A 119,609-nucleotide genomic window follows, 5' to 3' on the forward strand; every position below is an offset into this window, starting at 1 on the left:
TGTGTTTGCTAGGCCCCGGCATAGTCTCACAAGAGACAGCTATATCACGGTCCTTTCAGCAAACTCTTGCTAGTGTATGCAATGGTGTCATCATTTGGAGGCTGATTATGTGATGGATCCCTGGATATGGCAGTCTCTAGATTGTCCATCCTTTTGTCTCAGCTCCAAACTTTGTCTCTATACAGTGTGAACTATTAAATAAACCGCCTGAGTTTGCTTCTCCCACCTTCTGTGCTAAGGATCCATGAGTGAAAGCCAAACATCTAAGATCATGGGTATCCTGGGCTACATAGTGAGTTCCACGTTAACTTTGAGTTACATAGTAAGACCTGGTCTTGGAGAAAGAAAGAAGGAGAAAGGGAGAAGGGGAGAGAGAGAAGGAAGGAGAAAAAGAGAAAGAAGGGAAGAGGGAAACGAAGAAACGGGGAGGGAGGACAGGAGCCCTTTCTACATCGTACCTGTCTTACAGCCTCTCTACCTTCCTCTCCTCTGGTGGATCTTACCAAGCTGCCATTTTGTCATTAGAACACTGTTGTTTTCAGTTTTTCTTATTTTCTCATCGGTTTTCTGTTGATTACTCATTTGAGCTTATTTTTAACATACTAGGCTACATACATTTTTTATTATTAGATATTCTCTTTATTTACATTTTAAATTTTATCTCCTTTCCTCATTTCCCCTCCTAACACCCTACCCCATTCCCTCTTCCCCTGCTCCCCAGCCCACCCACTCCTGCTTCCTGGCCCTGGCATGCTCCTACACTGGGGCATCGAGCCTTCATAAGACCAAGGGCCTCTCCTCTCATTGATGTCCCACAAGGCCATCCTCTGCTACATATGCAGCTGGAGCCATGGTTCCCTCCATGTGTACTCTTTGGTTGGCGGTTTAGTCCCTGGGAGCTCTGGGGTTACTTGTTAGTTGATATTGTTCTTCCTTCTATGGGGCTGCAAACTCCTTCAGCTCCTTGGGTCCTTTCTCTAGCTCCTCCATTGTTAACCCTGGGCTACATACATTTTAATTATATTTTCTTGCTACACAATGGTCCCAAAAGTCTGGCTTCTGGGAGCCTCTCTGCATCTTTAAATTCTCTCTTCGTGATTTTTCTCTCTTGTCCCCAGTATCCAGGACTCCTCACAGTTATAGCATTTAAGAATGAAGAAAGGGGACTGGCTCAGCAGGTAAGAGCACTGACTGCTCTTCTGAAAGTCCTGAGTTCAAATCCCACAACCACGCGGTGGCTTACAACCATCCATAATGAGATCTGACGCCCTCTTCTGGTGTGTCTAAAGACAGCTACAGTGTACTTACATATAATAATAAATAAATCTTTTAAAAAAATGCAGAAAGGTTTCTCAGTAGGCCACGGACAACATTGGACTGATGCGGGTTATTAAATGATCTATCTGCCCGTTACTGAAGATGATATCACATTGACCTTTAGAACAGTCATTTCGTACTCCAGGTGCCTATAAGAGCCCTCTGTCAATTACAATCATTTGAATTGCTTTTCTTGCCTGAAATGTTCCCAGAGTAGGCATTTCGCAGCATGCTTCTGCACAAGTGTGTTTATCATGGACCCTCCTGTGAATCAATGGCTGATGGAGGGCTGGTCACAAGCCTGGCTTTGTTAAACTATGAAATGTCAACTCCATACTGAAGTGTAGCAGAATATCTCCTGTCCTGGTAAACATGTCTCCTCCTCTACAGAACAGTCTATTTATAACCAGTCTCCTCACAGGACCTGAGGTGACGGCTATTTACCTTCCTAGAAGCTAACTTTTGCCCACAACTCTCTTCTTACAATTCTCAAGTCCCTGCTTCAATTCTGTCAATTGCAATTGAACATCCGTTTAGCTAATTTTCTTTCCTCGCATCCACTGAGTCCAAGACTTAAAAACAAATGAACAAAACAACCTGGCCAGGTCAAGAAACCCAATCCCTCTCCACCAACCAGGGCACCGCCCTCTTCCCCAGCGTTGTCCTCGAGCTGAGCTGAAGACCAAAGAGGGAGAGGAGGGCTCAGGCTGCTCCAGGCCAGCGCGCAAGCTCAGCCTGTTTGCTCCAGTGAGATGGCAGGGGGTGATTCTAAAAATTACTGCCACTAGGGTTTGTCAGGCGGCTGCTGGTGACTCCTCAGTGGGTTTCCCTTCTCCCGCCGCCCTCCCTTTCTCTCCACAGATCACCTCCCCAAAGGAGTCTGCTGTTAAACCTTCCCCATTACCAGCGGGCTCTCACTTCACACCGGGAGAGAGAAGCTGGGACCGCAACTACCAACTCGTGCCGACTGGATCCTAGGGTGTGTATGGCTGTGTGGGTGGGAGACAGTGGGGGTGTCTGAGTGTTGGTGGCAGTAGAGCTATTTTCCTGCAGGGTATCTCCAGCTGGGTGCTACAGGTCATGTCCCTTGATCTGAAGTTGGGAGACAGAAAACTTTGTCCTGGAATTTGAGAAATGTTGTAACCAAGGAAACAGACACAGTAACTGATATGTATGAGTGATACGCTATAAAAGTAAAATTACATGAGCTTTGTAATGATTGTTTTAAATCTCTAAGTAGTATACGTTTTTCTTCCACTATTTTATAGAGGAGAAGAAGAACAAAGAAAATTCTTAGGGCTTGCTCAGGAAATTTAGAATTCCATTTTTAATTTCATTAGCAACCACTTAAACATGTGGTTTAGTCAACACAACCGCTTAGGAAAGACACAATTTTACTAGTTTTAGCTGAATTAATAACTCAAATGAACCCTCCGACTCCCCAAAATATTCTTGACAAAATTGAACCCCTACCCCCGCAAATACCCTACATTTGTTAGTTGACAGAAAATAAATATAGATTTTTGTACTAAATGTGCACATATGGTTATCTTGATTTATGTTTCACATTTTTAAAAAATCATTTTGGTGACGAAGCGACAAAGTGGAATCCCTGTTTCGGTGGACTTAACTAAAAATGGGCAGCTTGGGTCATGTCTGTTTCTATTCCGGGAGGCAGAGCTGACGGGCCCCAACAGATGCAGCCCTTGGAATGCATCAGGGACAGGGAGCAGGCACAGCTGATTCTCACCCTTAGCCAGTAGTCCTGTGGTATCCCAGTCCTGGGGCATGACAGTGACAGTGATGCTGCAGCACACGTGCGCACTCAGGGTGGTGGGCAGTGGGAAGAATGCTCTCACACAAGTGACCACTGTTCTGCAGGCTTTGCCCAGAAACCAGGTTTCTTTGAGAAGAGGAATGATTTTATGTACAGTCAGTACTTTGACACAAACTTGCCCACTTCCCGGTGAGGGTACAGTTAGGTTTTCAGTTCTTGGCAACATCAGCCCAGTGGTTCTAGATGTGTTTTTGGATTGTGTATTTTTTCAGGAACTTAAAAGAGAAAACAAACAAACAAAAATCTTTGAGCCACTTTACAGCAAAGTACAATGAAGACATGTGGGCTGTGGGCTTCGGAATAGTCCTCAGAGCTCATGACCCATCTAGAAACAAACCCAGAGTGGCACTACAGATAAAAATGCAGAGAACCCCATTCAACTTGAACCTCCTCATAAACTGCCAATACAAACCAGCTTTTAGGACAAGGATTTCTAATGTATACGTATCCCGGTTTATCTGAAATTCTAAGTACACCTCTTATATTTTATTTGTTGGGTGATAACATACAACTAGTTGAGTAGATCCTGTGTAAATCTTGTCAGACTCATCTCTATCTGAGAAAGAGTTGATTCTGGGGGTTCAAACAGCTGTTTGAGAGGAAGTAGTCCCAGACAAGATCCCAGCACCTCTGGCAAAAGATGCCAGTGAGGTTATAGAATTAGTGGGAACATAGCTCCAACCTGTGAAAAGGTTAATCTAAAACCCTAAATGCCATATTTCATTCAAGCCTTGCAGATGGTTAGAGCAGAATTGATACCAAAATTCACTTTCAGTTCTGTGATAAGCAAAGAAATTTGAGGCTTTAAGACTCATTTTCCACAGGCCATAGTTGGGGGGGGCGTGTTATAAACTCAATTTCTAACTCCCTTACAAACATAAAAGACAAAGAAATCAAAGAAACACCTCTTGTTAAAACTTTGCTGGGCCCGATGGCGCATGTTTTTAATCCCAGCACTCAGAAGGAGAGACAGCTGGATCTTTGTGATTTTTGAGGCCAACCTGACCTATATAGAGAGGCTCAGTCTCAAAAAAAAATTTTTTTTCAACAAAACCAAAATCTCTCTTTTTTTGATGCTGTATCTTAGACTCAGAGAATCAAATTGTAGCTGATTTTGTGTTTAGAGTCTCAATGTCTGTAAATAAACCAAAGCACAGCTCCTACTTACGTTAAATGTATGACACTGACGATATTTATTTTTAAGAAAAAAGTGATAATTTCATGTTCAATCTGACCCCTACAAAGAAGTACTTAGTCATCTAATCACCAAATTAACTCATAAAAGCCTCCCCTCTCGGCACTTATATTTTTGACTAGCCCAACCTCCTGGAGTTTTGTATCCTTAACACCTTAAACAGGGAAACCCCACAGGATTTATGCATCCTCAAAAACTTTACTTCTCACTCAAAAACACTTTGACAACTGGGGCTGGAAAGAACTATTTCACAGTCTCCATGTGTACAATTTGATTTTATAAGCCATAGGTCTTTCTCACTCTGTCTCAATTTTCTCACAATGGAAAAAGCTAGTTTTTCCTCTTCTATGGGCTTTAACTGACCTTGGATTAAAGAGAAGCAAAATAGAGGCTGGGTGTTGTGTGGGTTTCAATTTTGTTCCAACACACATGGCATATGAATTGCATGATTATAGAAAAAAGTTTTAACTCTCTGAATTTTGATTTCTCCATTTGTAAAATAAGCATAGTACAAGATTTTTATTTTAAGACTTCTGTGTCATTTAAGCTTAGAAAATCAAATTATATAAAGTAGATACCCAAGACGCTAACATACAATAAGCCCTATGTATTGATTATATCATAGGTATAGACTACTACGTAGAGAGATGGAGGTATCTATTTACATTTAAACACATATAGATACACACTTGACGGTTTATATTTTGGAATTATTAATGTACTTAAATTTGGCAAGTATAAAAGATGATGGACAATGTGATTATTTGCATAAGCCTGCCCAGCTGTTAATCAGGGATAGACTATATTATACCATAATTATACCTCACTGTGAAAATTGCCTAGGACACAGGAGCCATGTGGGCAGAGAGGAAGGGCCTGTGGAACTGTGTGGTATCCATCCTTACCATGCTCCCTAGTTCCAGGGAGAACTCTTCTTGAGTATGGGAATGGAGGAAAGGAGACAGTGGCACTATTGTCAGCTACTATTAAATGTTATTATACCCGGGTACCCTCCAGGTACGGAGGCAGAGCTTCAGAAGGCTCCAGTAGGGCAGGAAGTCTCTTTTAACTCTCTGCACCCCGTGCAAGATCTTTTCTTTAACCCTCGAAGGAAGAGGCACTGCTCATCCCATCTCACAAGCTTCGCTGCTATGGATGGCCTGTTCTTTTCAGCATTTCCTGCTATGGCAGGAACCCTGTGAAAAACACAAGCCATCGGTAGTTCCAAGACCACTCTGAAAAGCTCTTCTTCCCTTTGAGCATAAAGGTGGGATCATCAGAGCCACCGTGAGCAAGAAGAACAACTCAACACGTGATTCAGGAAACTGGGAAAAGAATCTTGAAGCCCCTCTTCAGGGTAGCTTGGTGAGAGCTCGGAACTCACTCCTCAGCGCTGGGTGATCTGAGCAGAACCTCCTAGGTAAATGGGAAACATGATATGATCAGGCTACCAAATGCTGGCACACAAATTGGCTTGCTACGAAGCATAAACTTAGTTCATAGCGGGAAAAGCAGTAAAAATCATGTTAAATGCTTTTCCAGCTTTCAGTTCAATAAAAAATAATAGAATGCATCCAGAATTTATTCTGAAATAGAAAAGAAATATTCTAAATTACTATAGGCAAATGAGTAAATTAAAATGAGTTAAGTTGGTCAAATATACATTTGATTCATTTTAATTTACTCATTATATATATATATGTGTATGCATATATGTGTGTGTATGTGTGTGTATATATATGTATACACACACATATATATGTATGTATGTATATATGTATATATGTATGTGTATATATATGTGTGTGTGTGTGTATATATATATATATATATATATATGCATTGGCATATCACCCAGCAATATTATTATATTAGTCTTTTCCAGGGAACCATATTGTTCAGATTTCATAGGTGACTTGTTGTTTGTAACAAAATCTCAATTGTTTGATTTTACTAATGACTCAAGAGCCTGATGCTGGGTAAAACCTGATGGCTCAAAGAGGCAGAGAAAGCACCCTGCTGACCTTCCTCTTCAGCCGACATCCCAAAAGGAAAAGGAAGTTCTCCTTCTCCACGTGGTCTCCAAAATCCCTCCAACTAAATGCCCCTCCCTTCTACTTCCTGTGTCTCTCTATCCATCTTCCTGACTTCCTCTTACTCTCTGTGGCTTTTTCCTATGTTCACTCCCTGTCTGACTGGTAGCTGGCTCCACCTATGGTTGACTTTATTTAATCCTGTTTACAAAACAGAAAGCTCTTGGATTAAAGGTGTATGCGAGCACTGAACCACCTCACGACTAAAAACAGTTTTTTGGTTTTGTTTTTTTTTGTTTTTTCAGTAAATAACTCAATCTCATAGTCCACAGTGTGATCAAATATCCTGTACCAGTGCATTTCCCCAGACTTATCTAGAGGACATCATCTATTAATAGACATCCTGAACCTCCAGGGGTTACAGACTTTCTTCTTCATCTTCCATGATTTTACCTGAGCCTTAGGTACAGGAGCTGTGCTGCAGATGTATAGGCTGGGCAGAGCCTATACGGTGTGCTGGGCACCCCACGTTCACTCATTCTCTGCATTTTGACAGTTGTGGATCTCTAGAAAAGTTTCCAGTTCTTGCAAAAGGAAGCTTCTTTGATGAATGGCAAGAACCCCCCCCCCACTCCCCTACCCACCCCCTCCCCTACCCACCAACTCCCACTTCTTGGCCCTGGTGTTCCCCTGTACTGGGGCATATAAAGTTTGCAAGACCAAGGGGTCTCTATTCCCAATGATTGCCGACTAGGCCATCTTCTGCTACATATGCAGCTAGAGACACGAGCTCCGGGGTACTGGTTAGTTCATATTGTTGTTCCACCTATAGGATTGCAGACCCCTTCAGCTCCTTGGGTACTTTCTCTAGCTCCTCCATTGGGGGCCCTGTGATCCATCCAATAGCTGACTGTGAGCATCCACTTCTGTGTTTGCCAGGCACCGGCATAGCCTCACAAGAGACAGCTATATCAGGGTCCTTTCAGCAAAATCTTGCTGGCATATGCAATGGTGTCAGTGTTTAGAGGCTGATTATGGGATGGATCCCTGGGTGTGGCGGTCTCTACATGGTCCATCCTTTCGTCTCAGCTCCAAACTTTGTCTCTGTAACTCCTTCCATGGGTGTTTTGTTCCCAAATCTAAGAAGGGGCAAAGTGTCCACACTTTGGTCTTCATTCTTCTTGAGTTTCATGTGTTTTGCAACTTGTATCTTGTCTCTTGGGTATTCTATGTTTCTGGGATAATATCCACTTATCAGTGAGTACATATCATGTGAGTTCTTTTGTGATTGGGTTACCTCACTCAGGATGATACCCTCCAGGTCCATCCATTTGCCCAGGACAAGAATTATTCTTATTGATGGGTATAAGGATGGGCACTTAGAAAATAGAAATACATTGGTGTAGAAGTTTGAGAGTAGTAATTTCTCCTCTTGTGCTCTTGTGTCTGACCTCTTGAGTCAGGGGTAGTTGGCCAGGTTTACAGTAGCAGGCATGAGTTCTCGCCAGTTGACTCAGCCTATACAGCTGTTGGTTATTCCCACGATAAAAATGTCACTATTTCACCATTTGGGGTATCTTGCTTGTTCATTCATGTTGGTGGACCATGGGCTTTATAACTGGGTAGGGATACTGACTGCTCTTACACCTTGGCAACTTACATAGCACCTTCTGATTCTATGAGAGTCAGTCCTTGAGGATAAGGCTTGCAGGTCAGTTCCAGCTCTATCCCTCCAAGTCCTATGTCTATGTTGAAAGGGCATGGTGTCTTCAAATACAGGTCCTTACCTTCAAATTCTGGAAGGTATCCAAGAGCAGCAATAGCTTATATTGTTGGGGGGGGGGTGTCTCTTGGACTCTGCTGACCAACAACGCTGGAGGAGGGTTCTCAAACTTAGTACTGGAATTTTTGTTAGATCATCCATGGCTCTTGGGGGAACATAAACCACCCAAGTGGTGTAGCTTTTAAATATGTATCTATATATAATTTTAATTAAACATACAATAGTGTGATTCCCTATATCTTTTCAAACCTTCTTAGTGTTATTTATTCCTCTCTTCTCCCTCTGTATTGTCCTTCTCCAGCCCTAGTCAAAGCCTCCCAACCATTTTTCCCATCCTCCCTTCATAGTACCTGTAGCCCACCATTCCCCACTCCCTTGGTCCCATCTGACTCACCTGATTTCTGTGGTTACTACAGGTTACATATTTACCTGTATTCATGACATACCTCACCGTATTCATTACATACATCTCAATATCTGGGGCTTAAAATGAGAGAACATTAAACTTTCAAAGTTTCTTAGTCTGCTTTATCTCACTCAGTATATTTTCTAGTTCCATTTAATTGCAAGTCTCATGACTTCATTCGTTTTCTTTACAGTAGAGTGTATTCCATGGTATGCATGTATCACATATTCATTACTCATTAATCAACTGAAGAACATTTAGATTGTTTTAATTTGCATTTCCCTAATTGTTAAAGATGATAAATACTTTCTGAGGTATCTCTTAGCCATTTTTGTTTATTCTTTTGAGAACTCTCTTTTCAGATCCACAGCATACATTTAGTTGGCCTTTTGTTTTCTTCACTTTGCTTCTGAGTACACACACACACATATTATATATATAAAATATAAAATGTGTATATAATATATATATAATATATTGTATATATTTATAATTATGTATGTGTATGTGTATATATAATTATATATTTGTTTCTGAGTATACATTATACTCATATATATATATTTATACATTCTGAGTATACATTATATATTTATATATAAATAATCTGCATATCAATCATCTGTCAGATGCGTAGCAAGCAAAGATTCTCTCCTAATCTGTGGACTTTGTTTTTACTTGATTTTTTTCTGTACAAAATAATTTTCATGACATGAAGTCCCACTTGTCAGCTGTTGGTCTTAATTCCTCTGCAAATGGAATCCAATTCCGACGGCCCTTTCCTATACATACATCTCGTGGGCACTGCTTATATTTCAGCATTTCAGGTCCCACATTGAGGTCTTTGATTTGGAATTAATTTTATGAAGGGAAATAGATACAGGTCTAATTTTGTTCTCCTACACATGGACAGTTTTCCCAGCACCTTTGTTGAAAATACTTTCTTTTCTTCAGTGTAAGTTTTTGGCGTTTTGTCAAATATCCAATAGCTGTAGTTGTATGTATTCATGCTTAGATCTTCTATTTTGTTCCACTGTTCTTGTGCCTGTCTTTGTACCAGTACCATACTGGTTTTACTACAATATCTCTGACATCTATCTTGAAATTTGGAATTGTAATCCCTCTGAGGACTATTCTTTTTGCTTAGAATTGTTTTGGCAGTCTGGAGTGTTTGTGACTCTGTGTAACTTTTAGGATTGTTTTTTAATTTCTAGGAAGAATGGTGTAGGCATTTTGGTTGAGATTGCACTGAATCTGTAAACTGCTTTTGTAGTCTGATCATTTCACAGTAGTAATTCTACCAAGCCATGAACATAAGAAGTCTTTCCATTTTCTTGTGCCTTTCTCAGTCTTTCTTCAGAGACTTAAATTTTTCATTGCAGTGGTCTTTCGCCTCCTTGGCTAGGTTTACATCTAGATATTTTAACTCTCCAAGGCTATTGTGAATGGGAGTATGTCCATGATATCTCTCTCTCTCTCTCTCTCTCTCTCTCTCTGTATCTTGGCTTTGGTGTGCAGAAAGGCTACTGGTTTTGTAAGTATATCTCGTACTCTGCCACTTTGTTGAATTGTTGATTACTTCTAGGTTTTTGGTGGATTTTTTTGTAGAATATCTTATGTATAATATCATATCATCTGCAAAATATAGATGATTTGACTTTGTTTCCTATTTGCATCCCTTTAATTCCCTTCTCTTGTCTAATGTTTTAAGCACTATGTTGGAGAAGACTGAGGGACAGTGGACAGCCCTGTCTCATCCTGGTTTTAAGGGGATCACCTAAAGCTTTCTCCCACTAGGACACTGCTGGCTGTGGGCTTGTTATATGCCTTTACTGTGTTGGGGTATGTACTCTTCAGTCCTACTCTCTCTGGGACTTACATTACTATGAAGGCATGTTGAATCTTGTCAAAGGCTTTTCCTGCATCTACATATATAATCATGGGATTTTAAAGAGAATTTATATGATTTATTACACTTATAGATTTATGTATGTTGAACCATCCTTATATCTCAGGAATAAGCCAGCTTAACTTGGTGGACACCCTTCTCCACACATGCCTGAATTCAGCTTGCAAGGCTTTTTTTTAAATTTTTAATATTTTTATTACATATTTTCCTCAGTTACATTTCCAATGCTATCCCAAAAGTCCCCCATAGCGCCCCCCACTTCCCTACCCACCCATTCCCATTCTTTTGGCCCTGGCATTCCCCTATATTGGGGCTTATAAAGTTTGCAAGTCCAATGGGCCTCTCTTTCCAGTGATGGCCGACTAGGCCATCTTTCGATACATATGCAGCTAGAGACAAGAGCTCCGGGGTTCTGGTTAGTACATCATGTTGTTCCGACAATAGGGTTGCAGATCCCTTTAGCTCCTTGGGTACTTTCTCTAGCTTCTCCATTGGGAGCCCTGTGATACATCCAATAGCTGACTGTGAACATGGACTCTTGTGTTTGCTAGGCCCCGGCATCGTCTCACAAGAGACAGCTATATTTGGGTCCTTTCAGCAAAATCTTGCTAGTGTATGCAATGGTGTCAGCGTTTAGAAGCTGCTTATGGGATGGATCCCTGGATACGGCAGTCTCTAAATGGTCCATCCTTTCATCACAGCTACAAACTTTGTCTCTGTAACTCCTTCCCTGGGTGTTTTGTTCCCAATTCTAAGAAGGGGCACAGTGTCCACACTTTGGTCTTCATTCTTCTTGAGTTTCATGCGTTTAGTAAATTGTATCTTATATCTTAGGTATCCTAAGTTTTGGGCTAATATCCACTTATCAGTGAATACATATTGTGTGAGTTCTTTTGTGATTGTGTTACTTCACTCAAGATGATGCCCTCCAGGTCCATCCATTTGGCTAGGAATTTCATAAATTCATTCTTTATAATAACTGAGTAGTACTCCATTGTGTAAATGTACCATAATTTCTGTATCCATTCCTCTGTTGAGGGACATCTGGGTTCTTTCCAGCTTCTGGCTATTATAAATAGGGCTGCTATGAACATAGTGGAGCATGTGTCCTTTTTACCGGTTGGGACATCTTCTGGATATATGCCCAGGAGAGGTATTGCTGGATCCTCCGGTAGTACTATGTGCAATTTTCTGAGGAACCGCCAGACTGATTTCCAGAGTGGTTGTACAAGCTTGCAATCCCACCAACAATGGAGGAGTGTTCCTCTTTCTCCACATCCTCGCCAGCATCTGCTGTCACCTGAATTTTTGATCTTAGCCATTCTGACTGGTGTGAGGTGGAATCTCAGGGTTGTTTTGATTTGCATTTCCCTGATGACTAAGGATGTTGAACATTTTTTCAGGTGCTTCTCTGCCATTCGGTATTCCCCAGGTGAGAATTCTTTGTTCAGTTCTGAGCCCCATTTTTTAATGGGGTTATTTGACTTTCTGGAGTCCACCTTCTTGAGTTCTTTATATATATTGGATATTAGTCCCTTATCTGATTTAGGATAGGTGAAGATCCTTTCCCAATCTGTTGGTGGTTTTTTTGTCTTTTTTTTTTTTTTTTTTTTTTTTTTTTTTGGTTTTTCGAGACAGGGTTTCTCCGTGTAGCCCTGGCTGTCCTGGAACTCACTTTGTAGACCAGGCTGGCCTCGAACTCAGAAATCCGCCTGCCTCTGCCTCCCGAGTGCTGGGATTAAAGGCGTGCGCCACCACGCCCGGCTGGTTTTTTTGTCTTATTGATGGTGTCTTTAGCCTTGCAGAAGCTTTGCAGTTTCATGAGGTCCCACTTGTCAATTCTCGATCTTACAGCACAAGCCATTACTGTTCTATTCAAGAATTTTTCCCCTGTGCCCATATCTTCAAGGCTTTTCCCCACTTTCTCCTCTATAAGTTTCAGTGTCTCTGGTTTTATGTGAAGTTCCTTGATCCACTTAGACTTGACCTTAGTACAAGGAGATAGGAATGGATCGATTCGCATTCTTCTACATGTTAACAACCAGTTGTGCCAGCACCATTTGTTGAAAATGCTGTCTTTCTTCCACTGGATGTTTTTAGCTCCCTTGTCGAAGATCAAGTGACCGTAGGTGTGTGGGTTCATTTCTGGGTCTTCAATTCTATTCCATTGGTCTATTTGTCTGGCACTATACCAGTACCATGCAGTTTTTATCACAATTGCTCTGTAGTAGAGCTTTAGGTCCGGCATGGTGATTCCACCAGAGGTTCTTTTATCCTTGAGAAGAGTTTTTGCTATCCTAGGTTTTTTGTTATTCCAGATGAATTTGCAGATTGCACTTTCTAATTCGTTGAAGAATTGAGTTGGAATTTTGATGGGGATTGCATTGAATCTGTAGATTGCTTTTGGCAAGATAGCCATTTTTATAATGTTGATCCTGCCAATCAATGAGCATGGGAGATCTTTCCATCTTCTGAGATCTTCTATAATTTCTTTCTTCAGAGACTTGAAGTTTTCATTATACATATCTTTCACTTCCTTAGTTAGAGTCACGCCAAGATATTTTATATTATTTGTGACTATTGAGAAGGGTGTTGTTTCCCTAATTTCTTTCTCAGCCTGTTTATTCTTTGTGTAGAGAAAGGCCATTGATTTGTTTGAGTTAATTTTATATCCAGCTACTTCACCAAAGCTGTTTATCAGGCTTAGGAGTTCTCTGGTGGAATTTTTAGGGTCACTTATATATACTATCATATCATCTGGAAAAAGTGATATTTTGACTTCATCTTTTCCAATTTGTATCCCTTTGATCTCCTTTTGTTGTCGAATTGCTCTGGCTAGGACTTCAAGTACAATGTTGAATAGGTATGGAGAAAGTGGACAGCCTTGTCTAGTCCCTGATTTTAGAGGGATTGCTTCAAGCTTCTCACCATTTACTTTGATGTTGGCTACTGGTTTGCTGTAGATTGCTTTTATCATGTTTAGGTATGGGCCTTGAATTCCTGATCTTTCCAAGACTTTTATCATGAATGGGTGTTGGATCTTGTCAAATGCTTTTTCCGCATCTAACGAGATGACCATGTGGTTTTTGTCTTTGAGTTTGTTTATATACTGGATTACGTTGATGGATTTCCGTATATTGAACCATCCCTGCATCCCTGGGATGAAACCTACTTGGTCAGGATGGATGATTGTTTTGATGTGTTCTTGGATTCGGTTAGCAAGAACTTTGTTGAGGATTTTTGCATCAATATTCATAAGGGAAATTGGTCTGAAGTTCTCTATCTTTATTGGGTCTTTTTGTGGTTTAGGTATCAGAGTAATTGTGGCTTCATAGAATGAGTTGGGTAGAGTACCTTCTGTTTCTATTTTGTGGAATAGTTTGTGAAGAACTGGGATTAGATCTCCTTGAAGGTCTGATAGAACTCTGCACTAAACCAGTCTGGTCCTGGGCTTTTTTTAGTTGGGAGACTATTAATGACTGCTTCTATTTCTTTGGGGGATATAGGGCTGTTTAGATCATTAACCTGATCTTGATTCAACTTTGGTACCTGGTATCTGTCTAGGAACTTCTCCATTTCATCCAGGTTCTCCAGTTTTGTTGAGTATAGCCTTTGGTAGAAGGATCTGATGGTGTTTTGGATGTCTTCAGGATCTGTTGTTATGTCTCCTTTTTCATTTCTGATTTTGTTAATTAGGATGCTTTCCCTGTGCCCTCTAGTGAATCTGGCTAAGGGTTTATCTATCTTGTTGATTTTCTCAAAGAACCAGCTCCTTGATTGGTTGATTCTTTGAATAGTTCTTCTTGTTTCCACTTGGTTGATTTCGCCCCTGAGTTTGATTATTTCCTGCCGTCTACTCCTCTTGGGTGAATTTGCTTCCTTTTGTTCTAGTGCTTTTAGGTATGTTGTCAAGCTGCTAATGTGTGCTCTCTCTAGTTTCCTTTTGGAGGCACTCAGAGCTATGAGTTTTCCTCTTAGAAATGCTTTCATTGCGTCCCATAAGTTTGGGTATGTTGTGGCTTCATTTTCATTGAACTCTAAAAAGTCCTTAATTTCTTTCTTTATTCCTTCCTTGACCAAGGTATCATTGAGAAGAGTGTTGTTCAGTTTCCACGTGAAGGTTGGCTTTCTATTATTTATTTTGTTATTGAAGATCAGCCTTAGTCCATGGTGATCTGATAGGATGCATGGGACAATTTCAATATTTTTGTATCTGTTGAGGCCTGTTTTGTGACCAATTATGTGGTCAATTTTGGAGAAGGTACCATGAGGTGCTGAAAAGAAGGTATATCCTTTTGTTTTAGGATAGAATGTTCTGTAGATATCTGCCAGATCCATTTGATTCATAATTTCTGTTAGTTTCACTGTGTCCCTGTTTAGTTTCTGTTTCCATGATCTGTCCATTGGTGAAAGTGGTGTGTTGAAGTCTCCCACTATTATTGTATGAGGTGCAATGTGTGCTTTGAGATTTACTAAAGTTTCTTTAATGAATGTGGCTGCCTTTGTATTTGGAGCATAGATATTCAGGATTGATAGTTCCTCTTGGAGGATTTTACCTTTGATGAGTATGAAGTGTCCCTCCCTGTCTTTTTTAATGACTTTGGGTTGGAAGTCAATCTTATCAGATATTAGAATGGCTACTCCAGCTTGTTTCTTCATACCATTTGCTTGGAAAATTGTTTTCCAGCCTTTCATTCTGAGGTAGTGTCTATCTTTTTCTCTGAGATGAGTTTCCTGTAAGCAGCAAAATGTTGGGTCTTGTTTGTGTAGCCAGTTTGTTAGTCTATGTCTTTTTATCGGGGAGTTGAGTCCATTGATATTAAGAGATATTAAGGAAAAGTAATTGTTGTTTCCTGTTATTTTTGTTGTTAAAGTTGGCATTCTGTTCTTGTGGCTGTCTTCTTTTAGGTTTGTTGAGGGATTACCTTCTTGTTGTTTCTAGGGCGTGGTTCCTGTCCTTGTATTGGTTTTTTTCTGTTATTATCCTTTGAAGGGCTGGATTCGTGGAGAGATAATGTGTGAATTTGGTTTTGTCGTGGAATACTTTGGTTTCTCCATCTCTGTTAATTGAGAGTTTGGCTGGGTATAGTAGCCTGGGCTGGAGTTTGTGTTCTTTTAGTGTCTGTATAACATCCGTCCAGGATCTTCTGGCTTTCATAGTGTCTGGTGAAAAATCTGGTGTAATTCTGATAGGCTTGCCTTTATATGTTACTTGGCCTTTTTCTCTTACTGCTTTTAGTATTCTGTCTTTATTTAGAGCATTTGTTGTTCTGATTATTATGTGTCGGGAGGTATTTCTTTTCTGGTTTAGTCTATTTGGAGTTCTGTAGGCTTCTTGTATGTTCATGGGCATCTCTTTCTTTAGATTTGGGAAGTTTTCTTCTATAATTTTGTTGAAGATGTTTGCTGGTCCTTTGAGTTGAAAATCTTCATTCTCATCCACTCCTATTATCCGTAGGTTTGGTCTTCTCATTGTGTCCTGTATTTCTTGGATGTTTTGAGTTAGGATCTTTTTGCATTTTACATTTTCCTTGATTGTTGTGCCGATGTTCTCTATGGAATCTTCTGCACCTGAGATTCTCTCTTCCATCTCTTGTATTCTGTTGCTGATGCTCGTATCTATGGTTCCAGATTTCTTTCCTAGGGTTTCTATCTCCAGTGTTGCCTCATTTTGGGTTTTCTTTATTGTGTCTACTTCCCTTTTTATGTCTAGTATGGTTTTGTTCAATTCCATCATCTCTTTGGATGTGTTTTCCTGTTTTTCTGTAAGGACTTCTACCCGTTTGATTATGTTATCCTGTTTTTCTTTAAGGATTTGTAACTCTTTAGCAGTGTTCTCCTGCAATTCTTTAAGGGATTTTTGTGCTTCCTCTTTACTGTCTTCTACCTGTTTACCAGTGTTCCTTTATATTTCTTTAAGTGTGTTATTAAAGTCCTTCTTGAAGTCCTCTACCATCATCATGAGATATGCTTTTAGATCCGTGTCTAGCTTTTCCGGTGTGTTGGGGTGCCCTGGACTGGGCGAAGTGGGAGTGCTGGGTTCTGATGATGGTGAGTGGTCTTGGTTTCTGTTAGTAAGATTATTACGTTTACCTTTCGCCATCTGGTAATCTCTGGGGTTAGTTGTTGTCGTTGTCACTGTTTAAAGATTGGAGCAGAAGCTGTGTTCCACTCACCAGCAGTCTCAAAATCCTGTGGCGGGGGTCGTGGGTAGCTGGCGGGTGTCAGCTGACCCTGCGCTCTAGCTACCCCGGTGCTGGTCCGGCCGGAAGAGGCCTGTGGTCCTACTTAGGCCGGTTTTCTGCTTCCCTAACTAATGCAGTCTCAGGTCCCGCGCGCAATTGGATTGGAGCAGAAGCTGTGTTCCACTCACCAGAAGTCTTAAGATCCTGTGTGGGTGTTGTGGGTAGCTGGCGAGTGTCAGCCGACCCTGCGCCCTAGCTACCCCGGCGCTTTTCTCGCAAGGCTTTTATTAGGGATTTTTACATCATTTTCATCAGGGATATTGGCCTGCAGTTTTCTTTGCCTGTGTCTTTACCTGGTTCTAGTATTACAGTAATACTGGCTTTGTAGAAGGACTTTCGACGTGCTCTTCCTGGTTCTATTTTTGCGTAAAATGTTTGTTACTCTTCTTTGAAAGTCTAGTGGAGGGGGCTGGAGAGATGGCTCAGTGGTTAGGAGCACTGACTGCTCTTCCTGAGTTCAATTCCCAACAACCTCATGGTGGCTCACAAACATCTGTAATGGGATCTGATGCCCTCTTCTGGTGTGTCTGGAAACAGCTACAGTGTACTCATATACATAAAATAAATAAATCTGGAAGGAAGGGAGGGAGGGAGGGAGGGAGGGAGGGAGGGAGGGAGGGAGGGAGGAATTCTAGTAGAATAGACACTCAGCTCATCTGTGCTACACCTCTATTCTTGCGTGCATGGCCATCCACTGTAACACAGTAAATACCTTACAGCTGAGAGTAATGATCATCACAGCAGAGCTTCGGTGATTTCATGAGTGTAATGTCCACACGTCAATTTACAATATTCCTCCTCATCCTTAGCCCATACTCTGCCCACTCTTCTACAACGTCCCCTGAACCTTGGAGGGGTAATATAGATGTCACATACAGGACTGCACACTAACAGTTCCCTCAGTTCTCAGCACTTTAGCCAACTAGGTTCTGTGCACTAGCTGACACCACTGCACTATAAAGCATCTCTGACCAAGGCTGAAAACAGCACCAGGCTATGGCTGCCTATAAGCATAAATATTTAGAAGACAGTTTGACAGTGCATCCAGTTACCCAAGCATCCATAGCAGATTCCTCCCTAAACCTAAGACTTTCTTCAACCTTGGCTTTTGACCAGGCTTCATATCGGGTATGAATTCCCTCTATGGAAGGAGACCTCAACTCCCAGCAGAAGGCAGTTGGTTAGCCCCATAGCCTCATGCCAATACTGTACCACTGTACACAACTCGCTGGGTAGCACAGGAAACCACAGTGTGCTGGGTGAGAATGTTGATAGCTTTTCTTCCCATGGAGCCTGGTAATGCCTTCCAGCATGCTGAAAGTTAGCCAGCAGGGAGGAGACTTCCAGCTCAGCTCGGCTCCACCTTAATTCCTCTGGGTCCCCCTGGTCAGCAACTTATATGGATATATAGTAAAAATAAGATTGGGGGTTTTTAGATAAATAAGCCACAGTTCTAGAAATAGCATTAGTCTATTCTACCTCTCTTTATATCCCTTTTGAACTTATTACTTTAATTGGCCTACAAGGTAGTTAGTTTCCATATGGCTTTTTCATGGTATCTCCTAAGCTTTTGGTTAATTCTTCCCCTACCTTCTCCTGCCTTCTGTCTCCCTCCTTTCATCCCTGCTTAACCCTTTCAACCCTAGTCACTCATACACACACACACACACACACACACACACACACACACACACACACACTGCTGTGATCCCAATCCTACTGTGACAGTGGCCCTATGCTTCCACGTCATTCTTTTCAGGGCTAGCTGACCCAGCAGGTGAGGGCCTTGTTTTCTTTGTGAAGCCAACAGAGACTGAAAGAGTTCCAAAGGTCACTCTGTGGATAAGTAATAGAATTTGTACCAGGCTTTCATCGCCTTCAGCTTGAAATGTGATCTAAATTCCCTTGTAATCTCTTCTTTCAGTCATAGATTATATAGAAGCATGTTATTTGATTTCCTAAGTTCGGGTGTTAAGTAGCTTTCCTGGATAACCTGTGATTATTTTTAACTTCATTCCATTGTTGTCAAATAGTGTATTCTACACAGGAGCCATCTGGTGTGATTGCATTCATGCTGGCTGAGGCATTTTGGGGTGACTCACGGTTGCACATAATGTTCCATTAAGTCAGTGATTAGTAATGTTCAGGTTTTGATAACTGACTCTTTTTTCTTGTTCCATCAGTTGTTGGGTTAGCTTTCTCATCTGTAACTGTGAGTCGCTTGTTTCTCTCTATGACTGTGTCACTTGTTATTTCAGATACCATGAAGCTCCATAATTATCAACATAGGCATTTATGAACATTACATCTTCATGTTGAATTTATATTTGTAACATCATGAAATTCCATCACTAGTAAAAATTCTTTTTTGTTCTTTAAGTCTGTTTTACCTATTATCAACATAACCACTAGAATTTTATGTTAATTATTGCCTTTGAAATAGTTTTATAACCACTTATTTTTCTACTTACCTGTGTCTGTATAGGAGTCTTTTATAAATAGCATGTATCTTACGCTTGCTTTTGTTTATCTAATCTGGCAACCTGTGCCATTAATGTTTAATATAATCATTAATACCTTTGTTTAACATTACTCTGCTGTTTGTCCCCTCCACCTTTCTTGGCTTTTTTGAATTCTCAGCTGTACTCAATGTGTCTCTAGAGCTCTGTTGTCCAATAACAACGGTCATCAGCCACTTCTGGCTACTAATCCCTTAAAATGTGGCTAACCCAAAGCAAGGCAAACTGAGGTCTAAAATGTACACAGGGGTTTGAAAATTTATTGTGAAAATATCATATTAGCTGTTATTAGCATTAATTAGCTATTAATAGCATGAATAACAAATTTATCAAAATTGCATGTGAAGTGACAACATTTTACAGATGCTACAGTAAATAAATCACTTGCTAGCATTAACTTCAACTATTACTATTTTCGCCTTTCGGATGCAGCTACTCAGAGTTTTATATTACACATATGATTTATACTCCTGTAGGACCATACTGCTCTAGACTAGTGGATCTCAACCTATGGACCAAAACCCCTTTGTGTGTCGAACAACCCTTTCACAAAAGTGCCCTAAAACCATTAGAAAACACAGATATTTGTCACTTACAATTCATTATCATTACATATTATAACTAATAAAAATAGTAAAATTACAGTTATTAAGTAGGAATAAAAATATTTTTATAGTTGGGGTTCTCTAACTTAATTATTTATTCTAGCTAGCTCCTATAAAAGACAAAATCTTGGTATTTTATTTATAAGCTGTAAGCCTAGACTGGACAGCTTCTGAGCTTTTCAAACATACATCCTGGCTGTATGTCCCTTGTTACTTGCTGTGTGAGTCTCACCCAGGCTGCCTTTTCACTCCATCAGCCTGTGCCCTCCAGGGGCACTTCTCTGTGGACACGTGCTAACGGTCCATCTCCTCTTGTGGCGGTCTCCTCCTCTCTCCATCACCTTTCTCCTTCTTTCCCCGGTCTATCCTGAGATTCCTTACTGGATCCTCAAGTCCTACCTTTCTCTCCCTCCTGCCCCATCACAGGCTCTAGCTTTTTATTAACCAATTAGCTTTAAATTGGGAGCAAGGTTTATACAACAAAGGCTGGTGTGTGTGAGGATTCTCTCATCTGGGGGCAACCAGATCTTGGGGGTACAGAATTTAGCATTTGTGTACACAGCATCAGACCAAGCCCAGGAGTCAGTCACCACAACAGGAGGAACTGTATTAAAGGGTCGCAGCACTAGGAAGGTTGAGAACCACTGCTCTAGACACTTCGGCCATGCACATAAAATTTCCACAGGCTTTCTACATTCGTGTTGGGCTAAAAGTCATCAAAACTCTGTTTGCAGCTGCTGGCTCCCTACAAAAGCATCCTCACTTGTTGCTCCAGTGTCTTCAGTAGCTTCTCCTGCTCCTCCCATCCCCACTCTAACTTCTAGCTAACAGTTCTAATATTGTAAAACTCATTGGAAACGCATTAAGGGAAAAGGCCTCGCTCGTGTAAAAATGACACAGAGACTAACAGGGTAGAAGAAAACATTTAAAACCATAAATAAGAGATCCTTGATTCTACAGTCCATCAGTCACCCTCATTCAGAATCTTCTGCTGAAATTTTCCCGCAGAGCCTCAGCATATCAAAATGTAAACAAACAAACAAACAAACAAACAAACAAAGAACTTTCCTTCAGAAGTCTCTCACGATGCCCCTGATCCCATCATGGTTTAGAACTGAAGAATTGTTCAGGGCATCTTGGGGTGCTCTCTGAGACCCACTTCAACGCTGTGGCCTTAGTCCTTTCTGGCTAGCAGGGCCTCTGCTTTATCAGTTATCTGTGTTTTAAATATCACCTCTACACCTACACACCACTAAGAAAAAAGTATCTAATAATAGATAAATAAAATGTTCTTAGTTAGGGTTCCTATAGTCACCTTAACTTTCCACTTCATCATCAAAGGAAGTCAGGGCTGAAACCTGGAGGCAGACACTGATGCCGAGGCCATGGATTGCTAATTATTGGCTTGCTCCTCATGGCTTGCTAAGCCTGCTTTCTTATAGAACCCAGGACCAGGAGCCCAGGGGTGGATCCATCCACAATTTTTAAGATTCACTAATTAAGAAAATGTCCTGCAGGTTTGCCCATAGCCTGATCTTCTGGAGGCATTATGTTGGTTGAGGTTCTATTCTCTCTGAAGACTTTAGCCTGTATAAAGTTGACATAAAGCTAGCCAGCACAAGGCTACTTAGCCATTTAGTCTAAAAGCAACACAGATCACTCTTCCGGGTCCAGGGTTTCTCTGAAAGCCCATTATGTGCACAAATAAAACACTGGCTATCTGGGTTCTTCCAAGGACCCTGACAAGGCCTACATCTCCTCGGCTATAAATGTAGCTTCTGGCTTTCATCTAGCATTTGTCCCATCTTGTCTTGCAAGCACAATTTACATGTTCTCTGGGCACCATCATTTCCAGAAAACTGCTGCCCATCCATGCAGTAGTGGATGCATATCTTATAGCTCTGTCCCGCGCTGATTTTCCCGCCAGCAAGAAACAACGCGGCACACAAACAGGATCCTTCTGTAGCAAGCTTTAATGCGTCTTGAGAGGGAGAGCATCAGCTTCACAAGGCGGAGACCCCAAGCCCGAAAACCGCCTCCCTTATATAGGAGATTTCTCTCGCCTCGGACGTGGCGATTCTCTATAGGCCAAATTCTTGTCACCCGAGGTGACGTTGTCAGGCGGGCAACTGGCACCATGAACGGTTAATGCCAGCACATGCGCGGATCACTTGTTCATCTCCAGAGGCAGGCGATGTCGGTGCCATCTTATAATGGCGACGATGTGGGGTGGCGCCCCACATCTCCCCCTTTTCTATACAAAGGCAAGCCAGCCACCCATTCAAGGAGGGCGGAAGTAGAGGCCGAATCCCCAAAGATAATTTAAAAACAAAAGATATGTGCAGGGGTCTTGTCTAGGCTCTAGGTGGGACCCGACATACTCCTGACCGATCTCTCTGTCGTTTTTCTTGAGGAAGGGACACTAGGACAGGCAACCCTTTTCAAGACGGCATGCTTCCCAGAGAGAGCGGGGGTATCTCTCTGTGCGATGCTTAGCTCAACAACCCTCATGGGCTGCTCAAACCGGGCACTCATCCTCGTGCGACGCATAGAGATGCTGAGGGTGCAAGAGCTGCCTGGCCGGCGACCGGCTGCTAACATCCACTGCCGTTTTAGTGCCGCAAGCCAGACTTCCGCTGACCTTCCATGCTCTAAGGCCATGAGTGCCTGAGTTATCATAATTTTTTCTCTCTTGCTTTTACTATAAATTTTGCAAATTAGCCAAAGCATAAAGCCCAGTCCGAGGCAGAAAAAGGCTCCAAACATTCCCACCCCCACCCACTCTTTAAAATAAGAAAATGCTGAAGAAATCCAGGAGGCGAGGCCTTTGGTGAGGGACAGGTCTAGGCGGGTGGAGTTGACTTGTAATATCGCTGTTCGGAGTTCCCGCAGGGTCTGGTCAAATTCAACTGTCCAATTCTGTAACAAATGCTGGGATAAAACTTTAGAAAGATTAGCAGCCCGTGTGAAATTGTCATACTGTACAGAGGTCACACAAAGACCTGGCAATCTTCTTTCGCACCCTAATTGGGCAACTTGCCACAAAACATCTAATTGCTCTTGGACTAAATCTATGCGTTGATTCACTAGCAATAACCTGCCTTGAATCTGGGTATAAGCTAGATGTCCAGCCTCCATGGCCGTGGTCACCGTAGAGGACAATTTATTTATGGTGGCAGCCGACCGCACCGTGCCCGAAAGGGTCAGGGCCGAAGCAGTAACCGATGCTGTTACAGCGGTGGCTGCGATGATGCCCACAATTACGGCAGAAATTCCAAAATCTCTCCTTTCTCTGAATAATGCCATTGAACTTGGGGCCTCCACAGGAACAGGCACAAATCGGGGCAGGCGTGCTACCAGGGCCAAGGGGAACTCAGAAGCATTCCAGCACAGAACATAATAACATGGTTGCATCATACAATCAAGCTTATCGGAATTACTTGGCAAGGAAGCATTACTAACAATCTAAAGAAAAGGGGGCCATACGCATATTGGCATCCTGACCAAGGCAAAGGGGAATGCGAGTCCTCCTTTGCATGGCAGAACGGGGCCAACTTTGGTTGTCTGAGACCTTCAGAATAATTAGCCCAAATAATTCTGTAAAATTCCCGCCCCAATGTGTAGCATTTGTCCATCCATTAATAATATTTGACATAGATTGAGTATGTAACCCAATATAACTGGGCACCGTCCCATTGATGCTAAAGCATAGGCTACCCAGAAGGTAGTGAGTTCTATTATCCACTACTCGTTCTATTTGAGAATCCCAGGGCAAAAACGGAAGGCCTAATTCTTTATCAGTAATAAACAAGCGAGGGAAAACTTGGGCGTTATACATCACCGGCATTGGAAGTGGGAAGGTTGACATGATTCCCCATCGAAACTCATGTGTCCTTATCGTTGGCGCTAGGGTTATCCACAGAAAGGTCAGGAGAATGATCATCTTCTTGGTTTATACTTCGTGTTAGCCGCTCCGGGATCCAAAAAGGATTTTGTTCACTCTGTGGAAAAACACAAACAGCTCCCCTGGATCTTATTAGGATAGGATCCGGGCCTTTCCATTGATTAGTCAACACATCCTTCCATTTTACCAATTCTTTTGGTCTCTTTGGTTCCGAGCAGTGGCGCTCTGCAGCGCTCCTTCCTGCATCGTCCAGGTTTAAGAAATTTAGAGTAAAGAGTGCCATGGATAGTGCCACTCTTGGGCCAGGGGGCAACTCTGTTATCGCTCCCCCTTTCTGTTTAAATAAATAGGATTTGAGCGTTCGATGAGCTCTTTCAATGATGCCTTGTCCTTGAGGGTTATAAGGAAGTCCAGTGATATGGGTCACCTGCATTTGTGCACAGAATTGTTTGAATTTATTTGAGGTATAAGCAGGTCCATTGTCTGTCTTAAGACATTTTGGTCTACCCCAGGCACTCCAGGCCTCGAGGCAATGTTGAATTACATGAGATGTCCTTTCTCCTGAAAGTGGAGTTGCAAATAACACACCAGAACAAGTGTCAATAGACACATGAACGTATTGCGTCTTACCAAAAGATGCAATATGAGTGACATCCATCTGCCAAACTTGTAGGGGGGAGAGTCCCCTCGGATTGACACCATAATGAGGTGTGGGCAGAAACTGACAACAGTTTTGGCACTGTGTGACTATCTCGCGGGCTTCTTTCCTTGTTAAAGAGAAGCGCCGGCGAAGTGTTTCAGAGGTAACATGAAACTTACTATGAAAATTTTTGGCGGCCTCTAGTGGTGAGGATAGTGCTGTGGCCACAAGTCGCGTAGCCTGATCTGCCAGCTCATTACCCTCTGTCATGGGGCCAGGGAGTCCAGAATGGGCTCTCATATGTACGATATAAAAGGGATGTTTTCTTTGTAATAGAAGGTTTCTAATCTGTTCAAAGGTTTGTGCTACCCTACTAGAAGGTTTTATTAGGCCCGCAGTTTCTAGCAGGCGAACTGCATTAACCACATACAAGGAATCAGAAATAATATTGAGCGGGCAATCAAATTGCTGTAAAACTTCTAATACTATCAAACACTCAACAATTTGAGGGGAAACCTCCGAATATTGTCTGATATGGGTAATGTTATTAACTACATAGGCCCCTTGCCCGGTTTTGGAGCCATCTGTATAAATTACAAGACCATTTTTAAGTGGGAAATGACTTGTTACTTTGGGAAAAACTAATGGATGGGTCAGGGCAAAGTGTAACAATGGGTGCTTTGGATAATGATTATCAAATTTTCCACTAAATGTGACACATAGAATGGACCAATCATTAGAAGCAGCAGCTAACACCTGTATTTGATTAGGGGTATAGGGAATGACAATGATATTAGGTTCAAGGCCGAAGTATTTGATTGTCATTTTTAATCCCTTTAATGCTAATTGTGCTACTGCGGCCGGATACCAATCGATAATCTTTGCAGGGGAGGCTTGTGGATGAACCCAGCATAGGGGCCCCTCTTGCCAAATGACAGCAGTTGGTAAGCCTCGAGTGTCCAAGATACATAACAAAACCGGCTTGGAATAATCTATTCTAACAAGCTGCGCTTGACTTATTGCTTTTTCTACTTTATTAAGTGCCTCCACTGCCAAAGGATTCAATTTTCTAGGAGAGGTGATATGAGAATCCCCTTCCAAGATATCAAACAGGGGTTTCAATTCTGTTGAAGGGATTTTTAAAAAAGGTCTAAGCCAATTGATATCTCCCAACAATTTTTGAAAGTCATTTAAAGTATGTAAATTATCCATCCTGATTTCTATTTTTTGTGGCTTAATAATGTTGGGCTGTATAAAAGAACCTAGAAACTGTCCAGAGTCTGCCAATTGCACCTTTTCAGTGGCTATCTGTAGCCCCCATTGCTCTAATGTTTTCTGTAACACAGGAAAAACCTGTTGCAGTACAGATGGATTCTTATGGCAAAGCAGGACGTCATCCATGTAATGGATAGACACTATTTGTGGAAATTGTCTCTTTATCGGGGCGAGTGCTTGGTCTACATACAGTTGGCAGATAGTAGGGCTATTGGCCATCCCTTGGGGCAAGACTCTCCATTGATACCTCTTATCTGGTTCTGTATGATTGATAGAGGGGACACTAAAGGCAAAGCGAGGTCTATCCGCAGGGTGTAACGGTATGGAAAAAAAGCAATCTCTGATGTCTATAATGAGGATGTTCCAGCCCTTAGGAAGGGCGGACAGCATAGGTAATCCTCTCTGTACAGGCCCTAACAGGGACATCTGTCCATTTATAGCTCTTAAATCATGTAACAGACGCCATTTGCCAGACTTTTTCTTTATTACAAATATGGGGGTGTTCCAGGGGGAAGTAGAGGGTTCAATATGGCCGAGTTTTAGTTGTTCTGCAATAATTTGTGTTACAACGCTCAATTTCTCGGAGGTTAGCGGCCACTGAGGAACCCACACAGGATCCTCCGTTTTCCATGGTATAGGTCGTACTGCCTCAGTGGCGCCTAGGAAAAACCCAGGCCTGCTCTGTCCTTATTGGCCTTGTGTGAGATTGGGCGCGGTTCGCCTTGTTCATGGCGTCCCAAACCCTGGCCTTCTTGATAACCCATTTTCTCCATCATTTCTCTAAGACGTAATGAATAATCATTGGTCAGAGTCAGTCCTAAATCTGTCATGACATCTCTCCCCCAGAGATTTACAGGTAGGGGTAGAACGTAGGGGGAAAAGCATCCTTTTAAACCCTCTGGTGACGTCCAGACCAGCCGGTTGGTACTAATGTCTGGACTGGATTGATACCCCAGGCCTTGTAAAGAATGAGAAGATTTTGTCACTGGCCAAGCTTTAGGCCACCAATGTGTGGAAATAATACTCTTATCAGCTCCGGTGTCAAGAATGCCCTCAAAATTTTTACCATTTATGTTAAGGATTAATTTCGGGCGCGAATCAAGTGACAATGTCAAATAGGCCGAATCCATTTCTGAAGATCCCATAAGTTTTTTATCTTGATTGGGTAATTCTCCCAGCAGCGGGAGGAGGAGGAGCTGAGCAATCCTGTCCCCTTTTTTAATAGAAAATACACCATGAGGGCTGGAGCATAGAATCTGCATATTTGGGATGTGTTGATTATCTGTTATGCCTGGATGGACTATTAGTCCGCATGCGGTAAGGGCACCACGGCCAATGATAAGTCCCACCGCGTTGTCCGGTATGGGAGGCCCTAAGGGCATGGCAGGGACAGGTTGAACCCCCATCTGAGGTGTTAATAAGATTGAGGTGGTGGCGCACAAGTCCATTCTTGTGCCTTGGCTTGATCTGCCTCCTCGCTCAGGGGACTGGTCCCAGCGAATTGGGTCCCGTATTTTTGAGGGCCCCGGGGCCGGGGGCCCGCAGGCCCGTTTTTTGGCTCCTGTCTAACAGGGATAGCAGGCGGGAGGAGGTTGCCTTTAATGTCTCTAGTTGATCTGCATTGACTGACTGGATGGTAACCCTTTCTACATCGGGAACATAGGGTAAGAGTTCTCTGGTTTTGCTTAGGTGCTCGGCAATCTTTTGCGAGATGCCCTGATTTCCCACAGTTGAAGCAGGTGCGACTGCTGCCCCCCGTAGGGGGAGGTCGCCTTTGTGCCTGTAAAATGGCTGCGGCGAGCCCAGAGTTACTCAACGGTCCACCAATCTCTCTACATATTCTAAGCCATTCTGACAATCCCTTGTTTTTCCTCGGCGCTATTGCACTTCTGCACTCCTGAGTGGCTTGTTCAAAGATTAATTGCTCTATAAAGGGTCCGGCACAATCAGGATCCCCGAAAATCTTTCCTGCTACCTCCATCATCCTGGCCACATAGTCTGAGAATGGTTCCTGAGGTCCCTGTATAATCTTGGTGAGCTGATTACTAGTTTCTCCTTTACGGTTGAGTGATTTCCATGCTCGTATAGCAGTACTGGATATTTGGGCATAAGCTCCCCAATGATAATTGACCTGATCTGCTGCATAAGGACCCTGTCCTGTAAGGAGTTCAAAGGTCCAGTCTCTTTGCTCTGGGGTCAGGGCTGCAGCATTAGTCCTAGCCTGGGCCTGGGCCGCCTCATGCCATAGGGCCTTCCATTCCATGTATTGTCCCATGCTTGGTAGCACAGCTTTCGCCACTGTTTGCCAGTCACTGGGCGTCAGGGCGGTTAATGCCAGTCGATCTAACTGCATTAGAGTAAAACTGGCATTTGCTCCAAACTTTCTAACTGATTCTGCAAGCTCCTTTATTTGGTTATAATCAACAGGAGCATATACTCTCCCACCATCTTGCTCATAGACAGGGTAAGCGAGCCTGAGCTTGCGATGCACCTTTTCAGGTAACAATGAGAAAGCTTTAGGGCGTATCTCATAAGGTGGTGGGGCAGAGGGAACTGTCTGTACGGGATTCCTGGGTAAAGCATTAGGTTTTGTTGAAATGGCAGGTTTAGAGGTCCGTTTATTTAACGGCCTCTCATCAGGATAATACCTCTCTCTCTCATATCTGGTTGCTTCCTCATCAAGTTCTTCCTCTTCCTCTGTATCTAGTCTCCCACTCTCTGCTCCGGATGACTCTTCAGAGCTTTGAATATTGAGTGCTTCAAGCTCTTGGGTTGGGTACAACCCAGGCTTAGATATAGGTTGAAAAATCGGTACTCCCTCGGAGTCCGATTCCTCATGTGGGGAGGCAGGTATACTGCTTGTTCCCCTCTCTCCCGCCCTCTTAGGCTTCCTGGGAGGTCCTTTTTCACTTTTATTCTTTGGGATCCTCTTCCTAGTTTGTGCACGTGCACCCATCCTCTCACTACGCTCAGATTCTGACATGCCATCCTGAACAGTCTCCAACGCTATTTGTCCCTTTTTTCTGACTTCCTCACATGTTTCATCCTCAAGGCAGTTTTTGATCATCTTCCAAACTGCTTTGGTGCCCATACGTAAGTCGGGGCACAAATCAAGATCCTTCCCCAATTTTTTCCATGAGGCCAAGGTCAAGGAGCCAGAAACGGCATACCAAGGGGCAACTCTATCTACCTCCTCAACAAAGTGCTTAAGAACCTTGTCCCCTAGCTTTAGGTCTCTTTTCTTAAGGAGATTTTCAAGTGATGTTTGGATTGACTGTGACGACCCCATAACGGGTCAAAAGTAACCGCAGCTTATCTACGTCCGCCTTAAGTCACTGTTAGAATCAAAAAGATGTCTTGGCGCGGCCCACGGCTTATCTACGTCCGACTTACGGCAACAGCGAGAAACCGAAAGTACGGCTCGCCTTTCTGCTCTTTCATTTACAAGAGACTAATTTGGCGCCGCGATGGAGTGCAACGGACTACAACTACAACTACAACTACAACTACAACTACAACGACAACTACAACGGACTGATGTGCTGTTGGAAACTTGTTAACACCACCGCCTATGTTCACAGATATAACTGGCCAGGAGGAAGAGTAGAAGAGCTAAAATAGCGATGATAATGGCCTCTGGAAATCTAAACCACAATCCGGACAAACCCAATACCTGGGAAAGAGTTAAAGAAAAGAGTTCATGTTCAGGCATACCTTTCCGATGCGTAGTCTAGCCACAGTTCTGAACCCTCCCCGTCGCCGAGGGGTCTCCGAAGGTGCTGACGATGGTCTGGTCACAATTCCCGGGTTTTTCGGCACCAAATGTCCCGCGCTGATTTTCCCGCCAGCAAGAAACAACGCGGCACACAAACAGGATCCTTCTGTAGCAAGCTTTAATGCGTCTTGAGAGGGAGAGCATCAGCTTCACAAGGCGGAGACCCCAAGCCCGAAAACCGCCTCCCTTATATAGGAGATTTCTCTCGCCTCGGACGTGGCGATTCTCTATAGGCCAAATTCTTGTCACCCGAGGTGACGTTGTCAGGCGGGCAACTGGCACCATGAACGGTTAATGCCAGCACATGCGCGGATCACTTGTTCATCTCCAGAGGCAGGCGATGTCGGTGCCATCTTATAATGGCGACGATGTGGGGTGGCGCCCCACATAGCTCCTTGATGAACAAAGCAGTTTTAAACTTTCCTCAAACAAACCCAACAAAGGGACATTCAACACATAAGTGCCATGCATTTTGGAAAGAAACTGAAAAAAAATCAATGAGAAAGGACATATGTTTGTTCAATACAAACATGAATATGATGATTTGAGCAAAGAAAAAAAAACAGCGCCTAAAACAAGCAGATTCTCTGGTCTCCTGCTCCACCTGCTGCCTTACTATGTGCTACTAAGCAAGTGCTGGAACAAGTGCTGTTTGGAGAAGAGAGGGCCAGTCACTCTCTAGCAAACCCTATATATTATATAAGGTTCACTAAATTCTAACTGTATGTATAGCTTCAAATATTGTAGGTTTCACTGATACTGCAGAAGGGTTCTCTTTTCATTATATTTTGTAATTTTGCACAGATTCCTAAACTTTAATATTTCCTAGAGGAAAATCTTTAAAGTAGTCATAATTCACTTTTTGGTTAAGCTTTTTCAATGTTTCCATTCCACAGTTGAACCAGAGAATTGCTGGTTGCTGCTGAGCCATAATTTCTTGGTAATACATCCTTTGGTAGATTTCATTTGAAAAATGCACACATTTCTAGAATCATATTCAATGTTTGAAATAATGTTACTGAGATGTGCGTCTAGCTCACTATCTTTAAACATATTTTGAGGATTAATCTGCTTTATGCAATTATAAAACCATTCTTAGAAAAGTTTCTAGTATGAAAACGCAATGACAGTATATCCATATCCTTCTCTTTCAGTGAGCCGTTGACTGTGACAGCACTGTGGCTAACATGGCACCCAAAAAGAAGACTATCAAGAAGAACAAAGCAGAGATCAACGAGATGACCATCATTGTAGAAGACAGCTCCCTAAGCAAGCTGAATGCTCTAAATGGGCTTCTGGAGGGAAGCAACAGCCTTAGCTGTGTTTCTTCCGAACTAACAGACACTTCTTATAGCCCCAACCTCCTCGAAGGTTTAAGTAAAATGCGGCAAGAGAGCTTTCTATGTGACTTAGTCATCGGTACCAAAACCAAGTCCTTTGATGTCCATAAATCAGTGATGGCTTCATGCAGCGAGTATTTTTATAACATCCTTAAAAATGATCCATCCACGAAAAGGGTAGACCTCAATGATATCGCCCCTTTGGGGCTAGCCACAGTGATCGCGTATGCTTACACGGGAAAGCTGACCCTTTCTTTATACACAATAGGAAGCATCATTTCTGCTGCTGTGTACCTCCAGATCCACACCCTTGTAAAGATGTGCAGCGATTTTCTGATCCGAGAGATCAGTGTGGAGAATTGCATGTACGTGGTTAACATTGCGGAGACCTACTGCTTGAAAAACGCAAAGGCAACAGCCCAGAAATTCATCCGGGATAACTTCATCGAATTTGCAGAATCCGATCAATTTATGAAGCTTACGTTTGAACAGATTAACGAGCTTCTCGTAGACGACGACTTACAATTGCCTTCTGAGCTCGTAGCATTCCAGATCGCAATGAAATGGTTAGAATTCGACCAAAAGAGAGTGAAGCACGCGGCAGATCTTCTAAGCAACATTCGCTTTGGTACCATCTCTGCACAAGACCTGGTCAATTATGTTCAAACCGTACCGAGGATGATGCAAGACGCTGATTGTCATAAACTGCTTGTGGACGCCATGAACTATCACTTACTCCCTTATCATCAAAACACACTGCAATCTAGGCGCACAAGAATTAGAGGCGGCTGCCGAGTTCTGATCACTGTTGGGGGACGCCCTGGCCTGACTGAGAAGTCCCTTAGTAGAGACATTTTATATAGAGACCCTGAAAATGGATGGAGCAAGCTTACAGAAATGCCAGCCAAGAGTTTTAATCAGTGTGTGGCTGTGATGGATGGATTCCTTTATGTAGCAGGTGGTGAGGACCAGAATGACGCAAGAAACCAAGCCAAGCATGCAGTCAGCAATTTCTGCAGGTACCCATTGCTTGGTTGGTAATGCCAATGAATCGAAATGTGAAGAAACTGCCTTGACTCAGAATTAATAATGCCTGTTATCTTAATTCATTAGACAAACTGGTAGTAGTGGTAGTAGTGGTAGTAGTGGTAGTAGTGGCAGTAGTAATGCTTTAGACATTTTGCACCTTTTTGATAAAGTGCATCCAAGATGTATGCACCCTAGATTTTTTTTTTTTTTTACTTTGTGATTTTTTTTTCAGTTACCATGGAAGGGGACAGATTTTATTCGGCATATTTATACATACATGCCATTCCATTTTCTTATGCATACCCCTTGCCCACTCTCCTTCTCTGTTCTGCCTCTCTCTTATTGGTCCCCTTGTGGTTCCTTAGAGTCCTCATGTTTCCATATCACATGAGTTCTGTTACCACCCTGCCCTTAAAATCTTTTCCTCCCCTTTCATGGTTACCTTTCTATTTTCATCACACACACAGAGAGAGACACAGACAGACAGACAGACACACACACACACACACATATGGAGAGGGAGACACACAGAGAGAGAGAGAGAGAGAGAGAGAGAGAGAGAGAGAGAGAGAGAGAGAGAGAGAGAGATTTAAATTCTGCATATGAGAAAACATGAACCTGTCATTTTGAATCTAACTTATACTTTGTTCAACATAATGCCATCCGGTTGTGTCTATCTCTCCCGAAATTTCATGCTTTCATTTTTTAAATCTGAACATTTCTGTTGTGCATTTCTCACATTCTCTCTGTCCATTCATCTGTTATGGCACATCTTGACTGATTCCAGTTCCTGGCTACTGTGAATGGTGCAGCAAGAAGCACAGCCGTACGCTCACCTCCTTGTCTGGGTTCACACCCTCTGGGTCAGGTGACAGTTGTGCTTTGGGTTTTTGACGAGCCTCCGTACTGATTTTAGTACTGTTTATACTCTTACTGGAGGTGATTAAGGGTCCCTCTTTTCCCACCCCCTCACTAATCTTTTTGTCATGTGTTGTCTTAACGATATCCTTTCTGATTAAGGTGACACGGAATCTCAAAGCAGTCTTAATTTGTACTACCCCAATGGCTAAGAATATTGAACAAAGTCCTTATATTATTGACTCTTATTGTTTTCTCTTTTAGAGTTATCTATTCAGTTCATTCATTCATTTATTTTTGCAGTTCATTAGATAGTCTAAATATTGATCCTTATTTGTTACAGATGCAGCAGAGATATCCCCCATCTGCAGTAGGGGATAGAGTTTATGGCTTAGTGGGTAGAGGGCTTAGTACAGAAGACCTGAGGCTAGGTCCTCGGACATAAAAAGCCAGACACAGGAAGCAGCACATGAGCCTGTGACTTTAGCACATCCCTCTGGGAGGAGACAATGCTAGAGAGAAAAGAATTAAGAGAAGCAGGAGGGACAGCAAGCCAGGACCAGGCAGTAGGAAAAAGGGGACACATTGTCTGTAGCAAAGATCAACACCCAGTGTTGTCTTCCAGATTCTTTCCATGTCCCATGACACATGCAGGCCCACACTCTCATACAGCATATACATACTCACACACAACATAGACACATATCACACACACACACATCATATTCACACACATCATATTCACACAGATAACAAAAATTTTAGAAAATAATAAAGCAGTCCAAATTTTCTTGAAATTCCTCTATGGACAGCTGTGAGATTCATAGCTGGTAAATTGAATACAGTTATTAAAACATGGCAGCTAATTATTTTTAAATATTTGAAAGTTAAGTAGCATAGAAGAAATCATTTTTGAACACGTATAAAACGGGCAAAACCATACTACAACGTTCAAAAATGCATATTACCTTTGTCTATAATAAAATTAATTAAACTTGAATGTATGTGAAGAGCTTACGAAAGGCGCTTATGTCATGGCAGGGGTACAAAATGAAACATGACCAAGGAGCAGATGTTTTAGGATACTCTTTATTGTCTCGAGTGTGTTTACCCACCACTCACCAAGACTCCGAACAAAGCATTGGAAAGATAGCTCAGACTTCTTGCCAAGGACCCAAGTTTAGTTCCCAGTACCACACCGGGTGACTCACACCAGCCTGTACTTCCAGCACCAGGGTATCAAGCACACTCTTCTAGCCTCTAAAGGCACCTGCACTCACATGCACACACCCACACCCACACAGACACATACACACACAAACATAATAAATATAGTTCTATATTCATATATGCATGTGATATATCAATATAATCAGTATGTTTTGCATTATGGCATATGTCTTATATAATTTATCTCTATATATGTTATATTTATATGTATAAATATATTATTTTTTTAAAAAAAGAATCCAAGCAATTGATTTTCAGACTTTTTATTCCTTCTTGGTTCTGGGCCTTGAACCCGGTGCCTTGCCTATGTGAAACAAGTGCTCTACCTCCAAGACATAGCTTCAGACCAGCGCTCCTTTCTTATCTATAACTACACTTCTGATTTTATCTGGGACAAAGGTGAACTCTCTTGACAGAACTTCTGAACTCTGTGAACAAGGGTCCATGTAGTCACCAGCTCTGCCTCCTTCCCTGAACTCAGCTGGGTTTCTTGACATTTAATACTCAAGCTAGTTTTCTTTGTTAAAAAAAAAAAACTTTATATGTGAAAAATACTACAGCACTAAAAATAAATAAAAATAAAATAAAATAAATCTATAAACTGGAACTTTTACCAGTAGGAAACTATTAAGAGAGATCCATCCTTTGTTGATGCTTTTACACATAATTCCATTGGTCTCTCTCTAACAGGTTCAGAGGTGTGGCTTAGCTTTCTAGCAGTGCGATGAATGGCCAACGCCAGTGAGAACCTTTAAAGAGAAGAAATCTAATCAGGCAATGCCTATTCTAATTAAGCAGCAAGAAAGAGCTAGGGATATTGGTGTCTGAAAAATGAGTAGAATTACCTTTTTTTAATTTAACATTTTTATACATTTAATAAGATAATATCACATAAAATAATAGGATAGGCACAAACTAAGAAAGTAAAAAAAAAAAAACAAAAAACAAAAACAGGATAAGTGTTATTGCCATTTTTGTTTACAGGACGGAGTCAGAAAATGGAACAAATTAAGATGACTAGGGAATTGTCTTTAATGTACAGGTTCCCTCCTATGCCCAGTTCCTCTCCTGTGGCCCATTAAATCCGGGGACAGAACGGGGTGAGGGGGAATTGTAAGAGCAAAGAGATTTCAGTGGGATCTTCTTGTTATTTGGTTTGGTTGTTTGAGGGTATAGCTAAAGGAACTATCTTCTGAATGGGGAGAGAGGGGAATATCCCCCCCTTTTTTTTTCTAAATGAGACGAGGTTGGGTGGGGGAGGCAGAACCCTACCTGTAGCAGGGTGGGGAAGTTAGAGGCGGGGCTGAATTGGGGCTCTTCCCTGCAGGAGGTGGGGACAAGATCACGTTTCCCTCTTCTGCAACAACGGTTCTCCTGCATCAACCGGTCCTCTCTCATCTCAGGTACGATCCCCGCTTCAACACCTGGATTCACTTGGGCAGCATGATCCAGAAGCGCACGCACTTCAGCCTGAGCGTGTTCAACGGGCTGCTGTACGCGGTGGGCGGCCGTAACTCCGAGGGCAGCCTGGCTTCGCTGGAGTGCTACGTGCCCTCCACCAACCAGTGGCAGCCCAAAGCGCCGCTCGAGGTGGCGCGCTGCTGCCACGCCAGCGCCGTGGCCGACGGCCGCGTGATCGTGACCGGCGGCTACATCGGCAGCGCGTACTCGCGCTCCGTGTGCGCCTACGACCCGGCGCTCGACGCGTGGCAGGAGCTGCCCCAGCTGAGCACACCCCGAGGCTGGCACTGCGCGGTGGCGCTGGGCGACAGGCTGTACGTGATGGGGGGCAGCCAGCTGGGGCCGCGCGGGGAGCGCGTGGACGTGCTCACGGTGGAGAGCTTCAGTCCCGCAGCGCGCCAGTGGAGCTTCGTGGCGCCGCTGCCGGTGGGCGTGAGCACGGCGGGTGTCTCGGCGCTGCACGGGCGAGCCTACCTGCTGGGCGGCTGGAACGAGGGGGAAAAGAAGTACAAGAAATGCATCCAGTGCTTCAACCCCGAGCTCAACGAGTGGACGGAGGACGACGAGCTGCCCGAGGCCACCGTGGGCGTGTCCTGCTGCACGCTGGCCATGCCCAACAGCGTGTCCCGAGAGTCACGGGCCAGCTCGGTGTCCTCCGTGCCGGTCAGTATCTGAACGCATTGCTTCCCAATGTGGTCAAACTGTGAGTGGGCCACCAGGAAAATATACACCATTTAGTACAGTGATGGTGGTTCAAATCGATCCAGAGGAGTGCCTGGACCGCTTTAAATTCTTAGTTTGGCACCATCTACCTCAGTCTTTCCCTCACCTTCCACCAAAAAAAATAAAGGGCTGTAGTCAACAAAAGAAGCAATTTCATTATGCAGCCACTGGGTGGCCACTGGAGTTTGTTACAGGCACTCTTCCAAGGAGGCTCGCTTCCTAAATTCATAGCAGTTACACACACGCTGAGATTTTCCCACAGTGTACACGTGAAACCTACTCGTCTATACAATTTCCTATCCAAAGGAGTATTTTCCTCTCGTTTCTTTGAAGGAAGTTGAAAATACCCACTTCACATTTGCAAATGAAAATAGTCTACATCTATAAAGACTTAATTCTATATTTCAACAGAAAATTATTCTTTCCCCCTACTTGACTGGAAAGAACTTTTAAAAAGATCTCATGATATAGCCACAAAGCTTTTAACAGGATGTGGCTGGAAAGCTATACATTCTACCTAGGAAACGACAAGGTGACAGTTTGGGGTTAACGGTGTATACCCCCTCATTCTGTCCTTGAAGCTTCTGCCATTTTCTATCATAAAATCCTACTCTCAGAAAAGGAACAGTTTTCTGTCATTTAATTTATAGTGTAAATTAAAATCATTTGGCATTTTTCTTAGAAATATTTCCACTTGTATCTCTAATCCTTATATAGAGAGAATTTTGTTTTTCTTTTTTCTGGATGGGCCTGGTACACACTATTACTCTACCCGGGAGCTAACTACATATCCAGTCCTCGCTTTATTTTAATATTTGAGACATGGTTTCACTAAGTAGACCAGGCTAGCCTCAAACTCCCAGTGCCTCCTGAGTGATGGGATTTAAGGTATGTGCCACCACTCACAGCCCTCTTTCTTATTTTAAAGTAGGATTTTACTAGGTTGCCAGGCTGGCCTTGAATTTAAAACCCTTCTGCTTCAGCATCCCCAGTAGGCTGGAATTACAGGCGTGTACCATCAGGTACAGCTTTATCTTACTCAGGTATGGTCAAATTGCCTCTAACATTAGCCCAAATAATCACCAAATAATACTATGTTCTTGAATGAATATCATTAACTGCAGCTTAGCCTTTGGCTGTACAGCCAATAGCAGTAATTTTACTGATCCCTCTTTCACATGGAGATGCTGAAGGAAATATTTGGGGTTCTCGGACTTGGCAATCACCAGATGAATAGATGGGTTCCTCACTGAGGAGTGCTGATAGCTAACTTAAAATATTAACCCCCAAAATAATGCTCTTTATGATTTACTTTTGTTAATACCACTTTGCAAATCAAAGGGTATCTATTTGCTTAGTTGGTGGGGCCTTTTCTTTTCTTTTTTCCTTTTCTTTTTTTTTTTTTTTTAGACAGGGTCTCACTATGTAGCTCTGGCTGCCCTAGAACTCATTTAGGTTGACCAAGCTGGTCTCAGACTCCGTGAGATCTGTCTGTCTCTGCCTCCCGAGTGCTGAAATTAAAGGCTTACGTCATCCTGCCTTGCAACGTGTATTTTCCTGCTACCATTTCCTTGAGTTATCTGCCAAGTTTGGAAGAAAGGGGAAGAACTGTAGTAAATGATGGATATTTTCCTTTAATATATCAGTTTATCTTCACAGTGTATTTGTTTGGGGAAGGAAGTGTCTATCAACCATGCCTTCTGTACAATTAGAGAATTTGGAGGGTTGGAGAGGCATCTGGAACTATATCTTGGTTATTACCAATCCCAGCCTTTCCTATTACATGTGTGTTGTAGCTGTCATGGTCATGTCTAAAGCCCAGTCCCCTTGTCTGTGGGTTAACACATCTGTAGGTGCAGCTAGACCCAAGATGAAGATATTTGAAAAAAAAAATTGCATAGTAAACATGTACCAAATATTTTCTTTTCCCCCTCCCCCTGAGCAATATAGCACAACAATTTGTATAGAAATTGCATTGTATTAGATTTTATAATACCCTAGAAACAATATAACTTATAGAAGAAGATGTGAGCAGGTTGTATGTAAATAGTACATGCTACTTTGTAGATGGGACATGAGTGTCACTGTATCCCAGCAGAGGATGGGGCATGTCCTGGTACTAGTCTCCCAAGGACACTGAGGGATGGCTACATCTTATTCCAACTGTGAAAAGTGGTTCAAATAAAACATTCTTGAGATAACCTTCCTCATCACCCCTTACAAAAAGTTCTGTTTGGGGTATTCAACAGTGATGCTCAGGAACAGACTGTAAACACTTTAAATAAGTAAGACACCATTAGCACAAAAATACAGAGAGAAAGAGGAGTTCCATCAATTACAGGGAAAACCTAAAGGCACCTGCTCTTTTGCCTCCATGACCGTGCAGGCTGGAAAACAAAACTCTGTGAGAAAATATTTTGGGGATCATTTGGCCACAACTTGCTAAGGGCAGCCATCACATCTTCTCAGGGCAGTATAGACACACCTCTGCAATTAATGCCTACAGTATGTGGGTAATTTTGAGAGAGAAAAGGGTGCTTCGTTGGGGGCTACAAATAATTGAATAGACTGATGTAATTCATTTCTGTGCACTAATAGCTGTGCCTCAATAGAGAATGTAGAGGTGTGTGAAGAGAAGGACCTAGGGCTGTGGATGAAATAAAAGTCAACTCGTTGTAACATCTTAGGATTTAAAACATGGGGAGAGAGACAGAAAATAGAGGGACCTCAGTTGGAGCTGGTGAGGTAGAATGCAAAGCCCGCGAGGTTGCTTTCCAGAGGTAAACCACAGCCCTATTACAGCCCCTGGGTAAATTGCAATCACTTATGTTCTGTGTTGTTAATCTGAAGACTCAGAAAATATACACAGCAGGGCTTACCACATCCTGGTGCACTGAGGTTGATAGGATATGGTACATGAAAGCTAGTGAATTTTTGAGCCCCAGAATAGCCTGCACTGCCATTCAGGACACAAATGCAAGGAGATGCAATATGTTCTGTACCCTTCTAAGTCTTTAATCCATTTCCAAGTTGCTGCTCCTGGGAGGCACAGTCCGCTTTCCAACTGCAAACTTTACATGCTTTTACTGTGGTTCCTGCTTACCTCTATTCAGTTACAGCCACAAGGTAGGACCCAAACATGGACTTGTGTTTATTTTTCTCAAAGAAAATGTCTTGTGATTTTTGTTAATGCCTGAGTTCTGTGATTAAATAAATGTACCAGCTCAGCTTATCAGAAAATACCATGTTACCCAGCAGCCAAAACAATAAAACTCAAGCTGCCTTTTTCTGAATGGACCAGAGACCCAATAAGAACGTCTCCAGGAAGCCAGATCTTAATAGAGTATGTCCATCTTCTCTGGGCTCCCAGGCCAACCTGTGAACTCTTCTTAACTTACCAGTTAATTTCAGTAGGCTGAGTTCATTTCCTTTTCACTTCCTGTTGTAAGGATGGGTCACAAATAGAAGGTAGGGGTCTGGTGCTTAGACATGGTTCTCTAGACTGATGGTGGGGATGTGAGGAAGCGTTCTAGCTGAGGTGATAAGGAAGTGAGTCCTGAAAGGTTCTACGCTTTAAGACAGGGTGATAATGATACTGTGTGTGTTTTACAGCAGTGTGTAAATAGAAGTTATGTGGCAACAGGAGGTAGGTTTCCCACCCCCACTCCCACTATCCTGCCCAAGTGTCTTCGGAATTCGACTAAATTATCAAGTTAAATGGACTTAAGTCAATTAGTTGCATTTGTTTTCCCTTAGTTACAACAGACTCCACCTCTGTAATTGCTGAGAGCTGGGCCCCTACCCCAGCATAGGCAGAAGGCAGCAAGAAAAGGCATTCTTTTCATAGCAATACAAATTATACTCAATACTTTCCAATCTAAATTACTAGAACTAAAGGATTCAAATATTAACAATTTACCCCCATAACGTGCCATTTAGCATTCCCTCGAACAGAGTTTGACACAAAATGTTTATCTTGGACACTCCTAAAAAAAAAATGTTTGTTGTGGTTGTTTAATCCAGCAAATTTTGGCAGAAATCTCGTTGGCTTAAAACATTCTGGTTTCCTCTAAAGAACAACAAAGAAACCCATACGTTGTGTTATTTTGTAACTTCACCACTGTTAATAAAGCTGCATATAAAAAGAGTTTGATCCATGCTCACATGCAGGCAGTTTTGAGTATTGTTTCTTTGATGCTTGGAGTATTTATGTTTTTCTTATTTAGTTGTTGCTACTCAGCGAAGTGGAAACAGCATCAGCAAAAAGAAATGTTCGTTGAAAATATTCCCACAGCTTGGAGATAGAAAAAGAAAGAGGCATACAACAGCACTAGTGGTTAGAACGACAGAAACCAAATGTTGCCATTCAGTACTGATAACTACAATATTACATAATTGCATGTTAATCCTCATCCCACGTCTACCTGAGAGCCTCAAGGACAAAAGACCAAATCCACTATTGTCCAATTAGACCAAGCTGTATTTTGGGGTGCACCTGGAACTGACTGGTGCTAAGTCAGAATTTGAGAGACTAGCCTGCCAGCCTCTTGAGGTCCTTTTTCTAGGAGAGATGCGGTGTTTACAGGGGCGAGAAAGTTGGCTGTTCTACATTGTTAGAAATGAACAGGAAGGAACAGGGTAGGAACACACTTTGTGTGAATGGGGTCGCAAGTTTAGGTTGATAAACATGATTTTGCAGTTTACATCAGAACTAGGAAACAGGAACTTATTCTTAATTACAAATAAGAACCTGAACTTGCAAGGACTTAACACAGGACAAGCAGGAACGTATTTGGTAACTATGAACAGACACCTTAACCTGCACAGGACAAATAGGAATTTGTTCTTAACTATCTTAACTGCAAACAGAAACCTTAACCTATAAGGTATACTTGTTCCTGTTTTGGTTTCCTGAACAGAGTCTGTCTCACCCAGATTCACCACCATTTGCAGTGAAATAAATATACAGGAAACAGATTCTTGTTATTCAATAGAAATCTAGTAACCTTCCCTTTCCATCACTGCTTTCCAAATGAGCCATCGGCAGGTAACCAACATAACAGAAGGAGCCTTGATCTAATCAAATACTTAAGTAATATTCTTGAAGCCAGCTTAGTCATATAAGTACATACTAAGTGGAAACGAAATTCCATAGTACATACTAAGTAGAAACATTGTAGCCTTAAGCCTCTGTGGGTTGGGTAGCCACATGAGACTAGCTACAAACAGAAGCCAGCTGGTGCTAGAGTCCCAGTTCTGAGCATAGGAGCCAGAGTCTCTAACTCTCTGAAATGGCTTTCAACTCCCAGTAAGCCCAACTTTCTCTTTGGGTTTCTACTCTATCCAGTTCACATACCAGTCTATCTTCACAGTCGAGGGCAGATGTGAAATCGCTTAACAGTGTTAATCACATCCAGGCTACACTGGGATGTCTCAAATGAGTGACTATTGGGCTCTGATGTTTTGGTTGAAGCTTGGTGGAAAGCCTTGAAGAGTTTTTAGACTGACCTCCAGGCTTTCCCCTCACTGAAGTGGTACTGACAATCCCTCAGAGGTCTATCTCAAGAACTTCGGAGGAGGAAGGAATGTTGTTAGCCACATTCACAGTTTGATTTAGAAGTAGGTTTTATGTGCTCATAAAAAGCACCGATCTTCCCAATTCCAGATCAAGCAGGCTCCTTGGGGAATAATGAGAAAGAAGGTGATTGGAGAGCTGCATCAGCCTGGTTAGCCTAAGACCTTACACAGCTGCTTCCCTTGGGCCTTCCTTTCAATACAGCCTGACCAGAACTCCAATTTTGCCTTGATATTGAACTTTAACTGCAGAGGTGACTGCAACGTTAAAAACACTGGCTTTCTTCTTTCATTATTATTCCCAGAACAGGAAAAGGGGGAGATGAGCAATTTTATAATTGTAGCCAGTATTTATCTCCACCCCTCAGTCACAGCATGCTCAAAGAAGGGGCACAGGGGACAGAAGTTAACAACCCAGCTCTTGATTTGAGATACAGGTCTTCACCAAAGACTCCATATTTCAGCTTTCTGTTTCCTTCCATCTAGGGACATCTCCACTCTCAGTTAAAGGGAAAGGCTACAAAAGATCTATTTTTGTAAGGTCGGTATGGATACTCTCTGTATCAAATCTGCTCATATTCAAGGGTGCTACTTAGGTGAAAGTGTGTTATGAAATGTCTTATGTACACGTGTTAGAAAGTCTATGGAAAAAAGTAGTTTTCACAGTCTCATCTTGCCTGTGGATAGATATCATCACGGGATAAGAGCTCTTGACTCCAATTCTAAGAAGGGGTAAAGGGTCCACACTTTGGTCTTCGTTCTTCTTCAGTTTCATGTGTTTACAGAGACAAAGTTTGGAGCTAAGACAAAAGGATAGATCACCTAGAGACTGCCATATCCAGGGATCCATCCCATAATTAGCCTCCCAACAATGACACCATTGCATACACTAGCAAGCGTTTGCTGAAAGGACCCTGATATAGCTGTCTCTTGTGAGACTAAGGCCGGGGCCTAGCAAACACATAAGTGGATGCTCACAGTCAGCTATTGGATGGATCACAGGGCCCCCAATGGAGGAGCTAAAGAAAGTATCCAAGGAGCTAAAGAGATCTGCAACCCTGTAGGTGCAACAACATTATGAACTAACCAGTACCCCGGAGCTCTTGAGTCTAGCTGCATATGTATCAAAAGATGGCCTAGTCGGCCATCACTGGAAAGAGAGGCCCATTGGACACGCAAACTTTATATGCCCCAGTACAGGGGAACGCCAGGGCCAAAAAGTGGGAATGGGTAGGTAGGGGAGAGGGGAAGGGTATGGGGGACTTTTGGGATAGCATTGGAAATGTAATTGAGGAAAATACGTAATGAAAAAAAAAAAAGAGCTCTTGACTCTACCCAACTCCCATTCGACTCTGCTGACCCTGGGCTGAAAGCCCCCTCTGGGTCAATAGATGGCCACTCTGCTCCCTCTGCTTTCTAATGCTACCTTGTCCCTTCCTTTACACTGTCTCAACCCAGCATTCTTACAGCAAAGTCTAGAGCAGGCATGAAATTTATGCTGTAAGCTGCAATGTCTGCAGAAATCTAGATCCCACAGACCATCAAGAAACATCTACTGTTTGGAAAATGCCCTCGTCACTATTCCCGGCATGGGTCTCCAATTCTGTCTCCATCCAGAATTTTGAACATTCTTTTGACATTACTGCTGCCATTAGCTTTAGTGTACACTGTTTGCCTGTGACTAATGCCGTTCATTGCAGCCACATGAGGAATTCTCCATATCTGACAGTCTATGGGAGAAAGGCAAACATGCAGAGAGCTTGAAAGAGGACCAATGTGCATCTATTCTTAGTTGCTGTTGTGAGGAGTCCTGGGGGGGAGGGGGGGGATGAGAAGGACATAAAATGGCTGTGCTCTGCTCCACTCCAAGTCTTTTACCCTAGCCTTAACAAGTCTTTCTTGTTGACTGAAGAGTTCAAGTTGAGAGGTGTCTTATGGAACCCCCATTCGGCATGTGTGCAGCCAAGGAAACCTTGTGTACTAGAGTGATTCTTTCCATTTGTTTAGGGAATATTCATCCAACTCGGCCGGGCACCAATCTGAAGCTAGAATACCCTTGTGAACGAGATATGGCTTCCTCTGGGATAGTAAGGAGCTGCAACCTTCCAGGAGGTGGCTCTGTTGCCCAGAACACACTCATTAAACAAGGAAAGCCAACTCTACAAAGAGCAATTAAATTAACAAGCCCAGATTTTGGCAAGCTCTGGGTTCTCCAGGTCTCTCCCAGGGGAGAGAAAGGCAAATTCAACCCAGTGTCTGCCCTCAGAGGGATCAGAATTAGTTCAAGGTTTTCTAGCCAACTCCTTTGCTGGTTATTTCTCAACATTACGCATGGCTACACTCTCTCAGCTTCAAGGATTACACCCTACAGGCTGACACTATGACCTATATTTGTATTAGTCTGTAAGAGGCATAAGAAAGTTATTAGATATGCATGTTTTATATTTCTTTCCAGCCCTCTCTTGACTTCAGCATTGTGCTTCTGGCCACAATTACAGCTCTCTCCAGCTCCTGCCAGAAGACCCTTTCCCCAATTTCCAGCTTGTAATGTATTCACATCACCAACCATAGTCTATCCAGTCACATCACCAACCATAGTCTGTCGATCACCACGGCATATTTTCTTGTAGGTTTATGTTCTGGCATCTCTTTGAGAATATGCTTCTTAGCCGAGAGGTGGTAGCTCATGCCTTTAACCCCAGCAGGCAGAGGCAGGTGGATATATGAGTTCAAGACCAGCCTGTTTTACAAAGGGAGTTCCAGGACAGCCAAGGTTGCACAGAGACCCTATCTTGAGAAACCATGCGTGTGATTGATGTGTGTGTGTGTGTGTGTGTGTACATACACATATACATATGTTTATAGATGCTTCTTAAGAATAAAGGTTTTGTCTACCTGGCTCACTGCTACATGTCCAGTGTTTAGAACAATGTCTAGCTTACAAGAGAGCCCAGCTGTCTTGGGTGAGTGAATGAAGGCAGTAAAGAGTCATCATGACTTTCTGCTTACTGGCTTCTCTCCCAACATTACACATTCACTTAATCAACAAGCATTGCTGACTGTCTATCACATGCACAACTCTTACCCTTACCCCAGGAATCACTAGAGGTGAGAACAATCAAGTTGCCATCATGATAACTAGGTTCTACCCAAACTCTTTGGAGGCAAGAAACAAGATTTCTTGGAAACATTATAGGTGAAAGAAGTTAGGCAATGAAATCTTTACTAATTTCTTTATTGAGCAATCTCACAAGATTGCTATCTCTGGGGCTATTTTCTCATTATTTTTAATTATGGCTTTCTTCCTACAACTGCCAAACATTCTAATGCATGCTAGAGCTAGTCTCACTGTATAGCTGGTGATTACCCAATGCTCACTTTACATACATCCATACACATATATGGATATACACATAACCATCATCTGATAGTATAATAGTGTGTGTGTGTGTTTTCATGGGAAGTGACACTATTAGGAGGTGTGGCCTTGTTAGAATAGATGTGGTACAGCTACATATTTGTATTGCAAGATTAATAGCTCTTACCCTAAAAGAAGGCTAAAACAGCTAACAGGTAATGTTCATCAATTCCTTAGGTAACCACATTCCTGATAATGTAGAGAAGCCTGGGAAATTTGAATTTACATATAGACACCCGAGGCCATTTCTGCCTCAAGAACAGAAGACAGAAAGCCTTCTAGGAGGACATTTGCACCCAAACCATGGTGACCTTCAAAAGCTCAGACAAGTCTCCATTAATGGCTCCATCATTTCCTCATGGGTAAAGATACTAAGGACAAGTCACTCAAGGCAAAGTCCTGAGGGAGAGACCAGTGAAGCTGGAGTCACCTGCATATAAGGAAAGTGAGATATTGTTTAAAGAAATAAAAGGTGTCAAGTTCTGTGGCAGGGATACCAGCTCTGGCTTCCGAAGTCTTCACAGAGGCTTCCTTCTGAAGATGACTTAGTGGACTGGAACCTGACCCTAGGGTGACTTTAAGAGCCAAATGCAGAAAACAGTATGGCTACGAATAGAGTTGTCACTGATGATCCCCACCCAGGGATGCTTGCTTTGAAAAGACAAAAACTGGCTCCAACAAAAACCTATGGGAAACTAAGATGTTTTCGTTGATTTGTCCTGAGACCCCCCCCCCACCTCATTATGTAGGTGCCATTGGTGACATTCAGGCCACTGCCTCTCTTCCTGCACCCACCTGCATACACAGAAGAAGGCATTTTCCGGGAGAAGAAACCTGCTTGGTAGTTATCAAAAGCTTAAGGCTCTGGGCTAAATAAATAAATAAATAAATCAGGAGAGAAGTAAGCTTCATCCTAGAATGTAGGTACACGAGTCCTCTACCACACACAGTATGTACCCCTTGCACACTTGTGTTCAGGAAGTGGGTATGATCAGTAAGGATGAGTGATGAAAGATTCTTTGCTAACGACACACATGTATTGGTTCCACTTACAGTATATAGAGCTCCGTCATTATTCCATAGAGAGAGATGCACCAAAAACAGTTCTGATTGGTGTTCTGGTGGCTTCTTGATGCTTCCAAGGGTTTGGGTAGAGTGATGTCAGCTGATACAAAGACAGATTCTCGTGCTAAGGCAAGACTCGTGGTGGATACATGATGTTTGGAGGGAATATAAACAGGACTCAATGGAGAGTGATGAGGGCTTGCTTCCATAGCTAGCTTTGCAACACTTCTTGATCTCCACTTCTCTGAGAAAGGCACAGCCGAGAACTTCTCCTGGTATCCCTGGTGGTCATGGTCCCTCTTGCTGACTTGTGCCAATGTGGCTGAGGCCTGGCTGTCAGGCTAGAGAACCTGACCTAAGTTTGAACTCAGGTAAACTCACAGGCCAGTACCTTAGTTTCCAAGTTACCCACCAACAAAACCCGAACCTAGCTCCAGTCTCTAGGCTTGCCCCCAACAAGACCTATGTCTCTAGGTTGCACACCTGACAAGACCAGTGCCTCTGGGTTATTCCCCCAACAGATCTGCACCTCCAGGTTACAAGCCCACCCCCTGCCTAATGACCACCAATGCAGAGGGAAGGAATAATTAAGTTTATGATGTGACTCCCAGCACCAGCCAATTATGTTAAAGACCATAGTAGCTCTCCAATTAAATGCTTAAACATACACACACACACACACTTATAGCTCTCTATAAAGTCTTGCCCTGATAGACATTTAGGGCTCTTCATCACCAAAACCGTCCTGTGTGACGGCAGGGTCCTGAGGGGCTCAAGGTAGCTCAAATAAAAAGGTCCTACTGTGATTGCAAGGGATGGGCTCCTGTCTGTTTTTGGACGATCACAAACATTTCCCTGGCACTACTGCTGATTTGTGTTCACTAACCCTATACTACCAAGCTGAACTGCTGGTATACTCGTGACGTGTTTGCGAGTGGACCAAGCTGCTGCTGTAGATCGTGCCTGTGAACTGAACTGCTGAGTTCCTGACAACGCAAATGGAATTTGCTCAAGAGAACAAATTCTAAACAGGTCCACTACTCCTGTATCCTAATAAGCTTTCTTTTCCACTTTGGTAGGTGGTAGGCTAGAAGGGAGGTTAACGCATTTAAGAAGGCTTATTATCATTCAAAATAGAATGAGAAAAAAATTAAAACCACCAAAAAAAAAAAATGTGTTCTTGAGGAAAACCTAAAATGGTTTTCCCAAGAGACACTAGGGTGAAAGGAAGGAGTTTGGACATGTACAAACATAAAAAAGAAATAATAAATGGTTGAAAACTCCAACACACCAAGCTGTGAATGAGTTAAAATGCCTGACTGAAGGCATCAATGGGAGAAGAGGTCCTTGGTCCTATGAAGGTTTGATAGATGCCCCAGTGTGGGGGAATCGAGGGCGGGGAGGTGGGAGTGGGTGAGTGGGTGGAGAAACACCCTCATAGAAGCAGGGGGAGGGAAGATGGGAGAGAGGATTTGTGGGGGGGGGGGAGTAGAGGGAGGGAACCAGGAAAGGGGATAACATTCAAAATGTAAATAAAGACAATATCCAATAAAAAAATTAAGTTAAAAAAATATGCCTGACTGAAACCAGGCTGAAGATCATAAACTGTGAGCTTCGTTCTGGAGAATCACTCCGTGATCTGGTTGGCTTTCTGTTGCTAGGATAAGCACCATGACCAAAAGCAGCCTGGAGAAAGTGGTGACTCGAACAGGAATGAACGGCCCCCATAGACTCTGTGTTTGAATGACTGGCACTATTAGGAGGTGTGGCCTTGGTGGAGGAAGCATGTCACTATGGGGGCGGGGGGTGGACTTTGAGGTCATATATGCTCAAGTCTGGCCAGTGTGACAGTCTTCTTTTGTTGCCTGCAGATCAAGATGTAGAACTCTCTGCTCCTTCTCTGCCTCTTCTCCTGCACGCGGCCGTGCTTCCTGTCATGACAATAATGAATTAAACCTCTGAAACTGTAAGCCAGCTCCAATGAAATGTTTTCCTTTGTAAGAGTTGCTGTGGTCATAGTGTCTCTTCACAACAACAGAAACCATAACTAATTAGGGAGAAAAGGGTATATTCGATCTTATAACTTCCAGGTCACATCCATCCCTGAGGGAAAACATGCAGGAACCTGGAAGCAGGCACTAAAGAAACCGTGGAAGACTGCTGCTTAGTGGCTTGCTCTCCAGGCTCAGGCTCAGCGACCTTATGTGTACTTCCAGGACTGTCGGCCCAGGGACAGAATCATTCACTGTTAACTGAGCCCTACACACCAACTGTTGATCAAAGAAATGCCCACCATAAACTTACCTAAAGGCCAATCTAATGGAGGCAGATGACCCTAACCTGGATCAAATTGACAAAAAAAAAAAAAAAAGAAAGAAAATGTAACCAGCATGCGCGCACATACACACAGAGAGAGAGAGAGAGACAGAGAGACAGAGAGAGAGAGAGAGAGAGACGACAGACAGAAACAGAGAGAGGCACACAGACAGACAGACAGACAGACAGACAGAAACAGAGAGAGACAGAGAGAGAGAGAGAGAGAGATTGAGGGAGAATAACAACACGGAATGAGACAAGATGGATCAGAAAAAGTAGAGCGTACAGACTGTCAATCATATGTCAGTGTTAGGGAAACACATGAAAACTGCTAATGCAGATTTTTCCCCTCAATAAATATAAATAAATAAATAAATAACTTACAAATCAAATAGAAAGTTCCCAAACTGTGCAAGCAGTCTGAAAATTGGCAGCTTGGAACAACAGATCAACAGCCTTAGCTAACACATCAAAGCCCCTGATTGCACCATTTCAGAATATAAAACAAACAAACAAACAAAACAAAACAAAACAAAAATCAGCAGAGTTGATTGAACTATCTCAGTAAAAATGTAATGCCCACCCGTGTAACAGGTAATGTTCGAGCCAGGCCTAGGACGCTGGGGCCTCCCTGGATCCTCCAATGAAGAAGAGGCAAGCTTGGAGGACTTGGGTACCCATCATCACATGCAGGCTTGATTCAGCGTGATCAGCCAAGCCTACACAGTTCTGCCTGCATTCTCCCCAAGACTTGTTTTCCTCTCCCTATGCAGACTTAATCAATGCTACGTTAGCTCTTACATTAGGTTCAGCATTAGCTATAACCATAAGACAATATTTTAAAGTATGTGTGATACAGTGTTGTTTCCACTATCATGGAACCAGCGTTACATTTTAATTGGAAAAGAAGGTCATAATTACGTACATACCATTGAATTTTGGCAATGGAGAGAAACATTTGAAAAAATCATGATCAACCATTTCTGTATGCTATGACAGTTATTAGGAATCAGTAAAAAGTAAAAAGTAGCCTATCGGCTTAGCATTTGGGAGGCTGAATTCAAGGCCAGCCTAGGCTTCATAATGAGTTCAAGGCAAGTCTGAGCTAGATAGAAAAACCCTGTCTCAAAACAAATTAAATTAAATTAATAAGTACCTAGATGAAATTTTATTCATTTAAAAATATGCATTTAAATTCTAAAAGAGCCACACAACCAACAACATCATCAACTAAATTTATTATGTTTATGTTAGGATAAGCCTGCGGCACTGACTGCAGGAGTTGGTGTTCTGTAATCATTGCTTTCTCATTTTAGAAGTTCTTTTAAAACTTCATTATTTAGGTTATTTTTTGCTATGTATTTCCAAGTTGTTTATATTAAAAATAAAATTATATATATACATATATATCAGTATATATACATGTATATCACATATATCATATATATAACATGTAGAAATTATGAATATATGCATTTGGTTATATTTGAGAAATAATCTTTAGAACTGTAATTCTATTATATATTCTATCTCAGTAGCAGAAAATGTAGCACTAACTAAATAATAGCAGTCAAACGATAAAGAGCTCAGTCCACATGGCTCTTAAGGAGAGAAGATGCATGCAAGTTGCCTGAGGCCACGGGTGTGACAAATTACAGATAAGTGCATACTTACTTTCTGAATTTTTGTGTCTAGCAACGTTCCAGGTATGGGGGAGCAAAGATGAATAGACTGTGTCTCACCATCCCTAGGGGTAGAGGAAAATGAAGCAGGAGGTTGGGGAGACAGGTAAACAAATTACAGCTGTATGATGTAACATCTGTAATTACAGGGGTATGCAGGATCTCATGGGATAGCTGTTAAATGGATGGCAGATTTTATTGAGAGAGGCCAAAGAAAAGGAGGAAACTTCAACCTGAATTTTTGTTTTTATTTTTATATTTTGTAATTGAAAAAAAAATACAATGTTTTTTTTTCCCAGATCCTTCCCACAATGATCTGGAAATTCAACATTACTCAGAGTAATATGGTATAAAGCTTTGCAGAAGTGAAGTAAGAATTGACTCCTATATGCCTCTTCTGTAGTCCTTTGAAAGCAGTCTAAAATGGGAAATGAAAAACTAAAATTGATAAACAAAATTGATAAATACATGGTCTGGATTCTGGACCTCAGTTTCTGCAATTGTAAGAATCACTATCAATTACAATCACGTTACTCACTCCATCAAGTGGTTACAAATACACAATTAAGCAATATATGGGAAAACATTGTGAAAACACAAAGCTAGTCTATACATTTGTCAAGACCATGACATTTCTACATTGAGTTACCTATAGCCAACATTAATTACCACTATGCATTAAAAGAACAGACCAGAAATAAGCGGCTCCTCAGAATTCCATACTATATTTCTTTTCGACCTTTGTTCTGTCTTTGATTTCCTAACGTCTTTGAAGAAAAAGCCTGGGCACGCTTTGTTACCCTAGACATGCAGAAGGATGAAGAAGGCGAAGGAGCCAAGAAGCTAAAGACAAATCAGAACGTGAACTCCCGAGTGTGCCTCCAATTCACATTCCTTCCTACACAAAGTACACAGGGCACAGAAAGGAATGAGAGAGAGTGAATAATTCTAACATTCTAGTAGCTACCCAGTACAGGTAAGGACACATTGTATCTACGTGATCAGCAGTAAAACTCATCTTTCCCAATAGTCCACGGAGTCCATGTTTCTAAAGCTCTATGCAGAAGAAATCCCTACCTGCCTGTACCTTTCTCTTCCTGTCCTCCCAGCTTATCAAAGGCCACTGTCTTAGGGACTTACTCTCCAGCTCTGTTTCCACAATGTAGTGCATGTAGAGGTGGTTATAAGGCCCTGACTACCTCTCTCTCAGCTTCTTTCAGGAATTGTCCCATCACAAGCACCCACCATGGTGCGGTGTCTTTACCAGAGGTCCAAACAGATGGGGCTGCATGGTCTTGTACTGAAACTTCCCAACTGTTACACAAAGGAAATCTTTTCTCTTTATAAGTTAGTTATGTTAGGTTATCATAATAACGTAAAGCTAACAAGTAGTGAGGCCATTTCTGACTATCTAAATGTGGAAAACCCCTTGGAAGTGGTTGTGGGAGGAATTTGTAAACAGTGATGGAGCTTACCGTAAACAGGAGAGTCCAAGAAAGTAAGCGTCTCTTCTGTGACATGGCTATTATTGGCTTCTTTTAGTCACATTTACTAAAGGGATCCAAAAGGAAGGGAAGTTAAAAGATTTGAAAACTTCTCAAATGCACACTTAAAGACACAACTAAAGAAGGTAAAAACAGATGAGCACTCATGAAAAGAAACAAAGAAAAAACAGAACCTAGTATGTTAGCTATTTTTTTGTTGTTGCTGCTATGGTAAAAACACCATGACCAAAGTGTCTTATAAAAGGAAGCGCTTATTTTGGCTTACAGTGCCAGAGAGAAAGCTTGTAGTGGTAGAGGAAGCATGGCAACAGGTAACCAAATCAGGAAGCCGAGAGGTCGCAGCTCTGTTCACACACAGAAAGCAGAGAGAGTACAGTGGATAGAGGGTGAAGCACAGACTCTGAACGCCAGCCTTCAGTCACACACCTATTGCTCTCAAAGCTTTCCAAACACCTCCAAACAGTGCCACCAGCTGGGGACCAAGTGCTCACATAATTGAGCCTATGGAGGGACATTGCTCATTCAAACCCTCTAGCTGCAACACCACTGCGGTTAGTTAGTTGCTATTCTGTTGCTGTGAAGAGACACCATGGCTAAGACAACTCTTATGCAAGAAAGCATTTACAGGGGGCTGGCTCACAGTTTCAGAGGCCTAGTCCATTATCATCATGGCAGGGAGCATGGTGGCACACGTGGTGCTGGAGTAGTAACTAAAAGCTACATCCTGACTTACAGACAAAGAGAGCATGACACTGAACCACACTTGGGCTTTTGAAACCTCAAAGCCCACCCCCAATGACACATATCCTCCGACAAGGCCACACCTCCTAATCTTTCTAACCCTTTCCAATAGTACCACTCACCCGTGACTAAGCATTCAAATATATGAGCCTGTGAGGGACATTCTTATTCAAACCACCACAATCACCCACTTATCACAGGTTCAAGTGTGACACTGGGGCCAAAGAGATGGCTCAGTGGTTAAAAACATTGGTTTTTCTTCCAGGTGACTTAGGTCGTATGCCCAGACTCCACATAGCAGCCCATTACCATCTGTTACCCCAGGCTCAGGAGATCTTATTCTTTTATAAGAATGCTTCAAGCATGCATGTGATAAGAGACATACAAGCAGACAAAATACCCACACACACACAAAAAAAACAAGTTTTTAAAGTGTAGCATTATTGATTTGTTCCAAAGACTTTTGTGTTACCCTTTTTGTCACTGTGATAAGGTACATGATAGAAACACTTAATAGAAGGAGGACTTATTATGGCTCACAGTTTTGAAGGATACAAGCCCATCATAGTGGGGAGAACAAGGCATCTCAATCCATAGCAGCAGTAGCTTGCCACACAGCTTGGCAGATGAGGAATATGGTGGCTTAAATATGCTTGGCCCATGGCAAGTGGCACTAGTAGGAGGTATGGCCTTGTTGGAATAGGTGTAGCCTTGTTGGAGGAAGTGTCTCACTATGTAGGCAATCTTTGAGGTCTCCTAGTGCTCAATCTCTGCCCAATGTGGAGCAGAGCCTCCCCCTGACCTCTTGGCTGCCTGGACAAGACAGTCTCCACCTGGCTGCCTTTGGATAGAGATGAAGAACTCTGGCTCCTCCAACACCATGCCTGCCTGCACACTGCCATGCTTCCCACCATAATGATAATGGACTGAACCTCTGAAACTGTAAGCCAGCCCCAATGAAAAGTTTGCCTTTAAAAGAGGTTAGGAAAATAGAGGTGGCAACCATATCCAGTATCCTGAGGGTAGAAACTGAAGGCAATGTGAAAAATATACCCAAGAAAAGGACTATGTCGGCTCCATCAGGGAGCAAATATCCCTCTACAGATTGACCCACATGTCAACATGCCTTAGTCACGGTGTCTCTTCACTGCCATGAAACCCTAACTAAGACAAAGAACAAAGATCTCAGGCCAGAAGCAGGGCTACACCGTAACTTTCAAAGACCTACTTCCTGTGACCCATCTCCAACAGCCATTCATTCTTTCTACCCAGAATGGCGCCACCAACTGAGAACCAAGTGTGCAAACACCGGAGCCTATGGAAGCCATTTCACATTCAAACCACAGTCCGGAGCAGAATCAGTTCACCAAGGAGAGCTCACGAGTACCCTGTTCATCTAGGACTGCTTCAATATTCACCTGCCAATGCGCAGGCCACAGCTGTTACAATGCAGGAAGAGCCACATAGTTTTCCCAGTGGGAGTAGACTTGGGCATTGCCCACACCACACTCTACTTTTGGAGGTTTGTGAAAGGCAAGAGTTATGAGGTCGCGGTAGCCTCTATAATGAGTCATAAGAGCATCCAGAACCTAAGTTGCTAAGTTTGCCAAACTGTCTTTTTCGTTTTTTCAAAAATAAAAAAAGTTTGGGAGCCCGGCCATGTGATACAGGCTTAAAGTATCTGCACTTTTCCCATAGACTGATGCCTACTGGACCCACAAGAATGAAGCTATGTAGTTGAAGCTTCAATAGAAAGGCTGGGGAGGTAGAGGTGTGGCTGGCACATCCAGTGTCCTGAGAATAGGAACTGAAGTCAGTGTGGAAAATATATCCAAGGAAATAACTGTGTCGGCTCCATCTGGGAGCAAGTATCATTCCACAGATTGACCCACATGTCAGACAAGTAGCTTGAAATTTAATATTTTGCCTGTTGAGTTTCACAACTTCTTGATCCATCTATTTAATTTCCCTATTCCTCCTTTTTGGAATGAGCTAACTACCCTGTGCATATTTCCCGTGGTATCCTGGGAGTATACTCCTTGAAATTTGGACTTCTTTGTGGGCTCAAAGATGAATTTTTCTAGTCTTGGAGTCACTAACCTTGGGCCTTTGAGCAAATCTTAAGCAATTAAGATCTTGAATTCTTAGTGTCACCAACTGGTTGAGATTGACTCTGCTCTACTTAGCTAGAAAACATGAACATACAAAATAGTCCAGTTAGTTTTAAAAGCCCTGAACTGTGAGTGCTAATGACACTCAAGGACTTTTCAGTACATCTCCAAGGGCTTGTGCCAGAGGTGCTCTGATTTTATGGTATTAAGTCTCTGCACTCTGGAACTGGAAGCTTTCAGAGCTCTGTGCTGCATCAGTGCCCTCAGAGATCGGAGCTCAGTTTCTAACTACTCTCTCTGACTTCTTGGAAGCCAGAACTAGTAATTATTAGTGGATCTCTGAAATTATTCTAGTGACAAGGGTTTGCAGCTCTTTCCCAGCCTTGTCTCTGAGGTCTTAATTACTTAGGAATGTAGCCAGATTTTTGGCTACTTTGTGGGTTCTTTTCTCTTCCACCCTTTTCTTCCACCCTTTTAACCCCCTAATACTAGGTAGGAGGTGGGGGAAAGGACAGAGGGGAAAGGGGGTGACATTATCATTAGATTAGTTCCTGCTGATAAGGGGCCTCAAGTTCCTTGGGGAAAATTTGATTTTCACCGTCAGGATATCTAATTTCTTCTTCTATTTAAACAAACCACAACCCACAGCAATCAACAGCAACTGACCAACAACCAACAATGCACCAACAGCAAGACCACCACCTCTTGGGGCCCTAGATTGAAATACCCTCTGAAGAGTCCCCAGAAGATCTGTCACACATTCCCCAGAACTCTCTGTAGGTAGCAAGATCACACCCCTGATTGAAAACGAAGTAAATCATAGTCAGCTATCTGAAGTAACCCCATCTTCCACACGTGGGATTAAAGCAAAAATTAGAAAACTTATAATATTTCTGTGTTTTTAAAAGAAACCAACATTCTCACCACACAGGAACTATTCACCAATCAATCCTCCAGACGCTGGTTGTCCTTCACGGATGGGCCTTGTCGTGGTCTGTTCTTTATGAAAGCTGCTCAGCCTGCTCTCCTTCTACTCAAAGACCCTCAGTAGACAACAAAGCCAGAGACGAGTTGGGGCCAATGTCATAAGTTAATGAGATGGATCAGAAGGTAAAGGCACTTGCCACCAAGCTTGATGGCCCAAGTTCAATCCCCAGAACATATACAGTGGAGAAAGAGAACCAGTCCCAACAAGTTGTCCTGTGGCATGTACAACCTCTACACACACACACACACACACACACACACTCCATATTGAATAAAATGTAAAAAAATAAGTTTTTTAAATTAAAAAAATAAAAGCACTAAGATGGGGTTTTATTGAGGCCTATGGTCAGGAGAAAATTGCAAACTTTGACCCATGTTATTGCATCCAATTAAAAACTTCTACATAATAAAGAAGACTATCCTCAAAAGCTGATTGACAAAGTTCTCAACAAACTCCAAATATTAAGCACCAAAACCACAAATCAATCAAAATAAACTTGAAAATCCTGACAAAGTCAACTTCAAACCAAAAGCAGGCCAAGAAAATAAAGATCATTTCACATTGATTAAGGGAACAATCAATCAAGAAAGTATAACTATTCTATATGTCTATGATGTACCAAGTGCTGGCACACCTAAGTTCATAAAACAAACCCTAGTGGATTTCAAGCATCAATTGACCTCAGCACAAAAATGGTGAATGATTTCAGTAATCTAATCAGTAGGCAGATCACCCAGATTAATAATAGTAATAGGAACAAATAAACATCAGAGCTATATGACAGTATAGACTAAATGAACATTATTAGAAACATGCCTAATATTCCATACAAACACCACAGAAAACAGTTTCTCAGATCTATTTTAGAGATTTCTCTAGACTAGAACATAACATTATTTTTAAAGTCTTCCTCAGCTATATAGGGGATCTAAAAAACAAAACAAAACAAAAAAACAAAAACAAAAACCTCAGGATCTTTCCTACATGACAAACATGATACTACTGCTAGAAATGAGATTCAGAAGGCAAAGCAAGTGGACATGGCAAGATTTATTCTTGAATGAGAGGGTGTGCTTGCAAAGGGGAACACACACCAAGATAACAAGTGCATTTGGTTTTTATTCTAACTCTGGTGATGGCGGTGTCTTTTCCCCACTGACTAGGGTCTGACCTCACAATTTTATCCAGTGGAGAGGACTAAAACATTTGCATAAAAGTCTTACAAAGTGGGGGAGTTGAAATTTTTAACTCCTTGTCCTAAACACAAGTTGTATAGTGTTTAATAGAAAAGACTTGTGTTTGGTATCTCTTATAATAGCTTCAATTAAAATATCTAGGAATGAACTTATCCAAAGAGGTAAATAACCACAATAATTAAAAATTTTAAATGCCCAGAAATAAACTAAACTACTAGAAGCTGGAAAAGCTTTGCATGGTGTGTGTGTGTGTGTGTGTGTGTGTGTGTGTGTGTGTGTGTGTGCACGTGTGTGTACAAGTACAAGATATAGAGGCCAAAGAGGCCAAGATGAGAGGCCTTGGTGTCATTACCCATCAGACACCATCCACTTTATTTCTGAGACATGGCCTCTCACTGGGACCTGAAGCTCGCTGACTAAGAGTATGCTGGGTGGTCAGTGAGTCCCAGGATCTTATGGTCTCCCTTCTCCAGCCCTGGGATTGCAGGCACCCGAAACCTACCTTCTAAGGTCTTAAAAACCAGGTCCATATGTTTAAGCAACAACCATTTCAGTATCTGTGCTGTCTCCACAGCCCTTCACAACAAAGTTTTATTCAGCTGCTAAGCATGAATTTATATCATTTTCAGGAAAATTAATGGAACTGGAGATCATCATGGTCAACAAATAATCTGGACTCAGACAAATATCACATTTTTTCTTATGTGAGGAATATATGCATGTATATCATGAATACATAAATATACACACATATATATGAAAGATATAAGAATAAAAGTGTGGAAGGGTGGTGGGAGGAGGGGGCTGAAGGAGGGTAGGGGAGAGAAAAACAAAGTAATGAGAGATTTAAAATTAAAATATCACATAGTACATAACATGAAGTGGGGATGGGGGCGGGGGGACTCTTTGAAAGCAGGAAGTGGACCTGTGAGAGGAGGGGACATAGGCTTGCAAAAATCATAGTAATTAGACATGAGCAAAGTCCAATAATACACATGCATGAAAATAGCCTAGCTATGCTAACTAAAAAAATAAATGAATAAGTAAATAACACCATGTAAACAAACTTGCCATCACAACTCACATTCGTGTCTACATTGTCTACATTAGTTGTTATCACAGATGTGGTAAATGTGTGGCATAGGTGTTTATTTCGATTCACAATTACAAAGGCTTTGGACCTTAGTTGGCTGTTTCTATTAAAATGAGCCCAAAATGGGGCGTATCACACGGTAGGCAAGAAGCAGACAGGATGTCTTTGGCAGCACGGTTCTTCCTCCCCACCCTCTTCCATTTTCTCTGGCTTCCCAGACTATTGGGATGGTGCTGCCCACATTCGGGGTGGCTCTTCCTTTTGGTTAATCGTCCTGAGAACATCCGTGAAGGGAGATCCAGAAGTATGCTTAAGCAATGCTAGCTGTACTCGTTCCCTGTCTGCTTCTGACCAAAAGCAACCAGGGGGAGGAAGAGGTTATTTCAACTTACACCTCCTGGGCCACAGTCAGTCCTCCACAAAGGGCAGTCAGGACAGGAATTCAAGGCAGGAACCTTGAGGCAGAAGAGAAACAGAGGCCACTTACTGGCTTGCTCTCCATGGTGTACTCTACCTCTTTTCTTATAGCATCTAAGCCTGTCTGCCTAGGTCTGGCACATCTGATGTAGGTGAGAACCCCTCCCATATCATCACACAAGAAAAATGTCTTCACAGATTTGCCTGTCTGTGATGGAGGTGAGAACCCCTCCCATGTCATCACACAAGAAAAATGTCTTCACAGATTTGCCTGTCGACTATGCTGATGGAGGTGTTTTCTTGGTCGAGGTTTTGTTTCCAGACTCTAGCTTGTGTGTGTCAAATTAACAAAAAACTAACTAGCACATTTCTCAATCTAAGCTAACAATATTGGCCATTATCCTTTGCTATGTCTGCAATGGCACTAACATAAGGGAAATTATATGTTTGTTGACAACATTCTCATTTAATCAAGTGAAGAGTAACTTTTCCCCCACTTTGGGATGTCACCTAGATATTCATCACCAGGAAACATCAGATCTGTGACAGGGTCACACGTAGTATGAGTGTGAGCTTTTCATCCCTACATCAGGACAGGGATGGATGCATTTGTAGCCGCATTCACAGGGATCCCAGGAATGAGAGGGAGCATTTGATGGGACGTTGCCACAGTTGCCTCGGGCAATGAAGAACAGACCGACATTGTCATATCCTTTCCTTATATTTATTCTTTATGCATTACTTGACTTTGTATTAACCTTTTCAATTGTGTATATTAGAGGTTATATTATCTATGAAAATAATTTCAGGACATTTTTATTATAAATAGGAATGTGAGGTAGGTGGAATTACAGCCTTGTCCTAGAAGCAATTCTGTCTCAAGCTTCCTTCTGTTGGCCATTTTGACAGCAGGTGTTGCTAGAATGTAGGTGCTCCTCAAAAGACCTACTGGGCTTACATCCTCTACCTTGATATCTTGCCAAATATGCATAAGTACATAACTAGATAAATTTGCAAATAACCACTTTTACTATTTTAAATTTGATTTTATTGGTGCTCTCACTGAATTGGAGAAAATGTAACTTTATATGGTACCCACATGGCCCTAGTCACTCAACCAGTTGAGTGACATCTTATAAGACCTAGTGTCTAAACACAAGAAAGATCCTGCAACCTTGACATATCCTGTAGAGCCAGATTTTGCATTCTGAGAAAAGGATACAGGAAACATTGGGTTTTGGAAAAGAAAATATTCAATGTTCAGGTTAGTATAGAGTATATCCCAGCAGAAAGCCAAGGATAAAGACTTTGTAGCCAGATAACCTGAGTTCATAATCTTAGCTGAGACCATCATTGGGCCCCTTAGCTCAACAATGAGGATTTCAGTCGTCTAATGAAAAGGATTGTCCTCTGTCAAACAGCTAGAGAACAAGGCAATACATCTTAGCTACTATAATACTGCTTCCTGCAAAATGTCCTACCTCTGACTCTATAGTGAGCCTCTTAGGCACGTATAACACTGAAACACTGCTTTTATCAGTATGTATGTTTCCGATATGTCAGGTACATGGTATTATCCCCATTTGAGTCATCAAATATAGATCAAATTAAGGGGAAAGGCATTGAAAGAGAACAAAGACATCAGAAAGCTTCCTCTGACAGGCACAAACTAAGACAATAGGAGTTACATGAACACTGAAGAGTTTAGACAGTACAATGCTTTGTTATATTTTATGAGCTCATGGTACTCAAAAAAGCTAATACAGTAGAACAATCGCTGACATATCAGGTTTGTCAGTCATATTATCAGTACTTGACAGTTTGCCAAACTGCCCTTGGCAATAGCCCTGGATTCACACAACAAAAAGAGGAAAAGTTAGAATGGCCACTTTCCATTTGACATTTAGAAGCCCCAGATTATCTTAATGAAAGATAAATAAAAGTGAAACCAGAGAAAAGAAATAGCCTGCCAAGACCGCCAGGTTCCTAACTGTGCTCTCACCACTGACATCCCTAAACAGCAAGGACCAGAATGTTCCTAGCACATTACAGAATTTGGCTTACTTTGGCCACGGTGCAGTACGTGAGTTTCCTGAGATTCCCATCAACTGGGAGGCCTGAAATGAGAGAACTAGGCTCTTTAATAGAAGCTGGAAGCTATAAACTGGACATTAAGAATCCAGCAAGGTTGGTTCCTTCTACGTGTTCGTCTCCCAGTTTCTGGCAGCTGTCAGGTAGCTACCCTGTGCATTCTTGGGCTTATAGATGCATCATTCCAATCTCTATACATTTTCTCATGATTATCTATTCCCTGTGTGCCTCTGTGTCTGCAAATAGCATTCTCCTTACTCCCTTGGTCTCCAGGGCCAAATTTTCTTCTTACAAAAACATCACTACATCGGATTTGAGCCCAACATAATGACCTCACTTCAGCCTGATTGTACATGCAAAGATTCTGTTCCCAACCCTTGATTCACAAGTAGCAAAGGTTAAGATTTCTTCTCATCAATTTAACTGTGGGCAGACGACGATAAATGTGTTAAAATATCTAAAAAGAATTAAGAGTGCATCAAGTTCTTCCCATTGTGAAATATCTTCATTTCCGAGATAAAGAAAGTAAGCAAGCATTTGGACTGGCTCTTAATTAGGGTATTTCTCTTCTAGTAGGATTTAGCTCAACTCTTCCCGCCCCCCAATTTGTTTTTATTTTTCAATTTATTTGTTATTATTTTATATGCATGGGTGTTTTGTTTTCATGGGCGTCTCTGCAATATATGTCTACCAGGTGCTCCTGGAGGTCATTAAAAAGCTTCCAACGCCCCGGCACTGGGGTTACAGATGGTTGTGAGCCACCATGTTGGGCTGGGAATTGAACCTAAGTCCTCTAGAAGAAGAAACGGTGTTCTTGACTTCTGAGCTGTCTATTCAGCCCTTTACTCAACTTTTATTTTGGTGGTTTTCTAGGTTTTAGAAGAGATTTTACATTTACTTTTTTTTTAATTAACTCTGTGTGTACAAGCTAGTTGAAAGAAGGTAAATTTATGCAGGCTTCTTAGCTGGCCACTGTTGTCAACGAAGCTGGAGAAAGAAAGAATGGAAAACACCTAGAAGTAATTAAACTACTACCAAAGGCATTCTGAGTGCAGAGAGCTTAAATAGATTGGAGTGGAGAATAAGAAATAGGCTGCTTGGGCTGGTGAGATGGCTTAGTGGGTAAGAGCACCCAACTGCTCTTCCAAAGGTCCGAAGTTCAAACCCCAGCAACCACATGGTGGCTCACAACCACCCATAATGAGATCTGATGCCCTCTTCTAGAGTGTCTGAAGACAGCTACGGTGTACTTACATATAATAAATAAATAAATAAATAAATAAATAAATAAATAAATAAATCTTTTAAAAAAAGAAAGAAATAGGTTGCTTTAAAAAAAGGAGAGATAATATTTTTAATTATGTGCTACTGTACTTACAACACCAAAAATAAATGTCAGTGTGTCCCATTAGCATTTCTGATTGTAGGACTTCCACCACACATGTCTTCTACAAATAATGGGACATGGTGTGGAGCACGGGATGTTTGTGGTCCATGAACACGCTAAAGAAGAGTGCAGGTGCGACTGAGCGGCGTAAGTTGAATTATACTTAGTGAAAAAAAGTATTCAAAGCCACACATGCCTATGGCTACCATATCTGACAATGTAGTACTAAGAGAGCAGTTTTGAAAGAAAAAAAATTTGGTTAAAAAAAAAATCAAGACATTTGTGTGGGAGACACATATCTGTATACACACGCACATGCACACGCAATGAAAAAAACTCATACATAAAGCATATATAGACAACACTTAACATTCTAGGTGTTTGACACTGAAGGTTTTTTGTTTTTATTTTGTTTTTCCTTTCCAGTTTACATACTAATTTCTGCTGTTGCATTTGAATGCGGAACATTTAAGTTGGATCAGGTTCGTGGATTGATGGCTTTGTTTCAAAGACTCCAGGGGGGCCTTATTCTATGCAAGTATTTAAAAAATGAGATGCGTTTGTTGTATGAAAGCTTGGACCCAGATACCCTAGTTTTGTTGCATCTTAAAAGCAAGAAGGGGATTCAGTTTAGGGCTGTTACCAGTCACAAACAGAAAATAAAAATACCCCTAAATGGCTACCTACTTTCCCTGTTTTAGTAAATTAGACAATTAGAAAGAAAAACTCACTCAAAGAGAGAGACTGAGGTTTGTCCTTCCATTTGCTGTTTGTTTGTTTGTTTGTTTGTTTACATCATGGGTCAAATACAGACTATGGGAGTGATTTCCACCTCTTTAGAATGGTGTTGTTGGTACCCATTTGATTTCTTTTTTGTTTTTTTGTTTTTTGTTTTTTGTTTTTTGGTTTTTGGTTTTTGGTTTTTTGGTTTTTTGGTTTTTTGAGACAGGGTTTCTCTGTATAGCTCTGGCTGTCCTGGAACTCACTTTGTAGACCAGGCTGGCCTCCAACTCAGAAATCTGCCTGCCTCTGCCTTCCGAGTGCTGGGATTAAAGTCGTGCGCCACCACTGCCCGGCTCCCATTTGATTTGGCTGTGATTGCTTCTCACTACACTGGCAGAGTTGTGTTGGCCACGGGGACTAAAACATTTGCAGGTTGAAACTTCACAGAGAAAGGTTGCAACCCCTTTATATTGCTAGATACTAAAAACACTGTAAAACACCAACACCCAGCACAAAGTTTGCAGCTACAAATATGCCATACATTTCCCAGCGTCACTATTTATTTGACAGTTATGTGAGCTCAGTTATCAAAGAAGAAAAGCTTAGCATTGCTGCCTATTGTTAAAGGCCTAGTCAAGTCATTTCTTATTAAAAAGTTCTAGTGATCATAAGAATGGGATTCAAAAATCAGTACTATTGGAGATTAGAATCTTGGAAGCGATAGAAAAAAGTGCTGAATCGCTTAACAGTCATTACATGACTTAAAATGAGGAACGAAAATTGTATTATTTTCTATGACTTTTTAATGTGTTAGACTGAAATGTGGTTCTTCTCATTTCTCCTCTCCTTTTCCCAAGACAGCAATGTGTATGAGGTGACCACAGGTCACTTAGACACTTAGACACCTGACCTTCCTCAGAGGTCTCCATGTTTCCTCGGTATTTAGGTCCCAGGGAGCAGATCTTTCAGACCCTGCATCTATACTGTTTCCTGTCTTCCTGCTCTCGTGCTTTGGTCTGTGCGAACACAGTCTCACCTCACACAGGGCCTCCTGAGCCAGCTCCAACAGATCAATGCCTCAGTTGAACTGTCTGCCTGGCTTTCCATCAGATCAACATTGATTCCAGGCTTTGCCGCAAAAGTGCCAGCCTTGGTCTGTCCCAGTCCATCTGACCTCATCACTTTCCCCCTGAGGGCACAAATGTCCAGTCTCTAAGCCACAGGGACATCTACGTAATATGTTGGCTATTTCCTTTTTTATTAAATCTGCTTTCCCATTACTATTTCTGGGTTAACTCATCTCAGCACATTAAAACAGGAATGGCCTGCTGATCCTTTCTCCCCTGTGAGATAAATTAGTGAGGGTATCCACCTGACTATCTCAAGTATTTTTAATAGTATCTATTATGTTGGATGTTATCTTAGCAAGATATGAACCGAAATATATTAACAGTTCCTTAAATCTTATGTTTGCTCTCAGGATTTCTGAAATTAAACATTTCCCAGAACAGGATTCATTTTTAGGTGGCTGAAGCATTCTCTAACATCTCCTTTGAATATCCTTCAATTTCTGTTTTCATACCAAGTATAAAAGAACTTCAAAATGTGCTTTTAAGTAAAAAGAGAAGGCAAGAATACTTATGGTATTCATCGTTCTTATTTTTAAGATAAATATACTTTTGCCAAATGGGGAGTAATCCTACAACCTACATGAGCTTTGTCTAAGAAGTATTTTACCACCCTAACACAGTGGTTCTCAGTCTTCCTGATGCTGAAACCCTTTAATTCCTCATGTTGTAGTGACTCCCAACCATAAAATTATTTTTGTTGCTACTTTTATAACTGTAATTTTGCTACTTTTAAGAATTGTAATATAAAGATCTGTGTTTTCCAATAGTCTTAGGAGACCCCTGTGAAAGGCTCTTTCATCCCCTAAAGGAGTCGAGACCCATAGGTTGAGAACCTCTGCCTTTCTACAGTTTGAATGTGAAATGCTTATGCAGGCTTATGTATCAGGGGCTCAGTTTGCCAATTGGGTTGTGCCTAAATATTTAACCTAATCAAGAAAATATTCTTTCAATGCATTTACAGTAAGAGGGCATCACTGGGAGGCGTTGGAGAGGAGGAGAGGGCGTCCTGTAAGAGGAAGTTAGTCTCTGGGGACCTGGGCTTGGAAAAATATATCTGTGCCTTGACTCTTTTTCCTGTCTGTTGTGAAGTGCAGAGTTCTGCTCATCAGCTGCTTCCTGCTGTGATGTCCAGCCTTGCCCCAGGCACAGCAGTAAAGCAAGGCAGTCATGGACTAAGGTGTCTGGGATTGTGAACTAAAGTAAATAACCCTCCCCTGAGAGTTGTTTTTTCTTTTTTGTTTTGTTTTGTTTGTTTTTTTAATGTCACAGGGGTGAATAGACTAACACCCAAAATTGATCCTGGGGAAATGGGATTCTCTCTATGGTTGTTCCTGACAACGTGGCTCAGAAGTCTTTGGGACTGAACCAGTCCCAAAGAGGGATGTGGGTTAGTTTGGAGATGAAACAAGAAAAACTCTAGAATGCTAAAAGCAAAGCTAGCTTAGCAGGCAGTGATGGTGGAACTCAGAACACAGATGCTCACAGGCATACTGAGAGTCTGACTGTCCTCAGAAGACCCTCACAGGCATGGAGATGGCCCGGCTGTCCCAGAAGAGCCTCAGAGGTGTGCAGACAGCAGACTGTCCTCAGAAGACAGTTACTTACAGGCATGCAGATGGTCTGATTGTCCTCACAAGACAGATGCTCACAGGCATGCAGAGGGTCCGACTGTCCTCGTGAGGCTCCCGGTAGAGATGAAGCAAGAACAACTTCTTGAACCCCGAGAGCACAACGGGCTCAGCAGCCAGTGACAGTGGAACTCAGAAGGTAGAAGAGCTGAGGGCCGGGCTAGGTATTTGACAAAAGGCCATTTGTCTTTCCGCTGGCAAAGACTTTGTGTGTATTTTGTTCAAAGAATAAAGGTTTCACACGTGGGGTTCTTAGGGCCAAGGAAGACACGGTTTCTAACGAGATTAGAGCCCTTAAAAGAAGCCACATCCCTTGAATGGAAACAAAAGGGGAGATGCCATGAGCACATATTGGGACCTGACTCAATGCCCCCAAGTCCTGGGTTCAGCCTTAAAAATCTTCCAACTCATTTCACAGACTTTGCTTTGAGAAGAGAGAGCCAAGTCTCCTTTTGTTACAGGGCCATCTAGGGAATTACTTCCGCATCTGGCACCGCTGGGGAGCCTGAACTACTGTTTGAGTGGGCCACAAGCACAAGCCCTGGGTTTTCAAGTATGCAAGAATTCAAGGACTGTGAACCCATGGAGGTTTCCGTCCTGATTTCAAAGGAAAGCTGAGGGGTGATGAGAGTTTTGAGCATAAAGAAGGGTTTTGAGCATATAGGCAGGCCCTGTACAAAGTTGTGTGAATGGACCTTAAAAGACAGACATAGAGACCCTTAGGATGTTAGAGATGTCCCAAATCCTGAATGCCTATGGAGAAAAGCTGTAGGCAGTAAATAGAACCAGTCCAAGAAACACTTCACAGGGACTGCAACTAACAAAGCCATAAACGCAGTGCTTCCCAGCGCCAGGCAGTGGACCTGATGTCGTGACGTCATTCACCCGTGTGTCGTGACATCATTCACCCATCATTCACCAGCCCCGCTCCTGGACAAAGAGCTACAGAATTTAATGTTTGCCCTCTAGGAATCCATCTTGTTGGGCTGATCCTTCCTTCGCACTCTCCTATCCCTCCATCTTTGGAGCAAGCATACTTATCATGGGTCATTGTACTGGACGTATTCTCATTTTTAAATTATTATTTTATCAATTAATAATTTATTATCATATTATATTATAAATAATAATAAAATAAAATCTCATTTTAAATTAAACTGCAGAGAATCGCAGTTAAGTAGCCATTTACTTTCAGAGGGGATGTTTAAATTAAGCTGAGAAATGTTAAGACTTATCGGAGACTCTTGGAGGTGGGCTTAATTAATTTTATGTTGTAAAATGCACATGAGCATTGAGTTCAGAGGTGGGATATCCTGGTTTGAATGTGATGGGTTTTTTTCTCCACAGGCTTCTTTAGTAGTGGTATTGTTGCTAGTTTAGGAAGTAATTGAGTCCTAAGGGCTCGGAAGCTCTGATCAGGTGAATTCACAGTACCTTGGTATTTGGGGAGGTGACAGAAAGCAGGAGATGTGACTGGTCAAAGGGGAGTAGGTCAACATAGCATGCTCTGAAATGATGTACATGATCTTCCTCTTTGCTTCTTGTCTGCTTCAAGGTGAACTGCTTTGCTCTGCGTCATAACATTCAGTCAGCCCTTTGTTAAGCCCACAGCAATGGAACCAGTTGCCTGTGGGCTGAAACCATCAGGTAAAAATAAATATTGCCTCCTTTTTTAGTTAATTTTTCTCAAGTACTTGTCACAGGCATGAAGATCTGCCTTATCTGGGTAACTTTTGTCATTTTACATGCAGTAAGAATTCCCCTTATGCCCCTTCTTAGAATTGGGAACAAAACGCCCATGGAAGGAGTTACAGAGACAAAGTTTGGAGCTGTGATGAAAGGATGGACCATCTAGAGACTGCCATATCCAGGGATCCATCCCATAATCAGCTTCCAAACGCTGACACCATTGCATACACTAGCAAGATTTTGCTGAAAGGACCCAGATATAGCTGTCTCTTGTGAGACTATGCCGGGGCCTAGCAAACACAGAAGTGGATGCTCACAGTCATCTATTGGATGGATCACAGGGCTCCCAATGGAGAAGCTAGAGAAAGTACCTAAGGAGTTAAAGGGATCTGCAACCCTATAGGGGGAGCAACATGATGTACTAACCAGTACCCCGGAGCTCTTGTCTCTAGCTGCATATGTATCAAAAGATGGCCTAGTCGGCCATCACTGGAAAGAGAGGCCCATTGGACTTGCAAACTTTATATGCCCCAATACAGGGGAATGCCAGGGCCAAAAGAATGGGAATGGGTGGGTAGGAAACTGGGGGGGGGGGTATGGGGGACTTTTGGGATAGCATTGGAAATGTAATTGAGGAAAATACGTAATAAAAAATATTAAAAATTAAAAAAAAAGAATTCCCCTGATATTACAGAAAACTACTGAAAGAGACAGATACTGTATATACCCAGCATAGCTATCCTTATCTATGACAAACGCCATCCATTTTCATGTGGTGCTAAATTAGCCATGATTAAGATATGCTGGTTGCTCAGTGTTCATCCCTTGAGCATGAAGTTTTGAATTTCTGATTTTGTGCCAAGTGAGCGCTCCAGCCAGCCAGCCCTAGGAGACTGAGCTCCAGCAGGGAGTGAGTTAGAAATCAGGAAGTAAGATGTCAGCTCTCTGGCAATAGCCAGACTAGAAATAGGCCCGACTCAAATATCACCTGGGAAAAACACAAGTTAGTCTGTCCTTAACATCACCTGTTGTGCATCTCTGTTTTAGCAATAGCCGAGTGGGGGTTGCTGGCAGGTCTGACAAATAATGGGATTATGAGTACCAGAACAATAGCTTGGTCGAGACTTGGAAACTTCAGATGCTGGACATGATTCATTCATGAAATAATCTGTGATCTTCAGACACAGGTCTCTTCTGGAACATCGGAGCTGGGATAGAGCCTGCGCTTGCCTGCTGGTAGTAGATCTATCTTGTTCAGCCCAAAATCTAGGAGATCCTTACAGCAGACATAGTTACTGTTGTCCTCATACCTGCATATGAGTTTCGAGCTTTCTCCTTCACTAAACACTGATCTCTGTCTGTTAGAGTTAAGACTACACCATTGCACGGCCAGCAGTCAGTCAATGAACCAAATCTATGGGGTTTTTAAAAGCATCATACAGTGCTCAGACAAACGAGTTGAGCTGCTAGTGGGAACGTAGGGATTCCTCCAAAGGAGAAAAAAAAAAAAGTAATACCTTCCCATTCTTTAGTCCTTTCAGGCTCACAGGCAAATGGGACAAGAATGATGTTCCCACACTGAACAGAAAACTAAAACTGTCTGTGTATGGGGCCCTGATACAACAGTTACGACTAATGAAACTTCTGCCAACACCACCAGGTGGCACAAAGCCCCATGAAGCTTGGCTGGAGGGATTCATACACGTGTTGCAATTCTTTGTATCTTCTTCTAGAAAGAAGAAAACATCGAAATCAAATGCAGTAGGTTCCAAGGACCCTATGACCTCCCTAACCATAGATTTTTTTGGTGTTGTTTTCTGCTTTACACTACCAAGTGCATATTCCTTCCCTCAGAGTGGGCCTCCAATCCAATCAGAAAGTTGACTGCCCCTCACAGCCATGCCACTGTGGCACCAGCGGGTTGTGTTTCACCTAACAGAACATGTCATGCGGGGTTCACAGCGGAGGAAGGTCCTTTGATGTTCTGTCTCTCCCAGCAACTTGAACAGCAGGAAAGAAAGCTGCCAGCTTAGTTCCAGCTTGATTTCTCAGAGGACGATGGACCATATTATTTTGGGAGCCTCTGGGACCTCTCTGCCCAACAGCTCATATGGAAGTGTGCTTCACAGGATGCTATGCTTTTTATTAAAATCCAAAACACCAGCTATGAGATCTGGGAGCAGTGTGCTCCACCCACAGAGGGTACTGCATTCTAACCTCTTTTCAGCTCACATTATTCATCAGCTTATAAAGCAGTGAGTTTCTCTGTGATTTTCATACCCCCTTGTTTTTATTAACCCTCCCCCACTCCCTTCTTTCCTCCAGTCACCACTTTTTTTCTCATTTAGATTTTTTTCATCCTAGTATCTCCCCATCCCCACTTTCATATCTCATGGGCTGGTGTCACCACAGGTAAGTTGCCTACTTTCTAACAAATAACCACACCCCCATAATAGCCTCATACCTATAATAACCCTACTCACGCTCTCTAAGGAAACGTAGTGTGTGTGTGGGAGAGAGAGAGAGAGAGTAGAAGGCAGGGGACTTACAGCAATAGTGTTAGCTATCCTGGTGACTTCTTTCAATTGTAAAGCTAAGTCAAGGATCATATAAGCACATTTAGAAAGAATAAAAGCCTTAAATCGAGCAGGAGGAGATGGAAAGGGTTCAGTCATCTTGAGGTGAACACGGGGTGCTGTGCTTCTGGCCTCTAAGCACCATCGATGCTGATCTTCTCAAGGTAGGATTTGGTGATAGGGGACTTGCCTAGCATGTGTGGGACTCTTGTCTTCCTTACAGGAGGAGGAAAGAGGGAGTAAAAAGAATAAAAGAGAAAAAGTGGGAGGCCTGGTGGCTTGAAGCCAGCGTGACTTATGGGAAAGTGAATTCCTTGACTAGCCCCAACAATAGTGGCTCCTAACTTACTTGTAATTCTACTACCTTGTTATGTATTTGCCTTTCAGCCTCATTGTGACAACCCTGCACCTGCAGCTACATGAAAAGAAGTTACATGGCATAGACTCACTTCTCTATTCTGTGAGTATAAATTAACACGACTTTTATTGCAGGAACTTTATAGAAGACCATGAAGCAACTTGCAAAGCCTCAGATACAAAGAACACCTCTTTTTAAAACAAGATTTGCGTGTGTGTGTGTGTGTGTGTGTGTGTGTGTGTGTGTGTGTGTATGGGGGGGTATGTGTGTATGTATGTTTATGTGTGTGTGTGTGTTGTATACTTGTGTGTGCATTTGCCTATGGAGGTCAGAAGTTGGTGACATTAAGTCTCCATTTTAGTCAAGTAGTAGTGGTACATACCTTTAATCCCAGCACTTCGGAGGCAGAGGCAGGCAGATTTCTGAGTTCGAGGCCAACCTGGTCTACAGAGTGAGTTCCAGGACAGCCAGGGCTACACAGAGAAACCCTGTCTCAAAAAGTAAACAAACAAACAAACAAATAAATAAATAAAAAAATTTAAAGTCTTCACTTTATTTATCATTTGTTTGTTTGTCTTAATTTTAAAAAGAAATTCATATAGACAGCAATGTACACATGGTTTTAACTCAACTTAGAAAGTGTGCTTGAAAGCAGTGCTGAAATGGTCATGAGAGACCACGGGAGCAGCTCTGGGCAGTGACCCATGTGAGAGGTTTATAGGAGGCTTGGCTAGATTTCTGTGAAATGTATTTGGAAACAAGAAGCCACTCTTTGTCTGTTTAATTCTGTTCCTCTCCTTGCAAATGAATGATACTGATCTAGATCATGTTGAATTAATCCTCATGGGCAGGACAGACAGACAGAGAGCAGTAAAAGCCACGGCAAGCCTAACCCCTGCCTTTGTCCTTCCTGCTATTAGAGTGCCATGCATGATAGAGAGCGGAAGAGAGGAGCTCGCTTTGGCGGCTGGAATCACTCATGTGCTGTGAGCAGATCTCAGACTTCTACTGAATGGAGCCATTACTCATATCTGAAAGGAGGGCTATTTAGCTTCTGTGACTGACACCTGCGTACAGCAAAGGGGAATGAGCCATTCAACAGCATGAAGAGGAAACAGAAAACAAAGTGCAGTGCCCTGTCTCCCCCCCCCCCCCCCCCCCCGCCAGACAAACATGCTTCATCCTGCAGAGCACAAAAGGTTGTAGCCTCAGAGAAAGGCTCTGCTCCATCAAAGGAAATACTTGACTTTTCTCTGGCCTGAAGATCAATCTGGCGGCCTAGTTTCTGCTCTTAAACAATCAACTTGACCTACCTGAGAGCAAGCATGCCCTTCACACACTGTATTTCCAGCTTAGGCCAGTTTCCACCTTATCTGGGTTACTGCCTTGGTTTCTACTTCAAGGTGCCAATGAGGCTTGACGCTCCCCCCCCCCTTGACAATACTGGGGATTTAGGATCTAGGACCTCAAACTTGCTAGGCAAGGGCTCTCTCTACCTGCCACTGAGCTATAGCCCCAACTACCAGTCGATCTTTAATATGCTAAGTGGAGAAGTTTTAAAACCACTCTACTGATAAATTAGTTAAAAATCTATAACTGCTAACAGATAACACTTTTATCTCTATTTGGCTATAGTTTCTAAACTTAGCTAGTTGATTGGTTGTTCCTAAGTCATTTTCCATACAGGGGAAAAAAACTTTAGGAGGTTTTATGATATTAACTTGATAAAAAAAATAATTTGATAACAAGTTATAATGAACCAAAAGGAAAATAAAGATAAACACTATGCCTAAAATAGAACTGTAAATGAATCAAATAAAAGTTTGTTTGTTTGTTTTTTAGTACATTTATACTATTTAGAGATCTTGGTGCCAACTTTTGAACAAGGTGTGGAAAAAAATACGTGACTTTTTGGCAAACCTATAGTGTTTAACTTTTAACTCATTCTAGTTTAAGCTTTGTCTGCTTGAAAGACATTTCAAAAACGGCCCAGCTTTCTTGTTCTCCCTGCTACATGAGTGTTCTTAGAATCGGAGTCACATCTTTCTGTACAGGTAAGTTATTATCTCTACCCAACACCATCAATGTAGGGATTAGGGATTATCACACCATTTGGAAATCCTGTAAGAGAACAACTATCAGCAGCAGAGTTATCTCCTCCGAATTGGCATATGAGTGTAATCTCTGTAGAAGTTACTTGCAAATTTCTTTTACAAACTTCTAAGGTATTTTTTCAATGTAGCATTTTTTTGTTTGTTTGTTTCTTTCTTTCTTTCTTTGGGAATTTCACATCATGCCTCTCGGTCACACTCGTTTCCTAGTTCTTCCATGTATGTCACTCCCCTCCCCCAAAGAAAATTTAAACTTAAATTTGAAAAAAATTCAGTTTGTGTTATTTATATACTCACTGCAGCATGGTCAAACTCTCAGTGGCCTGTCCCTTAAATAGAACTGATTCCCCTCTGCGCCCTTACCAAAACCCATCAGTTGTGGATAGCTAACTTCAGCATCCTTTTAAAGAGTTCTCTTCAATGGCTTCCTGTTTAGGCTGCCACCGCTGTTTTAGAGAGGGGTGCGGGTGAGGATTGTCACAGAAGCCTTCCGTCCTTCTCAACTATGTGCCTGCAGTTATCAATATCACTGCAAAAGTAGCTTCCTCCATCTTCACAGTCAGTGGGGAGCACAGGTCATGGACCTCTACACAGTGTCTGGTGACAGTACAGACCACGATCATGAGCCACCTGCTGCAGTAGGACCATGGACCCAGACAAGGCCCCTGGGGGCAGCCCAGACTGCAGTCATCACCATGACCTCAGGTGACAGAACAGGCCATTCACATCAACGTGGATCTCGGCAGATACACGAGCCCACAGACAGCAACGTGGCTTCAGGCTGCTGCACAGACCACGGACATCCGCGAGCGCTTTGGAGGTAACATGGTCCACCGATAGCAACACAGACCCTGTCTGTGGTAGGATCTTGGCCCCAGACATGGGGCAGCGCAGACCATTCATATCTGACGGTCCTCCCGGCCGTCGCAATCCATTGTACCTCCAGTCCTGCCTCTCTCCACAGCGCACAAACTGCTTCATTCTTCTAGCTTTCCCATCTCTCCATCACGGAGTTGTTCATCTTAGCTCTGACTGCTGCCCAGGCGCATCACCACTTCAAAGATTTTAAACCTACAATCCCAATCCCACTTGATAAGCTATTTTATTCAAATCTGGAGTTACGGTCTCAGAGGAAGCAGCCACACTGTAATCGTCAGAAGTGCGTTCCACCCGTGATCTTAGCTTTTTTTTTCTACGCAGGTACTGTCCCAGGTTCTTCATAACTGAATTATCAACATATCCCAGAAGCTCCAGAACTTTGACAAAATCCATTACAGTAAAATATATATGTAACTCAGAGCCACAAAGGGCTGAGAATTATAAGCTGAGGAAATGGTTTAATCCGTATTTAAGCTATTATGAAACTTTGGACAAACTGATAAAAATTATTTTTTCCTAAGATACATATAAAAGTACAGTAAAGTGTTTGGTGTTATACCAAATATATTAACATAAACATTTGCTTTAATATCCCCACTATAAGGCAAAATACATTTATGCAACAAACAATGTTTCCAGTGCTTCTTGGCCAGCTAGGTGTTATTGAAAAAGCATTAAAAATGTGCACAAAACCCCAATGAAGCCCTCAGCCATTTTTAACTGAGAGAATGTACAACATATACTAAAGTAGACAGATGCCGGGCAGTGATGGCACACACCTTTAATCCCAGCACTTGGGAGGCAGATCCAGGCAGATTTCTGAGTTCAAGTCCAGCCTGGTCTACAGAGTGAGTTCCAGGACAATCGGGGCTACACTGAGAAACCCTGTCTCAAAAAACTAAAGTAGATCAGTAGTTACAACATCCACAGCCCACTTTTACTACGTATCAGTGTATCCCCAACCACAATTCCATTCCATTTAATTTGAAACGAAGCCTCCACATAACCCACATTTCCCCAGTGTCCAGTGTTTGCTCTCTGACTTAAAACTTGAGCATCATGCTGTTTGAAAGATGACGGCCATTCCTAATGCCATCAATCAATAGCATCATGCCGTTTGAAAGATGACGATCATTCCTGAGCACCACAAATCTCTCGATCAGTGTTCAAAGGCTTCATTCAGACTGTTCAAACTAGAGGTGTGCTGTTTCCACTTTTCCCTTTGAAATAGTTTCAAATTAGTGAAAATTAATGAAATAAAATGCTAGGTAGAAGTTTTAATGCCCCTTACCAGCTACCATCTTGCTACATTTCACTTTCTTAGTCTCTGACATTTTTTCTGTACTTCCACACACATACACAGACATGCACACACACACACACACACACACCCATACACACACACACACACACACACACACACACACACACACACACCTTCTTTCCCTTGAATCATGTCAGAGTAAGTTGTAGACATTATGCCACTTTATACTTAAATACTTCATTGCATGTTTCCTGTTAAGTACATTCTCTAAAAACAATCACATTGCAATTTTCAAAATTAGAAAATTTAATTTTGTTATATAGCCAATAGGTTCTATTCAGATGTTTCTGGGGTTTTTCTGTTGTTGTTGTTGTTTTTTGTTGTTTTTTGTTTTTTGTTTTTTCAGCACACTCTATTGCAGTCAGGGAACCAGTACAAGATCGCATGTGTTGTCTCACCTTGTGGCTAGCTTTGGTTTAAAGAGTTCCTCAGTCCACCCCCACCTCACCCTCTCACCCCAGATGGCACCATCTTTGAAGAGGGCAGAGTTACACAGCATCCGGGTTCACTGTCCTCCACCCTTCAGGAGTTTTCTTTGCCTCAGTAGTTGAAGCTCTGTGATAACGGTGTGTGATTCCAACATTCCAGAATGCACCCCTCGGAGCCCTTTATCATGATTCACAATATGTAGTCAGTGTTAAACTTCAAAGCAAATTTTGCTTAGACAGCACTTGCTCTGTACACACTGCCATTTATGCTTCATAGCAGCAGAGAAGGACAGTATGATGGCCATCCCCATTTTCCCACAGAGAAACTGAGGCAAAGAGAACTTGGCGCTACCACATTGCTAGGCTATGGAGCCTGTAATCTCACCCCAGCTGTCTGGTACTGCCAAAGTTCTCAGCTCCTTCTGTCTTAGGTAACCTCATCCACTGCTTTGTAAGCATTCTGCCTGGTATGTGTCTTAGTTTTCTTTGTATTGTTGTGACATAACACCAAGGCCAAAGCAACTTGGGGTGTAGGGACATAACCTCACCTTTTAGTTTATCATGGAGACAAGCCAGGGCAGCAACTGAAGGCAGGAACTGAAGCAAAGGCCATGAAAAGGTACTGCTTACTGGTTTGTTCTTTAGTCCACATTTAACCTGCTTTCTTATACAACCCAGAACCATCTATTAATTATCAATCAATAATCAAGAAAACGCCCCCACAGTCTTGCTTATAGGTTAATCTGATAGAAGAACTTTCTCGGTTGAATATATCTCTTCCCAACTGACCATAGCTTGTGTCAAGTTGGAAAAAAAAGAGAAAAAACACACAATGAGTACCTGGGATTTATGGTGAGATGTCTGTGATTATAATATTATGATACATATACTCATTCTTCCTCCCTGTTTCCTGACATTCAACTCCTAGATATTTTGGGGATCTATGGAGTGACAAAGTCCTTTTGTGTGCTAAGATGGCTGGTGGCTAAGGGCTCTTAGATGCGATTAGAATGAGGAAGGGTGGGTACTGGAAAGACTTAAGTATAATTAGAGAGTTGGAACTTTCGGTTCTAGGCCCTAGCCTCTTCCTCCATGGAAAGGAGAGGTGCTTCAGGCTAAGCTCTTACAGTGGCAGATGATTTGATCAACCGGGTCAATAAGAATCTAAAGAGGCCATAGAGATGACTGAGTGAACGGGACCTGCTGCTGGAGCTGGAGGGCCCGAGTTCTGATCCTCGGCCCTTACATAAAAAGGCAGGCATAGTAGTGCACACCTCAACAAGACAGAGGCAGGAGGATGCTCTGAGCTCACCAGCCAGCTCCTGGAAGCAAACAGGGAATTCTAGGTTTAATAAGAAAGAGCCTGCCTCCAAAAATTAAGATAGAGAGTGATAGAGGAAGACACCTGAGATGTGAGTACATACACACACACACACACACACACACATGCATACATGAGCACATACATGCATACATGTGCACACACACATGCACACACATATACACACACACACACACACACACACACGCATGCATACTAAACCTATGAAGGCACCTGTAGGCCCAGAGAGCACAGAGAAGCTCAAACTCTCTTTCTATGGACCCTGTCCTATGTGTCACTTTTGTCTGGGTCTTCTTCTGTATTTACAATAAGCCAGTAAGCATAAGTCCTATGAGCCATGCTAGCAAATTAAGTAAATCCATGGAGATAGTGACAGGGTCCTGGTCTATAGCTAATGGTAGAAGGACGCTGTGTTAATTGGTGTCACAAATGGATCAGTCTCAAAAAGCACTTTACTTGCAAGATCCAGCCTCTAGCCAGACAGTGTCAGAACTGCACTGAGATGATTGTTTCCCATAGGAAACACTGTGAACTTTGGCAGGTAGCGGTGAGTGTTCTGTGTTGGCTGTAGAAACTTGGGTTTTGTTTTCCTTATTTTAAGTAGAGGTATACTGCCTTATTTAACTTCATAGACCTCATAAACTATATCTGAGCTAGGTAGGAAAGGAAAACCCAGAGGAACAAGTTATGAACAGACAATATTTCCCTGAAAGCAGGAAATGGCGATGTCCATAATCATGCTTAAGCAAATTAAATATTTACTCAGCTGACAGAAGTAAATATTTCATTTTTCATCATAAGTCACTTCAATCAATACTTAGCTAGTATCCACCACTTGGGGGAACTTTCGTCTTTGGGAACAAATAAAAAGTTTACATAAATCCCAAGAGGACTACTGAAGTTGGGAAAGTTTAAGGAGAGAAGCGTTTCTTTGGTAGTCTAAGTTTTTGAGTGGGTTTGGGAGGCCAAGGAGCTACATGGCATGAAGAGTGTCATGACTGAAGTAGAAGTGCAGTCGTGAGGGATCCACAGGCACCAGAGTCTGCAGAGGGAGGAGAGCTGCCGGCCCACTGTAAAGAAAACTACAGCAAAAGAAGAAGAAGCCAGCATTACTCTCTACACGCACGATTGCCTTAGATCATCTCAAAGCAAGTGATTAAGAACCTATCGCCATAGCCAACTGCCTGCTAGGAAAACATTGTCAATCCAGGAAATGCATTTGTTCTGGTTACTGTGTGGATCAGGTGGTCCTCTGAATAGATGTAAAAGCCAAGGGAGCTAGCGGAACGGCAGGAATGATCCGTTTCCTTCCCACAGGGTGCTCCTGGTTTACACTGAGCATTTAAGCTCTTGCTGACTCACTGTGACAACTCGAAGCTGCACTGGGCTAAAGCTCAGACATTGGAGCCATAGAGACAAAGCTTAATATCAGCTCCTGAAAGGTGTGCTGTCTGACTCAGTCATTCCTGGCTATATCCTTAGTCATAGTGCTGAGAATACATGATGAGGGCAGAAAAATGAAATGTGTGTACTCTGAGCAAGGTCAGTGGAGGGTGATTGCTAATACCCCAAACACCATACATGACCCACGCCCTCAGCACTGGTTTGATATAGTGCATCCATACATATTCTTACAGGAAAACTTTTACAAGCTGGACCCATCATGGGGCAAGCCTGTAATATTAGCTACCCAGGAGATGGGTGCAGGAAGGCCATAATTTCAAGGCCTGCTTGGCTAGGACTGTTCTCAAGGCCAGCCTTGGGCAACTTAGTGAGGTCCTGTGTAAAACTCAAAAGGGCTCAGGATGTAGTTCAGTGAGAGAACACTTGCCTAGAGTGTTAGGCCCTGGGTTCAATTCCCAGTGCCATAAGCAAAACAAAACAAAAGTTCTTTAAAAAGAAAAAGAAAACCTAAAGAGAAAACAGGTGACACTTGTCAGGGCACCCGGATGTCACTCCTTCGCTACCTGAATTGCCTTTCTTGTTACTCAGGTGGTATAAAGGTAAAGGAAATCCTTTGGACCTTGGAACGTTGACTGACATAAACTGAAAGCATCCGAGGAAGTGATGCAGCGGTTTGCTGATATGCACAGGGGGCAGTCATGGGAGTGTGCCTCCACTGAGCCAATGAGGTTCAGATGTTAGTGTGACTCCTCGCTATCTCAGTAAGGCTCTGGAGTGTGATTCCCCACTAACCCAGTGAGGCCTGTATACTCTTCTCCACAGAGGAAAAAAAAAAACCTGGTGGAAATAGAGGCAATTTAGAGGGATAGTAAATGATTATCAAGGGAATGAATAGGCTTGGAGACAGACATGAGATTATAAAGTGACTCTCTGGAATCTGCATGAGCCAGAAAGCGAGATGTTATCTTGGGACAGAGTCCACCCCTGTGTAGATGTACTTTGATAGACTATGATCTTCCTTCATGAGAATGGAAGGCAGTTGTGATTTTCCATGGGTCTGGTCTTAAGGCAGAGTAACTCCTTTCCTGTGCCTGTGGGACAGCTGGGACAAAGGAGACAGGACTCAAGGGATGATCTCTGAGACCACTCCTCCAACTTAGCATGCCAAAATGACACTATGGGGTACAATTTTGTGAATCCCAACAATATAAACATGAAAAAAAAAACATAGCATCCATACCACATGTGCTGATGTAGAGTTGGAGGGTTTCTGTGCTCATTACATTATCACTCCATTCAAGAAAGAATATGTCTCTTCTCCTTTTCTAGGAAGGCTCTCTCATGTCCCTTGCCAGTGTCTCCCCATGAGCCTGCTGGGTCTCATAAAACAATACCCCCTCGAAGTATAATTATTTGGCATGTTCATAAGCAGTCTCAAGGCCGGGGTCTTTCTAACCTCTTGTTTCTCCTCCATCATCGGAAGGGGCTCCCCTAAATACCCACAGGTGACTGGAAGCTGCTTATGAAAGAACCACAATGTCATACATAAGCCCTTTTCCTAGGAATTACATCAAATAACAGAAAGATTATTTTAAAAGGAACTAAAAGCTGTCACCATGCCTGAGTAGATTAATCTTTCGGTTTCATGGCCTATTCATCTCCAAAAGTGCTGATTATCTTCAAGATTACGATCTTGACATATGAAATCCGGGAAGGTCACAGGGAATATGTTACCTTTTTGTGGCACTCTGGCTCACACAGTAATGTTCCACCTCTCCACCACTGCCTGGCCTTTCTACCCTAGGGATCGTCTCTGAGACCACTCCTCACCAACTTAGCATGCCAAAATGACACTTTGAGGTACACTTTTGTGAATCCCAACAGTATAAACATGAAAAGTCTTGGCATGAAATCAGTTTTATTCTCTGGCTTCCCAGATGATTCAGAAAGGCTCTAACTCATCCAAGGCATCTTCGTTGCTGACTCTAATAGATTGCAAAAAAAAAAAAAAAAAAAAAAAAAAGCCCTAGCCACAGCAGCCAACAAAGACGTGAACTAGCCAGTCACGTTATTTGGAAAGAAACACAGAATATTATTTTTATATACAAATCATTATTCACTCTTATTGCACATGTATAATATTTATTCTCTTTCGTTCTTTTCCAAAGACACGTTGCAAAAAAAAAAAAAAAGTTAACTTTTTCTTTTTGTTAAGTGTACTCTGAAAAAAAAAAAAATTACCACTAAATGATGGCCCTGGTAGTAAGACTGAAAAGGCCAACAGAAAGCCTGCTGTAACAAAGTATCCCAGGCTCCCTGGTTTCTCCCCTCATCAAACGGTTGTCATGGAGATAAAATGTCTGGACCCAGTGTTCTGACCATAGCTAGTGAAGTGGTATAAGGTTGCAACATTGTCAACAAATTCAGTTTTTTAATCAATGAGGATTAACACTGGGTTATGTAGACTGCACTGACACTAGCTGTGGACACTAGCTGGGGAACTCTGTGAAGCAGGCTTGTGGATGGATCTCAGAACGGGACAGGGCTTCATCCTAGAGGCCAGGAATCTTTCTAAGCAGGTGTTAAGCAAAGGACTTGATCTTGCATGTCTTGGCTTTCTCATCTATAAAATGAAGATAGTCGACATACTAAAGCCCGAACAAGAGGCTCTGTCTTGCCCACGTCCGACTCGACCAGCAAGAACAACGCTGCAACAGGATCCTTTTGCACACGTTTATTGGGAGAGCTTGATTGTAGAGGCGAATAGACCCCGAGCCCAGCCCTGGTGCTGCTTTATATAGGCCTAGGAAAGGCGTGTCTCACACCCGGATTGGTTGTGCTTGGTTGATGCTTACCACCTCATTTGCATGCCTACATCTGATTGGTTAATTTCTCTCTCATCTGATTGGTTAACTTCTCTCTCATCTGATTGGTTAACTTTTCTCTCATCTGATTGGTCAACTTCTCTCTCATCTGATTGGTTAATTTTGGTTAATTCTCAAAACCTCATCTTGGCAAAAAACTTTACTGCCTATGTATGCATGGTGGCCAACAGAAGCCTGTGCCACTCTGCAACGGCACATGTGGCTTCCCACAGCTCTGGAAAGTTGTCGGGGACATGAGGAAAGCAAAAGGAGCCCCTCATACTGAGTCTCTGTCTCTGTGGACTTGCCTGTTCCTACCTCTTCTGTTATTTGTAAAAATGTGTATGGGAGTGCTGTGTCTGATTTCTTTGATTTACATACGATTTGCATGGCTTATTCATGCTGAAGTTGAATGAACATTGAGTGAATGACATTCTGTTAGTTGACAGAAATTTGAGTCATATAAATTTGGGGGCTTATGTTTTTCAGTCTTTATGAACACATATCTAAGAGCAGAATTGGCCTATATTCTATGTTCTAGAACAGCTAGGTCATAGTAGGCTAGTCAGGGGGAGTGATCATTGAGAGAGAAATGAAGGAGTAATGTATATAAAATATGAGCACTGAATAAATACTCAAGAAGTTATTAGTAAATATAAAATCTTTACCATATATATAATAAATACTCAAGAAGTATGTTATTAGCTGCCACACTTATTGCATTGATCTTACATAAAATGAACTGAAATATATTGGTTCAGACATATCCAAAAAATAAATCAGATTCTGCTGATATGAGAACTTACCTCCCAAACATATATAATGAACAAATAGCAGCAGATATATATGTACCACGGAGGGCCTATACAGCAGGCAACAAAAATTGACACTGCAGATGTCATGAGGTGACAGATCAGAGTAAACTCACAGGGCCTAAGAGACAGATGTCATGAGATGGGATCTAAAGTTCCTGGCAGCAAGAATCTAGGAACTTCTTTTTGGGTTTGTCTCAGCAGAAACTCTCCTGCCCCCCATGTCCCACAGCTGCTGACTAGCATTGGAGCAGTGGCTTACCCTGGGGCAGAAGAGACCGAACCTTAAGAACACAGCTCTGGTAGCACTGATGTTACTGTGAAGCCTCCTAATCTGTCTCTCCACGTTATGAAATCCTCCAGCCAGGGGACAAAGGTAGTGTTTATACTGGGACAAGTGAACAGCATGAAAGCCCAGCTTGCTCGGCCAAAATCAACTCAGAACGAATCTTCTACAAGCTGAAGCCAAATGAGCACACAGTTATGAGGAGCCCCAGAGATGTGTCCCCAGGGGGAAAAGAAAAAAAGGCCAAGAAATGAGCTACAAGGCACACAGGTAAAAGAGGTCACACAAGGTGAAACTCCACACTGTGGAACAAGGTTTGCATCAAATTCAGCTCAAAGAAAGAAGGGGGTTCACAGTGATGTGCAAACATTTTGATTAAAAGAATAAGCAAACTTGAAATGAAACTGGTTGAATTAAGGCACTGATCTGACCTGAACTTAACTGAGCTGAGTGATTACTACCAAGTGTTGCTTTTAATGCCATCAGAGAGAGAAGAAAAAAAAAAAAAAACAAAAAACAATGCCATAAGTTGGGCAGTGGTGGTTGCACGCCTTTAATCCCAGCACTTGGGAGGCAGAGGCAGGTGGATTTCTGAGTTCGAGGCCAGCCTGGTCTACAGAGTGAGTTCCAGGACAGCCAGGGCTACACAGAGAAACCCTGTCTCAAAAAACAAACAATCAAACAAACAACAAACAACAAAACAAAATAAATAAATGCCATAAATAAAAGGGAACTCTCCAGCAATAATTTTCAATTCTTTTTAAACAATCATTATAAGCTTTGATTATAATGATTTAATGATTTGATTAAGCTCCTATAGTTTTTCTTTTTCACAGGGACTTACGAGGATGGCTACACCACTCTGTGCAGGTGAGCATGTGTTCAGGGCAAGGAGAAAACACAAGAGCAGCAGATGAGAGCGTTAGTAATGAAAAGAGAGCCTGTCTTGTGAACTAATGATAACCTTGGAAATCAGAGACATTTCTGCTTACAAGGAGCAATGAGTATATTACATAGCTATACTTATGTTCAGAAGTGATGAAAAGACTACAAACTGGCATTAAAAATAAGAGGGAGAAAGATTATAACTTAGAATAATATTTGGGAATGTGTTTAGGAGCAAATAACAGACACTTTAAGCCCCAAGCTTAAAATGAAAGCTCTCTCTCTGTGTTAAGAACAAGACATCATGGGCTATCTCCAAAGCTGATGTATTTCATCAGGCCACTTCCAGTTTTTGCATCCACCATCATCAGAATGGGGCTTAGAATAAGGTGAATATTCATGCTTTTCTCTTCTTTCAATCTGCATTCTTGCCAAGTAGAAAAGGGGAGCTGGGCAAGGCTCTACAAGTGTTAGAAAAGCGCCTTTCCCCTGTCTCATGGAACTCTATGGGGTCACATGACCTCCAGTTGCACAATGATCCAATAAAACAAGTAGTTTTTTTAGCTTGACACTCTGGGTAAAAGTAGGATCTTTTAAAATGAGAAGGGTGCTCAGAATTGACAGGGATGAAGCTGCTTACAAAGCTCAGAGGCAGAGCACTGGCTAGGGCTCGCAAGGTCCAGGACCTGCTTCCTGGAAGAATCTCGGCCTTGCATGATATTCTGGCTATGTCAGCTATTAAATATTACAGAATTCATAGAACAACCGTGTGAGGAATAAGCTCTGACTTTTGCAAAGACCTTACCACCTACAGATTAAACATGAACTAAACATTATTAATTTTCTACTCATTTTAGACAGATACCCTTTTCTTCATCTATAATTTCAAGATTTTGTAAAATCTTGACCAATTTTATGACACACATTTGATGTGACTTAAAGACAGTTGTTTAAATATACATTATATATTTTATCTAATAATTATATTAGATAATTAATATAATGTTTAATTATATTTAATTAATATAAATTTAATACAAATGTTTATGCTGTAGAAATAAGAAATACTGATTTGTATTTAACAGTAACGCCCCAAAGTCTACTTAGAATATTATAGAATAAAGAATATCTTTTAAATTTGTAAAGTTCTGAATCCTAAATACTCCAAACCTGGTTATTTGAAAAGAGTTTTGTTTTGTTTTGTTTTGTTTTGTTTTGTTTTGTTTTGATGAACTTCCAAAGATGACCTCAACGTAAATAGAGTGCAACGCAAACCTTAGGGTAACCATGACAACTTTTGAGTTAGGACAGGAAGAAATTTGAAAACAGCAAGTCCTGAAGTTTTGATTATTGGAAATAAGATCAATGACTGTTTAAAATGACAGATGCCCACATTTGAGTGGCTTAAGCCATTTGCGTAGATCAGTCCCCTTGAATTAAGACATCAGGACATCTGGAATACACACAAGCAGGTCTCCACTCCTGCGAGAAGTGTGATGAAGATCACAGTTCATCTCCCATGAGGACTTTGGCTGGCATATCAGTAAAAAAGATTTTTACCTTGTGTCTTGTTTAATATTCACATTATCTTTTACAAGCACCAGTGTATGGAAACACATAATGGTGATTTTAAGGTTCAAAAATAAAACTTTTTTCTTTAATCTTTCTATGTTAGAACCTGAGTGCCAGGGACGCAGGTGATTAAGCCAAAGCATGACATCAGGCTGTCTCATATTTAATATACATGAGAAGCATGCCAAGGGGATGAGGGGCTAATATTTAAAAACATGTCTTCAGGGCCATGAGATGGCTCAACGGATGATGGCAATTGCCACCAAGCCTGATGACCTGAGCTTGTCTCCTCAGACAAGTTACAAGGAAAGGCTTCCTCAAGTTACCCTCTGACCTCCACACGAGTGTCATGGCATGGGCATACCCACACACAAACATACATGCACACATAATAAAGAAATAAAATGTAATGAAACACATGTGTTCTGACCTAGTTCTCGTGTTGAAACCAGGGTTTCCTTTGCCTGTCACCCACACTTTCAGGTGACTATAGTGCTGACTGACTGACTACAGTTTGAACCTCAAAAGCCTAAGATGTCTTAAACCTTACATTTTCATAATCCTTGATTTAAAAATTCATGTAAGATGGGGCTCGAGAGATGGCTCAGTGGTTAAGAGCACTGACTACTCTTCCGAAGGTTCTGAGTTCAAATCCCAGCAACCACATGATGGCTCACAACCATCTATCTGTAATGAGATCTGCTGCCCTCTTCTAGGGTGTCTAAAGTCAGTTACAGTGTACTTACATATAATAAATAAATTTTAAGAATTCGTGTAAGATAACTGTGAAATAGTCTATAAAAACAGAATAATGATTTGCTACTGCTAGCCACATATAACTGTGAAATAGACAGTAGAACAGAATAATGATTGATGGCTGGCTATGGTTAGTCACTTACATCTTAGAACATACATGAGGTCAGAGGAGAATGCAATGTGCTTTAGAAATTCAACCAGCCTGCCAAGATGATGATGAATGGGCATAATTGAGACGTGAAAAATGAGAAGCTTCAGTTCTGACATGCCCTCTGAATGCACAGAATACATGCCAAGGTTTTACTAAAGGTAGTTTACGCCCAACCTTGAGAAAATTTGTATTCTTGTGTCTTAAACCCTCTGCCCTAAGTGCAATTGGGTAATTCTAGAAGGTTTAGTTAATATCTTAAGTTTGTTTCCTGCAAGGAAACCACATTTTAACCAGGCAAACAAAGCGATTTTAATTAGATAACAAGCCACAAGAAGCAGAGCAAAGTGGAGACCACCATGACCACCATGATGATAAAGAACAAAGAGGGGTTGGGAGGGGGCGCATCAGCTTCTACAGGGCTGTCATAAGAGATGCAATCTCTTAGAATCTTTACCCCAGATCTTATATATAACAAAAGTAATTTTTTTCTAAGAAGTCTAAAGCTCACTCGCTCTACCAGCAGAAACAGAGAAATGTGCTGACTGATTCAAGTGAACAGCCCCATGAGTTAGGAAGGCATCCACTTGTTTAGCCACAGTGGCAATAAACGACTGAACACTTTTCTTTCTCATCACACCTTCCCTGGCCCTGTGCGGCCAGCCAGTCCCCTCTGTGCCTCTTGTGCAGTGGGGCAATCCTGGATCTGTTTTCATTCTATAGCTTTTCCCATTTTAGAGTGGACACAATGGAAATCTCGTGGAGCACAGCCTTTTGGTCTGGTCTACTTCTTCACATGACTTCTGAGTTCCACCAGCGCTGGTGCACATGTCCCCTCGTACTTCCATACTAAGCCAAACTGAGTTGGAGGCAGGAGGAAATCCCACCCTTCTTTGCACGGTTTAGTGAGCTTGCAAGCACGAGACCGAAGCAGTAGAGTAACAAGGAATACTGAAAATTGGAATATTAGGTATGCGAATTGACATATGCTACCGCTTATGTTAAATATTTGTTTAACATTTACACATATTTAATGGATCATAATGCTCATCGGAGAGCTACCTTTTTGGATTTCTTGACTTGCCCACTTGTCTTAGTAATTTCTAGCCATAAAAGCAATGAAGAAATTTTTTTTTTTTTTTTTTAATATTTTTATTACATAATTTCCTCAATTACATTTCCAATACTATCCCAAAAGTCCCCCATAGCGCCCCCCACTTCCCTACCCACCCATTCCCATTCTTTTGGCCCTGGCATTCCCCTATATTGGGGCATATAAAGTTTGCAAGTCCAATGGGCCTCTCTTTCCATTGGTGGCCGACTAGGCCATCTTTCGATACATATGCAGCTAGAGACAAGAGCTCCAGGGTTCCGGTTAGTACATCATGTTGTTCCAACAATAGGGTTGCAGATCCCTTTAGCTCCTTGGGTACTTTCTCTAGCTTCTCCATTGGGAGCCCTGTGATACATCCAATAGCTGACTGTGAACATCCACTCCTGTGTTTGCTAGGCCCCGGCATCGTCTCACAAGAGACAGCTATATTTGGGTCCTTTCAGCAAGATCTTGCTAGTGTATGCAATGGTGTCAGCGTTTAGAAGCTGATTATGGGACGGATCCCTGGATACAGCAGTCTCTAAATGGTCCATCCTTTCATCACAGCTACGAACTTTGTCTCTGTAGCTCCTTCCCTGGGTGTTTTGTTCCCAATTCTAAGAAGGTGCACAGTGTCCACACTTTGGTCTTCATTCTTCTTGAGTTTCATGCGTTTAGCAAATTGTATCTTATATCTTGGGTATCCTAAGTTTTGGGCTAATATCCACTTATCAATGAATACATATTGTGTGAGTTCTTTTGTGATTGTGTTACTTCACTCAAGATGATGCCCTCCAGGTCCATCCATTTGGCTAGGAATTTCATAAATTCATTCTTTTTAATAGCTGAGTAGTACTCCATTGTGTAAATGTACCATAATTTCTGTATCCATTCCTCTGTTGAGGGACATCTGGGTTCTTTCCAGCTTCTGGCTATTATAAATAGGGCTGCTATGAACATAGTGGAGCATGTATCCTTTTTACCGGTTGGGACATCTTCTGGATATATGCCCAGGAGAGGTATTGCTGGATCCTCCGGTAGTACTATGTCCAATTTTCTGAGGAACCGCCAGACTGATTTCCAGAGTGGTTGTACAAGCTTGCAATCCCACCAACAATGGAGGAGTGTTCCTCTTTCTCCACATCCTCGCCAGCATCTGCTGTCACCTGAATTTTTGATCTTAGCCATTCTGACTGGTGTGAGGTGGAATCTCAGGGTTGTTTTGATTTGCATTTCCCTGATGATTAAGGATGTTGAACATTTTTTCAGGTGCTTCTCTGCCATTCGGTATTCCTCAGGTGAGAATTCTTTGTTCAGTTCTGAGCCCCATTTTTTAATGGGGTTATTTGACTTTCTGGAGTCCACCTTCTTGAGTTCTTTATATATATTGGATATTAGTCCCTTATCTGATTTAGGATAGGTGAAGATCCTTTCCCAATCTGTTGGTGGTTTTTTTGTCTTATTGATGGTGTCTTTAGCCTTGCAGAAGCTTTGTAGTTTCATGAGGTCCCACTTGTCAATTCTCGATCTTACAGCACAAGCCATTACTGTTCTATTCAGGAATTTTTCCCCTGTGCCCATATCTTCAAGGCTTTTCCCCACTTTCTCCTCTATAAGTTTCAGTGTCTCTGGTTTTATGTGAAGTTCCTTGATCCACTTAGACTTGACCTTAGTACAAGGAGATAGGAATGGATCGATTCGCATTCTTCTACATGTTAACAACCAGTTGTGCCAGCACCATTTGTTGAAAATGCTGTCTTTCTTCCACTGGATGTTTTTAGCTCCCTTGTCGAAGATCAAGTGACCATAGGTGTGTGGGTTCATTTCTGGGTCTTCAATTCTATTCCATTGGTCTATTTGTCTGTCACTATACCAGTACCATGCAGTTTTTATCACAATTGCTCTGTAGTAGAGCTTTAGGTCCGGCATGGTGATTCCACCAGAGGTTCTTTTATCCTTGAGAAGAGTTTTTGCTATCCTAGGTTTTTTGTTATTCCAGATGAATTTGCAGATTGCACTTTCTAATTCGTTGAAGAATTGAGTTGGAATTTTGATGGGGATTGCATTGAATCTGTAGATTGCTTTTGGCAAGATAGCCATTTTTACAATGTTGATCCTGCCAATCCATGAGCATGGGAGATCTTTCCATCTTCTGAGATCTTCTATAATTTCTTTCTTCAGAGACTTGAAGTTTTTATTATACAGATCTTTCACTTCCTTAGTTAGAGACACGCCAAGATATTTTATATTATTTGTGACTATTGAGAAGGGTGTTGTTTCCCTAATTTCTTTCTCAGCCTGTTTATTCTTTGTGTAGAGAAAGGCCATTGATTTGTTTGAGTTAATTTTATATCCAGCTACTTCACCGAAGCTGTTTATCAGGCTTAGGAGTTCTCTGGTGGAATTTTTAGGGTCACTTATATATACTATCATATCATCTGCAAAAAGTGATATTTTGACTTCCTCTTTTCCAATTTGTATCCCTTTGATCTCCTTTTGTTGTCGAATTGCTCTGGCTAGGACTTCAAGTACAATGTTGAATAGGTATGGAGAAAGTGGACAGCCTTGTCTAGTCCCTGATTTTAGAGGGATTGCTTCAAGCTTCTCACCATTTACTTTGATGTTGGCTACTGGTTTGCTGTAGATTGCTTTTATCATGTTTAGGTATGGGCCTTGAATTCCTGATCTTTCCAAGACTTTTATCATGAATGGGTGTTGGATCTTGTCAAATGCTTTTTCCGCATCTAAGGAGATGACCATGTGGTTTTTATCTTTGAGTTTGTTTATATACTGGATTACGTTGATGGATTTCCGTATATTGAACCATCCCTGCATCCCTGGGATGAAACCTACTTGGTCAGGATGGATGATTGTTTTGATGTGTTCTTGGATTCGGTTAGCAAGAACTTTATTGAGGATTTTTGCATCAATATTCATAAGGGATATTGGTCTGAAGTTTTCTATCTTTGTTGGGTCTTTTTGTGGTTTAGGTATCAGAGTAATTGTGGCTTCATAGAATGAGTTGGGTAGAGTACCTTCTGTTTCTATTTTGTGGAATAGTTTGTGAAGAACTGGGATTAGATCTTCTTTGAAGGTCTGATAGAACTCTGCACTAAACCCATCTGGTCCTGGGCTTTTTTTAGTTGGGAGACTATTAATGACTGCTTCTATTTCTTTGGGGGATATAGGGCTGTTTAGATCATTAACCTGATCTTGATTCAACTTTGGTACCTGGTATCTGTCTAGGAACTTGTCCATTTCATCCAGGTTCTCCAGTTTTGTTGAGTATAGCCTTTGGTAGAAGGATCTGATGGTGTTTTGGATGTCTTCAGGATCTGTTGTTATGTCTCCTTTTTCATTTCTGATTTTGTTAATTAGGATGCTTTCCCTGTGCCCTCTAGTGAGTCTGGCTAAGGGTTTATCTATCTTGTTGATTTTCTCAAAGAACCAGCTCCTTGATTGGTTGATTCTTTGAATAGTTTTTCTTGTTTCCACTTGGTTGATTTCACCCCTGAGTTTGATTATTTCCTGCCGTCTACTCCTCTTGGGTGAATTTGCTTCCTTTTGTTCTAGTGCTTTTAGGTGTGTTGTCAAGCTGCTAATGTGTGCTCTCTCTAGTTTCCTTTTGGAGGCACTCAGAGCTATGAGTTTTCCTCTTAAAAATGCTTTCATTGCGTCCCATAAGTTTGGGTATGTTGTGGCTTCATTTTCATTGAACTCTAAAAAGTCCTTAATTTCTTTCTTTATTCCTTCCTTGACCAAGGTATCATTGAGAAGAGTGTTGTTCAGTTTCCACGTGAAGGTGGGCTTTCTATTATTTATTTTGTTATTGAAGATCAGCCTTAGTCCATGGTGATCTGATAGGATGCATGGGACAATTTCAATATTTTTATATCTGTTGAGGCCTGTTTTGTGACCAATTATGTGGTCAATTTTGGAGAAGGTACCATGAGGTGCTGAGAAGAAGGTATATCCTTTTGTTTTAGGATAGAATGTTCTGTAGATATCTGCCAGATCCATTTGATTCATAATTTCTGTTAATTTCACTGTGTCCCTGTTTAGTTTCTGTTTCCATGATCTGTCCATTGGTGAAAGTGGTGTGTTGAAGTCTCCCACTATTATTGTATGAGGTGAAATGTGTGCTTTGAGATTTACTAAAGTTTCTTTAATGAATGTGGCTGCCTTTGTATTTGGAGCATAGATATTCAGGATTGATAGTTCCTCTTGGAGGATTTTACCTTTGATGAGTATGAAGTGTCCCTCCCTGTCTTTTTTAATGACTTTGGGTTGGAAGTCAATCTTATCAGATATTAGAATGGCTACTCCAGCTTGTTTCTTCATGCCATTTGCTTGGAGAATTGTTTTCCAGCCTTTCATTCTGAGGTAGTGTCTATCCTTTTCTCTGAGATGAGTTTCCTGTAAGCAGCAAAATGTTGGGTCTTGTTTGTGTAGCCAGTTTGTTAGTCTATGTCTTTTTATCGGGGAGTTGAGTCCATTGATATTAAGAGATATTAAGGAAAAGAAATTGGTGTTTCCTGTTATTTTTGATGTTAAAGTTGGCATTTTGTTCTTGTGGCTGTCTTCTTTTAGGTTTGTTGAGGGATTACCTTCTTGTTGTTTCTAGGGCGTGGTTCCTGTCCTTGTATTGGTTTTTTTCTGTTATTATCCTTTGAAGGGCTGGATTCGTGGAGAGATAATGTGTGAATTTGGTTTTGTCGTGGAATACTTTGGTTTCTCCATCTATGTTAATTGAGAGTTTGGCTGGGTATAGTAGCCTGGGCTGGAATTTGTGTTCTTTTAGTGTCTGTATAACATCTGTCCAGGATCTTCTGGCTTTCATAGTCTCTGGTGAAAAATCTGGTGTAATTCTGATAGGCTTGCCTTTATATGTTACTTGGCCTTTTTCTCTTACTGCTTTTAGTATTCTATCTTTATTTAGAGCATTTGTTGCTCTGATTATTATGTGTCGGGAGGTATTTCTTTTCTGATCCAGTCTATTTGGAGTTCTGTAGGCTTCTTGTATGTTCATGGGCATCTCTTTCTTTAGATTTGGGAAGTTTTCTTCTATAATTTTGTTGAAGATGTTTGCTGGTCCTTTGAGTTGAAAATCTTCATTCTCATCCACTCCTATTATCCGTAGGTTTGGTCTTCTCATTATGTCCTGTATTTCTTGGATGTTTTGAGTTAGGATCTTTTTGCATTTTCCATTTTCCTTGATTGTTGTGCCGATGTTCTCTATGGAATCTTCTGCACCTGAGATTCTCTCTTCCATCTCTTGTATTCTGTTGCTGATGCTTGCATCTATGGTTCCAGATTTCTTTCCTAGGGTTTCTATCTCCAGTGTTGCCTCATTTTGGGTTTTCTTTATTGTGTCTACTTCCCTTTTTAGGTCTAGTATGGTTTTGTTCATTTCCATCATCTGTTTGGATGTGTTTTCCTGTTTTTCTGTAAGGACTTCTACCTGTTTGATTATGTTATCATGTTTTTCTTTAAGGATTTGTAACTCTTTAGCAGTGTTCTCCTGCAATTCTTTAAGGGATTTTTGTGCTTCCTCTTTATTGTCTTCTTCCTTTTTAGCAGTGTTCTCCTGCATTTCTTTAAGTGTGTTATTAACGTCCTTCTTGAAGTCCTCTATCATCATCAGGAGATATGCTTTTAAATCCGTGTCTAGCTTTTCCGGTGTGTTGGGGTGCCCTGGACTGGGTGAAGTGGGGGTGCTGGGTTCTGATGATGGTGAGTGGTCTTGGTTTCTGTTAGTAAGATTATTACGTTTACCTTTCGCCATCTGGTAATCTCTGGGGTTAGTTGTTATCGTTGTCACTATATAAAGATTGGAGCAGAAGCTGTGTTCCACTCACCAGCAGTCCCAAAATCCTGCGGCGGGGGTCGTGGGTAGCTGGCGGGTGTCAGGCAACCCTGCGCTCCCGCTACCCTGGCGCTGATCCGGCCGGGTGAGGCCTGTGGCCCTACTCAGGCCGGTTTCTGCTTCCCTAACTAATGCAGTCTCAGGTCCCGCGCAATTGGATTGGAGCAGAAGCTGTGCTCCCCTCACCAGAAGTCTTAAGATCCTGTGTCGGGTGTTGTGGGCAGTTGGCGAGTGTCAGCAGACCCTGCGCCCCAGCTGCTCAGGTGCTTTTCTGACCGGAAGAGGGTTGTGGCCCTGTGTGGGCCGGATTTCTCTCTCCCCAACCAGAGCAGTCTCAGGTCCCGCGTGATTGGACTGGAGCAGAAGCTGTGTTCCACTCAAGAGCAGTCCCAAAATCCTGCGGCGGGGGTCGTGGGTAGCTGGCGGGTGTCAGGCAACCCTGCGCTCCCGCTACCCTGGCGCTGATCCGGCCGGGTGAGGCCTGTGGCCCTACTCAGGCCGGTTTCTGCTTCCCTAACTAATGCAGTCTCAGGTCCCGCGCAATTGGATTGGAGCAGAAGCTGTGCTCCCCTCACCAGAAGTCTTAAGATCCTGTGGCGGGTGTTGTGGGCAGTTGGCGAGTGTCAGCAGACCCTGCGCCCCAGCTGCTCAGGTGCTTTTCTGCCAATGAAGAAATTTTAATGTACATATCTTGTGCACAAAACTAAAATACTTATTATACGCCTATTCGCAGAAGCAGTGTTTTCCGCATTACATTAAGATTATGAGTCGTGCACAAGTTCAACATGATCACTGGGCCAGGGGAATAATAGATGTATGTCCATGAATAGGACAGTCATGCAGGCGCCACTATCAAGTTCTTGCTGGAAAACACTGAGGAAATAAACTTTAATGAAATCATTCTATAAACTTATCTTTAACAATGTAGTTAAACAATGGGTCAAATTTATTGTTGCCTTGTTTTTGAAGCCTCTTCCTTGCCCCTTCCTCAATGCTGTGTGAGGGACAGTCCAGCTTCTTATTTCGGAGATAATACTTCCCAAGAAGTACAGGAGTCTTAGCTAGGGTTATTAGTGCTGTGATGAGACACCATGGCCAAAAAGGCTTGGGGAGAAAAGGGGCTTATTCAACTCATGCTCCCCCATCATGGTTCACCATCAAGGGTGTCAGGACGGCAATCAAGCAGGGCAGGACCCCGGAGGCAGCAGCTGATGCAGAGACCATGAAGGAGCACTGCTTCCTGTTTGGCTCCCGTGCCTTGTCCAACTCTTGGTTGTTTCCTGTCATCATCCCCTGCCCCATCATGTCCCCTTCTGCAGTTGGCATCCTTAGTAATTTCTGACCTTCCTGGCTATCTTTGCAATGTTCTTTCCTCAGAAAGCTTTCTAAGAGGCTTGATTTTTTTTTTCCATATCACTTCTGCACCATTTTTAAATGCGTTCCTCTGCCCTTTTGTCTAGAAAGCAGAAGCCTCTCCCTGTGGAAGTGGCATTTTCTTCTTAATTCATTTTTAAATAGTAGTCCTGCTGTTTGCTTGTGAAGCAGACAGCAATGGGGGATGTAATATGAGCTGTCTCTGTTTTGAACACAGTAGATGCTGGGATGCAAGTTTTGGTTGAATTTGTCAAATAGAAGATAGTATCTGCTCTACAGTCAGCACTAGCTCTAGCCGCTGCCCTGACCACACTGCCTCATTTGCTCTGGTTCCAACAGCCAAGGTCAGGAGATAGGATCCAAATGAGACGGCAGAAATGGTTCCCTCTGTCAAACACCAGAGAAGACAGAACTACAAGCCAAAGAACGGCTTCTAACGTGGAATCACTTTTGTATAAAGAAAAATAGGGATGTGTTGAAGCAATCCTAATATGTAACTCTTCCAGGGAAACAGGACACACCTCAGAGCAGGCCCAACAGAGAGCTAGGAAGCCGGGCACTCTGTCTACAATCCTGTATCCACTATTGTTTCAGAGCTGTTTGAGAGACGATAATCCTAAATTCATGGTGGAATACTTATTATCTGGATATATCTTCACTGGTACTATGGGGGCTGAGTTAAGTAAACAGATAATTTCATTTAACTTCATCATTCCATAAGCAGTCTCATTTCCTAAAACCTAAAGTGACGAGCAAATTAAAACTATAAAGAACATACATAGCACCGAGTAGAGAAAATACCAAGTACAGAAAAGTCCCCAGTGATGCTCAGCCTCAGTCCTTACTTTGATATAGGGAGAAGAGAAGGCTGACTCCACCCACACCAAGAGCAACATTAGACTGTTAAAATGTGGGCAGAGTACAGAGATAACAAGAGAAGTGCTACCAGGCTTTGTTCTTCAAACCAGAAAGTCCAGCACCAGATGGTTCATTACATCACTGACACATTTGTCCATCTATCCAGCCCCTTGGAAGATGAGTGTCACTCAAAAGATAAGAGAAGATTCAGCTCCGGGTGCAAACAATTCCCAGAAGAGCAGGAACATTAATCAGAGTAAACGCCACTAAGATGTACCAGGGTCAGGAGCATATGTTCTCTGTTCTCACTCATTCATGAAAACTGAAGTTGATGGCATAGGAGTACAAGGTAGATAACAGAGGTCACTTGAGGCTACAAAAGGAAGAACATGGTAGCAGGCAGATGATGGGTACCCACGTTGGGGTGTGGGGTGTAGTTCTAATGTTATATAGCTCAATAGGAGAAACACATTTTACAATCACACAAAAATAGAGACGGCTTTGAGATGCAAAGTAAGAGTCTAGAGTTTATACTACATGCCAGTTAAAAACTAATTAAAGGCTGGAGAGATGAATGAGCAATTAAAACCACCTTTCTGCTCAAGCATGAGGACTGGAGTTTAGATCTCAGGACCTACATAACAAGCAAGGGTATAGTCCTATGCACAGCTACAACCCCAGCACCAAGAAAGGTCGAGATAGGATCGCTGGGGCTTGCTGGCTGTCACCATATGCCACTTATGGAACGCATAAGTCCCATGTTCAGTGAGAGACCCTGCTTCCGAGGAATAATGTGGGGAGTGATGGGGAAGATGCCTTATACACCCTCTGGTATGACACATATACCCACAATCACATGCACATACACACATGCACATACACACAAACACATACACACATGAATAAAGGGCAACAAAGGCTGAGAATGGTGAACTTGCTTTTGAAGGTCTAGGTCAAGTTGAATGGGGCGAGCACATCAAGCAACATTTCTGCAGCATAGGCACATTGAATTTAGCACCTTTATGTTTATATATGTATTTTAATCAAATTAATTTCTTTTTTCACTGGCTTGATAGAACAAAAGACACTCAGTCTTGTTTCTGTCTCCTTTTTAATTTCTTCAGTCCCCTCCATGTCTTCATCCTTGGGTCTGAATTATAGCAATACTGAAGAGGCTTACTTAACCTTGCCACCAGTAACCGTGCAATTTAAAGTTATTTACCTATTTATACATGTTTTCTGAGGCAGGGTTCTACTCTACCGCCCAAGTTGCCTTCATGTTCTCAGCCCTGCCTTTGACTCCCACTTGCTAGGATTATAGACAGACATGATGACCATGCCCGGCCCAGAAATAGTTTAACCATTTTAATCCTACTTACTCCAGACAAACTAACAATAATCCCCAAAAGGCTGCAAGATTCTGGAAATTGGTGACATATTAAACTATAACTCAGTGTGATCCTGTCTCTGGGGGAGATCACCCATGAGAGGGATCAATGTGACACAGAAAGAAAAAAATCTCAAAGATGCATAAAGTTGATGGCCGATCCTTGAACTAGTTAATGTGTAGGAAAGCTGTACTGGGAACTACTCTGCCACAGAACCCGAAACCAGCTAAGAACCATGCTTCATCCCAGACTTTCCCGTAGCTAGGGATGTATTTCTGTGGTAGAATGCTTTTCTAGCATGTCAAAGACCCCAATTCAATTGCTAACAAGTGCACATATGTATATGTGTGTGAGCCCACAATATATATACACAGACACTTCAGTTATTTTGAATTAGATGGTCTGGAAATTCCTTTAATTAAAGTGGAAGTGGTTTTCATTGACCAGAGTTTCTAGGCAGATGCGGATCTGCACATGGGTATGTGTCTACATTTTAAGGTTCATGGTGAAGGCCTCTTTTGATGGTATTTATTGACTGCCCCTCATGGAAGGAACTTCAGAGACAAGATTAGGCAATTTTTGGATTCAAAGCCCCTTCTCTCATTTATCAACCTGGGATAGTCATCTTAGCTGGCCTTTAGTTATCTACAAAATAAAATAAAATATTGCTTAATTTAACAGATCTCTGGGAAGCAGGGACACTGTTATAAAGGGTTTAGAAGTCTGTCACCTAGCTGTTGACCAACACAGACGCATGTTCTGAACCTGTTTTCTTATCAATCATAGCCTAGCCTGGTCATATTCAGCAACTTCAACACAGCCTCCAAGTATCAAATAAGACACATAGCAGTGATCACACTGAGATAACCCCCAGTGGCTGAGTGTGTAGATAATCTTTGAGCCTCATCTGCTTTGTGCCTAATCCAAACCTGATCCTAAAACAAATGGCGCCCTGTCTCTAATCCCAGCTCTTTTGGTTTAGTCTGGTAAACTTGGACTTTTACCAAGATCCCCTTAATTAACACAACCCACTTCCCCTTCCAGAGTAGGCATACTGTTAAGGCCCATCTACTTGGAGACATAGTCTTCCCTTGGAAAGAGCACACTAATTAATTATCCAACACCAGATGGTCAGCCCTGAAAACGTACACACAAGTAACATCACAAGACTGAGCAGGTTATATTTATGTATTTAGGAATGTATATCTATATTCTTATACACATATGTATAAAACACTTATTTTTTTAAAAAAATATCATAAATTTGAAAGAGGAATATGGGAAGTTTAGTAGGAAGGATTAGGAAAGAAGAAATGATATAGATAAATTATAATCTCAAAAAAAAAGATGAATTTTACAAAGGATCTACCCATGAGGCCACAGATGCCCACCTCTTTATTTCTATCCTCCTCTCTTATGCCACTGACCAGAATGGGTCCAATAGCCCATATCAACCCAGACCACGCGAATAAAAGCTACATCCAAATGAGGGAGCCAGGTATGCATGACATGGGCAACTGGGATAGCAGAACTTGACAGGAGAATAATGGATTTGAGGCCAACCTGGATTACACATCAAGACTTCATCTCAAAAACCATCAACAACAAAAACACCTGAAGCTTTGCTCATATGCTGTCTGCTAATTAGAAACTGGACCAAGTGCTGACCAAATTGATTTGAAAGAGACTTCCTCTATGGAAAGCTAGACCGCTGAAGGCTGATGCACATTTCAAGCTGAGGCAGGCCTGAGCAGAAAGCAAGTGAGGGATTTGAAGACCAAAGGAAGTACATATAGTAGAAATTGCTAAATTGCAGCTAGCCGTATCTAATTCCTGCTGTCTCCCCCCATACATCTGCTCTGAAGGACCCCTGCAGGCAGCACTTCTTGTCAGTATCTGTGAGAGGGTCTTCAAAACATAGTCATGAAACTAACTCTGCATAGACTAACTATTCCTGTTCCCGAACAATCCTATTCTAAGCAAGAGTTGCACACTGTTCTGAGTCTGTGGTACAGTGGTTTTAGTCAACTATTCTGTGTATTTAATTCCATGTGGAGGGACTGATGCATCAGCAAAAATTTAAACCCTTTTCTGGTTGAGCAATTTGGTAATATTAAAAAGCACCCGTTGACATGCCTGGCTTACTAGTCTCTTCATCTCTTCTGTGCTACTATAACAGAATACCAAGGACTGTGTGATTGATTGATAGATGGGTTGATTTAAAAGTAGAAATGCTTTACGGTCCTGAGAACTAGGAAGTCCTAAGGCCGTGTATTCCTGCCTCTAGCTAGTTAGGGAAGCTTTCTTGTTTAGTCATCCCGTGGCAGAAAGTAGAAGAGCAACAGAGCATAAGAGGAAGATAGGAAAGAAGGGAGAGAAAGAGAGAGACCCTGGACTCATCCTCTGTCTGCAATCCGTTGTCTACATCAACAGCCTCCTCCCACAGTGGTGGCACTAATCTGTTGAAGTGAGCAGAAACCCTCCCAGCCTCTGAACTCTCACACCTCTCCCCAGGATTGCCTCAGTGAGCAAGTCCGGGTGGCCCATGAATTGAAAGAGATCATTTCACACCTTGGCATTTTAATTTTGTCCCCCAAAAGTAGCGTCCCACCTCCATGCAAATAGATTCACTTCACCTCAATAGCTTCAAAACTTTAACTCAGTTCAGCACTAACTCAAAAGTCCAAAGTCTAGAGTTTCATCCAAATAGATGCTGAGTGAGATTCCTGGCGTGATTTATGCTAAGGCAAATTCCTCTTGAGCTAGGAGCCTGTGAATGAACAAGTCACCTGCTTCCAAACTCCAGTGCTGGGGCAGGCACAGGAATATGCCAAAGAGAGAAGAAATAGGAAAGAAGAAAGGAATGGCTGATTCAAACAAAGTCCTCAAACAGCAATAACTATGCAGGAGAACAATTTCCTTTGCCTTGGTGTTCTGCATCTTGGATACACTGTGGGGTGCCCCAAAGCCTCAGGTAACTGCCTCCCCCCCCCCATTGTGTTTCGTTTAGACCAGTTTTCACAGTGTGGGGTTTCATCCCTGCAGCTCTCTCTGGCTGGCAGTGTGAGCTGCTAACTCTTCACTCAGAAAGAACCACGCTCTCATGGCCCTGTTATGCACGGCTCTAGTAGGAGCTGCAGACTCCTGTCTCAACAACAAGCCTGCCTAGGTCCTGACACTGTCTAGAACGTTCTTTTAAAAAGCTGTTCCCACACACACAGTTTTTCCACTCCCACATATGCAAAGTCAATCCCACATGGACACTGCCAAAGCTGACCACTGACAGCTGGAGTCCTACAGAGCTCTGGCAAAAATATATCTAAGCCCACTTGAGTGACTGCAAACTCTCTAAACAGTTACACGGCAGTGAAAGCTAAGGTCCTGCAGGAGACTTTCTGAAAATCTTGCTGCCAAGGTCCTCACTGGCCTTGGAGATTTGCCAATGCCTTTTGAGCTATTGTCCCATTGCCTCCATAAGTAAAAACTGACTTCCTTATAGCTACAATAATCCATTTGGGGAAAAGCCAAGTGATAGAAGGAAGAATTGTGCCCTTAGTTGTGGGTCATTCTTTATAGGTATGGCTGGTGACGTCTTTTTTTTTTTTCTAGATAGTAAATATTTGAAGCCTGCCAGTCATATGATCTCTTTCACAACCATTCCATTTTCTCATTGAGCAACAGGAAAGCAGCCAGATAGATGAATGAGCATAGGTGTGTGTTTAAGGAAGCCTTCTTCCCCCGGTGACCCAGATGCTCAAATCAGCAAAGGCATGAAATAAGCCTCTAAGGTCTAGAGTTTCACAATGCACAAAGACAATTCTAAAAGCTTGGTCAGTAGCCTGTTGCTGTTGGGAGGTCATTCGGCCTTTGAGACATGAGGTCTAGGGAGTGAAAGGCAAGTTGCTGGAAGCATGCCGTTGAGAAGACCTTGGGACCCAGCAAGCACCCCATCCTCTCTCTCTCTGCTCCCAGTTACCATAGTTACCATAAGGTAAACAGGTCAGTTCTGCTACATGTTCCTACTATAATTTTCAAATGTGAATCAAGCCCAAAAGTAAAGCAGCAGCTTCATGGAGTGAAATCGCCAAAATTATAAGCCAACACAAAACCTTCCCTTCTCACATTTGTTACCTCTGGGAGTTTGTCATAGTGACCAGAAGCTCAGGCACAGCTACTCTAAAATCATTGGAGAATTTAACATAATACAGTAAGCCAGGGACAAATTTTAGCTCACAATAGAAAGCAGAGAGCAACACCAAACAGAAATTCTGTTAATGAAAACTATTTTATCTGAGATCAAATATTCATTAGCTAGGCTAGGGATTGCGTAAGAAAAGTCAATAGAGCCATTCATGTGTTGAAATCTAAGCCACAGAATGAGAGTATTGAATGGTAGGTTTTATGTGAGATAATTTGGTCATGGAGTCTGTCTACATGAATAAGACCTTTGCCTTTGTCTGTGAAGGACTGAGGGAATCCTGTCTCCTTCCATGTTCTGTAGGCACACAGAAAGTCAAAAAAAGAAGCGGTCAGCAGGTACCAAATCTGTTCATAATTAAATCTTGGCTTTCCAACCTACAGGATTGTGAAGATAGAGTTCTGCTGCTTATAAGTTATAGTCTAAGGCATTTTAATAGTATAGCAGCTCAAATAGACTGAAACACCTTCCACTCCTCTGAAGAAGAAAAGGAAAATACTACTCATGAATGTAGACTTGGCAACCTGTATGTCAAACTGGACTCCTGAAAGGAAAGGAGAAATAAACAAATGGAAAAGGTACTTGAATGTGAAATATTCCTCATAATTGCATATTCATGAATCTTCGGTCCCCAAATGATAGGGCTGTCTGGAAAGGTTGCAGAACCTTTCAGAGTTAGGGTAGATCTTAAGGTTTTCTACCCAACATCACTTACTCTTTCCTCTGTCTCCTGACTATAGCTGCAATGTGTGCTTTGTATGTCTGCCACCATGCCTCTCCAACCGTGATGGATTATATTTTCTCAAATGATAACTCATAATAAACATCTCCTTCCTTAAATTGTTTTTTATTGGCTACTGTGTTGTAACAATGAGAAAAGCTACTAATATGGAAGGCTGATACCAAGGGCACAGTTATTTCTGAGACAAACTTGACCAACTGGTTCTTAGGGCTTTGGGACTCATTTAGAGAAAGAATGCCAGAGGATTTAGAATGTCATAAACAAAGCTTAAGAGAATGTTCTGATGGGAATTTGTAAATCCAATAAGATTAGAGATGTATATGGGGGTATGGGGGGCAGGAAAGGGTTTCTCTGTGTAGCCCTGCCTATATTGGAACTGGCTCTGTAAACCAGGCTGGCCTCAAACTCAGAGATTCTGCCTCTGCCTCTGCCTCTGCCTCTGCCTCTGCCTCTGCCTCTGCCTCTGCCTCTGCCTCTGCCTCTGCCTCTGCCTCTGCCTCTGCCTCTGCCTCTGCCTCTGCCTCTGCCTCTGCCTCTGCCTCTGCCTCTGCCTCTGCCTCTGCCTCTGCCTCTGCCTCTGCCTCTGCCTCTGCCTCTGCCTCTGCCTCTGCCTCTGCCTCTGCCTCTGCCTCTGCCTCTGCCTCTGCCTCTGCCTCTGCCTCTGCCTCTGCCTCTGCCTCTGCCTCTGCCTCTGCCTCTGCCTCTGCCTCTGCCTCTGCCTCTGCCTCTGCCTCCCAAGTGCTGGGGATTAAAGGCCTGCTGATCCCCCAGCTTGAAACTTATTTCAAAACAATTCCTTGATATGCATACAATTTGAACATTTGTGGTTTTGTTTTTTTAAAGTTTATTTATTTATTATATGTAAGTACACTGTAGCTGTCATCATTATGGATGGTTGTGAGCCACCATGTGGTTGCTGGGATTTGAACTCGGGACCTTGGGCAGAGCAGTCAGTGTTCTTAACCACTGAGCCATCTCTCCAGCCCCTGAACATTTGTTAAAGATAAAAGCAAATGTGTACATTAATGAGATAGGCATGCTAATTTACTGTTACATAAAGAATTAAATCTTCACTGAGTATTTGAAACTGCCAGGTGCAAAGCATCTTCAGCACTTTTTAGAGCTGATTACTATTTTGATTTTAGAATCATCTATGCTGAGAGTGTGGCTTTGCCTAAATACACAGTACAAAATGGAAGAATGTGTTCTCAGGCTATTTCAGAAAGTATTGGAAATTCTGTGCTAATCTCAAGCCAAAATTCATAAAACATTTTTTAAATGAAATTCAAGTTAGCAAGTCAAACATCAACTTTTTTTTCCTATTTACTCACTCCTCCCTTTTAAAAATGTTTGAGATTATAATTTAATTAAAACATTTCTTCCTTCCTTTCCTTCCTCCAAACTCTCCCATATATCCCTCTCTACTCTCCTTTAACTTCATGGAAAGAGAGAAAGAGAGAAAGAGAGAAAGAAAGAAAGAAAGAGAGAGAGAGAGAGAGAGAGAGAGAGAGAGAGAGAGAGAGAGAGGGAGGGAGGGAGGGAGGGAGGGGAGGGGAGGGGAGGGGAGGGGAGGGGAGGGGAGGGAAGGGAAGGGAAGGGAAGGGAAGGGAAGGGAAGGGAAGGGAAGGGAAGGGAAGGGAAGGGAAGGGAAGGGAAGGGAAGGGAAGGGAAGGGAAAGCTAATTGTCACACACCAAGCAGTCTTTATAATCAAATATTCTTGGCAAAACAGTCCAAAGCTACCCTCCTTAATACACACTGAAAGACAATAGTTGAAAACATGATCTTTGTTTTCTACAATAAACCACTGTATCTCTGTAAGAGAAGATAATTTTTAATGTACAGTTAAAAACGAAAACAAAACTCTGCAGTTCAAAAAATATAATAATCTCAAATTGGAATCAAAGTGTTTCAGGCAGTGTTGACTGATGTTATAGTTTATTGGTGTTACGTAATGTGACCGGCATGTGCCGTGCAAAGCACCTATGTTCTGTGCTCAGAGCCAAGGCTATAGTGAAGTTATATAATGCAATATGCACAAGCACTCCCAGAAACACATTAATTACACATTTGCCTTTGAATTAACCTTTGGTCATTGCACATTCAGAAACCTCTAACTGATGCCAAGTTTTCCACAGCACTACATTCAGTTAAGATAAGAGGCTTCAGATAGAATAGCAGTACACAGTGTAAGAAGCTGGGTACCCAGAGTCACCAATTTTCCCTGAGCCTTGACCCCGCCACCAAGTTCCAGGTTCATATTTTCAACTATCCGTTAAATAACCACCTACAAATCTCTTCAATTTAGCATGCACAAAAGCAAGCCTAACTTCTGCCCACTCTAGTATTTTGCTGATACTTTCTTTTCTCTGTTTCCATTCACTACTGCAGTAACCACCGAGCCAGAGATGAGCTTGGACCATCTAGCAGATCCTCCCCCATTCTTGCTACTCTCTTTCCTGAGCTTAGCTGCGGTTTCCCTAAAGGAAGTCTGAGAAAAGATCTGCTTATTTCACTAGTTACTTTTCTTATTGCTCTAACAAAATACCTAGCAAGAAGCAATTAAGGGAGAGGTTTAATTTGGTTTGTGGTTCAAAGATACACAGTATCTTCCATTAATGGTAGGGAAGGCTAGCTTGGGGAGCAGAAGGCAGCTGGGCACGCTACATCCACACTAAGAAAGCAGAGACTGATGAATATTCGTGCTTAGCTCATGTTCTTATTATTTATTCAGTACAGGGCATACAGCCCATTGTATGGTATTGCCAATGTTTATGGTGACTCTTCCCATCAGAATTAATCCAATCTAAGCAATGCTTCACAGACATGCCCAGAGATTTGTTTCCATTGTGATTCTAGATCTCATCAAATTGTCAGTCAAGATCACCCACCACAGCTAGAGTCCATTTGCTGGTGAAGGGATTCCAAGGAAGAGAAGTGGGGACTTGTGGGAAGAGCCCATCCATGAGTGAGTATTCAAGCAAGTGACTGCTTTGCCAACTCTGAGGAACAGTGTAGAATGAAACTAAGAGTTGTTTTTCTGAGGAATCGGGAGATACTGTACCCAAGCTCGTAACCCACAAATCAGAGATTATCTCATATATCGTTAGTCTTCCATGTTTCCAGTTTTTATACATCTGTCACAGTGTCTTAGTGTGTTCCTGAAAAACAACAACAACAACAACAAAGAACAAAGCAGGACAACAGAAGGCATGCAATCACCGCAGGTAAGGTATTGTGGGTTACCTGCAAGAATGAAGACATCCTTGGGGCTGGAGAGATGGCTCAGCGGTTAAGAGCACTGACTGCTCTTCCAGAGGTCCTGAGTTCAAATCCCAGCAACCACATAGTTGTAATGATACTCACTTCTGGTGTGTCTGAAGACAACTACAATGTACTTATATATAATAAAGAAATACATCTTGAGAGAGAGAGAGAAAGAGACAGAGAGACGATTGGGTCCCTCCTTTTGGCTATCTATTGAAACAGCAGAGCCCAAGAGGTTGGAATTCCCCCAAGAGTTGGGCTGGGGCCCTAGTGCCAACCAGGAGCATGTTTCTTGGGAAATGATTTCAGACAACTCGTCATAAGACCACCTCACAGGAGGTACTGGAACAGATAATAATGATGGACTACATCCTGGTAAGAACTGCTTAGATATGCAACCCTTTAAACTCAAACCCTATGTTAGGACCCTGAAACTAGACTAGGACCAGCAATGGTCACTCTTTGTTCTTCTCCCCAGTGTGGCCACACTGAATACATCTTTTGTTGCTTTTTCACTACTGCTATTGAATTGGCCTATCGAGAGCCAGTGGCCAAGTGATTAAGTGACTCAATAGGACTCATAAGTTCCAGGGTTTGACTCTAATGACTCTAGTAACAATGGTTGTTGGTGCCAGATGAGCCCAAAGTGTCCCTAATACTCACCAACCATAAATCATTAGATATATGACTTTTCTTCCAGCCCTACATATCTCTCGAGTTGCACCTCAATCTTTTGTAGACATATTGGCTGACACCAAAATAGATGTGTATTTCTACATGTTTAGAAATGTGTGACTATAAAAGAATATTTGAAAAAAAGAAGTTCCCCTGACCCTTCTTTTGCTCAGTCTGGACCACCAGTAACAGCTGCACGTGTAGACTTTGAAAAGTAGTCCTCTTGGTTCTAGTAACTTTTTGAGGGAAAAGTGGGTGGAATTAGGGCAAAGGGAACTGTTACAAACAACTATATACCTTTCCACATAAAATAAATAAATAAATTTCCAATGCAGCCTCATCTAGCAGTTCCAACTGTGATCTTTTCTTCCACAAAATTGTTTGTGGAAAAGCAGGCACTGTTAGAGACAATCACCTGTGCTATTTGGAGTGCAGGAGGAACCTGCTGCCTTTGGTAATGATCATACTTCTTCAAAGTTTGTTTTTGTTTGATTAGGCTCTCAGGAGAGTAAGGAACCATCTGAATGGCTGAGTCAACCTGCCTTGCCCTTTCAGGGTGTCGAAAAGTCAACCATTAATTGGAATCCTGAATTCTCCACCCACTGGCTTTTCCTTGAAGTATAACGGAACTTCCCTTGAAACTCCCTTGTTCCACATCTTTTCCTTTTGCAATCCACCACTGCACAATTCTACTTACGTAGAATTATAGTAAATAGAAAAGTCCACTGTGCAGTTCTTGCTGAAGAGAAAAGCAGACACATTTCTGGCTAAGACCTGCCTAGAACATGGACTTCCTGCCTCTTGTTTTCCAATTAAAGCACTCAACAACCCAGAGATAGAGAGGCTCCTCTGTCTTCACTGGGATGGCTTTGAACACCAATTCCTTTCTCCTAATTACTGTCCCCTGGAATAGAAGAGGCTACCTGACTAGACCTCAGGTTCCAGAAATATGTCTTTTAAAAAAAATAAAATAAAACAGTAAATTAATGACTTCAAACTGAGCATGCTCAGGAAGGTGCCACTACTACCCGTGATAATCAATCTATGTGAATATACAGAAGTTTCCTCCAAGAGAAACCCCTAGGATCCTTGTTGGTGAGTCACTGCTTTGAGTACCACTTCCAGGACTCCCCTTACTTTCTACAAGAGGCAAATATTTCTTCAATCTCTTATCTCTTGGTTGTATTCAATTCCCATCAGCAAAGAAGAGAGGTATTATATTTGGCTATCAAATTAGAACCATTCTGTGCACATTAGACCACTAGAAGTGAAATCTCTGAGTAAACAGGAAAATGAAAAATTCTTGCAGAGCAAAAAATATTTTTCAAAGATGTATGAGAAATTAAAATTTAGAGTCTAAACATCGACAAGTCAAAACTAAAATTATAATGGTAAAGAAATTTGGTACTATTTACATGATTGATGCTTTGGAGAACAGGACCCCACTTGATACGATGTTAATGGAAAAAGTGGGTATGTGAATTATGCTTGGTAGAAGGCACTGAAACTTTATTCTTCTCTATATAGCTTCAAAGGTTCTTCAGTGCTAATGTTTTGGGAATAAGCGATCCTTCTAATCCTGTAAAATGATGGTTTGGAAAGTTCGAATGAGTAAAAACTGACCTCAGTCCTTACCTCATCTGTCACAGCTATAGGAGCCATGGTCACCATTGCATATTACATGAGCATGTGCACACTGGGGTTAGTCCAATGCCTAACAGAAACAGCTTTGACAGCCCACATTTCTGTATCTCATCATATGTCACCGATATTTCTAATAGGAACTGAATTACAAATCAGCCAATCATCTCAGATTTTACAGGACAAAAACAAATTAAACAAAGTAAATTTAGTTTGAGTAAATGAATGAAAGTGTATTGTAAAAGAGAAAGAAACTATGAGAAATATAAACAAAAGGTCATTTTTATCAAGGATTAAACAAGACAACACTAATTTTCTTTTTCATTTTTAAAAGAAGCCACTTGGCAGAAATTCAAATTTCTCTAGCATCAACATTTCTGGAAATCAAAATCTATGCTCAAGGTTTCATTTTCTGACCCCAAACCTCGTTGTGATTACCAACTGCTTGGCTTTAAATCAAAGAAGAATGTGAGACCCAGCTCCGGCCACTCAGAATGAGGTACAGGATCTGAACCTTTGTATTAGTGATAAACACCTAGTGGGACTCTTGCCTGCTTGGATTTGGCATAACTATGCACTGTGTGCTAAAGTAAAACTCTTTGCCTTGCCAGAATGCTTTGGGGTGGTGAGGGCATTTTCTTGAGAACTTAAACCCATTTCTTAGACTTTTGGTACTGGAAACTGAAGCTACAGCCTCATGAATACTAGGCAAACCCTGTTCCAGTGAACTGTACCTCCAGATCGCTTAACTTTTTATTTTAAGATAGGGTTTGCTAAGCTGCACAGACTGGCCTTGAACTTGTTCTGTAGCCTTCTCCGTCTTTGAACTTGTGATCCTCCTGTTTCGGCTTTCCATGCATTGGGAATTATAGGCCTATGCTACCAGATCTGACTCTGTGTGTGTGTGTGTGTGTATTCCAAATTTTCTAAATTCCAACCATGTAAAACTTGATGAATAAATAAATATAACCTATCAGGCCTATTTAATGTTGCTTGTATGTGTGCGATTCTGAAGCTGACTACTTGGCATTGGATAACCCATTAGGGAACACTAATACTCCCATTCAGCAGCTGAAAGGACTGGGGTTTTGTTTTGTTCTGTTCTATTCTGGTTTGTTTTATCAAAGCAACCATCCTGTACTGGCGAGTTTTGTGTCAACTTGACACAGGCTGGAGTTATCACAGAGAAAGGAGCTTCAGTTGGGGAAATGCCTCCATGAGATCCAACTGTAAGGCATTTTCTAAATTAGTGATCAAGGGGGGAGGTCCCCTTGTGGGTCGTGCCATCTCTGGGCTGGTAGTCTTGGTTCTATAAGACAGCAGGCTGAGCAAGCCAGGGGAAGCAAGCCAGTAAAGACCATCCCTCCAGAGCCTCTGCATCAGCTCCTGCTTCTTGACCTGCTTGAGTTCCAGTCCTGACTTCCTTGGTGATGAACAGCAGGATGGAAGTGTAAGCTGAAAAAACCCTTTCCTCCCCAACTTGCTTCTTGGTCATAATGTTTGTGCAGGAATAGAAACCCTGACTAAGACACATCCTAAAGACCAGTCCTGTCAACAACTTGAGTCTCTTAAAACATTCCAGGCATTCCAGGAAGGCAAAAGACCAGAGGTGTTATCTCAAGTCTGTTGAAGGATTATGTCTGCAGGAATTTCACCTACAGAAGTGCATGTCCATAGGAATGAACTGTGGCTTTTGCCTTTAAAACCCCCAATCTGGCTCCAGCCAGGCCTACAGTCCCAAATCCTACCAAGAAAACTGTGGTGAGTTGCAACTTAAATTCGGTTGATTAAAATCTCAATAGAGTCCAGGTGTCCTTTCTGAGTTCTCAAACTCCACGACTCATTGCCTGGAGTTCTTTGTCCAGGGTACGCCTGTGAGCTTTCCTCCCCTTCCTGTTAGCATGTCTGTTGGCCCTGTCATTGCTCCCATCTTGTTTAATGCAGCATTTCTTGGGGAGACTGTTTCACAGCATGGGAGACACAAAGGTCCTTGTGCTTACAGACATGCATTAGGGAAACCAGGTGTGTTAAACATGCAGAATTGTCTCTTCAATAGACAATTCAATAGAGCTGTTTTCTGCCCAGAAGGATGGAAATGGAGGTGGTTAATAGCCTGGTAACCTTTGCAGTATGTGACCTAGACCACATTGGATCCTCCCCCAGACCCTTATCATGAGCTACGTTTTCTCAGTCAACCTATAGAACCCATCTTTATATCACATGTATTTTACAAAGAATTTTAATGTAGTCATGTCTTAAGCGTTACTGTGTACACAGAATTAAGTTAATTATTAACTGGAAACTTTTTCCCAAATTGTGTTATACTTGCATAAACTACATGGTGTCAAACTCTCAAAGTTTGAACCAACACTAGCCATGGAGTCATATTGAACCAGACTCCCTTCTTTCCTCTTGCAGATTAACACTCTGCTGGCCATGGTATTGGCAGAGACCACCCACAACTGAATCTATGATGGAAGGACCTTTCAGGACATAAAACACAGCATGCAGACAGCACCACCTGCCAAAATAAGAAGACAAAGACCTAATCTATCAAAGTCTGGGAGCCTCTAAATGTACTAACCTTGCTTTTTGGTTTCTGTAGTTCAGCATCTAGCTAACTATTCATATTAACGTAAGTATGTCAACCCAAAATATAGGGAGTTTTTGCTGAAAAACTAAACCTGAGAAAAGGTTGGAACTGCACTGGGATCCCAAACACCCAGTGTGATCACTGACCAGGTAACACAGACTTTCTATTGGCTTAAACTCATGTCTGAGCAGTCTTCTCTGGTGAATACCCCACAACACACACACAATGCAGGCTTCCTTTTGTTCTGCTTCAGACAGCCTTTCTGCACATCTTCTTCACTGTGTCCTGAGCCTTGAATGCAGGAGCTGTGGTGTATATATGTCTACTGGGGCCAGGCACCCATGATCATTCATTTTCTGCATTTCGACCAGTTCCAGTTTTCTGTAATGGTTTCTGCTACAAAGAGAAATTTTCTGATGGGGTTGATCTACATTCATCTGTAGGTAAAAGACTAAGTATTTAGAATGCAAATAGGAATTACTTTACTCTAATAACATCGTCGTCATCGTTGTAGTCGTCATCCTCATTGTGGTCGTCGTAGGTTCTCTAAAGTCATGGCCTCACTAACCCCAGGTAGTTGGCTAAGTTTCCAGGACTAGTCATGAGTCCTGTCCTCTTTCTCCTGTTGAGTGAGTCTTAAGTCCAATTAGAGAGCTATTGGTTACTGTCAAGATATGAGGACCACTATGGCACCGTAGGGAGCAGCTTGCTGTGCTGGTCATTGTCATGGTTCCCAGGTACCACAACTGGGTAGGATTACTGGAAGTTTTTCACCTTTGGCAGTTTACACAGCACCTTCTGGTACTGTGACTTCTCAGGACTGAGACTTTCATTAGTTGCCCTTCGTATGCAAGCCCAGGAACGGCACCGCCCCCAGTGGGCCAGACCCTCCTACATCAATTAGCCATCACAAAAATGCTCCAACAGACATGTCCCAGGCCAATGTGATGAAGTCAATTCCTCAACTGAGGTTTCCTCTTCCCAGGTGTTACTATGGTGACAACCAAGATTCCTGATCACACCTTAGGAATTTCAATATTCAAACACACATCACCTGGGTTCCATCTTCCGCAAACCATGGATGACTTAGACTTTCTGCAGCGTGACTTAAAGCCTTCATGGTTTGGTCTTCACCTTTTATTTTTCCTTCTTGGGACAAATTCTTATATAAAACTCATCCTCGTCTGAATAATCTTTTCTCTTTTTATCCCTTTAAGCTCGTACTCTATCCTTCTTAACTCTCATTACTAAATTACTATTTCTCATTTTACTTCCCTAAACACTGATGGAAATTATACCCTTGGCACATTGTAGCAAATTAATTTTTAATTACGATTTTTTTTCCTGTTAGAAGTTACAAGACAACCTTCTCTCCATTTGATATTTCACATGGCTTTTCTTTTATTCTGTTGTCTCAGAGCCTGGGAAATAGAACAAATCACATTACCAAGCCTGTTGTTGTTGACTATATAAAGTATAAACCATACCCAATGGGCAATTTACAAATCCTTAGATAAGAGTTTACAACCTATCTTCTTTTATTTTAGGCCCCCGGGGGCAGGGAGAATGCAAAGAAATCAGAGATAAAAGATTTTAAGAGTGAGGAACCTAAAGTGTAGAGCGGAGTAAGTTTAGATATATTGGAGAATTATTTGTTCACAGCAGGGAGAATTTGGAAAGAAGGTGTGCCAGGTTCTGCCTTGTGAATGGGGCCAAGTTTTTGCAAATAAAATCTGAGCCCATAAAGGAAGGAAGAAAGAGAGAGTGTGTGCTTAGCTTACCTCTGGCTGGCTGCAGAAATCCAGGAATGGGGAAGTGCATGTAGCCCAAAGAAGCCGGCTGAGAGCCACGAGGAGGACACAATGGCTTAATGATCAGTCTCTAGCATTTGTAATCAAATTCACAGATCTCTGGAGTGCTTCTAGAAGCGGATGCTGTAGCAGAAGGGTATGTGTTGGGAGTGCTGCAGTTTCTGCTCCTACCCAGCTCCAACTCCCAGTTGTTGCAAACTTAAAGGTGAAACATTTACTCAGTATAGGGAAGAAGATCAGACAGAAGCAAGCAGGGCTTGGAGCAAGGAAAAAGGAGTAAAGAAAGGAGAATTTTTTTCACGTTCCCCCGGTAGGATATGGAGGCCAGATTCCAAAGTTTAGAAGCTAGGTCTAGAAGTTATGAAGACATAGTTCCATGAATGAGAAGAGTCCCAGGCCTGGGTCAGAGGCATCCCAGGGACGCAGGGAGAGACCAACCTGAGAAGGCATGAGTTATCATCCAGTGAACAGGAGCCAAGGCTAAGCCTGAGCAGACATGGTTGACCTGGTACCAGGATTTTCAAGAATAGCCAAGAGGTCGAGAAATCATGCTGAAAGAACAAAGCCTCATCCAGGGAAATGGTCAGAATCAGAGAAACATTTAAGTAGAGTATGAGAGAGAACTCACCAACTGTCAGGGTTGGATGGAATGCCTAATGACTGGTGAAGCAGAAAGCAGATCTGTGAAAGCTGTACCGGACAGGTGGGATCCCAGCATGTTTAAACACCAGGAGAGTCTCTCTGAGGTCACAACTCCAATGCTCTGAAATATAATGCAGCAAGGGGTCCTTGCCAAGGTATGCCCCTGAGAAGTTATTCCATGCAACAGATCTGGTTTAAAAGAGACTTATTGGGAGAGGGAGAGAAGTAAGGACCTGGGGAAGGGATAGAGGCAGACAAGTGGACATGTAGACAAGACAGACAGACAGACAAGGAGCCGTGAAAGAGCCATGAGGGCAGAGAGAGGGACCAGAGATGGGGCTCAGAGAAAAGGAAGACATGCGCAGAGAACAAAGAGAGAGCTGGAGTGGCTGGTGGTCCTTTTTATCTGTAGCACACACCTGATGCACCTGGCGGCAGGTGATGCAACAGATGATGACATAAGTAAGCTGTTGCTAGGGCCCTGAGAGCAGGCTAATGGAATTGCTTGTACACTAACAAGAGTGTGTATTTTGTAAACAAGATAGGGCAGAAAAGTACACAGAGAACCAAAAATATTTACATGTTAACCCTGTCATTGAGATTTTAGATAACAAAAGACATCCATTAATGTTTTTTAATCCACATTAAAAAGTCACGAGGGATAGTTTTCTTTATCCTTCTTTTTAGACAGGGTGTTCTCTCTTGAAGTGTCCCTTTTCCATTTCTCTCTTCTGTTCCAGGGTATGGATCACACTGCGAAACCTGAGATTGTGTTAGTTACTGGGAAAAACCTGTTTCTAGTTGTGATGTGGCTCAGCTCTAGCACACATTTTTAATCCCAGAGCTTTCTACTTATTGTAAACAAAACTAAATAAAGTCAACCATAAATCAAGAGGCAGAGCAACCAACTGGTTGACAGGGGGTGAACACAGTGGGGAGGGAGGGGAACAGAGTAAGGAGGAGTCAGGAGGATAAATAGAAATACTCACAGGAAATAGAAGGGAGGGACATTTAGTTGGAGGGATTTTGGAGACCACATGGAGAAGGAGAACTTCCTTCCTTTTTCTTTGGGGACATCAGCTGAGGAGGAAGGTCAGCTGGAAACTTTCTCTGTGTCACTGAGCCAGCAGGCTTTCACCCCAGCATCTGGTCCCCAAGTCTTTATTGAAAAATATCAAAGGTTTGATAGTTTGTTTAAAAAAACAACACCGTTCAATCTTCTTTCTAGCCTGCCAACATTCAGTCTTCTGTAACTTCCTTTCCCTGCTGTACAGTAAAGCTTTTGTTGTTGTTGCTGTTTTGATATTCTCAGGCGGAGCTGCTGATTTTCTAATCCCGCTTATGAACAGGTTCCCAGGAAGCCACATGTGGCCTTCATGCATCTTGTTCTTATTGCCCTGTGCAGGTTGTTGTCTGGGGAAGAGTTTGTTTTTTAAACTCTGTCACCTATCCAGGTAGATGTATTCTTTCCCAAATAGCTTTGGCGGCTCTTCTTATAGCTCAGTTTCTCCATCAGAGGAAACAAAGGCTTAATAACGACATCAACTTAGGCCAGGGATTGATTGAGACCCTAAGAATCCATCCAAATAACTAGCCACTCACCACCATGGATCTTCTATCGGGGACCTCAGCGGCCTCTTTAAAGTTGGGACCTCTGGACTGATGAAGAGTGCTCACAGATCCCCTCTGTCTCTCCCATGTAAGAGAAGTTCCCTAAACGGGAACCTCTGTTGAGGGGAGTTCTTCTGTTGAGAAGCGAAGGTTTTGGATAGCCTTCTGACCTTGCTTAAGGTTTTACCTTAGTTTTATTTTGTCTTCCTAATCTGGCAAATAAAGAATAAAAAAACAAATGGAGCTGGAGCTGGTGGTTCAGGTGCTGGCACTGGGCTCTTGGTACAAGAGGAGGAAGGTGACCAAGAGGAGCCATTTAGAAGGCAGACCATCCTTGCTGTTGTTTCAGAGAAAAGAGGGTCACAGGCCCCCTTCTCCAGCTGACTCCTGTGGCTTTTATCATCAACATATTCTATGACAGATTGGCCCAGTCTTCCTCTCCTGTTTCTTTTTTCCCTTTTGTTTGGGATTTATCTCCTTAACGCTGGAGTGTGTACCCTAAGAGGGCTATGTAGGGGTGTTTTTTTGTTACTCTTCTAAGATCTTTTCTCCTTCCTATTATCAGAAGAGGAAGCCTAGATTTCTATTCCTATCTTGTGTTAGTGATGTCTTGATGAGAGGCTCCACTTCTCCCCCACCACGACACATCTGCAGAGTCTTTGGAAATCATCACAGTGGCCCCTCTTGGCTACTGGTGGATTGTTACAAATCCTTGACTGCGTTGTTCCTAGAGGAGTCTAAAAGACCACCTAAGTCATTTGAAGGTATTCCCAGATCAGAACCACTTCATCTCCAGCCAGGCCCTCTGTGGTAGGCTGGAGCCACAGGGTGGGAGTCCACATCCCACTCACATTTAAATACACATCTCACTGGCCCTCCCACAGTCTCTAGGACGGTCTCACCACCAAATCAGCACCAAGACATCAGTGCTCCTGTTTTTTCTCTCATTTCAGGAGTCATCTTCTCAGACGCTCATTTGTTGTCATGGCTATCAAGGGACCATAGGAGAAGAATCTTCGTTTCTCTTACCCTGCCTGCTAGCTTTCTCACTTCCCAGCATTGGAGGTTTCTGGTATTCCCCTGCACCCTTTGTTTCCCATTTTGGGAGTAATCACATGATTGACATCTCAGTCACATCCTCGGAAAATTTCCATCCGTTAAGGTACTTTCTAGGCCAGGTTTCTCACCTTGGTCCCTGTAAGAAGTTAACTGGTTGCCTTGGTGTTGCTTTGGGGCTCTCAATTCTCTGCACGGCTGATTCACTTTTGGTTTGGGGTTTTCATTAGTTCTGGGGACAGGGAATGTCCACCACAACAAAACAAGAAGTGCTTGATAGGTACAAAAATGAGCCAATTTAAGCCAGATTAGACTATATGAAAGGCAGGTTTATTGGGACGCTGCTCTTGGGCAGACGAGTTCACTGGCCCCAAGGACCAAGGCCAGTGAAGTCACTGCCGAGAAAGGGGACGGGAGAGAAAGAGAGAAAGGGGCATGCACACGCAGAGAGCGATAGGAGGAGAGGAGAGGAGAGGAGAGGAGAGGAGAGGAGAGGAGAGGAGAGGAGAGGAGAGGAGAGGAGAGGAGAGGAGAGGAGAGGAGAGGAGAGGAGAGGAGAGGAGAGGAGAGGAGAGAGAGGTCTGGATTATATAGAGAAGAGCCTCTCCCGGAAGGGTAGCCCAGCCTCTGGTCTTGGGAGTTCAGGGTTGGGTGAGGGCATGCCAGGTAGGAACTGAGGGATGCTGGGAGAACCTTGAGGCCAGGTCTGCTTTGGTGTGTAAAATTGTGCACCTCAGTCCCTTGTCCCAGAGTCCAAAACCAAACAGTGCTATTTTAGTTAGGGTTTCTATTGCAGTGAAGAGACACCATGACCCCTCTTCTAAAGGAAGACATTTAAGTGGGGCTGGCTTACAGTTACTAAGGTTTAGAATATTGTCACCATGGTGAGAAGCACGGTGGCATGCTCTCCACTCGAGAGAGCATCCTTGACCAGACTTGTAAAAGTAGAAGCCCACATATAAACATCAGGCAGTCTTCTGGCTCACACCCTCAGAGTTCACCTCCATGCTGACCTCAGCTTCTACCCCTTTCCTGTCTTCTCTTGAATGGAGACAGTAAAAGAGGAACCAGAAGGAACAGGCTGTTGGTGGATGTGTCAGGCTTCTCTAGAGGGAGCGAACTGACAGAGTGAATACCAAACAAAAATAGATTTCTTACATTGGCTTCTGTGACACAGTCTGAGCAGTCTGGAAAAGCTGAGAATCCCACTGCCATGCATTTCCTGAGCCTGCATCATTAGAACCCAGCCCTGAAGGCATGTAGGACTCCTTCAGAGCCATTGGTCTTCAGCTGATACTAGAAGCCTGAAGATGCTGGGTTCTGCGATCAGTGAAAGAATGTAGCAAATAGTGTCTGCAAGAGAGTAGAACTCACCAATGACACGGAGAAACAAGCAGGGGGAAAGAGACGTGCCTTCCTTTATCTGGCTGCCATGGGGAAGGAAGTACTGCGTGTGTTTAGGATGGGTCTTCCCTCTACAAATAACCTGATGGAGAATATCTCTTACAGACAGGCCCAGTGGCTTCTCTCTTAGAGCAGCGGTTCTCAACCCATGGGTCTCTACTCCCTTGGGATCATACATCAGATATCCTGATTTTATTTAGCCCCAAGGTCTTTCAAATGTCCTGACACGTTTGACACACTGACTTCTTCCCGTTCACTTGTGCACCACTCAGCAAATGTTAGCTGTGCCTCTGTTGCTATTCTAGGTGCCAGGGGCAGATTATACACTGAATGACACAAGCAGATTGCCACCCTCATCCCAGATGTGACTTGCATGCTTACAGGGTCTCTGGTTTGAATTGCTTACTGTTTCAGTTTTACCATTCTCCTTCATCCAGTCTTTCTAAGCACAATTCTCCCCTTGGAAATAATCGATTATTTTATCTCTCCAGTCACACCCATCCCCACAGCTCTTCCTACCAGAGCTGTCTTCCCACCACAGCCCTCAGCTCTTCTCCTCAGCTCTGTCCACCTCATCCAGCCCTGCAGCTCTGCCCACCACTTTTCATCCCTTCGCCAAGCTTCTGCGCCTCTCCTAGGATCCTTCTTTCCAGTCGTCCAGTGGAGGAAGCCACAAACTACCTCTGATCCTTGAGGTGCAGGAAGTAGTTACATTTTTCATTCTTACCAAAGTGGTTTGTTAAATTTCAACCCTAAAATCTAATCTCATAGGAACAGAGGCCTACCCATTTCTCTGTTCATACATGCTATGGGCTTGATGAAGAAAATTATTCAATAATGTTCAACAAAGAAGAATGGACAGGATATTTGTCCCTTTGTTCAGGGAACATTAACGAAGCAAAGAGTAGATTTATCTTAAAGAAAATGCCAATGATTTGTTTAACCTCCTTGAGTTTTTGTACTTATTGGAGATTTGTTTGATGTTGATTTATTATGGTCAGAAAGGATACACAGAGTTATTTCAACTTTTTTAAATTTGTTAAGATTTCATGTGTGCGTGTCCCAGGATGCCTTCTATTTGAAAGAAGCTTCCATGGCTGACTAAAATCTGTATTCTTTGGTGTTTGGAATATTCTGTAGAAAACACAGAGACTCGCTCCTACTATGGCAAAAAAAATTTCCCCTACAAAAGGAGGAAGGGTTAGATTCATTAAAATAGACCTTTGGAGTTCTATTATGTCATAAACTAGATATGTTACTATGATATATGGCTCTCTAATTTCACAGCAAATTGGATTTTTAAATTATACATGGTATTTACTTACTTCTTGGTCAGTAAATCCCCAGCTTATATCCAAACTAGTGGTATCCTCTGAGAATTAAATTCTGGATGAGTCTCTTGTGGCTGGTTTAGGGAGCTTAATGTAAGCTATCGTACTTGGAGACAGTGGACCTAGCGCTTGGCATGATGGAAGAGGCTCAAGAGCATACCAATTGATTAGGTTTGGAGGCAAGATGAAGAACAAGCTCAGAGAGACAATAAGACCAAAGAGTAAGCCATGTCAAGAGTTAAATAGTCATGTATGTATATGAAGAGGTCTCCTATTATAATGACAGATGATAGTGAGCCAGGCAGCTTCAATCTAAAACGGAATAAATGATTTACATATAAGTTGAAATAAACATCTTCAAGCTGCAGCAGGAGACTTTAAACTGACCACAGATCCCAACATCAGGGAGCACAGACCATGAGAGGCCTGGACCTGAAAGGGAGACTCAGAGTTCAGGGACAAGACAAGCTTTGGGAAAAGATGAGGAGACTCTCGACAAAGGATTCAAGTACGAGAAGAGACCATTAATAGATTCTCGGCAAAGAATTTTGGAGGAATTCTAGAGACTGTGAGAGAAATTAGAAAGAGGGGAGAAAGACAGTGAGGTGGAACAAAAGAGAAAACTAAGAGAAAGATGAAGAGTAAGGCAGGAAGCATGCTACCTTCCGTTTGGATGGTGACCGAGGCTAATGACCAAGCTGACTTGAATTAAAGTATCCTATTGACACTTTAAGACTATAATCCCAAATTGAAGATAAAACAAGAATTACATGGATTTCTTTAAGTCAAAGCTTCTTAAGTTACTTCCACATACAACTCCCTTCACCTGAGAAAAGTTTATACAGCCCCAACCAAGTACATAGCTAAATAAAACAGGTATGCAAAGAAAACATTCTCTGGTAATAAATCACGAGAACGTTATTTTTAAAAGTTCTTTGGTATACATATAATTTACCATGCATTAAAAATTTAAGAAAATTAGAGAACTAATGAGATGTGTAGGGTTTGGGGGGGGGGTTGGGGTTGTTTTTGTTTTTGTTTTGTTTTGTTGAATATTTGATGCTGTGGGTAAACAGAAGGGTCGTTGGGTAAACCAAGGCCTGAGGGGAGCTGTTCACCAGGAACGTCCCTTAATTCGCCTCAAAGCTCAACTACTTTGGGCAAGGGCATCTTCTAGCTCCCTAGTGAAAGCCGTGCTAACTGGCGCCTCAGATATTCTCATTTGCTCAGGAGTTTGCTCTTCTCTCTCTCCTGAGAGATAGCCTTGGCAGTTTGACCCCCAATAAACCTTACTTTCTACCCATGGAGTGGTCCCGTGGGGTGGCTTCACTGTACCCTTTCTTATACACTTACACAGAGACCCTCCAGTGTTTTCAGTTGATTGATATTTTGATTTTGCGATCATTAATGCTGGGAACACCACCTCTCATAAATAAACACACAATACAAAATGGCAGAGGTACATTTCCAGACATTTCTGAATTGATGGAAATCCTCTCTTAATTCCAAACCAAAATTTGCTGAATGAATTTTTTTTAATGAAACTCAATTCAGAAACTTTTATGTGTGTGTGTGTGAGAGAGAGAGAGAGAGAGAGAGAGAGAGATGCCCATGGGCAGTCTGATGGAGGAAATTCCTCAGTTGAGGTTCCCTCTTCCCAGATATGCCAAGTTGTCAACCAAGATTACCCATCACAAATAGTAAGGAGATTTTTATGAGAGAAATAGTTGAACTTTCATTAATTAAGGCATCTTAGAAAAGAGAAATCCCATAAAACTATCTGTTCTTTACTGTAAAGATTGGTAACTATTGCCCTGGTCTATAGGTAATAGAAGGAAGACAGTTCCTGAACCTTCACAATTAAATCAAACACAAAAATGGCCACCTTTAAGGTGGCATTTACTTCTAAAGCCATTGGGGGAATTACTTGTATGTTCTAGAAATAAATTTCCAACTGCCAACCAAAATTCCACCAAGTCATTGATGCATTATCCTAGAAGCATCAATATGCACATAGTTTGGTATCTAGGTTACAAGCCCATGTTAAACATTATTTACTCACAGAGACCTTTCCTGAGAAACATCTTCCCTATTTAACCTTTTTTTGTTCTTTATTATAGAACTTGTCTATTGTCCTAAAACACTAGACTGATTAATTCACAAATGTCTTTAACACCGGTGTCTTGTCACCCGACAACACTGTAGGATGACAATTACCAGCCTTGTGTTTGCTCCTTTGTCTCAGCTCCCAGCACAGCGCCTGGCATAATTTCCATCAAATCTATTCATGGTTCTAAGTCTCCTTACTTTACTTCTGTCCTTTGTCATTCCCCTTATTGTGCCAGAACACTCATTTCCCAGTAGTTGACCCCTCTGCAGTGTTCATGGCTTACAAGAACTACTAGACTATCAGGGAGAGGTGGATGATTGACTACACACCGCAGGTGGTGAGGAGAGCATGACTCTTCCCAGAAGAAACTGGAAAGGGTGAAAGGAAGAAAGGTCACTAGTGACTCAGGTGACCTCTGAGCCAAGAGGTGACTTTGCTGGGGAGCCCCAAACCCAGTGCTATTATTGTCCTGGAAACCAGGGAAACGGAGGAGCAAGGTGGCAGAGATGGAGACCTGAATTCAGAGTCTGCCATTCACTAAACAGATGAACGTTTAAAACAACGCTTACACACTCAATGGCTCCCTTGTCAAGTACAAGCTGGAGAAGCTGCTGACAGACAAACGCATGCCTGCTTTGGGAATTAAATGAGAAGGTGTTTCAGAATCAGGACCCACTGAGGGACAGGGAGGGAACGAGGTGGTCAGTTATTTGACTGAGGGTTGTAAAGTTTCCAAAGGGGAGGGGGATTGTAAAGGAAACCAGAAGGGTCAGCTTCTCCTCAGCTTATCTCACAGAACGAATCTGTTAGTCCTCAAAGAGCTATTACATCTCAAGTAAGCGCAGTAGTACGTTTTGTTATTTAGCCCTGGATTTCAATCAAGGTGATAAATGTTCTGCGGTGCTCTCATCTGCTTAACCCGAGGACTAAGCGTCTCAGAAGATAAGGCCATTGCTCATCCCGCTTCCTAGCCTTCTCCGTTTGAGCTCTTGAAGGCTGCTTGAGATAATCTGGTTCTACAAATAAGAGAGAAAATAGTCCTGGCTCTGTGTGTGTGTCGGGGGTGGGAGTGGGGGGCTGTTGCTTTTTTTTTTGTATTATGATTTTTAAGAGATTTTTTTTAATTAGATATTAGTCCTGGCTTTTTGAAATTATTATTATTTTAATCAATAGTAGCTGCAAAGAGCTTTCTTTCATAAAGAATTTTCTCAACGCATGCTGTGTATGCTGTGTTCTTTAAGCACAGTAGCTGTGAGACAAAACTCAGGTTTCTAGTTTTATTTGCCTGTTTGAAGCACCATCCCATTCTGTAACTCAGGTTGGCCTCAGACTTGGGGTCCTCCTGCCTCAGCCTCCGGGGTGTCAGG

The 119,609-nt window shown here is 42.2% G+C and overlaps 1 protein-coding gene and 2 long non-coding RNA genes across 3 annotated transcripts; 1 reads left to right on the forward strand and 2 right to left on the reverse strand.

Annotated features, from left to right (window-relative positions):
- The first annotated feature begins 2,014 nt into the window (after positions 1–2,014).
- On the forward strand, positions 2,015–39,751 carry Klhl31 (kelch like family member 31). The gene is made up of 3 exons (XM_021173304.3): positions 2,015–2,296; positions 30,598–31,802; positions 35,304–39,751. The coding sequence occupies exons 2-3, from the start codon at positions 30,631–30,633 to the stop codon at positions 36,034–36,036; spliced, it is 1,905 nt and encodes a 634-aa protein (XP_021028963.1). The 5' UTR covers positions 2,015–2,296; positions 30,598–30,630; the 3' UTR covers positions 36,037–39,751.
- Positions 39,752–47,644: 7,893 nt separating this feature from the next.
- On the reverse strand, positions 47,645–65,265 carry LOC147002072 (uncharacterized). The gene is made up of 4 exons (XR_015048986.1): positions 65,127–65,265; positions 51,615–51,690; positions 50,132–50,204; positions 47,645–48,072 (listed from the first exon to the last, which is right to left on the reverse strand). It is a non-coding gene; the product is annotated as an uncharacterized LOC147002072 (long non-coding RNA).
- Positions 65,266–107,169: 41,904 nt separating this feature from the next.
- LOC115031901 (uncharacterized) lies at positions 107,170–111,097 on the reverse strand. The gene is made up of 4 exons (XR_015044543.1): positions 110,717–111,097; positions 110,527–110,639; positions 110,059–110,211; positions 107,170–109,698 (listed from the first exon to the last, which is right to left on the reverse strand). It is a non-coding gene; the product is annotated as an uncharacterized LOC115031901 (long non-coding RNA).
- Positions 111,098–119,609: the final 8,512 nt, after the last annotated feature.

Source organism: Mus caroli, unplaced genomic scaffold (genome assembly GCF_978045245.1).
Source record: "Mus caroli unplaced genomic scaffold, Mus_caroli_1 scaffold_11, whole genome shotgun sequence".
NCBI lineage: Eukaryota > Metazoa > Chordata > Mammalia > Rodentia > Muridae > Mus > Mus caroli.

What these genes read in the sequence shown, in the direction of transcription:
- Klhl31 (XM_021173304.3), top strand. Translation starts at nt 30,631, where the DNA reads ATGGCACCCAAAAAGAAGACTATCAAGAAGAACAAAGCAGAGATCAAC. An exon ending in GCAGTCAGCAATTTCTGCAG is followed by an intron (nt 31,803 to 35,303) that starts GTACCCATTGCT and finishes CTCTCATCTCAG; the next exon opens with GTACGATCCCCGCTTCAACA.